Source organism: Enoplosus armatus, chromosome 19, assembly GCF_043641665.1.
Source record: "Enoplosus armatus isolate fEnoArm2 chromosome 19, fEnoArm2.hap1, whole genome shotgun sequence".
NCBI classification, from domain to species: Eukaryota; Metazoa; Chordata; class Actinopteri; order Centrarchiformes; family Enoplosidae; genus Enoplosus; species Enoplosus armatus.
The window spans coordinates 15,209,022-15,310,453 of record NC_092198.1 but is presented as its reverse complement, the minus strand read 5'-3'; the positions used below and the strand labels follow the sequence as shown (position 1 = coordinate 15,310,453).

At 40.8% G+C, this 101,432-nt stretch overlaps 9 protein-coding genes across 11 annotated transcripts; 2 read left to right on the top strand and 7 right to left on the bottom strand.

The window, feature by feature from the left end:
* Nucleotides 1-1,853: 1,853 nt before the first annotated feature.
* ttbk2b (tau tubulin kinase 2b) lies at nt 1,854-8,930 on the bottom strand. Its single transcript, XM_070925965.1, has 15 exons — nt 8,860-8,930; nt 8,275-8,397; nt 7,984-8,131; nt 7,377-7,450; nt 7,131-7,271; nt 6,899-7,003; nt 6,134-6,199; nt 5,941-6,033; nt 5,724-5,849; nt 5,476-5,633; nt 5,078-5,273; nt 4,531-4,745; nt 3,952-4,420; nt 2,720-3,420; nt 1,854-2,199 (listed from the first exon to the last, which is right to left on the bottom strand). The coding sequence occupies exons 2-15, from the start codon at nt 8,341-8,343 to the stop codon at nt 1,854-1,856; spliced, it is 2,907 nt and encodes a 968-aa protein (XP_070782066.1). The 5' UTR covers nt 8,344-8,397; nt 8,860-8,930.
* Nucleotides 8,931-10,513: 1,583 nt separating this feature from the next.
* mideasa (mitotic deacetylase associated SANT domain protein a) lies at nt 10,514-21,517 on the top strand. 3 transcript variants are annotated; one of them, XM_070926037.1, is made up of 13 exons: nt 10,514-10,919; nt 11,380-13,131; nt 14,798-15,007; nt 16,371-16,710; nt 16,805-16,871; nt 16,994-17,136; nt 17,245-17,348; nt 17,609-17,684; nt 17,809-17,897; nt 18,447-18,590; nt 18,753-18,869; nt 19,070-19,236; nt 20,548-21,517. In XM_070926037.1, exons 2-13 carry the CDS (start codon nt 11,635-11,637, stop codon nt 20,816-20,818), a joined length of 3,225 nt encoding a protein of 1,074 aa, XP_070782138.1. In that variant the 5' UTR covers nt 10,514-10,919; nt 11,380-11,634; the 3' UTR covers nt 20,819-21,517. The 3 variants fall into 3 exon arrangements, with proteins under 3 accessions (XP_070782138.1, XP_070782139.1, XP_070782137.1); XM_070926038.1 differs by having other exon boundaries at nt 14,795-15,007; nt 16,994-17,121; XM_070926036.1 differs by having other exon boundaries at nt 14,795-15,007.
* A 17,230-nt stretch (nt 21,518-38,747) lies between these two features.
* LOC139301953 (delayed-rectifier potassium channel regulatory subunit KCNS3-like) lies at nt 38,748-40,247 on the bottom strand. The gene has a single exon (XM_070925479.1). The coding sequence runs from the start codon at nt 40,245-40,247 to the stop codon at nt 38,748-38,750; it is 1,500 nt and encodes a 499-aa protein (XP_070781580.1).
* Nucleotides 40,248-42,777: 2,530 nt separating this feature from the next.
* LOC139301952 (uncharacterized) lies at nt 42,778-49,803 on the top strand. Its single transcript, XM_070925477.1, has 21 exons — nt 42,778-42,800; nt 42,887-42,945; nt 43,047-43,133; nt 43,215-43,336; nt 43,430-43,573; nt 43,730-43,828; nt 43,915-44,085; nt 44,429-44,531; nt 45,200-45,420; nt 46,017-46,173; nt 46,247-46,458; nt 46,544-46,658; nt 46,781-46,980; nt 47,088-47,202; nt 47,299-47,468; nt 47,548-47,642; nt 48,245-48,375; nt 48,786-48,978; nt 49,208-49,349; nt 49,451-49,547; nt 49,733-49,803. Exons 1-21 carry the CDS (start codon nt 42,778-42,780, stop codon nt 49,801-49,803), a joined length of 2,727 nt encoding a protein of 908 aa, XP_070781578.1.
* A 1,471-nt stretch (nt 49,804-51,274) lies between these two features.
* zpax1 (zona pellucida protein AX 1) lies at nt 51,275-56,410 on the bottom strand. Its single transcript, XM_070925543.1, has 21 exons — nt 56,230-56,410; nt 56,073-56,149; nt 55,891-55,986; nt 55,680-55,804; nt 55,217-55,360; nt 55,052-55,120; nt 54,786-54,950; nt 54,621-54,717; nt 54,317-54,534; nt 54,076-54,232; nt 53,799-54,007; nt 53,590-53,707; nt 53,278-53,474; nt 53,096-53,210; nt 52,848-53,017; nt 52,678-52,772; nt 52,457-52,587; nt 52,145-52,331; nt 51,668-51,809; nt 51,459-51,579; nt 51,275-51,372 (listed from the first exon to the last, which is right to left on the bottom strand). Exons 1-21 carry the CDS (start codon nt 56,247-56,249, stop codon nt 51,293-51,295), a joined length of 2,733 nt encoding a protein of 910 aa, XP_070781644.1. The 5' UTR covers nt 56,250-56,410; the 3' UTR covers nt 51,275-51,292.
* A 163-nt stretch (nt 56,411-56,573) lies between these two features.
* On the bottom strand, nt 56,574-58,900 carry ttc32 (tetratricopeptide repeat domain 32). Its single transcript, XM_070926195.1, has 3 exons — nt 58,785-58,900; nt 58,441-58,607; nt 56,574-57,377 (listed from the first exon to the last, which is right to left on the bottom strand). The coding sequence occupies exons 1-3, from the start codon at nt 58,898-58,900 to the stop codon at nt 57,250-57,252; spliced, it is 411 nt and encodes a 136-aa protein (XP_070782296.1). The 3' UTR covers nt 56,574-57,249.
* A 4,495-nt stretch (nt 58,901-63,395) lies between these two features.
* matn3a (matrilin 3a) lies at nt 63,396-69,667 on the bottom strand. Its single transcript, XM_070926237.1, has 4 exons — nt 69,502-69,667; nt 65,531-66,106; nt 63,687-63,785; nt 63,396-63,451 (listed from the first exon to the last, which is right to left on the bottom strand). The coding sequence occupies exons 1-4, from the start codon at nt 69,665-69,667 to the stop codon at nt 63,396-63,398; spliced, it is 897 nt and encodes a 298-aa protein (XP_070782338.1).
* Nucleotides 69,668-70,826: 1,159 nt separating this feature from the next.
* Nucleotides 70,827-79,412, bottom strand: laptm4a (lysosomal protein transmembrane 4 alpha). The gene is made up of 7 exons (XM_070925603.1): nt 79,208-79,412; nt 77,215-77,335; nt 75,309-75,385; nt 73,971-74,093; nt 73,127-73,222; nt 72,760-72,858; nt 70,827-71,746 (listed from the first exon to the last, which is right to left on the bottom strand). The coding sequence occupies exons 1-7, from the start codon at nt 79,334-79,336 to the stop codon at nt 71,672-71,674; spliced, it is 720 nt and encodes a 239-aa protein (XP_070781704.1). The 5' UTR covers nt 79,337-79,412; the 3' UTR covers nt 70,827-71,671.
* Nucleotides 79,413-79,900: 488 nt separating this feature from the next.
* LOC139302401 (syndecan-3-like) lies at nt 79,901-83,809 on the bottom strand. Its single transcript, XM_070926079.1, has 5 exons — nt 83,684-83,809; nt 81,352-81,436; nt 81,160-81,233; nt 80,938-81,052; nt 79,901-80,849 (listed from the first exon to the last, which is right to left on the bottom strand). The coding sequence occupies exons 1-5, from the start codon at nt 83,747-83,749 to the stop codon at nt 80,686-80,688; spliced, it is 504 nt and encodes a 167-aa protein (XP_070782180.1). The 5' UTR covers nt 83,750-83,809; the 3' UTR covers nt 79,901-80,685.
* Between the last annotated feature and the right edge of the window lie 17,623 nt (nt 83,810-101,432).

The window sequence follows — 101,432 nt, the reverse complement described above, 5'->3', positions numbered from 1 at the left end:
ACATCTGGCCATTTGTAGTTTCAGTTTCCTGTGTAGCAGTCATGATTCATAACTTACTTGTATTTGCCATACTGGACCTCTCATATCAAATATGATCACTTCCTCATATGCAAAACACTCATAAACCTGGTTTATTTTTAGAAAAAGTTGTTGTCAGAGTGGAGTCAGTGTAGCAAGAAAACCCAAAGGATAATTAATCTTGTTTTTCTTTAAAGGATTTTAGAGCCCATTTCTGTTCTCAGATTCAATCTGTCTTCGTCCATGTCCACACATTCTTTAACTTAATGTCAGTTACAGCTGTTAAACTTGGTCTTCCTCCACATTTTAAATCTCAGTCACCACAGCAGATGGAGGAGCTTTCATTTCGTTGTGGTTGTCATGTGGGACATTTGCAACCAGCTCGTCAGCAGTCTCTCTTGTGCTTACAGGGACGTCTGCTTTAGAAAACAGCTGCCTCCAAAGAATTTGACAAGTGATAGTTCTCAGGGGACTCGTCACAGTCCAAGTTGGTGTGACTTGAGTTTAAAACCCACTATTACTTCATCATTTGAGCATGTTTAGTCAAGTTTTAACTTTGTACTTCAGCTGTCTTTTCCCATTGATCTGATCACTGACAGTGCTGCTAAGCTTGGGACTATTTCTTCCTTCGAAACTAGTTTTAATAAAATATAATAACCAGAGTAACTGGGACACTTGCAATACATTTTTTTTAAATCTCCGTTTCCGTTGCTGCGAGTGCCACAAAACAAATTCCATTAAATTGTATTGGGATGGTGGCAGAAACCTCAGAGACAGATAACTTGGGCAAATAAAACCAAAACTACCTGCATGTCTAGATACCGCTAGGAGTGAATGAAGATAGGGATGAAATTTAGGTGAACTGACCCTTTAATCACAATTACAGCATGTGTAGCCAGGAGGTGGTCATATTTTTGAGATCTGGCATTTATTGAATGAACTTATTTCATTATATATTTAAATTATGAAGAGAAGAAAATGCAACAAACAATCAGACATGATGAAAAGGTTCCATGTTTATCAGTTTTCTTTCCTTACCATCTACCAGATGGACTTCACAGCTGGTCTACTTTATGATGTATTTTGATCAGAAGCAGTTCATTAAAAATACAGATGTCTTAGCGGATTGTACAAATGAATAAAAAACCCAAAACCTTTGCAATGATACTCATGCACTTTTACAATACTTGAGCTTTACATGTACATTCTAATATGCTGATGCCTTTTTGCATGACAAACATTTTCTAGCAAAGTAAAAGCACACTACTACACTGTGATATGCCAAATGAGCAATTCATTGTCACATACGATAATTAATCTAGCTGTTTTACAGGAGTGAGGTCAATATGGGGCTGCATGCCCTGGTTCTGTACATTAATGCTGATATTGGTATACTGTGTGTGGTGTTATTTACTATTAGTGTTCTTAACACGAGTACATGGTTTCTACTAGTGTATACAATTTTCCTAATGGTACATATCTACAATTAGCATTTTTACATCCCTCAAGTATTAAACATAATCTTTTTGGTCTCATATTAGGCCTACATGGAGTGTTAAGAGAGGAGCGAAATGAGAGGTAAAGAGTTGGCAATCTTAAGGTTTTCTCAACCTTTTTGTTTCAACTGCAGGTATCAAGCCACATTGTCAAGTATTTTGAGAGACACATCCAACAAATGAATAAATAAATAAATACAATTTATCATACATTTTACATTACATACAGTACATTCCCTTGAGTAAATACCATATTTACACATGCGATCAGGGACTGAATGTGAGACAGCCTCTCGCTACAGTTGCACCATCCGGATCAGTCACTTGTGTCAAATACAGTCATCGATTCACTTTGCCGGAGCCTTTACACTCGTGGATCAGACCCCTTCCCCTGGAGCTGTGGCCCCACTGACCCTGCCCTCCGGGCCGGTCTTGCAGATGAGGGTGCCGAGCAGGAGAAGAACAGGAGAAGCTAGACGGAGAGCGGCTGCGCCCCTGCATCGCCCCGCCCTCGCGAAGCTCCTGGCGGGAGGGGGAGGAGCTTAGCGAGCGCTGCAGGGAGGAGCTGCGAGTGCGAGGCGGAGGGCTGAAGAGCATCCCGCTGCGATCCTGCATCAGCTGAGTCAGACTAGCCAGGAAGTCTGCATCACTAGTGCTGCTGGCACGCACTCTCAACCGCCGTCGTCTGGAGAAAAAACCCCACATATGTATATATGCTATTAATGTTTACAAAACAAGACAAAACTGTAGTTTTCTGCATTTTTTGACAGCAGATGAGTTTTAAATATTGCAGGGAGGAATAGAACAAGATGGAGCAGCCCAAGTGAGCCGTTATATGAAGAGTTTTAAGGCGACTCCTATTACTGTGCCCTGTTGTTGTGTGGAAAAATATTTGCACCGCAGCATAAAATCAGATCGAAGTTGCTTGTGGCATGATGGAAAAAGGCCAATTATTGGCTGACAACAACAGAAATGCACAACAGTTGCTCTTTTGTTAAATTTATGACAACCCAGCTGCTAGAGTGTTTGCTGTAGTATTAAACTGCACTGGCTGATAATACAGGTAACCACTGGTGTTGCAAAATCAACCAGGACTGAAATCTTAAGGATTATAACTTTAAATATTAACCATGTTATAAAAAAATGGCAATTGACCTTCTACAGCTCTGAGGAATGTGGATCATTTTACAGAACACATGTCATACCTGTTGTCCACACACGGGCGGATGGGTGGTTTCCCTGGAGGTGGTCGAGGCAGAAACCTGCTAGTGAGTTGCTCAGGTATGAAGGTGGCGCTCACAGGACGTGGGATCTTACTTTTACTACCTGATGAGGAGGACAGAGAGAGAGGGTCTTCTCCCACACAGTCGGACCTGGAGCCACGCTCCGAGGAGAGCCGGTCTCTCAGCAAAGCGCAAGGCAGGTTGTCGCAGGACAGAGATGGGGAGGGCGAGTGGGTGGGGGAACCAGGGACCGGACTGCTCCAGCGCTGACGCCTCTCCATGTTGAGGTCCCTGCTGGGAGAGTCCAGGGGGGCGCTGGGGTCTCGTACTGGGATGCGGCTCACTTTTGGGGACGAGGGAGAGTCTCTTCGCCTTTGCAGAACTGGGGGTGGAGAGGAGGAGACGGTGACGGTGCTCTCCATAGCGCCTCCTGCTGTGTCAGCTTGAGGCTGCTGATTCGGCTCTGAAGAGCGATCGGGCAGACCAGAATCACTCTCTGGGTCTCTGTCGTTTGTCAGGTGAGCAGTGGGGCCTTTGGCTGGGCTTGGCACTGGAGCTAACTCAAACCTCCCTCCATCCTTTACAATTTCCTCTGGGAGTTTGTCAGATTTACTAGACGGTGCCTCTAGTGGTATTGCAGCGCTCCTCTCCTGTACAGGGGACTGTGGTGCACAGCTAGAGGACTGAGAGGAGAATGTTATGAATGTTACAGGTTATAATATCTTAAATATATAAAATAAAAAGAAAAAATACCATCCTATTTTTTTTTTAAAACGTAAAAAGAACATATCAATTTACAAGAGCATATCTAAATATCCAAATATACATAAGTCGTAGAGGTCCTCAGAATCATAAAAAGTTTGGAAATCTACGTTTCCATGGCAACTGAGCACTGATTTAAGTAACATTATTCTCATGCTGCATTCACGCAATGTCTGCAAAATGGGAAAAACTGGAAAAACACCCCTTATTCCACGTGTTTAAGCTTTATTCCAAGGTGGCTAGCCCTAATGCTAACCTTGTAGTCACACCAGATAAACCTAAATTAGCTTCTTTCGTTGTGTTAAGTATTTGTATTTGTGAAAGTGAAACCAGCTCCTATAAAAAATGGTCAAAGGCTCCAGAACAAGCAAGTAAGTAGACCTTGATTGTTTTGTCAACTTGTACAATGTTGCTTTCAGTTCATGCACAATGAAAAGCTTGGTCACCCCTACCTGGTCCATCTGGGGTCTTCCCATAATTACTGAGGGCATCTGTCCCAGCATCCCCGGCAGTCTCCTGTGGCCCAGTAACCACGTGCCAGGCATGCCCATCTGCGACAGGACAGGACTGCTCGGCACTGCTGGGGACGGGCCATCCTGCGGCTCCGAGGACTGGTTCTCAGTCTCAGCGGGCGTGTGCGCCCCAGGCTTGTCCTCGCGCAGGGCCTCACCTGGAGGCTTGGTGGCTCCAGAGCCGCTGCCTTGCTCTAGCTCCAGCATCACCCACTCCTGAGAGTCTCCCTCTTGAGGCACAGGGCTGAGGTTTACTGCCACAAAGCCACTGCTGGGTGCACCCTCCTCAGGGTCAGGGGTTGCCGTGCCAGAGTGTTCCTCGTTGCAGGAAGGCGACTGCTGCCCGTGTCCCCTCTCAGGAATGGGTTTCTCCCCAACTTGAGAGAGGACAGGACGCTGTTTGCCCAAGCTGAAACAAGATAAGTGTTATGGTGAGTTTCTGTCCTTTTCCCAAAAATAAAAGTTTTGCAAGCTGTCACAACTGTACAAATTGTGATTTGGTGTGTATTGAGTACTAACTAGGCCTCGAGAAAGCGCTCGATGGTGGGCTTGGGTTCGGGTGCAAGCCTCTTCTCAAATGCCAAGCTCTGACTATGTCTCATCCTCCGGAGCAGTGGCGCAGCCCGGTCCAAGAACATGGTCTCTGATCGCACCCGTCTAGGGGAACTCTGCATGGAGCCGGTGTTGGGGCTCTGGTTCCCCTGGTTCTGACTGTGTTCATCCTCACTGACCACCTAAGGAGAATGAATGACAAGGAGGCTCAAACACTGTATCTCAAGAAAGCAGCAATATATCCAGTTCTTTTTTTTCTTCACTAAAGTATCAGGAAGACAGGTCGGCAGGCTCCTAGTGGGTTTCTATTCAAGCCCAGGAGGTGTAGATGGAGTAATAGAGGTTGACAGAGTCTTAGCCATTATCATATCTCTAGGCAAAGTGAATGTAGACTTAGGGAGAGCTTTGTGCATGAAATCCGCTGAACTGCAGCTAAATTATACATCTCACAGCACAGGAAGAGAAGCAGTCACATGAGAATAATATTAAGAACGTGTACAGTAAACTACATTGCCCCGACCTTCCTAATCATCGGCTGGGCGTGTTTATGGTTGCGGTTGCGGTCCATCTCTTCCCATACATCTCCACCGGGGGTGGTCGGTGTGGGGATGGGGGGGCAGTTGTCAGCATCACTGAGGCGCTCCCCTTGCAGGACATCCTCAGTGTTCTCCCTCTGCAGCTCACCCGGCAGCACTGAAGCATTGGCCATGCTGTGGAGGAGAGGGAAGGTCACCCTGCAGCTCATTTCCACAGAACAATTTAGAGCAGCGTTTTCTCAGGGATCTCTGACTGTGCAGACTTCTAGTCTAAAAAAAGCTGCAGCTATATATTTGAACACATGTCCAACTGAGTGTGATGGAACTTTGAATAGCACAAGTGAAACTGCAAATGACTTTCTTTAGCTGTAAATACCCCAAGTATGCTGGTGTGAGGCGAGTGAGCTGCTGAGCAGTGGTTGCTGCGGCAGTGATGGTCAGCATATCCTCCGAATCACATTTCTCCCAGTCGTAGGCATCATTCTCCAGCACGCTGTGGCTCTTCATTGCATTTTCAAACAGCGACATCAGGAGCTGTCAGAGAGAAACCACAGGCGTCAGCGATTGTTAGCTGGAGAGGAATCAACCGTGCATGCAAAATATGCCAAACAAGGGATGGCTAACCTGATAGTCAGGCTTAGTGTAGTAGTCCAAGGTCAAGATATGATCCAGGAAAGTACTGAACTCTGAGGGAAGGTGCTTAAGCATGAGTCGATGGTCATACGTCTCTTTTAGATTTCCTACTTGTTCCTGAGAGCAGAGAGGGGGAAAATAAGAGTTTGAATGGATACACATACTGTGAATTACAAATCTATACTGACTAATACATAGAGGCACATACTTTGTCTTTAATTTTCCTCCAGGGGAGCTGACCAACCATGAATTCAACCAGCATGTAGAAGAGGGACCACAGGTCGTCATGTCGGCCCATTTCCTACAGATTAAGAGACACAAGTGTGAGTAATTTCAGAGTACAATAAATATGAATTAAAAAAAAAAAAAAACGGACTGAATAGCAGAATGTTTTTACTCACCTTATTCTTATGAGCATTGATTGAAGCATATCGCACAGTTCCTCTGAATCCGGCCACAGGACGAGGCTGAAAGAGATTGAAGATGAAAAAAATAAAATAAAGATATAGTAAAAACGGAAAACCAGCTGTAAACTGGGGTATTGGACACACAGATAACACACTGTTCTCCTTTACACCAAGTCCTAGGTCCAGTCCTAAATAACATTCGGAGGTATCTATAAAGACAACTGGATTCAATGTTTTGCATTTAAAACTTTTTGGGATGGTCACATGTTGATATTAAGGCCAGTTCAGACCAAATATTCACAACGAGATGAAACCGTTTTAGAACTTTACATGAGGGTCATTAAGGTCACACAGCAGTGAAAGTTGCCAGAATCACGTGAATGAAATTGACTCTGGTATGAAATGTGTACATTTGTGTGCCTTTAACTTAGTATTTCTAGATATCCTATGACCAAGAGCACTTCATTCATATTCTCTGGTCAAACGCCAATGCAGCACTTTAGTAAAAGGCCAAAAACACCTCTGCACATCATCATGAAGCCATTCTCAGTACTTAGATAAGGAGTTACACCGTTTCTATAAAAGCCGTTTATAAATCATACAGTATCTGTATGATCATTACTATTTTGTGTTAACATGCTATACCAAACCTCTAACTGTTGACAGACGGCTTTAAAACAGCTTCTCGGAGGACAAATAACTCCTTGGCAAAAAAAGGCCAAAACAATGCTTTAAAGGAAGTTGACACAGAGTACTTACTGGACGGACTTCCTGGCTGGAGTTGGTAAACTGACGGGCCAAGCCGAAATCAAGCATATAGCAGCATCTGCAGGTACTGGCTAGTCTTCCCATCGCAAAGTTAGACTGCAATTTTAACAACACAGATAAACACAAGCAAGTTCAAGTTAGTCATACAGTGTCAGACAGTTGCTCAGTTAGCATAAATACAATGAGAAATTTACAAACCATCAAGGTTTTCAGGTCAACTTACAGGTTTAATGTCGCGGTGCAGGAAGCCTACAGAGTGGATGCTTTCAATGGCCTCTAAAATCTGCTTGCCAAGCCTCAAAGTGGTGGAGACGGAGAAGGTGCCGCGGGTCATGGTTCTGCGCAAATCGGCCAGATTCCTCCCCTTAAGACAGGAAATCAGTCTTGCATGTCACATTTATGATCCAGAGTAATTTGCTGTCAGCAGCAAAACGAAATACTTGACTAGCATTGACGTTAAAAATCCTACCTGGAGTTCCATCACCACATAGTTGAAACGGTCATTTCGGCCACAGCCCACAAAGCGACACACATGGTCTTTGCCTGTCAAACAAATATACATATACATGCATATCAATAGGTAGACTGGTTGATCGCTGCTGGCCTACAAGAGAAAAAAAAAATCTGTACTCCCCTTATGCTTACATTCCTCAGCATTTATATTTATGACACAAATATTAGGTATAAATATGTTTGTGCAAATGTCATATCCTGGTTGCAATAGTATGCACTCACTCAAACTCATTGCTGGAATATTTCAGCATTAGTTAGGACACTGAATTATATACACTATAAACACACACACATTCACTGGATGCTTTATAAGGCTGACGGTTTCCTGCTCTGTTTTGTACTGTGTGCTGCTTATATCATAAAAATTAATTCTTTTTTTATAAAATAAAACATTAACCATAATGAAAAAAAGAGTAGAGACGTTCCACACAGCAATGTTTAAGAAGTTGCAAACTAAACTGACAAACTGCGTCATGATCTGGAGGGTTACCACTTTGCCTAAATGAATTCTTGCGGGTTCAGTCACTCTGTCACTGACAAGGGTGGGGGGCAGCATCACTCACCCTGAAGCTTCTTCAGCACAGCCACCTCCATCTTCAGCACCTGTTTGGGTTGTTGAGCAGACTCCACCTTTAAGGCAACAGTAGCCTGACTCAGCTGATCCAAAACCTCGTAGATCTCCCCAAACCCACCTCCTCCTATCTTCCTCACCTGAAAATAAGGGAATATTCATTGTCAACCCAAAGCATGAGTGTGGAGAAAATATTCCTCCACATTGAGCATTCATCTGTGGGGTTTTTTTTTTTAGAAAACTAACATGATTTTGTGAATTCTCTTCCTTCCGCGACACTTACCACTTTCCATCTGTCTCTGACCACGTCTGCCACTGACAGGATGTCTGTGTGCTCTCCAGCCCCACTCATCCTGAGTGCTCTCAGCTACTGCCTGCACCTGGCATCAGTGACGCAGGCCCCTCACTGGAAACAGGGAACAGATTTTAAAATCATTTTTCTCTTTAGCAATCACTGCACACTGCATGCTACTGAGCAGCGATGGAAACCTTTAGTTGTTACCGATAACATCTTATTGTGCCTGACTGAAACATGTGGAGAATACCATTTAAACGGTTACAAAGGTTAGCAACACCTCACGTCTCCAGGGTTCACGCAAGACGCTATCGGCTGCGAGATGGTCACGAAAAGATAGCAGCTAGCATTTTCTGGTTTGTTTGACTGTGTGCCAAAGCACAACTATCGGCTAGCGCAGCGGCAGCCACTGGTCATAAATGGCCATAAACCGGTCGTTTGAGAAGATTAGCCGTTGGGAAGCTAATCTAGCTCGGTGACATTGTTCAATGCGGCGGCTCTGGTGGTCCTGTAAACAAGCTAACTAGCATGTTTACTAAAGATAACCGTTAGTAAACCTCTCTGACCTCTTACCTCGCTTCGTTGCACCATTGCGATCCCAGTTGGTGTGTAAAATCCAAACACTCCCCATGCTCCCAGTCTGTTGTTAGTTTGCCAAGTCATTCCAAGACGTTGTGTATTTTATATATGAGATAATCGTGGTGGACCATAGCTGACGTTAGCTACAGTTAGCCAGCTAGCCTGCTAATGGATGGGGAGTGATGCCCCCGTGCTCTCTCTCATAGCAGCGGTGTTGACGTCACAGCGCTAGTCTCTCCTGATTGATCCGCAAACTCCTGCATCCCCGAGACACTGTGAGACCACATAACATGCAGCACGATGCACACAGAGAGAGAGAGAGAGGCACTGACAGTGGACAAGGGACGGAGCACTGCATCACCAGCATTCATGGGTCACTATTCACACTGATCAGTTATGATCATAACTGTCGAAAAATAAAGCAGGAACATCTGAGTAGCAGAGGCGTAGCAGAGGCGTAGCAGGGAATTCTGGTGCCCCTAACAATGTATTGATAATCCTTTACCCTCTCCACCACTGCCACCCAACAGTGGTGGAAGAAGTACTTCATATGTGTGTGTGTGTGTGTGTGTGTGTGTGTGTGTGTGTGTGTGCCAGGTGTCCAATAGACCAGGAACATAATGATTATGTGTTTAAGTGTTTTAGTGACCATGATGAAAAATGGTGAAATGCAGTGAGAAATAACTACAGGAAAAAAAGGACTCACTATCATCTACTCCTGCACATTGAGCGATGGCTAAAAATGCATACTTTTTCTGCTGAATTTATTCCCTCATGTCTTGTAAAACATATTAAATCCTACATTTACTTTCCAAGTGATCACTTCCAGGAAGAAAATGAGTACAACATTTTGTAAAACTGCACATTAGTCTTTCAGTAAAAGTAGCTATACCACAGTGTAGAAATACTAAGTAAAAGTCCTGCATTCAAAATTTTACTTAAGTAAAAGTACAAAAGTAGTAGCATCAAAATATACTTGAAGTATGAAGAGTAAAAGTACTCATTACGCAGAATGGACCATTACAGAATAATGTAGATTATATTATTGGATTATAATTTATGATGCATCTATATGTGCATTACTTTAATGTATACTGCTGGGTACTTGTGAATTTCATCTTTTTACATAATAATCATTTACTTGTTGATAAAATATAACCTGCAAAGTAACTAAAGTTATCAAATAAATGTAGTGCAGTAAAAGTAAAAGCATAAATAGTATAAAATGGAAATAAAGTAAAATATGAAAATGAATAAATTGATAAATACAATGATTTAACTATTTTCCCCATCAGAATTAATTCCTTATCTTAACCTTAATTAATTATCTGAGGGGGGGGGGGGGGTGCTTGTACTTGACCTCAGTATTTGTAAATCATCTGTACAGTCCTGTTTTTACCCGCATCAAACTGTCTCCGTGTGAGCCGAGTCTCCGCTTCCCGGGGGCAGCCGAGGCAGCAAAACAAACGCACACGGATGCAGCGATGGGAGTGGCCAGACAATCGGATTGGATAACAGGATGTGAGTGAGCTGTTTTGGGGTGAGGCGGCGCGTTCTGGGGTGCACAACTGCCTGCGTGTTTGCGCAGTTTCACAGCGTTTCATCCATTCTGGATAAACCGAAACAGCGAGTCGAAAGCAGCGCGGCTCGACGGCAGCACGGTGTAGAAATCAGCGAGGACAGCAGCGCAGGCCGCTGCACGGCACCGCCTTCGCACTGTCGCCGTCTCATGTGTGGTTTACTCGTTGATGCGGGGAGAAAGTTGTGGACATGTTTTCCTGAAGTGCACGGTCTTTACGGATACAGGGTGCAACGTTGTGACTACAGTGTGAATGAGCCTCTCCAGCCGGCCCGCAGTCTGGATTATGTTTTCGTGGGACTGTAAAGTCGCCTGTTCGCCATATTGTGCGCCGTGAAACTCGAGGGAAAGTTGTCAAGAGTTATGACATTTGCTGCGCACAATCCCTTCATGGAGCTGCATGCAGTCGACTTTGATCGAAACCAAAGTGACTCCATGGAGCTGGCCATGGAGAGCTCTGTGCACCATTGAGAAGGTAGAAACACTGTGTTTAACTCCTGCTCACTAATCTGCCGTGTTGCCTAACAGCACCCTGCTCTTCAGGCGCTTCCTTATTGCTCATTTTTTAACATAACATCAGTGGCTATCGCTCGGGTGATTGCACGAGTCCCTTCGTTTCCTGTATTTCTTGTTATGCCAAATGGCAGCTACACTGCAAGCGCCTCCCTGTTGCTGCTGGCCGCCTCTAAACTTCTTCGTCTTAAAACGTCCTCTCTGCACGCACCTGGACGTAATTATCGAAATACAGGTTTTACTCTTCTGCGCTTTCCCCAACAGACACACTGTCTGGCTGAGCTCAGCTTTACTGACTGGGCTATTTGCTTGTGTAGGCCTCAGTTTCCTCTTTGCTGCAGACGGGTGAAAGACTAGTGAAAACTTTGTATGCTTGTCCTCTGAGAAAAAGAAAGTGACTAACCCCTCCTTTCTCTCTCAAGGTCCGGCACCATAAAGAGGATGAGAAGAATGGACAGCAAACCTCAGATTTGATTCTGGAAGGAGGCTTGCATGCTCCCCACCCTGCACTTTCCTTTGGGATTTATATTTCCTCCCAAATACCTCTGTATAAACAATTAAACAAAGAATTCCTCGGCCACAGGCAGTGAAAGCACACTACAGAGGCAATAAAGAGATCAAGATTGAGAGCTCTGACTCCAACGTTTTTGTACCTTTTTTATTTTTATAACATTACTATGAGTCTTCCTCCTCAAGTTAATACTGACAAGAGCGGCAAGCATCGGACTGCAGCCATGAAAGAGCCTGTGCAGCATTCAGGGGAGGTTTATTATGGTATGGGACCTCCAGCTTTAGAGTCGAGCCACAGTGACTCAGCTAGCAGCTCTGGTGTTTATAACCCAGAGAAAGGGCCCCAAAGTCTACCGCACTATCAACAGGCTGCTCCAGTAAAGTGGATTCACCAGGACTCCATACAGGCCCCCGGCTGGTCTCAGGAAGCTCCTGTGCCAGCCTGGGGGCAGAACTTTGGCCCCTATATGAGCGGAGTGAATGTCAGGGGTCAGATGGCGTTCCACAAGGGAGTCCATGAGGGTGTAGCTCTACCGATGGGGGGAGAAAATCCACTGCCAGGACCCGTTGAGGCTTACAGAGATGCCACCCAGGCTCAAGCTCAGGGGAGGGGGCTCGAGTGGGAGCAGCACGCCGCGGCCGCAATGCACCAGGCTCAGCTGCAAGCCTATCAGCACGCCCATAAAGGTGTGGAGCTCCAAGGTCAGCCCCATGGGCCTTCTCACACTTTGCAGGGGTCCATGCTGCAGCCCTTCCAGGCAACATTTAGGCCCAGCAAGCAGCAGTTTTCATCCGGTTATTACTCTGTTTTTCCAGGCAACAAGGGAGTGCCGAGCCTGGCGTACGGTGAGCAGTCTAAAACTCAACAACACCTGCTACACCAGATGCAGCAGCAGCAAATGCATCATCATCACCAGCAGCAGCAGCAGCAACAGCAGCAGCAGCAACAACAACAACAGCAGCAGCAACAACAGCAACAACAACAGCAACAGCAGTTGCAGCAACAGCATCACCTTCAGTTGCAACAGCAGCAACAAATGCAGAAACAGCAGCACCAAATCCAACAGCATCAAATGCAACAGCAACAACTGCAGCAAATGCAGCAGCAGTATCACCAGCGACAGCAACAAATGCAGCAAATGCAGCAGCAATTGCAACAAAAAAATGTGCCACAGCAAGAAACAGCACAACTACAGGTGCAGCCAAAACAGCAACCCACCCAAAACTTTGTGACTTATCAGCCTCCTGACATCGCGACTAAAAAGGAAGATGTCCAGGCAGCAGAGCTGCCGCAGGAACCAGCTAAAACCAGTGACGCATCGTCCGTGCCTGATCCATGCCCTGAAAAGGCCGCCACGAATCCCACAGAGCCCTCAGACGCACCGCCGGCTGCCCCTCGGCGCTCTCGTCGCCTTTCCAGAGACGGACAGTCCCCACTGGGTCCCCCTTCGACAAACATCTGGTCCCAAGCTTCCAAAGAGCCTCCAGCATCCCAGAACGGAGTCGCAGGCACTCAGGCTGTGAAAGGAGGGGAAAGCCAGGTGACCACAGGAGGGGTCATCCAGATCACCAGCAGGAGAAGGAGGGCGTCTAAGGAGATCAACTTGGAGACTCTGGCTCAGAAGGCGTCAGAAATGGAGTTCCTGCCTGCTAAGATGGCCAAGGTTAAATAATCCATCATTACACTGCCACTGTGCTTCATTTCCTCTTTATTTCTGGCAATTTTACAGCAAAGTATCCATTAAATACCTGCTTCAGGCCCAGTTTACGAAGAATGGTAAGGGCAGCTACTATGAGCACGTAAGAGCAAATGTTCTCATCTGGCAAAGTTGGCAAGCAGCTGTACAAAGAGGAAGAACCCTGTTTCTATGCAGAACTTCCCTATCGTTTACAAAACTCTTTTCTTAGTTTACTTGATTCCCACAGCTGTCGAGTCTCGGCTACAGCCGGCTGTTTTCCAAGTGTGCGCAGTCATACTATACAGTACACTGTCATGCAGCAGATACTGGTGCAACCTGAAAAACAGCTATTATTGAAGATTCCTCCTTTTTGAATTTGAAATATTATGTCGCTGAAACAAAGGTGATACCCTTAACCTTGTTGTTCAGGATATGTAATGTTTACATTCGATGTGGCACACCCACTGGAATCGGCTTCTTTATTTACCCTTTAGTAGCTTTGCTGAAGAGACACTGAGCACAAAAACTAGTTCAATTCAATTTTCGTCAGTTTTTCCTTAGCACTTAGCTCTACCCTCAGGGGGTTATCGGGCTTGTGGTAGGTTTTTTGTGCATGCTGGATATACAGTTGGAGCAGCTGCATGTCTGCACACCTCCACATTCCTCAGGCTCTTTCTCAGTCATTCAGCACAGCTTGGGCGGGGCTGAGCTGTCAACCTGCACAGCTACACTCCTATAATACTTCCCAACACACACCAAACAGGTTTAATATTGCTTTTGTATTTTAACAAGCAGCACTTTTCTGGGTGAGGAGATTGCCTTTGCCTGAAGTCTAAATCATAAAACTGATTTATATGTTTCACTGCTACAAGTAGAATCTAGGATTGCTGAACATTTTATCAGCTTGACCAGAAATACCAGGGAGATGTTTTCACTCCTCTGAATACTACAGAGATATGTGGTAATAAAACAACTGTTCATTTATTAAAAAGAAAAAGTCTAACCCTCCTGTTACATTTGACAGAGGTAGCGCTGCAGATTTTAAGGTGTTTTTACCTGTAAGACAAAAACTTTAAAACATAAATGAAGATTACATTCTATTAACATGTAAAGCCACTAATTAGTTATTGGCTCAAATATGTCATTTAGAGCTGGAAAAACTAGTCGATTAATCCATCGACAGAAAGCTAAAGAGCAAAAATAATCAATTTATTGTTTCATTTGCTTTAATCAATACAAAAATGCTTTTCTGTGTAAATCATTGTAAATTGAAAATCTTTGGGTAACAAGACAATTGAAGATGTGCTGTTATTCGTGTGATGGGCATTTTTCACTATTTTCTTCACTTTTTACAGACTAAACAATCTGATAATCAAAACAATTGTTAATACATTAATACATCATTACAATTTTGCAGCCCAAATGTCAATTATTATAACATACACACATAACATATTTTCATTCAGGAAGAAAATCGGTGTAGTTGATTTGAAAATACCTTTATGTGTAGATGACCATGTGTACTCACACCATCTTCCTCTCTTTATATCGATCCTTTTTCCACATCCCTGTTACTTCCCAAATCTCTCTGTTACTTTCTCTTTTCTATCATTTCTCGTCTTCTCGCCTTGTTTACTTTATGCCTCAGCAGGAGGATGGTCCTCCAGGCAGACAGGGCACCATGGTGCCCCTGGTTATCCCAGTATCTGTGCCAGTGCACAGGAGTCAAACGGATCCTCCGGGTGGCTTGGCTCAGGGACGACTCGGCCCGGGTGAGCGGCCTGCAGGACAGTCCGATCGCAAACCCTCAGTCATCGTGGCTCGTCGGCGATCTCTCAGGAAGAACGAGAGCTTTGGCCAGGTTAGTGTTGTAAGGAGATGACGTTTGCATTGCTTTGATTGTTGGTTTCTTGTTGATATCCTCAGCGTTGAAACAGCAGGTTTAGCGTGACACATGATCAGCCTTGTAAAATGCCAATAGTATTCATATAGTAGTATTCAGATCAGTCTCGGTCAAGTCAAAGTTGCAATACAACAATTCAAAAATACTCCATTCCAGATAAAAGTCCTGCATTTAAAGAAGTAAAAGCAAAAGTACTTATTATGCAGCAGAATGGCCCCATGAGTAATATAGTACATTATTGATTTATTGTTAATGATTCATGAATTGAAGAGCAAAATGTTAATGTTGTAGTTGTGCGAAAGGAAGCTTATTTTATTTTCTATACTTTTTAATAATCGATAACAACGCATCATATTTTATGTCATAGTTTCTTTTTAAAACCTTAATGGAATAGTTTTAAATGTTGGGAAATCTCAAGTAAAGTACAAGTATCCCTACATTTTACTTAAGTAATTGTACTTAGTTACATTTCACCACTGATTGCCTCCCTCTGAAACCCTGTGATTGTCAGTTTGCACATTCCACAGTGAAGCATATACAAAAGTCATGGTTGTAGATGTTTATTCAAACTCAGACCACATTATGTAACTACCTCAAGACCCCCTTGAAATGCAGGAACCTCAAAGTTCAAGTTCTCATGAGAGGCCTCACAGAAGCTTATTGAGATTTTATCCCGGAAAACATCCACTGGATCTGCAAATGTTTGCGGCGTGGATTAGATCATAATATGACCCACTAACTCCCTGAAATCCTGAACTACATGAATCAGAATCAGAAATACTTTATTGATCCCCGGGGGGGAAATTACATGAACAGCTGTTTCTGTTGTGTATGTTCACGATGAAACCTGACTCAGCAAGTACTTACTTAAAATCAGGAGATGAGACCAATGACAGCCCAGCAACAGGTGGGAAAAGGTCCATGTGCAAAGAAGAACACTTGTTAATCTTCTGTCTAGTAAAAGTCCTGGTTGCTTTGGGGACAGCCGTGTTTAGGGGTGATTACAAAGTGCATTTTAATACCACAGCAGACACTTGTTGTCAGAAATACACTAGAAGAGCAATTGGTGAATCAGTTCCTCATTGCTTTAATAATAACTTTAGTAGTTTTCCACACAACAATGGGGCACAATAAAATAACAGGTGAACAGGTGATTCATTACTCACTGATCTGCTGTCAAAAAAGCAGAAAATGACCCTTGAACGAGCAGACAGAACTCCATAACTTAAGGGCAAATGCATCGACAAGTACATAAAAAAACCAACTTTTCCATCAAAGAAAACAAACCATTAAAATGCACCTTAATCCTCCTTCTATCCAGGACGGAGAAAGCGACCCGGGGCTGGACGAAGATGGAAAATCCAAAATTAAGCGCAGACCTCGTCCCGAGCCTCTCATCATCCCTCCGCACAAACCCTCCACCTTCATCCCTCCATCCCTCTACTCCAGCATCACTTCCTACCAGAGCAACCTGCGCTCTCCGGTCCGCCTGCCGGACAACCCCCTCACCCTGCCCCCGTACACGCCTCCACCCATCCTGTCCCCCGTGCGCGAGGGCTCAGGACTCTACTTCTCCACCTTCCTGACCAACATCGCCAGCAACCAAATCCTGCCACCGCCGGCTACGCCCAAGTCTGCAACACGCAGTCTGTTGCGCTCCAGTAAGTGTCAGTTGTTGCTTCTACAGGTATGAGACAAATTCTACTAATGTTCTCAGATAATGTATACAATGGCATATTTCTTTTGTACTTTCAGCAAGTTCAGAAATCACACCTCCTGTTCTGCCCTTGATCACTGATGCGGCACCTGCTAGCCTTGAACCGTAAGTACAGTCTCCTCAACAGACATGAGGTTTTCAGTACCTGGCTGAAAAAGAACATCTTCTTTATCTGAAATGTACTGTTTTTGTCCCTTTTTTTTTCTTTCTTTTTTTTACTTGTCCAGGCGTATCAACATCGGGCAGCAGTACCAGGCAGAAATCCCAGAGCTGCAAGATCAACTTTCCTCCCAGTTTGACCAGCACAAGGCTGACTTGGTTTGGGTCCCTGTGGGTGACTCCCACCTCACACAGGGTGACCTAGAGAGGAGTTAGTATCTCACATTACCTGTCATCCACCCTCCGTTGTTATTCTTTTCCATGTGTGAGCCGTTCGTTTCCTTCAAATCGTCCTCACTTTCGCTTTCTTTTTTTGCAGTGGAGGATTTGATGAACATGGCTTGTGCCAGTGTGCTGAGAGGCGGAGGCACCAACCAGGAGCTGGTTTTACACTGTTTACATGAATGTGGAGGTGATTTCCTTGTGAGTATAGTGACTCATAATAACTCGCTGAACTTACTGCAATTCAGTCTGCAGGATTTGTAGCACCAAATTCCAAAAAATTGACACCAGCAGAATTGGTCAAAATCTGTCCTGTCTTTATTAACATGCATTTTTTAAATATTACTTTATTTTCACTGTAAATTCATTGTTACTGTTAGAATTGTTATATAGTGTTGTATAGTTGAAGCACTGAAGTGAGGAACAACAAGCTCACTGTGATTAATTGTGTTGGTTTTAAGGAAACGCTGGCACGTTTGATGCTTCAGGACCCAGTTTTCCCCAAAGGCCATCACCTGACAGGGTATCACTACTCAGGTGAGTGTTGACATCACAGGAAAATCAAAACTCCTGTCGTCTCTTCATCTTCCTCTCTGTAAGTGTTTCCTCATTCTGTCTTGTAAGCACACAATAAATTATACTGCGTCTGATTCACTGACAGGCTCCGACTGCTGGACTGCAGAAGAGAAGCGCTACTTCAACAAGGGGATCTCTGCTTACAGGAAGGACTTCTTTATGGTGCAGAAATTGGTATGCTGGTTAATTTTACCCTGCAGCATGAACGATTATGAATCGATCTTAATAAATATAAATAAAATACATTTAGATTTAGTTAAATGCTCCGTGTAGAATTTAAACACCAATAAATCATTAACACATTATTTTTGAGGCATTAGTATAATTGCTAACAAACAAGACCATCAAAATACAGATTTTCAGCCAGTTACTGGCCTGATTCTGCATTTTACGGTATGACGCCAGATTCAGGTGTAATGGAAAATGTCCATGACTGCTCTTCTTTTATCACAAACTTTATATATTTTAAAACAAGCAAAAAAAAACGAGACTAAACAAGCCACATCCTCTTTGTGACAGGATGTAACTGAATTTATGGGAAACATTAACGGCCACAATACCACTGTTAGAGACAGAGGCTGCCACTCATCTTAAGCTTGTTCTTATTGACATAGTGTAATAATATGTACATAAATTACAGCAGCATCACAGTGGAAAAGGTTGATTAATGATAGTAAAATTCAGCATGTGTAAGTATTTTTGGGATTGTTTTTTTTTTTAAAGGTGCGGACCAAGGCTGTGGCTCAGTGTGTAGAATTTTACTACACATACAAGAAGCAGGTGAAGATCGGTCGCAACGGGATTTTAACCTTTGGTCCTCCAGACTCACCAGGGGAGAAGCACACGGAGGCTGTGGTGGACGTTAAGGTAGAGTGGAGTTATAATGTACCATACTGATGTGTGGTAAAGCATTAAAATCACTCAGTTAAAAAATGTATACGCTAAACGGTGTTTTCATAGTCATTTTCTTTAGTCATGAGGAGGAGGGACACCTCATCTTACATTTATCTGGGTTCGTTCGTTACACAGAGCTCACATCAGTCGAAATTGACAGATGGAGATGACAAGATGGACATTTCTTACGTCCAAAGCCATGAGAGCAGCCAGCAGGCGAGGGTTGCTCAGTCACTACAGGCTCATGACTATGTAAGTGTTTCACTACATATTCTAGTATCTGCAGGGCAGTTCATGAGCTAATAGCACACCTCACACAGTCAAACACACCTCAGACCACATTTTCTATTAACACAATCAGGTTTGAAAAAACCTGTCAAGAAGGCCGACTGAGCCTTACGTCCCCTGATGTATGAAGTCAAACTAACATCTACTTGTGTTTGGTGCTTCAGGCAGGAACAATGGTGATGATCAAAGAGGCGAACACTGTGAAAAAGGAGGCTTACCACCCGGCAGCAGCTCACAGGCCTCGGGCCGAGCCTGCAGCAAAGAAGAGCAGAGCGCCAGCGAAGCCGCCGCCGGATCCTGACGCCATATTTCCATGCAAGAAATGTGGCAGGTACGGCCAGATCATCCCAGAGATTTACCTTGTTTTCTTTTTATGTCTGTGATTTGATGTCTTGATTTTGCAGCCGTCACTAAATGGTCCTTTCTCGCAGGTTGATGCTTGCTCACACAGTGTCGCAGTCTTGTCAGTTACAGTAGCTCATGTGGTTCACCTCATGTTGATCTTCATGTGGGTCAAAAATATTGAAACCCAAAGTTCTCAATAATGGATAAATAAAATAGGACATTATGAAATAAACGATCGTGAAGAAATACAGCTAAAATATAGAATATGGCCATAAAACTGTGAAATAATTTGACTTTGTGATGAAAAGTGCATTATGAAAAGAAAAATAGGGGGAAATGGTGTTATGACATTTCAAAACAGACTGAAATAACAACAAAAATAACCTGCAATAAAACTATTATTGTAAAAACAAGCAGGGTGAAATAACATGTCATAATACTGAGAATATTTTTTTTATTATATATTATTTATTGAGAATTCATTTGATTATTTCACAATTTGGAAAAGTGTTTAATGTTGAACATTCTGTATCTCTATGCAAAAATACTACCAAAACACACAGGAGGGGTTTCTTCTTCTTTGACCTTTGGTTTCTGCACCCGTATATACGTAATATCTCAGCTCTTTCAGTATCTCAGTTTGTTAACTGTTTGAAGCCTGATGCCGTGACTGGCTGCTATCTGCACTCCTTTTCTATTCTGATTGTGTTTTAATTAGAGCTTGATCGATAAATCGTCCAGGCCAATACATCGACTGGTATTAACTTCTTGCAGATATATCGGTATTGGTTTGTATTTCAGATGATAGGGACATTGTGCTACAGAAAAGCTAAAGATATGTTTGACATAATCTAGAAACAGTGTCACCATTACATTAGAGTTTATTTTTCAACTGCAGAATGTTTCACTTAGTACATATCTTTCCATCTGTATCGTCACTATTTAAAAAAAACAAAACAACTGATAAATCATTATATATATATATATATATATATATGATATATAACTTTCAATCACTATCAATACCTGTATTGTATATTGTAATTCAATATTGGTTTGGGCTATTGTGCTGCTTTAATATTTGTGCCTGCCAGATAAACATAAACAAAGTATAGTATCAAACCTTTTTATTCACAACATGTTCATGTGGACTTTGGCACTTATGCCTTAAAATTCAGTCCATGCAGTCGAGTTTAGTGCACTTTGTCACCTTCTTCGATCGGTTATATTAGTGTTGCATCGTTCCAAACAGCTGCTATTGTGTGTAACATTGCATAATCTCTTTCCTGTGCCATAGGGTGTTTTATAAAGTGAAGAGTCGAAGTGCCCACATGAAGAGTCATGCGGAGCAGGAGAAGAAGGCTGCAGCGCTGCGTCAGAAAGAGGAGGAGGAGCGGGCAGCAGCTGAAGCTCGGGCCAGGAAGGCGGCGGCGGCGGCGGCAGCGGCAGCGGCAGCAGCAGCAGCTCATCAGGGAGGAAATGGGAACGGGGTGACGGAGCAGGCGGAGGTCAGCAGCCATGAAGATTCATCTGAGGGAGAGGATGACGACGATGAAGACTGGCACTGAGAGACAAAAGACAGGAGAGAGATCGAGGAGAAGATGGATTGATGGGTAAACAGAGGATAGAGGTGGAGATCAGAGAGGGAGGGATGAAAAAGGATGTACTGCTCCACGGAGAGCAGGATAAAGTCTTCCTGTTAACCTTCACACTCCTTCCCTGGCTGACACTGGATCAGCCAGGCACTCACACTCCACATTTTCACACATTTGTATCTTTTAAATATTCAGAGGAAGTTTATTTTTTGTAAATGCACTTATACCGTATGCTTCTGCTTTTGCCAATATTGCCTTTTTATATCCTTTATTTAATTGAATATATGTCAAAATGTGTACTTTTTCATTGCTTGGACTATATGATATGTCTCAAGATAATCAGGATGCCTCTTCAGCAATAAAACTTCAAGATCAAAGCAATCTTACACTTTATAGTAGCGGCCCTTTTAAATACATATAGAGTAAGAGCTTGTATTTAAAATCTTTTTCTTAGGAAAATACTGTGCAGACGTTTGCAGATTTCCATCAGATTTTTAGGTTGGTTATACACTTATTTTTTACAATTAAGGGACCTGTTGAAATTAATATGTACAAAAAAGTATATATGAGATTGCCATATATTTATGATACTGCGTTTTGCAATGATTTTGGTAATATAAAAACTAATCATGTCGACTGCAATATGAATTGAAAAGTTTATTAAAATCTCTACTGAAAGGTGTCTATTTGTCAGTCACTAAAATGATCAGCATGTGATTGCGTGACATTGTCGATCCAGCAGGTGGAGGCAGTGGTTCAGTAGTCTGCAGGATGTTTCCCTCACACTCATGGTTGTGTGTAGTTAAATAGAAATGTTGTTGTTGTCTGTCTGGATTAAGATAAACCTATTTGAGGTTTGTCATTTTACTAGGCTAACTCTTAAAATCTTAAATCTTAATTGTGTCCTTACACCAACGTCTACATCTACTAAGCAAGAAAGATTTACCACTTTAACATATGAATCTAAAATACTGTAATCACAGGTCTGATTCAGTATGCTGCGCAGGCTCCACAGGCCCATCATTTTTAGATTAAGGGCCGGAAAAGCCAGCTTGTTTTCAGTCACGGGGATGTGGTGAAATTTGGCATTGATCAGTGGTGACATAACTCAGCCATTTTAAGAGCGTGCTCAGTAAAGGGAAGAGTAGCCTGTCGCCCTCAGGACATGAGATGCAAGGCATACTGCCCTGAGATCACAGAGGACAAAGTGGCCCTGTTTCTGTCTCCCACTCTTCACTGACAGCTCTCATTTACTTCCTCGCTCCTGCAGAAATGTGATGGCAAGGCAGAGACGACGCTGTTGGTACAAATTTTCAATATTATCCGGTTGTCTCTCCCTCACTGGCGGTGCTCTTAACGTTACTCTGGCAGAAAACTTGGCCACATTTATGGACTGTACGAAAAGTATTTGTATGTGGGAATTTGGGATGATTCTTATATTTCATTTTAAAAAAGCAACCCTAACCCTACTTTGACTGCAACACCCTTCAAACAGTGTTGGTAAAAACTAACCCTAACCCAAACCTAACCCTATTAACATGAACAAAAAGAGCCAAAGCATAAAGAATTTAAAATAGATTAACTTGAATTATATTACAAGGTTAACTTCATGTTTTGATGCAGAATAAATAATAACTGTTGGATAACATTTTTAGCTACTAATATCCACAAAGATCCAGTGAATTCTGCTTTTTCTGTGAACGGACATGTTGGTACTGATGGTTACTAGTTGATTTAAGACAGGATTGTTTTCCTCTGCATACAGCAGACTGTCCTCCCTCTTTTCTGACCCCCAATAATTTTAGTGCAGTCCCCAAATGTTTTTGGGGAAGACTGAGATTAATTTCAGGGGCTAACTTTCCTTGCAAACTTCTCAAACTTTAAGTTTCAACTATAAGAAATACAACCAGAGAGACACCAAGCGATTTAAATTCCATGGTGGTCTATTCCTCATCAAAATGTAAATATATGGTTGTCAGCCTTAAAGCATGGCTGCTCATTATTGACACGTTATCCACATTACGGCTCGTGTGTTTGCAGTGAGATGTAACTAACAGTGTTGTGCCTTCAATGTCCTCAGAGGGTCCTTTGTGCTGAAGCATTGGAGGTTTACAGTGAGTATCAAATATCTTCCCAGAGCAGCAGTGCTGCTAATAAGGCCCCATTAGAAACCCAGCTACATGGACACAGCAAAATAGGTTAGGGATAGAGGAGACGATGAAGACATTACGAGGCAGAGTGGTGTGGAGCGATTGGAGACAAGGGCAAAGCGCTGGATCAATGTCACTAAATGTCTGCAAGACAAATGTAAAGATCAATGTTTCCTCTTCTGCTGGGTCGAGGTTGAACCTGATGCAAAGCAGAAATGTACATTAAGATTATTTATGTTCAGTCACTCAGCTATAAAACTTTTTCATTTTCTGGGCGTGACCTGTGAGGCTGCAGGTCAATGTCATTCTTGCCGTAAGTACACAGAAAGTAACATGGACCACAGCATACGTCATGCGCATGGATACAACACATCGCCATCAACCAGCTGTTTCTTCATTTGTGGGGTTAAAAATCAGTGACTCACTCACAAAGTTAATATAATTAATATAATATAATATAATAATTTATTTAAAGATTGATTAAAGTCTATATGGATCACACGTCCCTCTATTTATTTACATGTGATTAAGATATTTGAGAGGTTAAATTCAAATATATTGAATTTTTAAATGTTACAGATACTTTTATGGTGCCTGATCCATCACTGAGCCGACAGACATTGAATAGACAGCGTTTGTGTCCACCTCAGTTAGTTCTGACTGTCTTCGAAAAGCCTGCCGGAGGCTGTTGGATCTGCCTGTCTGAAGTGTTCAGTCCATCAAAACAGAGACGCACACATCACCGGCATCGTTCAACAGAGGGACACTGTTCATAGGAAAACAATTAAACACAGACTGACGGTGGGTTAACATTGTCACACCACTAAACTCATTCCAGTGAACACATCACACTTCGACCTGAGGTCTGAGTGAAATTACATGAATACACTAATTAGCAACAGCAAATATGTTTCAAGATAAACGTAAAGCAGCATCATGCAGCAACATTATGAGGAAAAGTTGTTAATAAACATTTTGTAAGTCGCAAAATGTTGCTATTGAAAGTATCTGCAAAACGTATTTAATTCACTTAATTCTCCACAATATCTGCTTTTGCAAAACAATATCGGCTGGTACCAACTAAAGCAGGATTAAACTTATTTCATGGTTACGTTCAGGTGCTCAGCTCGTTGTACTTAGTGTTACTTGTAAACTGAACATGTGATTTTTGCCATTGAACATAATCCAGACAGCACTGATGGCACTGAAATGCGACACAAGTTAGTGGTATCTAAAGAACCAGACAGGGTTGCTTGTGGATGGTGGTCAGGAAAACTTCCTAATATGACACTCTTTGTAAAGGATTTATAAGTTGTAACTAATGGCTTCATTAATTGTTAGTAAATAATCTACTAATGCGTTCAAGATCAGTTATAAGCCACTAATAAGAACTAATTGTGGGTTGCCTTGAAATCCGATTGGCAGTGTTGGTGTTAATCCTTTCTATTTGGTATCAATGTTGGTAAACTATTAATAAATGCTTAATCATTTGTTAGTAAAGGGTTTTTGGTCCAGATTCTCAGCAGCTGTTTTCCAGAAGGTACACAATCATACAACATCATTCATCCAGCTTCCTCTGAAGGCGTTCTGCTGCGTGTAATCTCTCCAGCTTTGCTTACATCCAGTCGTCCTTGATGCCGCACCAAAAAACGCTTCATGTAATGACTATGGCGACCACATAACTGACAAACCACTCAGCTCAATTTGTAACGTGCGTTCGTTGGCCTTGAGGGATGTAATCTGCCGCGCTGACCTCTTGACCGGTGACACCTCTCCCTTCGATTGGTTATCTGTCCGTCATCCTCGTCCACGGCTCGCCAGCATTTTACAGTCAGTGGACATAAAACAGCGCTGTGCTCTGCTGTAGGTGAGCTGCTACTCCATCTTTACTCAGTAGCTCACATAATGGAATTAAACCTATCTGTCAGTATTTTAGCTGGAGTCAGCAGCATTACTCTCTCACTGTTATGCAAATGGTCCCCTCGACTACAGTCCATTCATCTCCGGTGCAGCGAGGCTGTGATGCCTCAGAAATTACGAGCTGCTGGTGACTGACACTGGCATGTTTTGAGAGATCTGTATCGCTGCTCATTTTAATGGAACATATAGATCTTGTCCTCAATTTACACCTTGAAGTGTTGCCTCTGCTTTTGAGTGAAGAGGCCCCTTGCCCTGCTGTCGGAGAGTGGTATCAATCTTCTCATCTAACTCGCGGCAAGAAAGAGAAAAAGCGTATTTCTCAAAATGTCAAACTATTCCTTTTGTGCTGTAATGTGATGTGAATTGACATTTAATTCATATGAAGTAACCACCAGGTGTGGAGGACAAGGGAATGAGGGTTTTTAAGCAGAAGGATTTAAATCACTGCAAGCTGTGCCCTCCTCCTCCCCAATAAAGTCACTTTTTGTTTACTACAGGAGACTCTTCCTTTGTTGTGACTCTGCGAAACATGCAGCTTGGGAGGCCACCTTGCTGAAATTTGAAATTATCCGAGGGTGAAAGAGATGGTGGCTGTAGCCCTGCCAAGTGCACTCACTCACTGTAAGTGCTCTCAATCCAGTCCTCATTTCCTGACTCCTGCCAATCTCCCCATGAGAGAACAAGAGCTTCTGGCCCATCCTCACTGAGTCACCGCTTTAACAAAGACAGTCTATACACAAGGACATTATTTATTGCTTACACTGCTATAAAACAGGTGCACTTCACTAGAAATGGGGAAAAGAACACAACAAAAACATTTTGTAATTGCATTGAGTAGTGACCTTTTGGTACATTTTAAAGGTAATTATTAGTGTTTGCTTGAGGCAGTTTAGTATATTAACATATATTGATATTAACCACATCAGGATGCCTCAGAAGGTGTCGTATAATCAGAGGGAAGCGTACTCTGTCTTATACATGTTATAAACTTTATGTCATGCGTATCAATGTGTTGTATCAGGGTTGAAATGTTACTTACCTGTTTGAGAAAGATAATGATCTGTACTTAAGAATGTACTGTAAGAATAATAATGTGTTTAGGCTGAAAGAAACAGTGTTTTGTATTGAACTGAAGGCGCCGTCATTATAAGTTCCAAAAATTAAAATGGACGTAGTTTACTGCGGCCATTTTTGGCGACCGTCATATGTTGTAAAACTCACCATGCTCCTATAACACTTCTGTTAAACCTAATAGTGACAGATACTTTGTTTTTAATTAATTTGGGTTTTTAATGTCTTAATGTCGGCGTGACTTTAGGGTTAACAATGATTGAATGGATTGAGATTTAAAAAGATTTGCAGAGATTCATGATGCCCAGAGGATGAAGCCTACAGACCTTTCCTCTAGCACCATTTTGAGCACACAGAACTAAGTTAAATCAGGAGAGACTTAATTTAAAGAATAACAACATTTATTGACGTAGTGCACAAATAGGACAGTTGAAGAAAATTGGGTCTTGGCGATTGGACTCCAGCGTGACGTCATATTTTGAGGAGGAAGTGATGCCTTCTCCCAAGGACCAAGCGGGCAGACTGGTTGTCATGAAAACTGGTTGTGAATGAGCGGAGGAGAGTTGCATCGATACGACACTGAAATGACAGCTGACGGCAGCAGAGAAAGGACCAGTTTTAAACTTTGACAGCAACAAGATGATTGGCTCACAGAGGTCGATTGTACCAATGTTAGCGTCCAACCTCACAGAGCTGCTAGCATGGCTGTAGACTCTTAATCTTGTTTATTCTGTAGGTTTAATGCCTTATGTTAAGCACTTTGAATTGTGTATGAAATGTGCTATAAAAATAAACTTGTCTTGCCTTGCTTACACGCTCTTTCCCCATTTGAGGAGCATCGTCGAGCCATGGACTGCCATGCTTTCAGAAAAGCACTCATTTATCTTGTTTAAGCTTAATAGGCCTCATTATATAACTTCTGCATGTGTTTGATACTAATTTCATATTTAGAGGATTTCATTCAGCCTTAAAAGGTAGTTAATCTTGACAAATATAACAGTCTGCGAATAAACAAGTGTTGGTTTAGCAGAGTTTAGGTGGATTTACCCTCCTCTGTCTCTGTCTTGTACTTGTAAATCAGGTTGTAATGCATGATGAATAAAAACGTTCATGGTGTTTACAGTTATATCCATCTTACCTCATTTTAAAGAGAGCTGTTGAGTGGAAAAACAAACACCCCACTGAACTCACAGTTCATATACATAAACCACATCAGCATGTTTCTTTCTGCATGAAGATGTTTCCCTCAAACCCCTGAGCCAACAGTTTTTCACTTGGCCAATGTCCTGCTCCATCTTGCTGTGATCCATCACCGGATCTGACGGATCCTTAATCAGTCATCCATCATAAAGTCATCAACGTGCAGCCTTCTCCTCTCATAGGAGAGGTGATATAGCAGCCAGGAGGCTCTGATTTATCTCCGTGATTCACTGTTTTCTCTGTTTGCCCTGCGTTTGCCTCACCTGCACCTGTCCTCCCCCACCTCCACCACCACCACCGTGATTAAGCAGCCCTCGTGCTTCCAGACGTGATGGAGTGTCAGCATACATCAACCCGAGCGTAAACGGCAGGATGGGTTCTGATTTGTTGAAATCAGGAATTCTTCAGCGTTATGGTCTTGGGATCGATCCGGGCATGCAGCCAGAGCTCCATTAGTGAACAAGCTGTGCTGAGAGCTGCGTGACGAGGGCCCAGTGCTGTTTCTCAGAGGGGCTTTCCTCATTTTGACATCTTCACCATTATTCATTAAAATATAAGCAAGGTTTTTAGCATTAAATCATACATGAATTGGATCATATATATGGGCCTTTTCACGTGTTTTATTAAAGAGGACCCTTACTCGTTCAACAGCATGTACTGTATTTTATCACACACTATACAGTTTTATATCTGTGGGGTGTTTTACTATAATGTTGTGAAAAAAGAAAAAATCTAAAATAAGATATGAAGAGCTTGACAAAGTGCTACATGATAGGATAAAAATAACAATTGACAGTAAAGTTAAACACCTTCATTTACAATAGAATCATCAATACCTTTAAACTGTCAAGACAGGTAAACAGAGTATTTTGGACATTAAGTTTTTATACAGAAAATGGCTTTTTTGGATTATTTAAAATATCCTTTTATCTTCAGTCTCATCCAAGCAAAGTTTGCTTTTATAATCTTCAGCATACCAATTTAGAGTTAATGGACTAAAACTTCATTATAGTCCTTCAATCCAACCAATGGGTCCCAGAACAACCTGCAGATTGGCTGGTGGCTCTTGTCTGAATCTGTGCAGCTTCGAGTCCTGTTCAGTCAGTCAGTTTTCATTTTCCTACATGAAGACATCCCTCGTGTTTCTCTGAAGGTTTCATGTTTCCGACTACATCCTTGTTGTGGCTTCAGGTGCCACAATTCATAAAACACGTTACGCTTCTTTCACAGGATCCTGGCTCAGAGCTGCAGACCGGAGTTTTCTCACCTTACTTTAGGAAAATAAACGTCAGTATGTCAAGGACAACACCAATTTATTAAGAATTCAACGAGTTTACAACTTAGCAGCACAACGTTAGGTCTTAGTACAGTTTATGTCTTGACTGTACTGGACCAAAAACAATAAAACTCATCATAACTCATCATAAATTACAGTTTTCCCCATTAATAGCAGACGGTATTTTGACAGCAGTGATTTACATATAAACCAACATTCTCCTCATAGCCCTGGTTCATTTCTTTGTTTTGATACATTTGTATGCAGACATGAAGAAGACACCACATAAATCTTCTTTTAGTGACACATTATTGTACATTCGATCAATAGGACCATTTTCTCTGGTGCCTGGGAACAATCTAAATCAGACTTATTGTCTCCTAATGACCGTGCAGAAAGCTGTTATTTCAGTCTCTGCTTGGTGGCCACATTTTGCACCCCGCGTGTTATTAGACGAGACAATCGCTCTGTCCAAGAGTGCTTTCTCTGTTTACATATTCAGGTAAATACACTGTCGCTGTCCATTACACAGAGAGACTCTTGTTCAGCTCTCTGGGCTCTTATTCAAGTTGAACTGACAACTCCAATAACGTCCATATCTGCGCTCCAACATAAACAAAGGTGCTCATTCTCTGCAGCCATGAACAGTACTTGTTTGTAACGATGTATGGATTTCTGTCAACACGTTTATGTAATACACTATTAATGTCATGAGGATGAAGGGGAGACTGTTCTGCACAACCTTGCAGATTAGATGCATTAGATGCACGATAAGCAGTGTGTTGGTACGAGCAAAGAACACTAAAATACTTTCCTGCAGTGAATGTATGAGCTTACTTTACTTCTCCAGCAAATATATAAGATTATGAAAGAAACAGGGTCATCTATGTTTGAAATAAATTACACTAGAAACTAAGATAAATTGATTATATTAATCAAGAAAATGTAAATCAATAGTCTGCTGACAACAGTCTGTATCTTAAGAAAACACAGGATCCCAGTAATTAACTGATTAATCACTTTTGGCAAGATCCCCAAAAATAATTTTATGGATCACCAGAGCAGAACAGCAGCCCAGGGTGGTTATGCTTTATTTCAACGGACATTTCTGGTTTCAGTTATCTTACATTTAAGAATAAAATCTACTCAAATGAAAGCAGGAACTAGGTTTATTTTGAAAGCGCACAAATTTGAGCAGAATGACAGCAAGAAGAAAAATGGCACACAATAACTAGATGAGATTTGTAGTGGCATTAATCATACAGGAAGAAATACAATTCACAAATCAATTATCCACAAGGTCATCTCAGGCTAATCAAAGCAATCACTGGGGCACAATAAGGCTGAGCAATGCGGCGGCCAATTACTCGCTGAGCAATGTCCTCAGAGCTTTGTTAAGTGCTTTTGATCTCGCAAGCACACCAAAGTCGATCTCCATTTTAATGTCGAATGGACGATGCAGAGCTACGCTGCTTGCAACTGATACTGACACACTGAAACCTGATGCGGGCAAAGAGATCGTGTGTCATATCGAGAAGAAGAAGAAGAAGAAGAAGCAGAAGCAGAAGAAGCAGACAGCAAACTGGTCCGAGAGAGAGAGAGAGATGACCCTGTGTGGCCAACCTGCCCCCAAACTTTAACATGAAAGAAACTTCTTTTGGTGGCGATGGAGACGGCATTTCTCCATTCACCATCATTACTGTGGAGGTGTCACAGATGTACCTGATAGTTTGTCACCATTAAAGTTGTCAGGTTCATTCATTTTCACATTGTTACTGTGTGATTTGTAGATTTTGTTTATAGTATCACATTTATAGATAGATAGATAGATAGATAGATAGATAGATAGATAGATAGATAGATAGATATTGACACTGCCCTCATTTAAAAGCACTGCATTTTTAAAGCACTTCCGCGAGGATTGAGGACAGTGGTCATAATAGCAGCATCATTCATATTAACTTTACGAGATGGATGTTACGGCCCTTGTTACAACTGCCAGAAACTCTCCACACATTCGTCAGAGATGCTGATCTCAATACATCAAATAGCCACTTTAGACAGAGATGAAATCATGTTGCATGAAACTAACTAAACTACAGCTAAAATACAATTCAATAATGCTGCAAATTCTCATTGATTTTTAATTACAGTTGTTTATTGATGCTCTGAAAGGCTGAGAGGACACAATTACGCAGCACGTGCAGGCACAGGCATCTGAGCAGACGACTGTAAAATCTGCAGTCGAGGTAAAAAAAACCACACACACACCGCAGTAACTTTCAGACTCAGCCCTGATGGGTTTTGTTGATGCATGGATGCATTTTATCATTATAGGTTCAAAGTAATAAAATCATACCCCTATCTGCTGACTGCATGCACTTGTATATCCATGTACTTTTTCGCTCACGATATGAGTACTGCAGTGGCTGAAGGTTTTCAGGGTTTAACTGGAGGAGTTTTATTTATACAAAACATATTTCATCTGTATGGTCTCTAGAAATTTGCACAGTTTTGCTGTTGTAATTTAGGTGTGGAGGGATGAAGTCTGTGTGGTCATATTTAAAGTTTTTAATGTAAACAAAACAAAAAAAAGGCTTTAAATCTGCAGTCATTGATTTGTATGGCCACCTAGGGCAATGGAACAAACTGTAAACACATGGACATATTACCTTATGAAGTTAAACATGTCACCTGGTGAATGTAAGTCCAATGTTCACTTATCTTTTAGCTCTGTTTCGGTCTCCATCACCTCCTGAGGGAAACATCTGGTTCTTTAGCTGCTAAATGCACCATTATGTTCAGCAGCTAGTCGTTTTCTTGTTACTGTGCAGCAAGTTTTTTTGGATCATTTTTCAAGCAAAAATGCTAAAAATGTGATGGTTACAGGTTCTAAAATGTGGCAATTTGGTGCTTTTCGTGGTCTTAAGTTATAGTGCATTTGGACTGTTGTTTGGACAAGACAAGACAAGGTCACAATTGTTTCAAAGGTCAACCTGTACTGGAAGTATACTTAGCTACATGCATAGTGAGGTGAGAAGAATTTGAGAATCCACGTCAGAGTCAGAGTCAGAGTCAGAGTGGTGCTTTGTAGAACATGTAGTGTTTTCGTCCTCGTATCCTTCACTGGCTCATCCCTCTTCTCTTCAGCCCCCCCTCTCTCCTCCTAGCTTCTTCTGATTCATTAGCAGGACTCGGAGCCCTCTTGCCCTCTTTTACTGCCTCCATTAAATCCTTGCTCTCTCCATCGCAACTCTCCATGGATAGCGAGTGCGTCAGTTCATCATCCGAGCTAAGAGCCGCAGCCATGTACTCTACATTTTTCACCCTACCCACTTTATCTTTACTTAGGGCTGTCCCAGCTCAGCTCAGCTCTTTGTCACTCTGAAACACATTAATGAAATGTAAATTCAATTCATATAATGCTTGTGAGCCTGTGATTAACAGTAGGAGAGATACAGCGTGTCTGAAACTATTATAACAAGTATATCTTTCCTTGTAATTGCTGTAGAGAAAAACTGAAAGAAATATTAATTAATATATCTATAAATGTACACTGTTTGACTAAAGTAAACAACGAAGTGGGGCTAGAGATAATGTGCATTATCCAGTTAATTTCAGCTGTTGGGAGGGACTAATGGTGGGAAATCCTTGTGCACAGAGACGAATCAAAGCTTAAAAGTAAATGCTGCCGGTGGGTCAATACAAACTCATGCTGTGCAGCCAAACATTGTTCAAACACATAGAACTTTATTCTAAATTCTAGTGAAGATCCCAAAGTTTCCAAAGATACCAAAACATGTCAGACTGAATTTTGAGAAAATGTGTCTAGAATATTTCCATGTAATGCAATGGTGCATCCATAAAAAACATGGAGTCTTGGTCCTAAATATTTCACTCTGTTGGAACAAGCCAATACAGAATATTTGTATGATACGGTCAGACAGTGTGGAATGAAACAACTACAAGGGAATGTTGAGTTTTTAAATATCACTAATTACTACCTACCACAGTTTTAAATGACAAGTGCTTTTGTAAATTTCAGCACTGCAGTGTCTCCTTACTGCTTGTATACTGGGATGTTTTAAGCTCTGCCACAACCTTGCTGTGTTTAGGCTGTAACCTCACGTAACCTGTCCAAACAAACAGGAATCGAATCCTTCTGCAAAGGCGAATACCCAGAGGAGTCGATGCTGCTGTGAGAGGTGAGCTGTCATGTAGAGAGCAGAGGACTGAGGTCAGGCCGTGTAGAGGCCTGAACCCTCCTCTGAGAGGGATACCAGGCTACACATGGGACACTGGATTATCTGCTTTTCTCTGCTTTCATAATTGCTGAGGGTTTCCTGGGCATGACTGTAATGGTGGACAATAGGCATGGCCAAAGAGGGTAATTGAAAAGCCTCTGTCTTCTCTTGTTCTTAATGGGATAAGTCACACTGCAGTGTCCAAGGTGAGGTGAAAGTGAGTTCGACTCCAGCTGATTCTTTTTTTTGTAGGACCGGGACAATCCTGATATTTTTCATTTTTAAATCCAGATTAGTCGTGAGACAGCGATGTAATGTTATACTCTGTCTTGCACATTAGTATACTCTCTATTTTTTAATCCAATATGCTTTTACTTTATCTTTGTCTGCCTGTTACACTTAGCATTAAGATAAATGGGTCAATATGATTTTCATCCTGGCGAGAGCTGGTCCCCTCACCAGAGACAAATAAGTTGAATTTAAAGGTTAATGGAGAATGATTTAAACCATTTTCAGGAGGGGGTTTCCTGATGGTGTGGTTAAGACGAATACCAAATGGTGAACAACGTTGCAAAAATGAATTTACATACATGGACTCACCAAACACTGTCGACCATTTTATGCTGCAAATAGTTTTATGTGAGCCGTAATCTTTTCACACTTAAAAAAATATCAACATTTATTTAGGAAATCTCACCAGGAAATTCTCATTCTTGACCTTGAAAATGGTTTGACAAATCAAACCCAACTCAAGGTCCACTTACTAACTTTTTCTGGTGCTTTCAACAATATCAAGTGGTCTTCATCATCAGATGACGTTTGCTGAGATAGTGCTAACTTTCAAGAGTGAACCTTCATGTTTAATTTTTGAACACAAACGCGAAGTCCTATAAATGCTATGGATTAAATGATTACAACTATTAAACTTGCACGTCAACAGGTTAATCTCCATGACAGCTGATACAGTTGAAAGCTTTAGGCAAAGCGAGTTAGAGGGCCTTGAGAAGGGATTGTTTTGTCAAATTAAATATGTAAAATTTAGATTGTTTCATTAAATTTGCTCATTTGAATCATTTAATTGTTCCATTAATTTGCTAATTGTCTGATCTAACCACAAATGACCAGGCTCCTCAGGGTCTCAGTGACATGGTGAACCCTGTCAGGACTTCTGGCTCAGTGACAATCAGGCATTGTAAGATGCCTTTTTGTTAAACCTTTGAGGGGATCAATATGTGGAATTTCTCAGGGAATACATGTCACAAGCATCAATATCATCTTAGCGATGTGTATTAAGAACCATCTAGAGAGTGGCATTGCAGACTTCCTTAGGCTATGAATGCTGTGGTATTCACATGGCATTGGTCCATGTACAATAAATAAATAAATGTTGTATGTTTAGAACCAATTGATAAGCCACGTCAACTTCCATTGCTTTGTGATGGAAGATAAAGTTTTTCTGAATCTGAAATGAAGAGGAGGCAGGTTAAAGGACAGTAATACATGGCTTGTGCACCATGCAAATAAATAAAAGACTTGCCTGACTGAATTACAGCAGATGTATGTGTTGTCCAGACTCAACCTCTGTCAGAGTAATGACTGATTATACACATGCACAATAACAATGTCCATCCAGCCTCCCTGTAATAAACCTGCATGAAGGAAAAGAAGAAAGCAGGATCCAAATATAAACAAAGTGGTGTCTTTGTTTCTGACCCTGAGCTGAAACCACACAGCTGCTGGTAATGGCTGAGTGAAAGTGATCTGGCTGTGCTCTGTGGTGAGCAGTGCCATGTAATGACTGATCAAAACATTACAAATTAGCTGAAATACAGAAGCTAATGGAAATATTAAACTCTGTTCCAGCCGGGATCTGTACACACAAACAAAAACACCTCCACTCGTCTTTTCTTTTTCTCCAGGCAACACAGAATCATTAATGTTTTACAAATTTAGAGACATTAGTGTGTTTCCTTTTTAGATTTGGGTCATTATCTTGCCAAATGTTGAAGGACAAGCTGCTATTTCACACTATACCACCACCACGTTTCTCTCAGATAACAATACATTTAATTGGTCATCGACTTGTTGTTGAAGTTGAAGTCAAGCTAATTGGATTGCACCAGCCATCTGTAAATCCATTAAGTTAGTTAATAACTAGTTTCAAATGAGTAATTTACTAAATTGGGTTGCACCATTAAAACTTAAGAAATGATGGGAAATCAAGCAGAAGATCAACTTTGTAAACAAATTCTTTGTAAAATTGGGTATTACTTTGTTTTATTTATATGTGCATACATGAAATATATGTTTCAGAGTTAGTAGTATTCATACAGTATAGAATGAGTGGGAGTCATTTGATTATACTAACCTAACAAACGCTAATGTATCTAGCCGCATTAGCATAATGTATTATCTTTGTGAAATTTCATTTAAAATCTTAGTTTACATCAATGTTAAACACCATTTTGATAATAGTGTCATGTCAGATATGTCAACCATATTTAATATTACAGCTTCTTTATCCTTCAGTCTAAACGGGTCATATAGGCAAGCTAACATTAGTTTTATTATTTAGCTCCGTTAGCTTTACAATAATTATACCTGGCAGTTTGTACGAGTAAATAGTGACATCTAATCTCTACGTAAGAAGTGGTTTGTGGTGCAACCCTTTTTATTTACTAAATCTATTTTTACTTTACACTCAATCCAGGCTAAGTTTGAATTTATGAAAAGCTGGTGAACTGGCTCCAGCAGAACTGCACATAACATAAAACTCCCCTTTGCCTTTTGCACATTCGTCACTGCAATGACCTTTTCCTTTTGTGTGAGGTGGAGGGACAAATGCCTCTATGGACCCTGAGGCAAATACAAGTTCATACTCTCACCTGAAAATAAATGTCAGACTTTTCAAAGAAAGATTTATGTTTTCCCTTCAAAAACTGGACATATATCAAAACTGCACATATGGATCAGTGTGAAAGCCTGCCATGTTTTGGCTTTCTCCATCATTCTCTGCAGTGACTTTTGTTTAACATTAATGTCCACCAGACCCAGCAGAAGTATCCCCTCCTGACAACACTGCAAGCTGAGAAACATCACTGTCTCTATTCTGCGCTCAAACAACTCACTTCAAATCAACATCAAAGTGCTGGCCAGCGATTACAAATATAAATCTCGAAGAGAAAAAAAATAGCTTAAATATATTATATTGATTTGTTTTTACTTCCCACTCATGGAACTGACCAGTGTTTCTGACAGAAATTCGACTGTTCGTGACACCTTTTTTCCTGGTGGTTTAATGCTCCACCGCATTCAATCAGCTTGGATTAAGGCTTTGTTTGACCCAACAGAAGCATCGTGGTAAGCAACTTCACCTCAGCTGTAATGTAATGAAGGTTGTTGTTTCATTTAAAGAAGAAAAAAAAGCCTAAAGGGGAAGTTTGAAACACAATCTCCTAATCATTTCTGCAATAGGGAAATTTATGCTGACACACTCACTGTGACCTTTACAGGTGATTGTAAACTCAAATGTATTTAGGAATGTGCACAATGCAAGCGATATAACTGAAGGTCTTAAAGCTATATTTTGAGGCCCTGCACAAGACAAGGGCCTCAAAATATGGTGAAAATGAAGGACCCTTCATTTGAAACAGTTGTTATAAGTTGTTCTGTAGTGCAAACCCAACTGTAATAACTACAATTACCCTCATAAAATACAAAACTTTTTGTAAGTCAGATGAGAGGCACCAGCTGCTGTGGGAAATTATGGGAAATATAAGATACACTTCCTGACATAAGTTCAATAAGTGATTGCCTTTTTGCTGGCGGCAAAGTCACAGAATATTGACATCCACTTCCCTTGACAGGACCTAGTGCCCAAAGCCACGAGGCAGGGAGTAATGGTGAGGAACACAAAACTATCATTATGCGTTGCCGACGGTGATGGATTGTCATCTGCGACTCCTGCGATGAATTCCTCAACAAAAAGACTGATTGCTGTTCACTCAAAAATCGAATATAGATTACAGATTTGCCATAAGAGTCTTTAAACTCAATTTCAGCGGAGCAGATATCAATTGATGTTGTTTTCCATCAATACTGCCTGTCTTGTATTACCTCACATGCTGTGCACCAGCACTTTACACAGCTTTCGACATTATTAAATTAGTGTTTTGCTCTTATAGGGGTGTTTAGGTAAACTCATCATAACAGCACCAGTCCAAGTGTCCTAGCAGCAGTAATGATCATTACATGCATCCATTATCATTCCATGGCACCCATAGTTCATTTTTACACTTTTGTTTACTGCCAATAATCCAGCAGTACCTCGAATGTATCTCCTCATTGCCTCCCTTTATTTTGTTATTGCAGTGGTTCACAACAGCTTTTGGCTTGTGAGTTATGAGCAGTTTTACTTTTCTCGTCATAATGTCTTTGTATGTATCATCAGGGCCATTGGGGAATGGGCACATCCTCCACCAGCAGGAGAATGAGGAGGACCAGGTTCCTTTTTCCTTTTCAGATTACTTAGTATGAAGAATTAAGTTGAAGAACAACGTCCAGAAGAGTTGAAAGTATGTAGTATTTGAAAAGTCAGACAAATAAACATAATTTTGAGTGATAGAACACAATTTCTTATCCCTTTATTCATCTGGTGACCCCTCAGATTTTCATCCATGTAAAGATGCATACTGTCAAGTTGTGCCCTGCATCTGTATATATAATCGAGAGCACTATTTACTGAAAATCAATACTTGTCTGCACCAATACTCTGTTTGTCATTACAATAAAAGGCAGCTGACAGAAGCAAAAAAACAAAGTGTGGATTAAGCAATATGCTAATATGCTATGTGATGCACACCTGATACAGGAAGCCCAGTAATCAAAGCTAATTTTCTCCTATTAACAATTAATCAGACAGCTTATCTGTTGAGGTTAGGCTGCAGCTAGTATTTACACAACCTGCTGTGAAGTAAGAACTGTGAATCTGTGTAGAAACCAACCCACCATTACTATCATTTTAACAGGTTTCATTTGCTCAACTGCCATGAAATCCAGCCATCAGATAAGAAACCATCTGATCTTAAAGTCCAATCAGAAAATAAAGTGTGTTTAGCTCTGAGAGTAGATGCTTCTGGTCAACTGCAATGAGACCCCTGAAGAGATCTTCCACCCTAGTAGGACAGTAGCTCATTCGACCGGAGATTATAACAGGGGACAGGAAATCAATACTTTCAGGAACGGAAAAGAGTGACTAGGTAGAACGTTTCCTCTACGGTTTCAGTGCATTTCACCAATGAAGAAAATACAATGTTGAAGATTTACATTTAGATTTTAGAGTCATTTTAGCCTGGAAGAGTTGCATTGCAGTAATTTGGATATAAACAAATGTAATGAACCTGAACTGAACACCTTGTCTGAATCAATGAGTAAGTAAGCACACCACATTTCTTCTGACGTTTTATTTCATGTCCACGAGTTTCCACAGTGCTCTGAGAGAGTTGTGTGACCTCTCTTCATCAGCATCAATAATATTGCATAATTCTACACAACACTTAATATTACTCTCTTTCTAAATGCATTCATTTTTGTTCATGCAGACTGTGTAACATCAGTCAACTTAGAGATCTATGATGCCATTTTTAAACATCAAACAGTGTTCTTGTCGCTCTAGACTTTTCTCTCAGTCTGAACTTTCAGCGAGCAGACAAATCAATACAGGGCATTACTTTGAAAAACATTAACATTATGGCCTCCTACATGCATCATTGCAGTTTTCTCAAGCAGAAAATGGGCTTTCAAACCTCTGAGCAAGGTTCAAATAATTCCCTTTAGATTTCCTGGTTTTAGCGATGCTGTGTATTTCACAGGCTTTTCCCTTGTAGAAGAAAAAAAAGTTCATGGCCATGATATTTCTCTGTCAAATTGCAGGAGGAAGACGGTGCAGGGAGGCAGGGCCAGTGATGGAGCGCTCTGCCCTCAGAGGCACAAAGTGACTTGCAATCGTAAGGGGAACGACACTCTGCGAAATGGCAGGAATCTCATTTTGCTGCCCCATTTTCACAAGTGTCATTATCATACACCTCTATGTCCTGGAGACTGGAGGCATCTGTGTCGTCCCCTGCGCTGCTCTCACTGTTCCTGAAGGCGAAAGCTCCAATAAAGGGATACACACTGTCTGTGAACAGGTCTCTGATGTTATAATAAGGGAGTTCTGGGTCTTGTCTTTCAGGCTTAGTGATACACTGTCCCTCCATGGCTTTGTTTCTTTGATAGTACTTTGAAAACTTATTGAAGATGATGGTGATGGGCAGAGCCACCACTAACAGACCACAGATGATACACAAAGTGGCTACTATCTTACCTGCCAGTGTCATCGGGCAAGTGTCCCCATAACCGACTGTGGTCATGGTGATGGTGGCCCACCACCAGCCAGAAGGGATGGTCCCCAAATCTGTGTCCTCCTCTTCCTTCTCTGCAAAGTAGATGAGGGCGGAAAAGATGGAGATACCCACCGAGAGGAAGAGAAGGAGCAGACCCACCTCGTGGTAGCTGTGGCGGACCGTGGCACCCAGTGCTCGCAGCCCGATGGAGTGGCGAGCCAGTTTGAGGATTCGGAGAACCCTCATGAGGCGCAGAACCTGCACCACCTTCCCCACGTTTTCTAAGTCCTCGTTCTCCTCTGCGCTCTCCTCGTCGGCTGTTTCCAGAGCTAAAGTGGCGTAAAATGGCAAAATGGAGGCAACATCGATGATGTTTAAAGGGTTTCCGAGGAACTTCCTGCGGGACGGCGCAACAATCAGCCTGATGATGAACTCGGCGGAGAAGCAGGCGATGCAGATCTCCTCCAGGATGGCCAGGACGGGGTCCTCGATGAGTTTCTCATTGTCGTCCACATTCTGAAACTCAGGCATGCTGTGGACACACATGGCAACGATGGAGGTCAACACCAAGCTGAGAGAGGCCACGGCGATGATCTTTGAAGCTCTTGAGTGACCTGGATCCTCCAGCCTGAGCCAAACGTAGCTCCTCACTTCTGCACACCAGGCACCTTTGAACTTGGCCAGGTCTTTATCCAGAGCGGAGAGCTCCTCAAAGGAAGAGTCCAAGCTCGGCTGCTGCTGGTCGTCGCTCCTGACGTCCCAGTCCCTGTCCTCGATGTACTCCTTCCTCTCGTGGTACCAGTAGCTACAGCAGGGGCTCAGGTGGTGCTCCTGGATGCCCCAGTATTCGATCTCCTGGCTGAAGGAGAAGACGCACAGCTCCTCCATCATGTGGATGCGTCCTGTGTGATAGAAGTTGAGCACGCAGAGGAAAACCCGGGGATTCCTGTCGAAGTAGTACTCCTTCTCAGCTGGGCTGTAGTCATCACACAGCTCCAGGATCGCCGCTTCGCTTTGGCAGCACAGCAGACGAGCCAGGCGTGTGTGGGGGAACCGGAGCAGCGTGTCCGGATCCACTTCATGTCGTACCCCTCCCACGTTGAGGTGGACCTGGTCTTCCTCATTCCCCCGCCGGTGGAGGATTTGCCCATACCCCATGGTCCTGATGATACACAGAGACATTACGTCGACAAATGAAGTCTATCAGTTTCATAGATTTTTTTTTATGGCAAGAAAATATCCCTAAAGCATACACAGTCAGGATTGTAAGTGGTACATTTATGTGGAGAGATGTCTATCAAGACATATTTGACTGCACTGTTTGTAGAACACATTAGTCCTCTGAAGGAGAAAAAAATCAATACAGCACATACAGGAAATGGCTCGAGCTGGAGTGAGTGAAGAGGCGTGAGGTGCTGTCACTTCTTTGAGGGCTCAAGTACAGGATTATCACCAGAAGAATCAAATTACAGAGCGGACTACACTAACTCAGAGGAAATGAGAGGCAACAAGTTGAAACTGAAGCCACACATAATTTCGAGCCATTATTAAAGCCAGAGACAGTTTTCCAGCATGTGCAGCTTTCTGTATTGTTCTGTGGGCATGTCCCAATATGCACTTCTCTAGAAATTCAGAGCAGCGTGCTGGTTTGTGCATGAAATCAACATCTAACGTTTTATTCACCAAACCCTATTTGTAAATAAGTCTATTACTTTTAATTTCAGTAAAACTGACTACAAAATAAAGCCTGTACACGTACCTGTACTTGGAGCCTTTCTTTCCATGAAAATAACTTTTATCCGGCTGGTTTAGTTTTCACATTCTGATAAAGCGCCGCACGCAGGTCTGCGGAGGGTGTGCGGAGCTGCTGCAGCTTCGCGGACGGGACAAGAGGAACTGGAGGCGGGACAGCGGCACGGCGGCAGTTTGCTCCCTTTTACAGGGAACAGGGAGGGGCGAGAGAGGAGGAGAGGGGAGGGGAGGGGAGGGGAAGAGTCCGCACAGATGTAGGAACACCCTGCGAGACATTACTGTAATATTACATAGTCGTTTTTTTATGGCATTTTATCATGGTATGATCATAATACCCCTAAACTATACTTCTGTTGTGACATTATATTTCAAGATCATAGGCTCCTTTAGTAAGGAGTGCACCATGCACTAATTGTATGCATGTTTAATATACATATATATATATTAAATTGCACTTGTATTTGTGTGAAACTACAGCAACTGAAGGCAGCTGACCATAGCTTGCCTGCACACTGGAGGGAGTAAAGTAAGTCAAATCACACTCTGACATTTCAGTCCTCTGTGAGAAAGCACTGCTGGCAGGCTAACTGCCAAACCAGGCAGTAACACTGTATTTGGCAGCAAAGGGGAAATACAACATACCTTTATAGTGGGAGCAGATTTAAAAACAACTGTTGTTGAGTGCTATTGGTTGTCATTGCACTCACAACAGTTTGACAATCTGTAATCTATAAAATACTTTGACAAGTTTTTCCATCCCTCATTTTATTACCTCAATAAAGAACATCCTCAGTATCTCGCAGACGTGCTGCTTACAGCATAAAACGAGTTCTTCTTCCTTAAAGCACCAAACCCTTGCAGGGTGCTGTGAACTATGTCTGCCCTACTCCCTAAAGTTAATGTGGCATTTTAACATCTCATACGGGTAAAGGGTAAACACACATTTGCGCTCCTTGTCAGCACAGGGTTTGTGAGTAGAAGTTGTGTGCTTTTTCTGTAGCACAGCCAGGGCTGGCAACTGATCCAGGGCAGGACCCAGACCCACAGAATCACTGCGTGTCAATTTGTTTTTGGTAATTTGGTGACTTGCAAATTTGTTACAAATGCTTTAAATTTGCACCACTTAAATACAAAGTCAACTGAAGTGGCCCCTGCGACAACATTTCAAGAGCTATTAGTCATTATCAGCATCATTAAGCGATCATTCAATCATTTATCAAGCAAAAATCCCAAACATTATCTCTCTCCAGCTTTTCGGTTGTGAGAATTTGCTGCTTTTTGCTTTGTCTTATGTGATAGTAACAGCAAGAACAGACAGTTTTTCACCCTAAGGGTTATCAATCCGGATGTGGCACAAAGATATCAGGTCTTCAGTTAAATGGTGACGGTGGAGATGTAGTGGCTGACCATGAACCACAATGCCCCTAATATAAGTCTAGCTGGGGACTTCCTGTCACCTCTGTACTGGTGCTATCTTATAAAGGCATGCCAAAAACAAAATTGAAAACATATTTTATCCCACATTTCATTTTCATTCATTGTACCAATAGTTTATCGATATAAACATTTCATAAAGATCTATTTCTTAAAAAAAAAAACCTGATTTATTTTTGCTCATCTGCATATAGAGGAGCTTTAGGCCACATGATCATGACGAGAACGTTCTAATAAAATTAACTTCTTTAAATTTGAGTTAACTAGGACAATCAACCTCTTTGCAGTAAATGCTGAGCCTCAGTTCAGGACAGATTACAAGACACTGGTCCACACAATTAGGCTGTAATAGGATCCACCTGTGTGCAGTTGTATTTGCTGAGCAGGAACTTCCCTTAGCCTGCCCAAAGGGTTGGCCTATAGAGTTTGTTCCCACCTCAAACATCATTAAAAACTGCAAAAACAAGGACTCTACAGTTACCAGTTTCCCACCTCTTGAGCCATGGGTTGTTTAGTTGGATTGGGGTTTGTAGTTTTGTTTATGGCCATTGCTTTTGCTCAAAGTTTAAGGTTTTTCTTGCTAATTTGAAAATGATCTCAAACTCTTTCAGGTGGTTTATTCTCCTGATAGCAGTCGTAAACCTAGAGGCTCAAAAGAAGCCCTCTATAAGTACGGTTTTAATGTTATTTTCCCTAAACATGGGTCACTTGATTATAGTGTGATTTTAATTGTCCTGCATGCTGCTTACTGATGTAAATGTTTAATCCCAGATGTCAGCTCAGAATGCCTGGGGAACGTCATGCGTGTGGATGTCGGTCCACTTGGAGGAAATCTTCTTGAAGTTGCTGCTGTCGTTAGTAAGCTGACATTTCTCAATCCACTGTTTTTCTTTTACTTTATCTCACTTTTTCTTCTAACTGTCCTCTTTTCCTCCTCAGATAACTCTGCCATCCTTCTTACACCAAGTTTAGCGTCTCAGTGTGGCTTCAGTATGAAGATAGACCAGCTGGGGAACGCCATGATTTATGCTTCCCTTCAAAACTGTTTTGCTCAAAACGTGGTAACAAGACTGGATATGTAATTTGTAGAGCGGCTCCAAATGTGCTTTTTTAATGTGGTAATCATTTTGAGTCTCATTTCCGTGTGTTTGTAGGAAGATAAAGCATTCACTACAACACTAAATCTTCGACTGCACGGGAACCAGATGGTTGAAGACGAGCTGTACCAGGTGGCTGAAACCTGCCACTACACTACCTGGGCGTCCAGGGAAATTGTCTGTGACCGCAACTATATGGAGGCAAGTGAATGCAGCAGGACTCCCAGGGGTCATGTTCTAGTCTATATGATAAGTGGCTTTATGTCCTGTATGAGTATCAAGGCTGGTATATTTGATGTCACTGCAGAGGGGAGAGGGAGAGATTGATTATCACTCATGGAGTGGCCTCATTTCTAGGTGTCTGTGAAAAGGGCAGCTCCAGATGATTATGCTCTGCCTGAACATCCCGTCCCAGGGGCTAATTCAAAGTTTGGTGATCCTCGACGAGCTGCTGAGGTTCGAAGAGCTCATTTGGTCCTTTTTAGTATTCTGGAAACATTGTTTCTGTATCTAATGGCATTTCTTGATATTTGCCTCTTCAGAAACAGCCCATCGACGCAGGATTCAGAATCACAACGCTTGTCTTCTTTACTCCTGAGGAGAGGATTATGAAGGTGGCTGAGGCCCAGAGAAGTGGTTACGGGATAGCAAACACTGCCACAAGGCTGCTTCTGCGAAGTCCAAAGACTTCACCTGAAACATACACCCAGAATGTAAGTGGACTGAAATTCACTACATTGATGTATTTCCCCTCCGGCAGGCTGGTTAAATTACTTGCAGCCCATTAGATAACTCACTACTTGCTTATCCTTGCAGCCAGTAAACTATTGGATTTAGATCAAATAACGTAATCAGATCTGTCTTTTTAAATGGATTACTTTGTCTGAAATCCAGTTGGCACAGTTAACACCCCCCCCCGATTATGTTGATTTACCCACATCCTTAGGAATTAAATGATCTTTTGTTCCAACAGTATGCATGAATACTCAGCCATTAAAGCATTAAATGGACTAAACAAAGCATTCATACATAATGTTCTGTAACCTCACCCCGCAGGTAGCAGGAGTGCCTATGACGGTGCTCAAAACCTCGACAGTATTTGAAAAGAAGTGGCTGGCGACTCAAATCGATGCGGCAGCTGCTTGTCCAGTACTGGAGGGTAATGAGCATGTTTTGTAGAACACTAGACAGGGCTGTAGCTACCACTGAGGTCACAGAGGTCAGAAGAAGCTCTAAAATGTGAGGGAGTTTACAGTCAACAATTACACTTGTGCAAAGTGGGTACTTTATGGGCTGATTCCAATATTTTTAGACTTCATTTATTCAAATGTAACTATGAAACTTGCATATATGCTGGTAGTGTGGAGAAGGACTAATTAAAACAGCACTTAGACCTAATGTAGGGGATATTTACATACAATTTGAAAGGAATACTTCGGCATTCTGGGAAATGAGGAGTGATGCCACTCACATCTGTACAGTAAATATGAAGGTATGAAGATGGAGCCTGCAGCCGGTTAGCTGAGCTTATAGCGCAAAATGGCTGTGCTCTCAGCCCAGAAATAGTATGGCATAAACTCCCTGCAAAACCATACTTTTTATTTATTCATTTTTTTGTACAGTTTAAACAAATGAGAGTGTTTTTTATTAGTGAGCTTTAGAGGTGCTGGATTGCGGATTCTGTTACCTTTTGGGTAGAACCAGGCTAAGTGTCTCCTGACTGTATCTTCATATTTGAGGGATATGAGAGCGGTATCGAATGATTTCAACTTTTCTATTTGTTGGGTCTTTCCCTTTCTAAGTGCTAAGTTCTAAGTTTGTGCACAGGTAGTGTTTCCTTCACTCCAAACACCATCAGCTGGTTCCTGCCCCGGCACATTGACCCTCTGATTTCATCGGGCCAGTTCAAACTGTTGGAGGTGCACGTGGGCGTAGATGGCCAGAGGCTCGATGCTGCAGAGATGGCCGCCAGGCGATACTCCCTGTCTGTCGGTGACGTACACGTCGTCGTTGAAATTCCTGTTGGTGCTGTCGGTGGATACTTTAAGGTCGGTGGCTTTAAGATTTACTTTTAGAACAATTTCTGTATGAATGACTGAGGTTTTTATTGTGTCATGCATACAACTATGCCCAGCCTGCATGAGCTTGTAAGACATCATACATTCATACAGTTTCAAAAGTAAAAAAATTGATTTTATTTTTTTATTTTCTACAACAAAATTCACAAGACCCTGACAAACATTTACTATATCACAGTGGAGAAATCATTAAGTAGTCCATCTTGCCATCTTTTTCATGCTTTTTGAGGAAAAAAAATCAAACAAGCAGACTTAAACACACCAAATCTAAACAACCACTCTAATGTTTCATAATCAGAGTGTTTTGTCAAGCAATTTCCTGGAAAAATAACACTCCTTAAATAATCATAGTATGTACAGTACAAAAGAAAATGGATTTACTTTCCAATTCTCTTAAATCGCAGAGCTCTTGTGAATATTTTTGAGTCCAACTTCAGTATCGAGAGGAAGAGAAACGGTTCTGTGCAAAGGGAGAGATTCAAGGCCAAGGCTTTATATTTGGGTTTGACGAGATAATTATATGTATTCAGGAAAGGCCTTACATATACATATATTGATCTTTGCAGAGTCACGTCCAGGATGATCAGTACCTCACTTCTTACACGATTGAGCCGATGCTCGAGTTACTCTGGACCGAAGACTCCACTCACGAGGACACACGATACAAAGTCCTCCATCCCATCACAACACCATTACTGTCCCGCCCTCCGCAAGTTATGGACAGTGAGTCTTATTCTCTTGGTACTCTGTGATATTTATTTATTCCTCCCTTCATTCCTTTCTTTTTGCCCCACAGACACTGTCCCTGAGGAGCGGGTATTTAAGTTGCTGCTTGGGCCTTTGGGCTCTGATGTGGCACTAATGAACATTACCTTCCCCTCTGAGGTTTTGTCCGTGGCCGACTGCAATGTCAGAGGCTTTAACGTCCTGGAGCACATGTCCCCTAACAGCAGCTCGAAGGTCTTCACAGTTGAAGTGCCTTTCATGGACCGTGCCGTACTACAAATGGTAAGCTTTACTCTCCACTTGGGAAATGAAACATTGTGATTTATTTTAATTTTGGCTGCTAATCTCTCTCTGCATTTCCCAACAGAGAGAAATGGGGGTAACGGTCTACTCTCTTCACCTGACCTTTGGCTTGTTGGTCCTGCCAGAGTTTGCTCCATTTTCTCACGCTGCTTATGTGGAAGCTAAATTAGTAGACATAGGTTTGTATTCACAGATCCAATGGCTTTATTCATAACAAAGTGGACACAAGAGGACTCCTCCATCTCAGTCTAAGTCTGTCTTTACAGTCTTCTTTTAAAATCTGTCCCCCCTCCCTCTGCAGTTCCTCCCTCTGTTTCTGGTGGCTGCGATTATCAAAACTTCTATGTCCTCGTGAAATACGGGACTCACGGCTTCAACTTTCAGACCACGGTGGGAAAGCAAATGTTGACCCCAGGTCTGGCGCAGCAGTACGACCTCATGGAGAATGGAACTCACTTCAGTTTTGCTGTGCCGTTTTCAGCCCCAGATGTTGTGTTCGAGGTTCGATGATAAATGTGCTGGGATTTATCTTGGTGACATTGTCCGTATAATGTGTAACTTATATATATTTAGTAATTATTGTGCTTTTGTATCTGACCACTTCTCAGGCTGTTCAGTCGTCATATATCAGGACCAGACTCGACGTGGTTCTAAGGAATCCGGAAACCAACAAAATGATCAAAGAATTCTCTGTGGCTTGCAATTTCCTCTCAACACTGACTGGTTTGTTAGCGGAAATAAGCTTTTTTTTCTTTTTCTTTTTTTTTTGTCATGTCTGACAAACCACCCGAATACTAATGTCTGATCCTCCTCTTTCAGAGTGTTTTCCTAATGGAACCATGACGGCTCTGGCTGTGAAACTGGAGTCGGTCCCTGGTCTGAATCCCAGTCAGCTCACCCTCAGAGACCCCACCTGTGGTCCCTCCTACAGCGATGACCGCTATGCTTATTTTGTCTTCACTGGGAACTCCTGTGGGACGACCAGAAAGGTAGCATGCTGCTGAATATCTTCCTGATGCAGACTGTTAGCACTGAGATTAACCTGGATTTTTTTTTTTTTCTTCTCAGTTTCTGTCCAACATGATGCTGTATGAAAATGAAATCTCTCTGCCAGATGAAGTCGAAATGAAAAGGGAATCTGAGACAGACGAGCCAGAGTATGAGTGAGTGTCTTTTAAAACTTAAAAACCAGCTGAAACGATAAATCAACAGTTTTGACGATCGATTAATTAAATCGTTTCAGTCATTTAAAAATCTAAAATGCCAAATATTCCCTCAAAGCATCCCTCTTGTGAGCACTGGCTGCATTTCTTTGTCTCTATGCGATTGTAAACTGAGTATCTCTGGGTTTTGGACTTTTTTTTGGTTGGACAAAACAAGACCCATTATGTCACCTTTGGACTTCTATAAAATGCCACAATGGGGGTGAAATGCCAAACTATTGATTGAGAAAAATTGATAATGAAAATGGTTATTTGCAGCCCTAAAAGCACACATGTCCGACTAGAAGATCTGTGATCTGACACTGAATTTCAAACCAATTTCAGTTACTTCAGTAAAAGCGACAGACGCAACACACTCAGAATTGACAGGGAAATTTCTTCTTAAAATGTAACTGAAACTTTTGGAGTAAACCAGGTACAACATGACTCAAATGAAGAAGTGTCGACTTATTTCTTGTCAGATGTAAAATGTTTGGGTTTTTTTTAATCAATTCTGCCACTACACTGTCTTTTCTCACGGGTTGTCCCTTTCTTCTCGTTAGGTTAAAAGTTTCTTGTTATTATGACATCAACAAAACCCACGCTGTGGCCTTCCACACGCGACCTCGCAGGAGTGAACCATATGCTGAAAATGCAAGAGGCGAGCTGAAAGTCGCAATGAGACTTGCTTTGGGTAAGAAGTTCTGAATGCACTAAATTCTCTCCTTATGGGCACATTTGTTTCCCAACATAAGGAATCTGGCTTCACTAAGTTAAGAACTCCCACAAAGCCAGAAAATAAGACGACGACTTGTCATAAATTAGTAAACTGACCGTGTCCTCTGAAGTCAGGAGGCAATCTCACAAATTGATCTCGAACTAATCGTGTTCGAGTAATTGGACATCAAATTCATTGACTCATCTTTAAACCTAATCATCCTAATGACCAAGTTGGCAAGTGGGACGATGAGGGCAATGTACTTTCAACTTAAATTCACTTACTTGTAATACACCTGGAAGGTCTGTGTGCAGGCCATTCCTGTTCCTCTTGTCTGAATCCCCAATGATGATTTGGGTCAACACGTACCGTCTCTCCTCACTTAGACGACTCCTACAGCGTGTTTCACAGAGTTGAGGATTATCCCGTAGCAAAGTACCTACAACAGCCGCTGTATTTTGAGGTGGAACTGCTGATGGAGTCTACAAACCCCAAACTATCACTGGAGCTGGAGAACTGCTGGGCGACGTTGGATGAGGACAGGACGTCACAACCCAGATGGAACCTCCTCATTAACGGGTAACTTCTTAATCTTGGCCTGCAGGGACGTTTGCCCCGCAAGATGTAACTGTCACATGTGAGCAACAAGAACTGAAACATGGGGATCAGTCTTTTCCCTCCATAAAATAAAATGAGGAGAGCATGGTAGTCATTCAGCCAAGTGTGCTCATTTTTCAGACTTTCAAAAATACACAAATGGGCACTTTTCAAAAAAAAGTTTAAACTGTTTATTTTTTCCTTTTTTCAGCTGTGTAAACCCAGTAGACCCACACCAGGTGATCCTCCACCCTGTTTGGGCTGATGTCAGAGTTCAGAATCCTTCTCTCTTGAAACGCTTTGAGGTCCAGACGTTTGCCTTCGCCAAAGACCAAGATAACTTGAGTCAACAGGTGATTTCAGCTATAAGAATACTATAAATTAAAACATAGAATATGTATAAAACTGTAAATATCAATTGCAGTAGCCATAAATCTCTGTTCATATCTTGTAGCTCTTTGTCCACTGTGATGTGGTGGTCTGTGATGCCAGAAATCATCTGGGTGGAGCTTGTAAGGGGCAGTGTTCAAACCAGGGAAACACGATAAAAGGTACAACATCTCATGCACTGATCTCATTATACAGTAACCCACACTGGTAAGGTTTCCACTTGTTAGCCCAGACAAGGGATGGGACAAAGTACTCTATAGTCTCTCTGACAGATTCAACACTTGTTCTGATTGGGGTGGAACAAGTGTCTTGAAAGTAGCTAAAATATTTCTTTTTTCTTCCGCAGGTCAAAGGCGTGCTGTTTCAGATGGCCATACTTTCAAACACGTGTCATCAGGACCCATACTTATAAGTTAACAAAATCCTAATAAAGTGATTTTTAAAAAAAACAAAACAAGAATTCACTCATTCTTTTCTTGCAAATATGAAGATGACGTAGACTAGACTCATAATGGACTGTTATTGGTGCTTTACGAGTGTTTTCTATGGTTGAGATCTCTGATGTCTGTGATACACTTTAAGCTAGCTTTTTTTCAAGGACTATGGCAAGTTGTTTTGTTTTTTTTTTAAATACTGTTAACAATTCAGGGTTTTGCTGAAGTCTAGACTCGTATGTACTCTAACACAAAGCAGCAATTAATTTTAAAATGGATATGCATGTTTGTTCCATGGAATAAAGTCTACACTATTAAGTGCTCATACTTCCCTTTTCAGTTCATACACTTGGTTGCTTCCTAATAAGTGACTGTTCAGGCACAAAATTTTAGTGCTAAATATGTATGCAAATTCAACTTCCAGGATTTTACATGGCAGTGGTTTCATTTGAAATACTCACTTTTGACCACTTGGTCTTACAAATGTGTATCTGCATTATGGAACTTCATTTTATTGCAATTGTACAGCATCTTTACATGTTTGAGTGTGAGGGAAGAAGAAATAGACCTATTCCAAGTGTATGTAGAGCCACTGATAAAAGCCTCAGGAACTAATGATTGAACATTTTTAAGCTAAAAGTTACTTACAGAAATGTTTGGTCAGGGTTTTGCTTCAAGTTTGTGGAAGTCTGGACTCTGTCCTGAGGGAAACTGACCCTTATACCTGACAGTATTATGTACTTATCTGCAATTTCTTTTGACACTTAAATGGCCTGTTGTACTTGGTAAAATACTGATACTTTCCATGTTTTTTTTTTTTCTTCCCTCTTCAATGAGTGGGCTATTCCTAGTGGAACCATCCACCTCTGGATTGTCTAAAGTAACCAGGACATTATTTCAGGTATATAAGATGACAGCAACCATCTGCACAGTTGATACTTGTGAGACAAGTGTGCATTTTTACTTTGCAAGTCCAGAATTGACCTGGAGTGTCAACCACCTAGATGTTATCTGGGCCAGCTTAGTACAATGCACGACATTACATGAGGCCAGATTTCATTTTTAAGAAGTCCAATGACATGGGACATTTTGGTTCAGCTCAAGAAGCCAATGCACTTCAGGTTAAGGCTCCTTTGAACCAAAAGTTCAATAAAAGACAGGGTTTACAAATGTGCATGGGGGTGTGCTATGCTCAAGGGAATCCATATCATGGAAACATTAATTGAATTAAAACGATTTATAAAATTGCTTCTTCTGCTGCAAGTGCATTTGTCTGTATACAAAAGTCTCCTATTGTTGAGGTTTGTAAATCAAGAACAGGAATGCTAGCTAAAGTACAAGGGATCACACAGACCTCAGGTTTGCCAGAATTCACTGCAGGTTGGGAGGCAAAGGCCATATTAAAAAGCTCAAACACAGATGGTCTTTTAGGCAAAGAAAAGAGGGACAAGAAGTTTTAAGAAACTGTTTATTCAGAGGTTTGACTGATTTAATAGAAGAATGGGTCCAGAGGAGATCTGCCTTTGGTGCTTTGAGTCTGTACTCCTTTTCTCTGGAAAGGAAAAGTATAGATCACCAACTGCACATAGATTTAGTTTCACTTAAGTTGAAGTCTATATGCTACATTCTGTCACTTACCCCTTTTTACTCCTTGATGTCTGGAGTTACTTGTGCCTGTAGGATGCACACACTGGCCTCTGCAGGCATCATCCTCATGGACGTTTGCGTCACAAATCATTGTGTCACAGTGGACATAAAGCTGTGGACGAACAGAAGGATTCATTACGCAGGGCTACATGCTGCTGTCCCATGTGCTGTGGTCAATACATGCATGAGCTTATTTTTACCTCGTCTTTCAGAACCTCTTCATCTTTAGTGAAGGTGAACATCTTTATGGAGAAGCGTTTAATGTGGGATGGGACTGTAACCCTGGAGTCACTCACGACAGGATGGAAGATGGTCACATAGCTGTCATCACGGTTCTCACAGCTAGTGAAGGAATAAAAACATTAACTAGTATTTCTGAATGCAGCCTTTAAACCCATAAAAATTGGGATCTAACTTATGCAATCTCAGTCACAAGAGGTTTCCACAAATAGATACCAAGACAATACTTTTTTGAACAACCCACTCTTCAGATCAAAATGTCTCATTCAACTAAACATGCATCACATTAAAAACCCACTCAAGTGTCAAACTAAACAATAAAAAGCCCTTAAGTAGCGGAAGCTGCAAGATTGAAAGCAATCTCAAAATTCAAAGAAGCTGAAGCATAACCTTACACAATTCTGGAGGTACTCGTGTAAGGTTATGATGTGCATTACCTGTCCACAATGATGTCCCAGCTGGGCAGAGATGTCCTGTCTTCATTAAGGGTGGCCCAGCAGTTCTTCAAGATGAGCTCCAGCTGCGGGTCAGACTCCATCAGCTCCACCTCAAAATACAGAGGCTGCCGCAGAAATTTCACTACTGGATAATCTTCTGCTTGGTAGAAGAGCTCGTAAGATGAATCTGGGAGGTGAAGAGTCATTTAAAAAAAAGCAAAAAAAAAAAAAAAGCCATTGAATGAATGCACAGACATTAAGTACGTTTTGTATGCACCAACAAGCTGTCCATTTAGTAAAATGGACCCTTACCATGAGATAGCCTCATTTGTGCCATCAGCTGCCCAAAGCCAATCTCTGCTATGGGGTCACTGAGTCTTGGATTATAGCCAAATGAAACTGTCTGAGTCTCATTGACCACATAGTAGCAGGAAACCGTTTGCCTAGAGGAAAAGCATACATTGAAGGTGTGGTTAATGTCAAAAATTAGAGCAGATGGTTCATCAGGAGAGGAGATGGAAGAGTCTTCCTACTTGTACTCAGGATCAACTGGCGATGTGTACGCTGCTCCTTTGTTGTTGTAGTCCAAGCCAATTGCATTTTCATACAGCATGTAGTGGTCTAAGAACTAACATAAAAGTGACATTAAAACACTTTTAACTGTCACTTTAATTCCTAGAATTAAACTTTACTTTAAACTCACTGTTCTAGTGGTCCCACAGGAGTCGACACTGAAAGAGAAATATGCAAAGCGATCGTCGCTGAACACTGGTTTGCAGGACGGGTCCCTAAGAGTCAGCCAGCCCGGGATGAGATTGGACACAGATTCCACCTTCACAGCCATAGCAGTCATTGTTCCATTGGGGTAGCACTCTGAAGGTAGAAGAGGCAATAGATTTAAAGTGTCCTATAATCCAAGCAGCAAACACTACAATAATGTTTACATCTTACTGGTTGTGGTCAAAGGGAAGTTGCAGGCCAGGTAGAGATCAGCAAGCACCCAGTTGTTGTTTGGGTCATACAGAAGCAGGTCAAGTCTGGCTCTGACTGAATCTGAGGTAATGAGCTGTAAGACAGAAAGTAAGGTTATCCAGTGCAGATGATTCATGGTGAGATTTTGCAGTTTGACGTACCTCAAATGCTGTGTCCATGGCGTTGTATGGTACTGTGAGGCTGAAGTGCGTGCCATTCTCCTGGAAACCGTAGCGCTCAGCCAGCTCAGGTTTTAGCTCTTGAGGTCCAACCATGGTCTGGAAATTCTTTTGAGTCCCATATTTCACACTGACATAGAACTGGTTCTGGTCACAGGTGCCAGTGATGGTGGGCAGCACTAAAAGAACACATCAATCATTTGGCTGTACAGCTTTTTCCTCCCATTTGTCTTTAGGTGGGGGTAGCTGTGGTTTCATTTCACATTTCAGTTCTGGACCAAATCAAGATCTCACCAACATCCTGCAGAGATGCCTGCAGCTCCACTGGGTGTGCGAATGGAGTTTCTTCAGGCAGAATGATAAACCCAAAGATCAGAGGGAGGAAGTAGACCGTAACCAAGGGTTCAGGATTCTGCAGATAAAAAAAAACTCAGTAATTTCACTGAAACTTCATAAGTAAAAAAGCTGGTATGAGCGACCTATATAATTATCAGTGCATATACATGTTTCAGGACAACGTCGGCATCAAAGGGCACTTTTAGAGAGAAGCCCTTGGTTCCATTGGGGAACCTGTGCTCCTGGATGGTGAAGCCTCTGGCATTGCACTCGTCAACAGTGAGAACCCCAGTGGAGAAGGTGATGTTCCTCAGGTCCACGTCATGAAGGAAAGTCCCCAAGTGAACAGTGAACAGCCGGTCCTCTGGGACAGTATCTGAGGAACACAAAGGGAAGGTTTACCTTTTCCCACAAGTTGGACGTCTACCAGAAGGTGGGACTTACCATCTTGGATGTGGGGAGGTCGAGGCATCAGAGGGGTGGTAATGGGGAACAAGACCTTGTATCTGGTATCATCTTGGGTGTTATCTGCTCTCCATAGTACCTCAAGCATGGGCTCCACAGTGTAGGTGATGTGGTATTGGTAATCTGGGGCATGGCTCTGCAATTATTCATGACATTTTAATAAAACATGCAAATGGACCAGTGACTAGAGTCTTGCATATCAAATCTGGAGACTTCCAACCTTGTAGTAACCATCAGGAGAGCCCACTGGGATCTCAATGACGATGTGGAAGTCTATGGTGGAGAGGGTGTACCCCCGTGTGGCCATCTGAGATTTATCCAGCTTCTGCCCATTGACGCCCATGTGCATTTCTAGGATTTTAAAGCTGCCATCTATCAGAGGAGTCAAGCGGCGAGGCATGTGCCAGGAGATTACATCCTCAGTGAAGAGGACACCACCTGTGAAATGATAAAGAAACAAGTGACTTAACTAACAACTTACTGGTAATGTTTACTGGGAAATCTACAGATTTACAGAGACTCACCAGTGGGACAAGCAGCTGCCAAGTTCACCACACTCAGACCATGTGGTGCCTTGTAGTAAGCGCTCACCTTGAACATTTCCATAGGGACTCCAGCCACCTACAAATGAGGGTTTAAGGTAATTTACAAAATATATATACACACACTTAATAATCTGCTTTGCTTACATCCTCCGAATAAGTCTCTGCTGTATTGTACGGGGTTCGCATAACCAAACGTTTTGATGTTGTCATGGCACCGTAGCCAGCTTGTTCAGCCTCGCTCAGCACCATTGACACTGGTTCTGGAGTGTAAAAGGTCATCTTCCAGATACCATGTTCTGCACCAGAGGCCTATAGGGAAGAGAAGGAAATTAAGACCTTGATCCTTCTCATTTCTACTGAATGGCGATGAGCATATAGTGCAGGGTGACAAATGTAGTAACATAACATACATCAGGAACAGTGTTGTCTTGAGCCTGCCCCTTGGCTTCAGCATCAGGTGTAGCCATGTGGTTTGACACCTAAAAAACAAAAACAACAAAACAAAGACAGGAAATACTGGCATCATCATTTTGTGACCACATACATGATTGTAGAGTCAATGTAAAGTGACCTACTTCCATGTAGTTCCTGTCACAGAGAATCTCTTTGGACGCCCACCGAGTGTAGCTGCAAGTCTGCATCACATCATGATTCACCACTTTTGATGGACTCTGGCTGTGCATGCGGAGTCGCAGGCCAATATTGAATGTTGTATCTTCCTACAGATAAAAGCACAAAAAGGAAATTCATGACAGGAAATTGTGTAAAAAGTTTCACATTAATGGAGTCAATTTTTAGAGCTGAACTTAAGCAATTTAAGAAAAAAAAACTCCCAAGCACTTCTGCTTTTGTCAGTTTATCATTGTAAACTGAATCTTTGGGTTAGGGAAGCACAAAATTGGGAACTACTGTCTGCATAATCATGCAGTGACAAGTTACCCATTTAAAAATCAGTCTCCTGAAAAATCAACTGGGGATAGGGGACCACAGCAGGTGCTTTATCAATGGAAAGAGACACTAAACTTTAGCCCAACATACTTTGTTGTCCACATAGCAGGCCATTAGAGAGGTGTAGATTCTGGTGTTACCCCACGGGTCAGACTCCATACTGTATCCACACTGAGCAGCCAAGCTGGGTGTTAGCACAACATGTTGGGTGCCATCTGGGGGAAGAAAAGGCAAACATGACAGGGATCAGTTCTCCTAGTGATGAACCAATCTGCTCATCATTAGCAGATTTTATACTCACTGATGGCTTCCACCTCGAGCTGGTTCCCCACTGCTAGAGCCTTGTCCAACGACAGCCTCATTAGATTACCCGCACAGTCGGACCTTAAACCACTGCCTGTGGAAAGAAAAGGCTTGGAAGTGGAAGTAAACAAACATAAAAAGCATGTTATATAAAGTGATTTAATGTGATTAAAGGCTTACTTGACTGCGAATTGAGTTTCATATTTGGCCTTGCTTGACCCAAGGCGATTACAGCAACCATCAAGTTCCATAACAACCTTCAACAAATAAACACAAGTTAGAGACAATGAAGCAGGCAGCTAGCAGTCATTAAAAAAAGAAACAAAATAAAACTTACATGTTCTCAAGCCTCTGCATGTTGCAGTCCAAATGCAGCCAAACAAAATAACAACAGGAATCCAGTCACATTCAGAAGTTGGCACTGAAACCCCAGCAAGCCCCCACCTACAAACCAGCTCTGAAGTGATGGGACTGACTGCTTCACTGAGCCACCAGCAGCTGTTTTATATATCAGCTAATCACAATGCACAGGTGAGGTGCATTAATGATTCTGCACCCGCCTCTTCTTCTGCAAAATCTGTATAAGTCTGCATTACTCAGTAGTGTAAAAATAATTTATTGTTCATTGATTACAAACATATATATACATTTGTGTTTTTGCACCAGAAATGTATTTTCTGTCAAGAAATCAAGTGTCAAAAGAATCTATAGGAAGAATAATGAATCAATACCTTTCCTTAAAACCATACATCCCCTTGTGGAAAGATTTTATCAGCAACTGAGCTTCAATTTAAGACACAAGACATGTTTTTCCTTTGCAACTGTGAGACTCCATCATTACTGTATGCTAACACTCGATTATTACTCCTCCCAGTGTCTTTATTACTGACAGTAAAGCCCAAGCTCATTGTTTTACCTGGTGTGCCTGGGTCGATCAGTCTGTGCTGTCCACTCACAGACTTATACAATGATATACTTCCATTTATGGGGTCATTACAATTTTTTCCAACTGGAAGAGTCTTGAGTCAGTGCAGAAAAAGGGGAATTATCTATGCTCTGCTTAACAAAAATCCATATAAGTGTCGCGCCTGATCCAGTGGGATGTCTTCTTCATTTCATGTGTTCAAACTGAATTTGTTTTCACATTTTGCTTGTCATTGCTTGTGCCAATCGCTTTATGTAGTTTGTATTTCACTTTTAGGTTCATCTTCAGATTAAATAATGACATCTTAATTTGTTATGTGACAGCTGTACAGAAATGTAAGTAAATTGACAACAAGTGACAGCATATACATCTTTTCTTCTGCCACCAGATTTCAGGATATATAAAATATATACTCTGTAGTTTATGAGGTTGTCAGTATCCCCTGTTTATCTTGTGCTGCTGGTCCAGAATTGTCTGCTGCAGGCTCACTTTAGCATCTTCAAAATCTGGATTGAGTTTTAGTGCTTGCTGGAAGTCACTCTTGGCATCATGGAAAAAACCTGTAAGATAAGAAAAAAAAAAAAAAAACATAAAAATGTAAACACACAATGAGTACAAGTTTATGCTTTGTAATGCACTGCCCCAACTGGCTTTTCAGAGGAGTCAGCAGTTCTATTTTCTGGGCAGCATGAGAACAAGGAATGCACAGCTCCATCTAGTGTCTCAGGAGAGGAACACACCAAAGTGACTCCACATGCAAACAGGATCGTCCCACTTGATCCTGTGATCACACCAGGGATGAGGAACGTGGTTACTGCTTTTAAAACTGCATCTCATCTCTGATCTATATTAAAAGACAGCTGGTTGACTTTGCCGGCCGCTACAAATGCAAAGAAACAATCACTGACACTGAGATGTATTTTGATGAAAGAGGGCCAACAGGAAGATTGTGGAAGTCTAGTGTGTCACAGGGAAGATTATAGGAGTTTGGCTGGTGTGTGTGATGGAAAACTTCTATAAAAATATTATCTTATTTCAGACACTGTAACCTGAGAAAAACAACAACATGAAGTGCCTTAATGAGGTGTTGGGCCATCATGAGCCTACAGAACAGCCTCAATGCCCCTTGTCATAGATTCTACAAGTCTACTGGAGGGATGAACACCACTCTTCCAAAACATATTCCCTCATTTGGTGTGATGGTGGAGAGCGCTGTCTAATATATCAGTCCAAAACCACCCATAGGTGTTCAATTGGGTTGACATAATTTTACTGTGAAGGCCACAGCATGTGATTTAAGTAATTTTCATGCCTGTATGGAAGCATCTGCATTGTGTTTCTTCACTTATTTATTCTTACCTATTTGTGTATACAGGTCTATATGGATTTTGTGATTATAAATTTGTATAAAACAACTGTAATTTAATTGTATTATATTTTCCTATTTCACTTTGGAATTGAATTAATAATGAAACAAAAAGGAAGAACATTGGAAATAAATTAGACATTTATTTTGAAGCACGACCCGACCGGAAGTCAGTTTGCTCTGTCAGGCTTGAAGTTGACAAGTGTCTACAGTGTCACTGTGTACCTTTAACAAAAACAGTGCCTAAGTATCCTCACCTAGTCGGTAGTGGATGAGTCCTCTGTTGTAGAGAGGTGTTTCCGACCGGCTGTCAGTCTGTATCGCGGAGGTGTAATCCTCGACTGCTTCATGAAAATCCACCCGGAGGTACTTTATCTGTCCGCGGTTGTTATAAGCAGTGGCCAAATCACTAGCTTCACATTCCCTGTGGAAATATGACACAGTTAGAGCTGGCCTCTATAACACTTCATTACATTAAGAGACACAGAAGAGAGACAAACAGAATTGACGTTAGCTAACGGTTAGCGAAAACCGGGTAACAAAATAGTGTGTAACACTAGTACAAGTTTATTATGTTTATTATGTTAAGGACAAGCGGTACCTGGACTGTAAGCAGGAAGAGATAAATTTCGTGTACAGTTCCTCTGCCTCTTTGAAATTCTGCCTCTTAAACTCAGAGTGAGCATATTCAAGTGTTTGGGAATTATCTTCCTCCATGTTTCAATTCTGTGAAGGTGTATTTTTCAACTCCGGATGTGACGCCACTCAAAGGAACGTCCAATCACGTTTTCGTGCGTCTCACGTAGGCGTGGCTTACCATCAACAGACTAAATACTAGGAAATACTGTATTTTTCAGTTGTATCTCATATAACTTATCACTTTTATTTAATTTTAATGTGTGTGTGTGTGTGTATTGTATTTTACTGTGTATGTATACATAGAATATACTATGTTTATATTTATTTTAAAATGTGTTGTGAGCATCTTTAGCACAAACATTTCCTATGAGATTAATAATGTACTACAGTATATATACATAAAAGTTGGTTGACCTATACTGCAAGTATAAAGGTGAATAAACTATTATCCTCATGTCCCACAATATTATTTACTGTCAACTAACCCAAAATAACATGTAGTGATTGAAATCCAGACCACACCAAACCATTAGTGTTTGACTTATATATTTTGGATGTTTAAAATCAAAGTTTTTTTTGCAACAGCAGGTGGCAGACTTGACTCAAATCTCATTAAAATAAGGTGAAGTGCAAGTACTGTAGGTGCATTTAAAACAAGTTCAAATTATACGTGAAATCCAAAATTTTAACATAAAATCCAGTTTGACATTACCCTTATAATGTAGCAATAGGGGTGTTTTTTTATTTTAAAGAAAAGGATGTGACCCTCACAGACTCAAACATCTGTCACACCAGAATCAGTCACTCTACACAACAAGGAGGCAAACCCATAAGCAAACTGGTGAGAAATTCTCAGACGATCTCCCAAGTGAAGAAGTCAACTGTCCTGGTGAAAAATGACACCTTAAGGAAGTAGAGGTCAGTCAGTAGCCGTGCACTTCCCTTTTGCGGCCCATTTATCTCCAGACTGTGTGGACGAGTTGAAACAGATCAAACAGAAACCAGTTTGACCCAGATGATAGCGGATGTAGGCCGCTGGCTGTTGACACTGCTGAGAAAATGGCAATAACATCCAACCTGTGGATAGCTGTAGTCCATTACATCACATGAATCAAGGGGTTTCTGCATCCCAAAAACATCCAGGGAGTCACAAACTATACAAAAGCTGTAGAATTACACGTCTCAGAATTCATAAAATAACAAGACTCAAGTGCTTTTTCATGCATTTGAATGTGACAAAATTACCTGGAGTCATTAGAAATCAGATGTTTTCATGTGAGCTCATTTAAAACTCCATGACGCAATGGAAAGTCTTAAAAGGTTTATTTTGGCAAAGGCAACCTGTACAGCTGAAGCAAAGGTTGTTATGTTCAGCTGGCGCTTCTTCTTGCGCCCTAAATGTTGCTGTTTGCTGAGAGAATTAACACAAAGTATCAAAGTCCACTTTGGTCTGGCAGAACCAGGACAAACATCCATCACACACCTTCATCCAGGGGGTCCTCATCCCTGACTGACCACCACACTACACTTATCACTGCAATTCACCTTTCACTGCTACCAAAATGTCTCAATGCTGTAATGTTTAACCAGAGACTGGAACAAAGTAAGATCCATTTAATATATATTATACGAGGCTTTGACAAAAAAAAGAATATTACCTCAAGGTCCACTACCTGGCTTTTTCCAGAGCTTTCAACCACATTTTCTTCAGCAGATGGAGTTGGTGATTAAAGTACTATTTCCAAGGTCAGGAGTGAACTGTCATGCTCAATAAAAAAGATTATTTAAAACAGAATATATAAAATATTTAAGAGTCTGTGTTTGTCGGGTTCGTCATTTTCTCTGAAAAATGATTTGCAAGTGAAACAAACTGCAACCACATCAGGGCGTTAAAAAGGCCATTTAAAAATGAAGTATCAAGTATTTTTTTTACCATACAGTTTCTTTGAAGCTTATGTTTGCGCCACATTAATGCAGTAAAATACACATTTTATTTGCTTCACTAAATAATAATTGGACTTTATTTTGTTTAATTCCTGTTGTCCCTTTTCTCATACCGAGAACTTACATTTTCACAGCTTTTTGTTAATATATTAGCCATGTTCTGTCTTAGTATGAGTGTCATCATATTATAAGTATTCAATCATTACTATCGGTAATCTATTTTGTCGAGTTATTTTTTAATGGGCCACACTGTGACAGATAGTTGAAATAAAAAATACTCAAAGCTTCTCAGTTTCTCAAATTACTTTTCTATGAAGCTGTTTGTCTGTGTGACATCAAAGTTTGACGAACAAGTGTATTATCCAAAATGTCAAACTATTCCGTTAATAGAAACTATCCTACAGGTGAAGATAACAGATGTTAAAGCCACAAATTCACTGGTATTCCACTTTTAGTAGAACTGCATGTGATTACTTTGAACACCCTCAGTTAATTTATCAGTTTATAGACATTTGTTAGGATTGTTGTTCATTATGTAAAGCCATTTTAAATATGCCCTTTATGACGCATACCAAAACACAATCATCAATGAAACAGAGCACTTTTAAAACTCTTTTGATATATTGTTGGAAATTAAAGTTTATCCTTAACTTATCTCAGAACAGGGATTCATTGCACCAAATTTGATGTGTCTTTTCCACTTCTCAGAGGTGTGTGAGTCCCATTCATCTTCTTTCACTGAAACAGTTGTGGGCTCACCTCTCTGACCGCCTGTGTGTGAGGTAACCATGAAAGCCACTGAAATAGCAAACAAACATAAAACAGCTGTCTGGTTAAAGGAAGGAGGGAGAGGATCCAAACCAGACGAGAGGTAAACGTTGGCATGTTGACTCTCTGCCTCGCACAGACGGAGCAGACAGAGAAGCTCTGTTGTCAGTGCTGTTTCAGGCAAATAAGCCAACTCCATTCCAGAGGTAACATGATGACCCCTGTCTTTTATTTTTTGGCAATGATGAAGGTGTAAAAAAGACATGATGGTGATAACAGGGTATAAAAACAGATGGTGGTGTAGGAAAGTTGTTAAAATAATCAATAACTTTGCTCAGTTGTGGGTAAATTTTAGACTTAAATCCAGCTTTATTTTGTATGTTTAGTGGCTGAATGTGTGTTTCTGAGTAAGACGGGTTAGGGGTTAGAAAGTGATCGTCCCTTGACCTCAGATATCAGAACGGTTTGACTGCCAGAGTAAATTATAACACGTTGTTAACAGAAATGTCAGAGCAGATGTTTACCTTTCTATATTGACACAGAAATACATATACGGCATTGAAATGTACAGTTATATGATATAATGCCTATTTTGTGTCTACAGAAACATAAACAGTGGTATGTCGATTCTCACAAATACCTTATAGAACTGATTGAAACTTTATCTTCATTGACATTCACAGCTAAATGTGCCACAAGGTTTCACAAAGATACAATGTGGGATTTATCATAATATTTTTTTATTGAAGGGAATTTATTCAGGGAATTTGTCTTTACTGATCAGAACTAATAATAAGTCAAAATAATTCCTAACAAACATGTTTGTTAGGAAACTAAGCCACATTCGTTGTACTATTTATGGTCAGCACTTTTTTAAGCAATAGCCACTCCATGTATTCACATTCTGTCATTACCTCTCTATATAGTAGTCTCCACTGTTAGTGGCGGACTCCGCCATTCCCATGATGGATTCAAATTGTGTTTGCACACTGAATTCACGGGACATGATACATGCATGTAGTCCAGCATTACTGTTTTATAATTTACTGATATCAGCTTCACTGTTTAGCCTCACAACATTGTTTTAGAAAGTGTGATTTCACACATGATATTGTCATTATTACCCTCTAAGAAAACAACAGTGTGCACAACAACCTCCTTTGAGATTATTTTATTGTCCAATGTGACTGCTTGGTTACATTTATAATTCTTATATGTCATCTCATAACAATTACAGACACAGAAGATTAACATTTATCATCCATGACACATAATACAACAGTAAAACATTTGATATTTAAACTGTTACATATAAGAGTATATAATAAAGAAATTATGCAAACATATTTAATGTAGGAAACATTTACTGGTTGAAGGCTTCAGAACATAAAGTCATTTGTCTTTTAAAATTTGTTAACCCTATATACAATTTGCAACTTTGTACAAACAGGACACAAAACATACATAATACAGTACAGGAGAAACAATGAAAATAATACATGTTTTTCTTTGGTTATTATACATCACACTATGCTCATATAGGTGTTTATATTAAAAAAAAGATGTAAGTAGCTTTTACAATGTTCATAAAAATCCTAGATTAACTGATATTGTTACTCAACAGTCAGTAACTTCAGGGATATTGGTTTATGAATCACAGCTTCTCTCGATCTGTGGTTGAACTCCACACAGTAGTTACGGGAGGGTGGACGACAGGAAGCGCGTGTCCATGTCCAGGAAGCAAAGCTGTCTCTGCAGAAAGTAAATAAACAAAAAGGTCAAACTGTGTGGTGGGAGGGAGGCTTTTACGACAATAACCATCAAAAAAAATAGCTGTCAATACCCACCACTGTGTCCAGCTTTAAGCACGGCCCACCATGTTCTCCAGACGCTCTATTCTCCCAGACACATCGGTGAGTGAGGCCAGTCAAGGAAACTCATTTGCAAACACATGTTCAGGCAAAATTAAATGATGGAAACGGAATAGGAAAGGGTGGTCACATTGCTCTTAAACATATAAAAGACACACTGTTAACTTATATTCCAATAACAATGCCAGCAGGTAGAAATAAGCAGCCTTCACCTCAGTAAAATGTGCTGCAGTGAATGTTTATAATAAAACGTCTTCCATCTGAAACAACAGGAAGGATATGCTTGGCTGTGAGCTGCTGGATGGCGGCCTGTGTCTGCTTCTGGAAAACCAGTCTGGCTTCGCATTTACAGGGATCCTCCACCACCTCCGCCTTCACCTCTTCGCCGGGAGAAAGCAAATTTCACATCAGTGTAACAGATCATGTAGAGAGTGAAAAAAACACACAGAATAACACCCACTCCCCACTTTTTCCAACTAGGCTGCCAATGTTCCGAATAAATACTACTCCAAAATATTCTACAGTATGAATTTACCATTGCCATTTTGCCACAACGATAATACAGTTATAGTGAATCAATTCTATAATATTACCCGATACTTGTCCAACAAATGCTACAGTCAACAGTGAATTACAGAGTCAGGATTTATGCACCAGTTGGTTGTGATGTTGTGAAGCCCTGCTTAGAAGCCAAACACATATTGCTTTTAAAGCTTTTACACACACACTATATTTTTAGCATCAATATCACAGCAAAAAAAAAAAAAAAAATCAAATTTGCTGCAGGAATCCATACAGCACGTTCTTACGTTTCAGGGAACATGTTTTCTTGTCCGCATTCAAGATATAACCATTCCGGCACTTGCAGTAAAAGGAGGCATTGCTGTTGACACATATGTGTTCGCAGTCATGTCCCATGGCACAGGGGTCCAGACCTGGAATAAGCCGGGATTAAGGGATGGCGCTGTCAAGATGGCGGCATGGATACAGTTTCATGTGCTAGCATACAGTATACTTGTGACGGGTAAGGTAGTGCAGTTGATGGTTATCAGTATCTCTTTCTAATGGAGGACAAAAAGAAGAAAAATTTCTATCTTTACTGCTACATCTATTTTTGATTCAATTTGTAGTATATTCTTATGCTTGTGCTAGTTCAAATACTGATATTTGCAAGCTTTTCTTAGGCGTTTGTACTTGACCACATGTGACTTGCAGTGGAAAACTTGGTCCATTCATACACCTTCACCACATCTCAGCCAAGGTCATTTGCGAACTGCTTAGGTTCACTGTGTGTTGGACAACACAGGTAAAATCACAGAACTCTGAAGTACAACACTAACGACAGCTACACAAATAAATTATTTCATTAGTGCCAAGGGGGGACAAGACAAACATCAGACAGTATCATGGAAGACATTCAAGTGTACAGCACAACCTCGTTTGTCCAAATCTTTGAAGTTCTGTAAAAAATCTGTAAAAATCTGTAATTCAGATCAGCAATTTGTTTCAGATTTAAATTTTCACACATTTCACCAGCAACAAATAGTGCTTTTTGGAATTCATATGCATGTAGACAAGTGTGTTATGTGTTTGGACAAGTGTAGTATGTGTAGGTTGTTTTATGACAGAATTAAGTCAAACCGTATAAAGAAGAACGTCTACACACGTTCATATTTAAGTGTATTTCAGTCATTACTGAATTAGTCTGGATGCCTTCTTTTCCAGGTTGGTTTGAAAAAGTGAGGTTCTAAAAGGTTCATTTTGAATAAAAAGGGATACATTCAAAGCAATCACCATAATGATGCTTTGCTTGCAAAACAAATTACTAATAATCACCATGTACATAAAAAAAGGGGCTGAAAGTTTAGGGCTACATGGCCCCAAGACTTTACACAGGTTTGACTACAAGCTGGTTCTAGTGCCGACATCTGCAGTCCATGTGGGGGTTGAGAGCATCTGGCCTTGTATTTCCCCTCATGATTTCAGAGTTTATAATTCACCAATAACACAGTAAATGATCCACAATCTGCAACAAAACCCCCTGTAGACTGTAGGTGCCCCTTACTGAGGAACTAGAACCAGGGTTAATGGTGGGAAAAGGGTCTTGCAGGTCTCTTTGTCCTACCGCACAGGGTCTCCCTGAACTTGGACGTGAGCTTCTCGATAACGCCGTAGGTCTCCACATAGAAGACGTGGTCCTCCAGAGGGATGCTGGCCATCAGCTGCAGGGAGCGCATGTCGGCACGGTCCACCCCGACAGCGTAGATCTCAATGCCTGAGGCCCGAGCTGTAGCAGACACTTCCTCCACCTGGTCTTGAGGTCTCCCATCTGTCACAATAATGCCCACCTTGGAGATTTTCCTGGAGCGAGGACGGGCTCCAGACTGCTCTGTGAAGGCTTCGTTCACGGCAGTCTTGATGGCGAGGCCGGTCATGGTGCCTGCCGCCAGGGGCTCGATGCGGGAGATGGCTTTCTTCATGTCGGGTTTGTTGAAGTGGTCTTTGAGCAGGAACTCGATCTTGACCGTGCTGGCGTAGTTGACCACAGCCACTCTGGTGGCGTCCGTGCCCACGTCCAAAGTGTCGACCATGTCAGCCAGGAATATCTTCACCTTCTCAAATTCACCAGGACGCACGCTGCGAGAGCTGTCAATGATGAAGACCAGGTCCAGGGGACGGCTCCTGCACTGAGAGTCTGTTTCTGGTGATCAACCAAACCATGGTGGGATTAAGTCCATTTAAAACTAAAAACCCAGTTCATTATTCAAAGAAACAGTCAAGCTTGGTGGTTAAACTGTCACAGTGAGAGTGATACAGTTAACAATCAAGAACAAAACACAGGACACTGTGGGATGCACAAAACATGTTGCCATGGTAACAAAAGGAAAGTGTTGCGCATCACTGCAGTGGTAAAACAAAAGGTTGTGGTTCTGGTGAAATGATATAGTATGCCATAATACATGCTGTATCATTTCAGTGGTTCAACAGTCCATCAGAGACTTATCATAGCACTTATCCTTTTATCTCATTTCCCTGAATGAAAAGGATGCTTGATGCCCACACATAGAAAGTGACATCACACCTAAACATGGAAACAGTGTTAGGAGCCCTGGCCGTCCAATCACATACTAAACCCATATTTCTGCAGTTTAGCACCAGGTCCTTTTTCAAAGCAAAAATATATAATAATATGTTTATAAAAAAAGACATTATTTTAAACTTCAAATACACATTTCAGAATGGCCTTGTTTAGCTTTTAGTTCCAGACATCTTAATCGCTGTCCACATCTGAGATTTCAAATAGGATGAATAATAAAGTGAAATGAAATGGCAAATTTGTCGGTTTAGAAGGCTACTTATTTGGTCTCCTACCACTAAAATATACCACCATCGAAAATGTTATTATATCACTTTTAAATGAAATGACATCTGCTATAAATGAATGGTTCGACATTTTTGGAAACACGCTTATTCGCTTTCTTGCTAAGAGTTTGATTTAAAGATCGATACCACTCTTACGTCTGTACAGTAAATGTAGATGTTAGCTTAGCTTAGCACAAAGACTGAAAACAGGTGGAAACAGTTAGCCTGAATCTGTCTAAAGATAAAAAATAATCCACCTGCCAGCACTGCTAAAGCTCACTAATTAACAGATTATATATATTGTAACGAGCGGGGTTATGTGCTTTTTCTTGGAGTAGTGACTTCCTTCAGTTAACGTTTATTTAACCAGGAAGTCACTTGAGATAAGAGACTTGGCCAAAATGGCAGTGTAAGATAGGTATCACATAGTTACATTATGTTTATCTAGAGATGCTGGTAGGTTGATTTTGTAACCTCTGGACACAGCCAGGCTAGCTGTTTCCACTTGTTTCTTTATGCTAAGCTAAGCTAACAGCGTGCTGGAAGTAGCTTTATAATTAATAGACAGATATGAGAGTGGTATCGATCTTCTCATCTCACACTCAGCAAGAAAGAGAATACGCGTATTTCACAAAATGCCAATTACCCCTTTAAATAAAATGACATCTGCTTTAAGTGGCGAAACAAACAGATCTGACCTGGAAAGAATTGAGGAGCATTGGTTGGGTTGGAAAGCAAACCTGACTGGTAATATTCTACCTGTCTCCACAGGACTGATGGTGGTGATGAAGCCGCTTTGGGTACTGACCGGTAGCGTCACAGGAGCGGTGGTCTCCACTGGCGGCACAGTGGTCACCACCACTGGCATGATGGTTGTCGCCGGTGCCGCCGTAGTTGCTGGCAGAATTGGCGGCAGTGTTGGCTCTGGTAGAGTCGGAAGGACGGTAGGGAGGTATACCACAGGTGTTGTTGGTACTGTTGGGTCTGACCTTGTTGGGCATGGATCTTTCGATTTGTAAGGGAACGGGCCTTTGAGCGTTTGATGGGGATGGTGAGCTACTGGTGGAGATAGACCTTTGTGTATGTGGTGCATTAGTGGTGCCACTGGCCCTTTGAATCTGTGGTGATAGGGCGGCATGGGGACTGAGGGTCTGTGGTGATAGGGCGGCACAGGGACTGAGGGTCTGTGGTAAGTCACTGGAGGAGATAGAGGAATAGGTCGATACACTACCGGTGGAGGGATCCTTGGCTGGTAGTGGTAGTGATACCCTCCTCTATACGTGTAATCACTTCTGTGAACTACAGGGCCACCAGAAAGGAAAAGTGATAGAGAACATTAGTAGGCTCAAAGCAGGTAAACAGGGAAGTTGTGTAAGTCGACATTGTAAAGTAAGTTGAAGTGAAAGTTACAACAACTTTTGCTTTCTTGGGAGCACAGACAAATTATTAGTTGAAGCTGCGAGTTGAGTGTAAATTCAGCCACATGGGATGTTTGCAACAAACTGGGATTATCCCTTCGAGTTTGTGAAACACCCAGTTGAGAATTTCAGATTTCATGCATGTTGTGTTTGAGAAAAGTGTAAACTCCTGTTGTTATACAACTGGTTAGATTACACTAGGCCAGGTATAGCCTTTTATATTTTATTTTCAATATACAAAAATTACTGTTTTAAAATGTAATCTGCAAGAATGAATGACTTACATTACAAAACAAATTGTATTATTCTTAAGTAAACAATCATAACTGGAGATACAAAAAGTCTAATGTGGCTAGAAAGCAGCTCAAATACTATACTTGAGTACAGTGTTAAGGTACTTGTACTTTACTTGAGGACTTCCATTTTATGCTACTTTATACTTCTACTTCACTACATTCGAGAGGGAAATACTTTTTACTCCACTATATTGATTATAGTTACTAGTTACTTTAATCAATAACATTTTACCCACAAAACCAATGATGAGCTCGTACAGAATGATGCATTGTTTTAAACTACCAAAGAGGTTTAAGTGAACTTTGACCGACTACTTCATTACTTACACATAATCCAATAATCTGATATACTGTATAATAATACAACACTGATGGGCGCTATTTATAAGCAGTTTTTTACTTTGCTGATAATACTTCTGTACTTTAATCAAGTAAAGATTGGAATGCATTTACTTGTGAGAGTGTTTTTCAGTATCGGAAAAGGTATTCAGAGCTTGTACTTGTAAAAGTAGCAATACAACAATGTCAAAATACTCCATTATGAGTAAAAGTCCTGCATTCAAAATCTTACTAAAGTAAAAGTACAGAAGTATTTTCATCAAAATGTACTCCGAGCATCAAAGTAAAAGTACTCAACTAAAACAGTTTTTCAAAGTTTAAATGAAACCAGCATAGAAGTTAGGAGGGGAAATGTCTCTTACAACTCAGACATAGTCATCAAGTAGAAAGTAACTTACGTACTGCTTTTAGCAATGTTTTGTATTTAATAAACTTAGTTCGCGCTTTTTTAAATGTAAAATCTTAAATTGAAAAGTAACAAGTAACCATAGTTATCAAATAAAATTAGTTGAGTAAAAAGTAGAATATTTCTCACTGAAATGATTTTAGAGCATACAAGTACGTCAAATGTGTACTTACTGACTTGACACTTGTATTTCTACTTTTGCTTAAGTAAACTATACGTCTTCCACCACAACTAAAACTAACGTAACACAATATTTTGTTTCATCAAAACTTACTGGCTGGGTTCAGGGTCCTGAAGGGTGGTCGGCCATTGTTTCGGGTCTGTGCGTGGCTTTGCGCGGCTATCAGCTGCGGGTCCCCCGCGCTGAGGTGGTATGTGGCCAGTACATGAGACAGCAGCAGTGAGGCGCAGCACAGCAGGCTCCAGAGTAAAGACTTCATCATACCTGCATGCGGAGTCCTCCGGCGGTCTGTCCGGTGCCTGCTCTCAGTCTCAGAGGGTCCTGCTCGGCTCAGCGGGGGTCTGACCGCCTCCAGTCCAACACGTCAAACTGTCCGCCCAATCCAGAGGTGGCAGCTGACCCTCAGGCCAAAGACGGTATGGAGGACGGTATAGAAAACGACTCGCATGTCTGTCCTGATCTGCAGCATGTTGAGGAGGCTTACGACATTTTGACCAGAAACCAAAAAAAAAAGGAAAATGAAATCGCAAAATTATTATTTATTCCGTGAACTATTGAATAATACTTCCAATACGTTTTGATTTCCCTCCATGAAGGTCTAAATGTTGTTTCAAAGCCTTTTGAAACAACAAAAAATTATATTTGCTGGAGAAATGCCGAAGCTGGTATTTGTTTATTTATTTTGTTGGCCTAAAAGTAGTCACATTTACAAATATTGAGTCGAAAAATACTAAAATACCCAACTGGTAGGGTAATTATCTGTCTGTGGGGAAGGCTCAAATTTGAGAAATGTTGAGATTACAGGCCCAAAGATTTTACCACAATAATAATTTAACTTTAAGAAGAACATGCATTTTAAATCTGTCTTCAGTCTTCTGGTCTTCTGGTCTTGGTGTGAACACCAAATGTACTGTGACAGAATAAAGTGATTTTAGAGTATTTTTTCACACTGTCACCTTTTGCACTGGTTATAAAATCTTTTTTGGATCTGAAGGGCTTCTTCTGTCAGTGTTTCTTCTGATAGGAAACAGTGTAAACCTTGGCTACAGGTACCTAACAACTTGTTAAAAAGCCTAGATTTAAGAACATAAACCCTCTATAATGTACCTCCTAGTTTACTATGTTCAAAGGGCTCATTAGTCAACTCCTTTACATAGTTTAGTCCTCATTTCTGATAAGGTAAGATTTGAGTTTCAAAATGTGTTCTTGACCTCAGACACAGCAGTTGACAAAACAATTTAACATCAAAATCCATTTAGCATTCAGAACACCTACTTTTCAAAACTGCCATAATGCTGATGAACGTCATGTGATATAACCGAAAGCTCTAGAACAGTTATAAGTAGCTGAGCTTTGAACTTCAGCCTATTTGACATTAAAAAAAATAAAATAAAAAAAAAGAGTCTTGATGATATAAATGTTCTGAAACGTTTATTGAAGTCAAATGTATTTCCACTAGGATAAAATCATATTACCAGTAAAGTAATGGGGGGTTGGGAGGGCTTGTTGATAAGCATGCAACTACTAATGTTCACAAGACTAGCCGTTTGCTCCAGATGTCAGGTGAGAAAGAAGCAGAGAAAATGATCCATCATCTGTGCTCTCTCTCTCTCTCTCAGTCTCAGTCCCAGCTGGGAAACTATTCACTAGCTTTGCTAACACATCAGGGCAGCAGAGTGATGAAAACATCAGGGGTGGTGGTGAACTGAACCACAGCAAAGCTAAATAAATAACAGACAAAAAAAGTGCTACAGACTCCATTCAAGACTGAGCTGGAATAGTCTAGATCTTAATAAGGGAGGGGGGGGGGTAACACAATTCAACAATAAGAGCTATAATAAGTGGATTGTCATAATAGTTTTTTTTACACTTTATATATATCAATCTATAGATAGGATGGTGCTGGATTGATGATAGCATTTCAAGCAATTTTCACATGTATCCCTTTTACTAAGACATAAAAAAAGGCCGGGGGGAGGGGTAGGCAGGGGGCTGGTAGCTTCCGTTGCTTTTCAAACATCGCATTCATTCACTCATTTCAGACAGATTTCAGTCTTTCCCATCTTTCTCCTCTCACACCTCCAGGATGCTCTATAGACGCTCTGTGTTTGAACAAAACATTTTCAGTGGCCTTACACATAACACAGTAGGTCAGGGGGAGGGGGGGGGGTAGTGAAGGAAGGTAGGAATGCATATGGTGGTGTGTTTGTGTGTGTGTGTGTGCAAGTGTGTGTGTTTGTGTTTTTGGCAACAGGGCTAGTGCTTAAGCAGGCATGTAAGGGGGAGGAGGTTCCTTCTCTGGCATCTTCATTGCCATCTCATAAGTGGGCAGGATGTACTGGAGAAGAAGAAACACAGAGGCTGGTTAGAGTCCCTGAGCAGAACAACACCAACCAGGCACTCTTCATAACACAGTGATGCACAGAACATAAAGAGTGCGTGGGCACAAATAAGGATTACTTCCTCGATTAATTGTTTGGTCTACAAAATGTCAGAAAATAGTAAAAAAAATAATAATAAATCATAATTTCCTAGAGCTTAAATTTACACATCTAAAAATAGTGTGTTTTGCCCAACCAGCAGTCCAAAACCCAAAGATATTCAGATTATTATCATAGAAGACAAAGAAGACCAGCAAATATTCACATTTACAAGAGCTAAAAACAGAATTTGCACTTCACAATGATTCTTTTAAGATGTGGTGGAAAGCAGGGACTCTGATCGTTTCACATTGTGAATAGAGCTAAAACAAGTGGGTAATTAATCCATTAGTCAATCAACAAAAAAAATAAATCAGCAACAATTCTGATAATCAATGAAAGGTCAAAAGTCCTTTTTCTAAGCAAAAATGACAAAAATGAACCTCTCAAATGTGAATGTTTGTTGGTTTTCTTAATCTTCTATGACAGTAAACTGAATGTGTTTTAGCTTTCGGCTGTTTGTTGGACAAAACTAGAAATTTAAATACGTCAACTTGGGCTTTGTGTAATTGTGATGAACATTTTTTCCACAACTCTCTGACATTTTATACACCAAACAATTAATTGATTAATTCACAAAATAACAGGCAGATGAATCGATAACGGAAATAAATGTTAGTTTCAACCGTAACTCTGAGTTTACTTCCCCACGAGAGGATTTTCCTGAAGGTAATCTCTTATAAACAGATACTTTCTGCAATGATTGTCCTCTTTTGGCTTTTCAGACTGCCAATGTGTGAACAGGATGCCACCTGCTGGCTTAACTTCAGCATTGCATATTTCTGCATGTGATACGCAGTGTCAAGTGTGTTTTTGTGACTCATAAAACTTATAATGGTCAATCAGAGAGCATCTCAGGCAGCTTGCATACCTGGGGAGGAGTCTCAAAGGCAGGGTAGACGGCAATCTCTGGCATGTTCCTGTTGTTGATGTACTTGTAGCAGTTCCACACACAGTTGATCAAGTACGCCTAGAACAGAAAGATAAGAATTTTATGGTTTAATCAGGCTGCGTGACTAAGTCAGTTAACACTTTCAGTGCTGAAGCTTGTTAAACCGCTTGTTAAAGTCTCTCTGTCCAAATAAAAAACAACAGAAGACATTTTAATAGGACAGACCCACATAAACAGAGCTCTTCTCATCTCATCATATTAGATTTCTTTTTATATTAGTTTACTTTAGAGGGACATAAATCAAATTAACCAACGCACTGAATAAACCAGGTTTAACTGTGAATACCTTGAGGATGATGAGAAAGGCAAAGAAGACCAGCACAAAGAGCAGCAGGCAGCTGGAGTCCAGAGAGAGGAGGTTGTCCTTGTACGGGAAATCCGGCTGAGGAAGAAAAGAACAGACAGAACGACAGATAATCAATAAAACCTTTTTATACTTATTCAACTCACATCACCATCAACACTACCACGCAATCCATAAAAAGACCTCCTTGGGGATTTATTTACATACATATATATATATTTTTTATTTTTTTATTTATTTATTTATTTTTATTTATATACATTTATAGATATATGTGTGTGTGACTCTTTCAGTGTGTATTTAAACAATATAAGATCATGTCATTTTTTAAATATTTCTACTTGATTTTTAAAAATCCTGAAAAAAATCTGATTACACAAAATACAATGCAATGTAGCGACTATTTCATCCGTTAACAGTTTTCAAATTACTTGGGAGGGAATCGGACTTGACAGCAGCTCTTTCGCATTTTCACAATTTTTCTCCTCAGTTTCTATGAACGTGGAATCATATTCTAAAATGCAAACAGTGCTCTTGTAGGAAGAAACAACAAATTGTTATTGTGTACGGATATAAGATTGACATTAAAATTAGAATAACTTTACTCCTTTACAAAAACTTTGTTTTTTTTTGGTAACATTTGGTAAAAATTAAAACAATGAGCTTCGTAATAAAAACTGTATCCTGTTCTCTGCGTTGTTGTCAGGATTCTCTGTGGTAAAACAGAGCAAACATGGGAGCTGTGGTGTGAGTGATTCATAATGTCAACAGGATCAGACTGTGGACTGTTGGGACAGGTGGGACTGGTGGGACTGTTGGCACTCACCAGCTGGTCCAGATAGTCCTTGATTCTGGGTAGGTAGGTGAGAGAACTGATGGCCACCAGGCAGCTCAGAGCAAAGTCAAACAGCTGGTAGCAGAAAAATGGGATGAGCCAGCCGTCACGATGCTGAGGAAAACGAGTGGAGACAAAGTAATGTCATGAATAAACTTATCAACTGGGCCGATTAGAGGTCAGTGTGTACAAGGACCATGTTGCATATTTTTTCAACCTTATCTCCACACACTTGTCTTAGATTCATATTATTATATACATCTGTATCCAGTCAGTAGTCTCTGTTGTCCTCTACAGTTTAGGATGCATTCACAGCCTGAGCAGCAACCAGAAACACTGTCATTGTATTAAAGTCCAAAATTAGTGCTCAAAGTTCAAAATTCTAGCCCTGGTTTTCTTGGTTTAAATGTCTAATCATTTTTTCCTGGATTGGAAACATTTTTCCTAATGCTCGGGCTGTGACTGCATCATCAGATGTGGTTTGGGCTAAATGAAAAGAGCCTGCCTACAGAGACAGGCTGACATTGTAACTTTGTATAATAGCATGTCTTACTGTAACAAATACATAGAGAAGGTTAAAATGTAGCAGTGGTCCTTTCACTGGGTCACTTCACAAGAATCTCTAAGAATCTCTGGGTGTCTTTTCTACCAAAAGCACAGTATACTCTGGCCTTGACAAAAATCTACTTCTCTTCTGAATAGCTTTGGTATATTACAATCATAGTAACATTTAGGGTATTTCATTGGGACACTACAGCGGCTCTGCACCGCCACACTGTATGGGAAAAGGGGTAACTACTACTGTTGTCTGAGAGTATGTACTTGCACAGCTAAAGCATAACTCTTGCACGGACTGCCTGCACGCACAGCACACCCAGCAGTGTCACGGTCATACTTTAACTGTGCAGTCATCCCAACTAGCAGCTTAATGCAGGGCCTCGTCAGAAGGCCGTCAAACCTGTCAGTCTTGATGCCATCGGGCAGGCCTGTGAGGTAAAGATGACAGGCAGTGAGAAGATAGATTTGTGTGCTACCCTCCCACTGCATCAGGAGTCTTTTGAACATCCAGATAAAACATACTGTGGTAAAAACAAACAAACGGGAGGGTGCTTTGGAGTTTCCTGTTACGTCTTGCTTATCTCCCAACTCTGGTGCTATTATTATACAACTGGATAGTGTTGCTTGCTTTTTTTTTTTTTTTTTTATAAATATGCCCATTCTGGGATTACATATTTGCATAAGAACCCATGACAGTGCTTTAAATAAAGCACATGCTGTCACAGAATAATACATTTTAAAAAAGGCACCATATCCACTGTGTACACTTACAGTAATGGCTCCATACACCATCATGGCACTGATAGTGAGCATCAGCAGAGAGATGGCAAATCCAACACAGGCATTCTCTGTGTGGGAAAAAGTGAGAATAAGTAAATTGAACAAATGCAGGGAAAGATTTATTACAACTCTAGTTCACCTTAACGTATTTATCTGTGAGTGTGGATGAATGTATATTTGCCTGCTCTCTTTGAAGCAGCTGTGATTTGCATACACTAAGTGCACTGTCTCCAGGGCGTCTCTCTTCCCAGCTAATTCTGTTTTAAAAGGGCAGCTCTGGGGAGCATTAAGCCTCTCCCTCTCCACTGGGTAGTGTCGGTAAAGACACAATGAAACTCAGTCTGGGATAATTAAAAGGCCTGCCTTTCACGTCCTCTTTTCACTCCATCACTCAGTCTCTCGCTTCCTGCCTGTTGCACTGGAGAAATGATGCTTGTGAGAGAGACTCTGCAGCAATGCGGTCAAGAGACATTTCTTTGTTATTCGGTAGCTCAAGCAGAACAACTTGTACATCAATGTTTGGAACTGTCTGTCTAGAGCTCATCTTTAGGTTACTGAAAACAAAATTTGGATAGGCTTAAGAGCTGGTATTCATCAAATTGTGAATATGAAGGGTGCTAAAAGGGGCCTGTATGTTGAAGCTTATGAAAATACCACTTTTATTGTTTTGATGATTGATTGATTTTAAGCTCAATCCTTATGGATCTTTGTCAGGTCTAAACAGTTCTATTTTTTGGATTCATGTTGGTGTGTTGTTTTACCTGTATTTAGTTATAGGTTTATGATTGAGCAGAGAAAAAAAGTTAAAAGGCATGCAATTTGTCCCAAAAAAGTCAGCAGTGCTAAAAGACATAACAACCCTCTCTACGTTTTCTTCTCAATTAATCTGCTAATTATTTTCTTGACTACGCCACTATGTCTAGTCTATAAAATGTCCGGAAATTGTGAATCACAGTTTTCTTAAGCCAAATGTGACATCTTTAAAATTGCCCGTTTTGTCTGAATCAGTTCAAAAACCAATGATATTTTGTTTACTTTCACATAAGATAAAGAAGAGCAGGAAATTGGAGATCTGGAGCTGCTGCAACCAGAGAATATTTGGCATTTTGTAGTTAAGTATAATTAACTTAAATACAAATATTGAGCTTAATCCAAACTAAAAGCCAGATACCATTTTCACATGTTCTATCAATTAAATAGCTTTAAACACAGCCTGAAAAGTGGAATAAAATGAGTGCACCCTGATGAAGCTGCACTAATATGCCAACATAGCTTCTGCAGGCTGTGGACAACCTCCACTGCTCTGTGTGCTGCCATGAGCCTGCTGTGGGAAGGTCATCCCACCACGGTTGTTTCCCCTCCTCTCCCGCTGAGTCACTGTTTCAGAAAAATGAAGAGGCCTTCACCAAGCCAACCAACAAAACAACCGCCAGCTAGAAAGAAAGGCCACTCTGACAGTCCTGCCAGCCCTTCCCTGGCACACATAAATATAAACAACTAGCACAAACATAAATCCTTGAGGAAATACAATGGAACAACACCCGTGACACCACACCAATAACAACATTTTCAGACAACATGTACACAACACAGCAGTGTTCTGTTGTCCTTGTGAGTTGTTTTGTTTTGAAGTCAGTGGGGAGTTGTGCTCCCTGTGGAAGATGAATCACATGTCAACCTCAACATAACAGCTCACAGGTTAGTGAACAAAAACTACTAAACGCTACTAATTCCAATGCAGAGAATATTTAATCAGTGATGTTTCACAATGGAAAGGCCCACCTTAACAGACTGTTTGATGTGTAAATGCTTGATAAACTCAATAACATTCCTATATGTTTATATAATGCAGTTTGTTAGGCCTCACAGTAATTCTAATGTAGATTTGACTGCTTACCAGACATCCGGTCGGAGGCAAAGTAATGGTCAATGACCTCATACTGCAAGTCAATAGTGGGCACGTTCTCTGGGTGGGTCACAGCCACAGTCAGCAGAATGCCCATCAACAGGTTGACTACCTGAGGGGAGGAAGGAGGAAAAAGAAATAAGATTTTTTACTCCAGCTGTACTTTTGCATGTCTTAGCACATTATGTAGAAATTGTGTATCCTTTACATAAATAACAACATTTTCCAAATATGGTTTGGAATATGTTTTAGATTGATTCCTCCCTTACAGGCAGCCATTGGTTTCAGCTCATGTCAATATTGTAGGGAAATCTACTTGCTGACACATAGATGAGATAGGCAAGGTCACAGTGAACAATTTATCACACTTTTTCATCAAGGTTACTTTATCATCATGCAGTTGTGAGGAGGAACCATTCAAGGACGCTCCAGCATTCAAGCATTAATAGTCTTTACAGGATACACTATATTGTTGAAAAATAACTTCCACAAGACAAAAAAGCAATTGTAAATACTGTGAAAAAGAAAATACACATGCTGGCATTGACTGAAGCTGATCGTTATCTGGAAGAAAGAAAAATGTACCTGTGAAAAATAGTTGGCAATATTGTAAAATGAATGTAATTTGAAGTTAATGTGATAAACAAAACTGTAAATGGGAATACTTTTTCATCTTAGAATTTTGCTTTTGGAAGGTGGAACTAAAACTAACAAAATGGGCTAAGAAAACACAACAACATCAACATCTTTTCTAACATTCAATAAACTCACAAGGGCACAAAACTGAAACTTCTGCAAAGGATGTTGGTCGATGTAGGACATATTTAACTGCAGAAAAGTTTTGTGGGCCGTTTATGTGTTGTGAAAACTTCAAGGGAGGAGAGAATTCAGGAAGCATGAGGTAAAATGTTCTGGTAAGAGTCAATCCTGATTATTTAGGTGTAGAGAACCTAATAATGATAATAATAATAATAATCCATGTCCAATTAGTACAACTGGGTAAAAACATGTATCGCCTGTACAATCTTGAATCCCAGCAAGTCTTTATGTCCTGTTCTGACCCATAACTGTGCCGCTATGTCTACTTATTGTATCAGATTTGCATGGCCATTGTTAACAGGCTTTCGTGGTAACAGAGATACATGGCTCACGTTTTAATATGTGTCAAATATTGTCGAGCCGGAAAAAACTCAGAGGATTTCGAAATGCAACCAAAACCAGGGACATCTGTTATGTGATGTGGTGAAAGGAGGCGGGATTAATTCAATTGAGAGTTGAATGAGAGTGCTGCAGGAATGAAAGGTGCAGAGGGCAACGATAGCTAACGTTAGCAAACAGTTAGCTACTTCAGCGTGCGTATGAAATACAGTTCCTTGATTTAAACTAACGTTGCAGGTATAATTCAAATTACTAAGACTATATTATTATACAACAGAAATCAGATTTAAACCTGCGTCACTTTTTAGCAGATTATGTTAGTGAGGACTCCTTCATAGTCAAGCTGGAGTTGACATCCGTTAAGTTAGCAAGTCAGCGGAATGTCGGCTAACTTGCGCTAACGTGCTACATAACGTTAAGACACATATGTCACACATTTTAAACCTTCAGATGCCACCTAGGTGCTGGTAACTTGCAGGTACCTGCTACATGTTGTATTTTATGTCAGTTTTCTAACCGTATATTTAAGATCGGGCGAGTTGCAGCCATAGAGAAATTCAGCGAGTCAAACCAGAAATGACAGCAGGCTATTGCTAATGCTAGCGTTCAGATGACGTTAACTCGGCATGTAATGGCTGTTTTACAAGAAAACTGACGCCTAGCTAACATTAGAGTTGCTGACAACAGTCATAATAACTACATTCTCAAAAGCCACTAAGGCTGTCTGGTTGACGTTCATTATGTAACTTGCTACATTAGCGAACTTACCACAATTAACAGGCATTGCTAGCTAGCATTAGCTAACCCCATCAACCATTTTACGTACCATGTACCATGTACCCAGGATGATGGTCCCTGTCCGGACATGGCAACATCCACAACACCTGGTGGTGTACAATCTGTCTCGACTAGGCTTAAAATGATGCATGTCCTCCACAAGTGTAGGAAGAAACATCGGGAGAGCTGTTCGTGGAGGATAAAAATCTTCTCAGCATCAACAGTCAGCAAATGAACACGGAGTAACGCCCACCACTTTCCTGCCGACTTGTGCGACACCGCGAATAAAAACAAACGCTCTGACGGAGCGGAAGAGGCGGGTACCAGGGGCTAAACTTTGACTGACAGGGGTTTGAACCACTGGCCGTGGAGAAACTACAAATACAGTAGCTTGACAAAAATTGTTTTCAATTGTCCCAGGATACCAGATCTTCAGGGGGCCTGGAGGCCCATGTTCACAGTGGGTCATTAGTTTGTGGTACTTTTCATTATTTGCACATTTGCAATGTGAAAGCAAATTATAAAGCAACTCTTGCATTATTGATCCGATTCACAAAGAGTGGGAGAAACATGGGTTGGGTCACTGGGGGCCCCTGATGAGTTAATGCAGCTCTGATAATAGATAAACTATTTCCACATGTCATCACTCGCCTCAACAGTTACATTAGCTATGTGAATAGCTCAATATATGCTCAAAAACATAACAAATACATTGAGGATTAAAATGGTTATAAAGCTCATTTATTGACAATTATGAAATACAAAAATAGTAAATATTTCATAGCACATATCTAGATGAGATAACGCAATGTTACATTGTAGCAGCTGATCATCGTTACCTAATCATTGTGATTTACATTTAATATACACCCTCGAATGAATTTCCCCTAGATTCTTAATTCATATAATGGGTTATTTAGCTAACTGTTATGGGGGATAACACTAAGGTTTCCCTAAGTAACACAGTGAATCAAATATTTTTGGTACAACCAGGGCTTTAGCCAGGATTTTAGAAGTACTGAGGTCATTAGTTCTGCATGCAGCTTTGAAAGGCCTTTGAAGGGAGATATCAGTAAGTCTTTTCATAGACATTTTGACTTATCATAGTAGGAAAAGCATAGTTGTTACTAATAACAATACCAACATCTCTGTTCTATTCAAGTGTCCCTGTAAGCCACGACAGTGTGACATAGAGCCAACATGCATAATACCAGGACCCTGAAACTGAAGCTACTGTGACATGTCAAAAAATGTCTTCCATGAAAAAGGTTACCAAGCATTTTCTCTACACTTACAGTGTCCTCAGAAGAGGTCTAATCGTACATGCAGGCATTGTAAAATATATGCAACTGAATAGCTATTAAATAAAGAAAATACTTCATATTTTATCATAAATATCAATAAATTATCAATGAATAATAATAATTCCCCATGCAACGCTAGCCTAACCCCCAAAAATAATTATGAGGAAAGAATATATTTACAGAAGCTCCCAAGGTACAGAAATTGGCCAAAAAGTGTGGACAGTTAAATAACAACTTCTTCACTGTTGGGTTTGTGATAATCTTCATCTGAAGCCTTCTGCTGGCCCAGAATGTGTCCTCCATCATCTCTCTTGTGCCATTTGTAGATTAATATTACTGCCAGTGTAGCTCCAATTGCCACTCCTGCTATTCCTCCTGCAATAACTCCTGTAAACATAAACATATATTACCGAGTTAGAATACAAATTCACAGTATATGACTCTGTCAAATTCAGTGTACCATGCTGCAAAGTACCTGTAAAGATGTCTTTGATCTCCAAGAAACTCTTTCTGTTTGCCAAAACAACAAATCCTGACTCGCCGTCTTTTGCAGGCCAGTGTGTGTTGTCAAAGTTCAGTCTCGGAGAACCCTGAAGACAAAAGAAGGAACAGGCGCACAACTTTATTTCCTGCTGTGCCATCCAAATTATAATGTGAAAAAATAGCGAAACTCATGAAAACAAGTCATGTGCCATACATGGAATGAGTTCTTAGTTCCATCTCCTGTGTTTGCTGGGAAAACATCCTTCCTGTTGGGGTTTTTCATTTCATCTGGTGAGAATGCAAATAGAGAGCATGAAATAAAGTGTGTGACATGAACAACAGATACAATGTAAAGTGGATCATAACATCATTTTACAGTCATTGAGCTAGGTACTCAGCATTTTACCTTGGTCTGACCAATCCCCTGAACCAGAACCATAACTGTCCAGCTCATATCCTGATCCCTCCAAGTATTCAGGACTGGCAGAAAACTAATTTCACAGAGAAAAAGGAATGAGGATATTTGAAGATGCAGACGGCTGCACCACAATACTGTTTCCTGTCCTATTATCAGACACATGAAAACAGGCAAGCGTGTGAAGGCCCTTAAGAGGGCAATAAAGCAATGAATCATGTCCATGATACAAAGTCCAACAGAAGTAACACAATAACACAATTGTCATCAACGAAGTGTAATGAGTAGAGAATAAAGCTTGATTTAAATGGTAATATCACTCCACCCATTTGGCAAAGCAAAGGTACAAGAACACAGAATCTTTTGTTAGCTATTTTGACTCAATGCTTTCATTGTTTAATGTCTACAGTTTCAGAACTGAAGCAGCTCAACATGAAGTTATAAAGAAATAACATCACTCTTTTAAGTACATGATTCATATTCCACTTATCAAGTTACAGTTACACTTTACAGGCATTCAAATAGAAAACTATACTAGATATTCAGAAGCTAACCTGTAACCAATATACATTACTTAAAGCTGCTGTTTCTCATGAAGCAAAAACTATGAATGTTTTACAGCCGGCTTTAAAGCCTACAGGTGGTGAATACTCAAAATGATACTCCAAAGATTGGGTGGAGGAATGCTGCTGATTACTCAAACCTGAAAGCTCCGTGCATACAAAACAATTTGAACAGTCATACTGTAAAAACTCTGCCTGAAGACAAAATGTGCCTTAAGGTACTTCCTGGATCCGGGGATGTTATTATGTAGCATCCATAGTGTCTGAACTGCCCAGCTGTAGATAACTAATAATGTTTACTGCTGGAAACATTTGTCAAGCAGCACTAAGGCTTAAAGGGATGCAGTGAAAGGTGTAATTGATTCTAATGGACTAAAACATTAGTTATGAGCTCTACATTTGCAGCAAGTGTTGAGCAATTTTTACAAGAGAACATGACAAGTGGGTTTCCTCCTACAGACCACACATATTAATACAACTTTTCCATAGGTGTGTATGTTTTCTGAATATATGTGTTTTTGCTTTGTTGGTCAGACAAAACAAGTGATTTGAAGACATCACCTTGGGCTCAGGGAAACTGTGATCTGATATGTATTAGTTATTTTTACTATTTATCATTTAGTCTGACAAATTAATCAGTAATAAAAAGAATAGTTAATTGCATCCATAATAGGTTGGACGACTTCTATGCATAGTGATTACTTTGATAGTTTATGTACGTTTTCCTGATAATACTTTTACTTAAGAATGTGAATGCAGGACTTCTACTTGTAATGGAGTATTTATGGTGTATCATGGTGTTGGTACTTTTACTGAAGTACTTTTTCCACCATTAGAAATATTGTACTTTTTACTCTACTATGTTCATTTAATAGCCATAGTTACTCGCTACTTTATGGATTATAATTTTACACTCAATATAATACATTTATAAAGCAAGGTGTATCGTTACACATTAAACTGTTATATAAAGGAGTTCAAATTAGCTCTAACTACAATAAAATGTGCTGCTCACACGTTAATGCATCAGTAATAAGAAAACAAAATAATATACATTTTATTACAGTATAGTGGGAACAGGGCTGTTGTGCATAACTTTTGATCCTCTAAGTAAATCCAACTTGTAATACTTTATGTACTTACTTATCTGAGTAAAATTTTGAACGCAGGATGGTTACTTGCAATGGAGTATATGTTATGTTTTGGGGTTTCTACTTCAACCTCAGTGAAGAATAGAATACTTCCACCACTGCCAACAGGGCTATAATGAAAGATATTTCATGGTGGAACTATTAAATATCTATAAAATAGCAATTAGTTTTCTGCCCTTAAATAATAAATAATAATAAATAATTTCAATTAAAAGCTCAGTAAGAGATGTAAAACTGGCTTTGATAATAATATATTATCTCTGAATACAATATTTTGTCTGAAATTTATTGAAAATAATCCCTATGAGAGCAACTAATGAGTTTCTAATGAGCCTGAAAAAGCCATTATTGAAATAAAATAGACATAAATAAGCAAATGAGCCTGTACTCGACCACTGTAAATTAAATGTAAGTAACTGTGCCTAAAACTAATCCAGGTCTCTAATATTATAAAACTCGAGCCCCATCAAACAATAAAGTGGTAAAGAAAAGAAACACACCTTGATATCGCGTACAGTAGTCTAAACCTCGGCTAACTTCAGGAAGTGAGAACGAGACTGTAACGTCTTCACTGTCACAAATGTACGTAACAGACTGTAAATGACTTACCGACATATTAACTGGATGTATTAATCCCAAAGCTAAAACTAAAGAGGCTGTCAAAGATAGCCTCATGTTTCTGCTGAGCCAGTGTCCAGTTTATCTTCCGCTCTTCCTCCTCGCAGGTGTAATGACCGAACCTCAGCCGAAACCCCGCCCACCATAACACACGGATACACTGTGAAGGCCAGTCCCGAGCAGCAAAAGCAAGGCTATTGATTAAAACAAAAAGGTTTTGACTGGTTAAAAGACTTAAGCCAGACACAAAACCAAGCAGGCGCGTACACATACAGCCTCTGTCATGTGACATACTGTAACAGCCTGAGACTCCAAATAACTATAATAACTATAATGACTATATTCCCAAAACTGGAGTTTATTAAGTGTAGGTTTATTAGAGGGTATGGTGCATTTATAACTGTGCTGAGCTGGGAGCAATTAGAGGACTTAATCTTTTTAGCTTCGGATGAAGTAATTTAGTTTGCAATTTGCTCTCTCCTCTGTTAACATATATTTAGAGGAGATATCACTCATTCTGCAGTGTGGTCTTATATCTAACCCTAACCCTAACCCACTTTCCATGCAATAGATAACACTGGTAATGTGAAGAATAGAAAGAATAATACAGAGGGTCTGGTGATTTTCTGCTTATGTCACAACTAAAAACACACACAGATGTGTGGATGAGACTGATCTCTGAAGACTAATGGTAAAACATACAAAATCATAATATATAGGCTATCACAGCCTCACATTTAAAAGGTAGTATTTTAATAACCCTGGGGTAAGGTTGCCTCTATTAGAAAAATATGCTTTCAAATGGTCTTGAATTTGTAAGACTAGGTGCTGCATTTTACACATTATAGACATTAAGACTTTCCCTCCTTAAACTGTCTCAAAAAAAGAAACTCAGGCATCAGAAGTAGCACAGCGTGTAGGCTATTGTACTCTCGAGGGTACAACAGCAACAAGTTCAGATTGGCCCAAAATATAATTTCATAGGTCACCCAGTTGTAGATATAGAAGCAAGAGTGCAGATCTAGGCTTGTTTCTTTGGAGGTTCTGTGCTGCAATACCAGTACCAGGTTCTTCCCATCTTGTGTAATTTGGGGGGGGGGGGGGGGTTAAGTGTGTTGAGTGTGTTAGTTGTAATGTATTTATTTAGCATCGTTGTTCTCAGCTCACACAGATTTTTATAAGAGCTAGAAAATGTGGCAAGATGTTGTTATGGCAGTCGTTACAAGATGTTTCATGGAAGTTCTCCAAGATTTGCATGATGTAAGGCTTTTCTGTTGAACACTGCACTGGTTGCTGTTATCAGTTTTATATGGAGGTTCTCAAAAGCAGACGTTTTGGTGCTTCTGTTCTGTCGTTAGTCCCCCTGTACACAAGCACTTCCAGGTTTGAGTCCATAGTTATGTCTACTTAAAAAGAACTTAAGAGTTAACATGTTGCATTTTCACACAGCTGAGGCCATCCCTCAATCCATTACAAGTCTCCTCGAGGTAAACTTTGAAACAAATGAAACACTTGTAAAATGAACAGAATACACATAACTTTAAAATCTAAACCCAAAGATATCAGGTTTACTATCATGAAAGACTAAGAAAACAAGAAATAGTCACACTTGAGTGGTTGGAAACAATTCATATCTTCTCTGAAAAAATGCCTTAATGAATAGGCAAATAACAAAATTGATACTGATCATTTTTCTGACAATAAACTAATCAACTGATTAACTAATCGTTTCAGTGCTTAAGTAGCTTCATGAAGAGGATGATCATCGATTATATAGTGCAGTTAATTCATGAATTATTAGCATTGCAGAAAATGAAACTCATCAAAAAAGCAAGTCATCTTAAAGCTACAGACTGATGACACTGCTCCACAAACAAACCTGGTTTTAATTGGAAAGCAAGTGTTTACATTGTTTGGAAGGACATCTGTCACAATAATGGAAACGCCTACCACAAACACTACTGTAAGTGCTGCTGCTACTGTCAGATAAAATGTTGAAATGTTCAATCACTAACAGTAAACAGTTCTGGGTGTGTGGTGTGCTGTGTTTTCTGTATTGTTAACATACTTCTATCCTATTTTTCCAGACAGACGTGTAACTACTTATATTCAACTGCTAATATTTTAAGAAAAATGGGGAAAATGCTCTGCTATGCTTACCAGCTAGTGGCTAACTGTGTCTGTCTGAGGTGTATACCCGTACCCCTTTGAATTACTCTATAAATGAAATCAGTCTTAATCATTGTAATCATATACAAGGTACAGCAGATACAGGAAATACAAAAAAAACTTGAGCTTCAACTTTGTTTATTTTTTGTTTTCATTATTATTTCATTATTATTCTGGCCTGTTTTTTGTGAGCAATTTAGAGTTTCATGTTTTTGTAGCGTGGGAGGAAACTGAAGCACTCAGAGGAACCCACATAGACACGAGGAGAACATGAAAACTCCACACAGAGAGAACTGGGCTGACCTTCTGTGAGGCCACAGTGCTAACCACTGAGCCACCATTTTACCCTGGCATGTCGCACCAAGGGAGAATCATTTTTTCTTGTCTGCAGGTGGTTTACAATTTTAAGGAGATTTAGATGTCAACTGTTGGGCAACTGCAACCTCTGAGGCAACTTTGACTTTTCTACTTAACCATGATCTAACCTTCTGCTTTGCTGTCTTTTGAAGCAGCTTAGTAGCTTTTTTGAGGTCTTTTTTTGCCTCGTTTGCCTCCTCAGTCTTTTCATTGAGTACTTTCAAGCAATACATTCTGCTCTGGTCGAAGTTTTCAGACATTTGATCAAGTTTCTTTTGCCCAATTCTCGTTGTTCTGGACTGCTGCTGCTGAATCCTTGAAGAGCAGTCTTGCACGTCCTTGAGGACAAGTCCAAACATATGCGCCAATTTAGTTTCTTTATCCATCTCCACTTGCTCAGAATCATCCATGAAGCGTCTTTTGAGAGCGATGACTCTGTCTTTCAATTTCTTTGGCTCAGAGATCACACGCATGCATGCCTGTACAGCCTCCGTGAAACGCAGCTTACAGGTCTTCAGTCTGCTGACCTTTGCCTTCTGCTCACAAAAGTATGGCTCATTGACCGTGATTTGGTGTTTTAGAGTTTTGACAGTTTCAGCCAGGTCCTCATTTGTTATCCTGGTCTTTTCCAACTCTTTTGTATTTTGGTTGAGCTTGGACTGAATTTCTTTATTGTTCTCTAGAAACTGGGTTTTTTCCTTTCCTTCTTCATATTTAACATATAAAATAGAATTCATGTGTTTTTTTCTATCCAGTCGATTTTGAATTTCCCCCTTGCACTTGTGTAAACTATTTATCAGCAAGTTTTTTCTTTTAATTTCTTGTATCTTTTGTTCGATAGTGTCCTCTAATTCAGAAATCTCTTCAGTTCGGCCATTGTTCTTCCTCAGTCTTTTAATGACCTCTTCTAAGTACTCTATACGGCTTTCAAGGTCTTCAATTTTGTACAGAGATGCATATCTAAGTTGATTCCACGTTTCTTCGTTTTCTTCAGTTTTTTCCTTTCGTTTTACTTCTTCATTTATTTTTGCTTTCTTTACTTCCTCGATGGCTCTTTCGTACTCTTCATTCAGCTCATAGTACTCTTTCCTCATTTGTTCTATTTCGCACTGATTTTTTTGTGTCTGCTCATCTACTACAATCTTTATTTGTTTGGCTGTTTTTGTGTATCTCTTGTCAAGGTCTGCTTGCATGCTTAATTCAATCTCTTCATACTTCCGTTTCTGTTCTGTTAACCTTTTCTCGTTGTCTATCTTAGATTTAGTTAACTTCTGGTTGAGTTTTATCATAATTTTGTTAGATTTTTCAAGGTTGATCTCAGTAGATTTATCCAAATCCTCCTTGCTTTTGACATGCTTCTCAGCATCATCATTGCTGATCTGAAGCTTCCTAATTAGTTCCCTCTCATTCTTCTTTGCTTCTTCCACCTCTGCCTGGAGAGCCTGGACTTGATTTTCTAGACTTGGTATGTCCTGGCTGGCTGTAGCACAGCCATGTGTCCAGAACTCCTTCTCTTTATCATATCTATCCTCTAGTCCGGATATCTTCCACAGCAGGTATTTCATTGAGTTGTTTTCCATCGTAGGAAGTGACATTTTGACTTGATTTATGCTCAGTCAGTTATCTCAGGTAACTAGTCAAAGGGTTACACCCTGAACAGACAGTTCTCTGTTATAAATCCTTTGATGTGACATCACTGTGATGTCACATTAAAGGAATTCTCTTCCAAAATTCAAAAATAAACAAGTCTGTGTGTGTGTGTGTGTGTGTGTGTGTGTGTGTGTGTGTGTGTGTGTGTGTGTGTGTGTGTGTGTGTGCGTGTGTGTGTGTGTGTCCACTCACAATAAGAGGCATGCAAACTTTTTGAATCCAAAATATGTCACCTATGTGATTCATGCAGATCCAATGACCGACATGTAAACTCAAGATTCAAACTCAGATTACCATAGAAAGGCAAGAGTATTTTGACTTTACCGCCACCCTGAGCAGCTACAACATTAGAATACTGCTTGCATATTAATATATCAGAACTAAAATACTTGTTGACATTCACTTTAGTGAAAGTGCCGGACTTTTACTTCTAATGTATGGAGACCCACAGTATTCAAAATTAATTAAATAAGACGTTATTGAATAAATAATCACATGCATTAACGTAGACAAAATGTATATGAGAAATAATCTGATACACAACTCATCTCTCTCTTATGAAACAATTTCACAGCTCACATATACTTTTTATTTCATTCCTGCAGCTTTTCCCAAAGTCTGTTGGAATCACATGACAACTGTGTTTTTTCCTCTCTTTTTTTCATGATTGACAGTGATGTGTATTATTTGATACTAATCATAAAAGTAGTCTTTTCAGACAATGATATGCAGTACAAAGTTGCCACATATGCAATGTTCCAGGAAAACAACTAGCAGACGTTGGGGCCCATAAAGATAAGATCTATTGTTGTTTAGGAGAGTTCTTGGTATGTGAAAGGTCATTCTGAGAGGTCTCTTTTCCTGACCCCGCTATGGGGAACGGAAGTTTACAGACTTGTGTGTTGTAGTAGGACCCCATGTATGTCTAAAGGTATAAAAGACAAGCTTGAACAGTGTTCAGGGTAGCAGTACTGATTTGGCTACGGGTGCTGTCCAGGTTAAGATGCGCATGCCTGTTGATCCTGATCTTTGATGCAAATAAAGAGTATTATGTGAAAAGTCAGTATCAGCGGAGTTTCCTTCCATCATCGAATCATCGCCTACATCTGTGGAATGAAGAAGAAATTGACAACAGAACATGGCGTCACGAACAGGATCTGCTGCATCCGAATTGACAGCTTAACCCACGAACTACCACATCAAGACGTCAGGTGAGGCTGGTTCGTTTGGTTAAAACTGTTGGTTGCACTAATAAGAAGAATCTGTGTTGATGTAGTGATGTGTTGATAAATTAATGTAATACTAAGGATGTAAAAGATAGAAATAAGTGAAAAGAGAAATAAACGATAGAAGAAAAAGGAATAATGTTTAAAGGAATAGCTACATTAGTAACGATAAAAGTGTGCTAAAAAAAAAACATGCAGTCAGATTAATGAAGTACAAGGCCAGTACTCTTCTTTAACAGTCAGACATGTGTAAATTTAGACATTGTGTGAAAGTTAGCTTTGAATAGTCAAAATGGTAATGGTAAAAATAGTAAATTAAGGATCCTGGGCCCAGGATGGTTAGAGAATTGGTTAAAGGATAGTTAGCCAGGATAGTTAGTTAGATAATTGGTTAAAAGATAAATGGTTAAAGGATAAAGTGAAGATAGAAAATCAGAGGATAAAGATTAAGAAAAGTGAAAAGAGAGATGAAAAAAACAAGGGAATAAGTTCAAGCGCTGGGGGTGTGTTTGAGAGCTGATGTGTGTGTGCTGCAGGATTTTTGTTGCTGGACGGTCCGTCTCTGTCTGTGTGTGTATGTTGTGTGTGTATGTTGTGTGGGGTATGGCAGTGTGTGTGTAAGGCTGTGGAATGTTTTTGTAATGTGTATTTGATATATATGTAGTAGAATTTTGTTTGAATAGACATATAGGTTGTGATTGGCTGCAGGAGATTAACAATTCATAAGGCAAGATATTTTTGTTGATACAGTGTTAAAAAAACCAATGAGCTCTTTTTGAAGAGATTTTATAATTTGATGAAAAACATGAGCCCAAAAAGGAGGACATTTATAATTATCAAGAGAATGAGCCCATTCAGGGACATTAATAGTTTGATAATATAATGAGCCTCTTTGGGACATTTTATAATAATAATAATAAGATATGAGCCTTTGCTAGGTCTGAAGACCGGCAGGGACAGTTTGTTTGCATAAACACTAGACAATAATTTGAGAAGTGAAAGGGAAAGAAAATCTCCTGATAAAGAGTATTAAAATGTGTTCTTCTGTGATTGGTGGATTGCGCAGAAAGTAGAGGAGAAGATTGGATGGTTAAAGGGTAAATTCTGTATTTTGGCTGTTGATTGGGAAGATATGGTTCTGGCTTTTGGGTGTACCTCGCCTCTGTCTTTGTGCTTCATACACTGAGTTAATTTTTCTTGAGGAGAGTTGGGCCGGATGTTCGCTCCCTGACAGTCAGTTTAAACTGGAAGTCTCTGTTACTTTCAAGAGGCAGAGAAAAGGATGGTGTCTCATTTTTGAAGGCGGCTTCTTCTAAAAAAGAGAGCAGTGAGTGAGCCCTCCCACTTTTTTTTCTTTTTCTCTCTCTGTGTAAAACAGACAGAGAAAGGGGACAGAGAACTAGAGGTCACGCCAGATTGAAATTATATTAAAATACTTATTCTTTAAATTCATAAATTGATAAAAGTATGTATGAATATAATGAACTGTGATACATTTAATTAAGTTAAAATTGTTTAAAGAGAAACTCTTTTAACAAATATCCGTAATCACCTACATACATATACACTCACATATAACTAATATTATTTCAAAATAGTCACACAACTTTTCTTTTTCAATTATTGGTATTTAGTTTGGGGTTCATAAAATACATATTAACTGATGCATTTAATCTAACAGTGGAGTAGTATTGATTTAATTACTTATTTGTGAACGGTTGATTTGATTCAAATGCAGTTGAAAGCTGCAGAAGAGGATTTCATTGTCTGAGCATGATCTTGTTTGATCTGAGTTAAGATTAAGTGTTGAAATAATTTGGCAATTTAAGATTTTGTTTTTGGACCTCGAAACCTTTGGTTTCCTTTGAGGTTGGCAAATTCAGTAGTTTTTCTGGATTGTTTGTGATAATAAGGTACATCATAAATATACTTTTAATTGGTTTTTGATATAATACAAGAGTACAGGGAAGCCATCACAATGTCAAAAATGGACACTAAAATTATGAAAGCAATTACCCCTGTTAATGTAGCACAGAAGAATAATCCTCTTGTCAAAGGTGTTTCAGAAATGTCGAAAAAATGGAGCAAGCGTTGGCTGGACATTGATCAACCCTGGCCAGTGGAAGGCACTCTTAACCCAGATGTGATTAAAACAATGCAAGTGCTGGTGGCTACTGATAAAGTTGGGCAAAAGAAAGTTGAGAGAGAAGGGACAGAAAGTAGGAAAAGCCGCAAAGGAAAGGAGAGAAAGAACGGAAGAAGAGATAGGGAAAAATATGAAGGAAACAGAAAAGTTAATGACAAAGGTCAATGCTCCTTTCTCACATACTGCCTCAGTAAAGAAGCCCCCACCTTATGAGGAAAAGGTGCAGCTCACTGATGTGTATCCTCAGCTCCCAGTGATCAGCCAAGAGGGCAATTACCACATCAATGATGAAGATGAGCGAATAATCGAAACGGGAAAAGCCAAAACAACCATAGAAATGTATCCAACCTCCAAATCCAAGAAGAAGAAGACACACCGGAGAGGTTTGAGTGGCCTGAGGTTCAAAAGGATGGAGTTGGGAGATGAGAGTCAGAATGACTCGGATGAGGCCATTGGGGGATACAGCCAAGCAGTCAAAAAGATGTTGACTAAAGCAGAGGGAAGAGGATGTAGATCAGTCAGGAGTCCAGAAGAGAGGGACACGAATGAGAGTGAAGATGGAGCCAGTGATGAAGACTTGGAGGATGAGAGTCTTGTGGCATTTGAGACCTTGAAGCAAAGGTTGCAGAAGGCACCAGCACTAGCATTGCCAGACTATTCTAAAAACTTTTTGTTGTATGTGTCTACATCCACTGGGGGTAGATATGCATGTGCAGTTCTTTGTCAGCCAACGGGTACAGGGACAAGTCCTCAGCCCATTTCTTATTATTCCACTGCTTATTCAGAAGCAGAGTTGGGGTTACCACTGTGCTACAGAGCAATGGTGGGAGTTCATTTGATGTATGACAAAGCGTCAGCTGTGACTATGGGTTATCCTGTGACAATTCTTACCCATCACAGTCTCAGAAATCTTTTAAATTATGGCAAATATACATTGACCATGCCTAGGCTCAGAGACTATCATAGACGGGCTGCCCCCGTCATGTCGAAGTGTCCTTGAGCAAGACACTGAACCCTAAGTTGCTCCCGATGGAGACCAGCACCTTGCATGGCAGCTCGGTCGCCATTGGTCTGTGAATGTGTGAGTGAATGGGTGAATGAGACTTAGCTGTAAAGCGCTTTGGGAACCGTGAAGGTTGAAAAGCGCTATATAAGTGAGATCATTTACCATTTACAGAAGCATGTTTGTTGGCAGAAGGAAAACGGGTCACAATATATACAGATTCTGCTTATGCGCATAATGTGTGTCACTTGTTTGGAGCAGTGTGGAGAAATCGAGGATTTAAGAAAACGGATGGTTCTCCTATACAGCATCATGCTCAGATAATGAAGTTGTTGCATGCTATGATGAAGCCTAAAGAAATAGCAATAGCTAAGTGTGCCGCACATAAAAAAGACATGTCAAGGGTCACACTCGGTAATAGAGCAGCAGATGAGGCTGCAAAAGCAGTCACAGGTGCAGATAAATTGGGCAAGGTCTTTTTGGTCACTCATGAGGTGGACTTGGAAGATAAAATTACACTCAGAGATGTGGTTTCAATGCAGGAAGCTGCCTCTAGGATAGGTAAACAATTGTGGCAAGATTGTTGGAGTTACAGGTAGTGAGATTACTTGGGATGGATAAGTTTACATTCCAAATTGGATTTAGAATGGTAAAGGGGGGAAATAGAAAATTGAATTCCATTATACATTTTATAAATATGCCATCATTTTGACAATAGGATTATGAACTGAACATTGTGAAAATATGAAAAACAAGGTGAATTAATTGCAAATTACTATACTGCATCTGATGTTTTTGCAAAGATATTGGCTGGTGTTTTCTCTGTTCCCAGGACAATAATGGGGAGAGCAATGTGAAGGTGGCAGCTTGTCCAGGGATCCCCACAGTCTCCATGGACTCAAACACTCACACATGGACATTGAAAATGGACAAGGGGACCCTGAACAAGGATACTGTAACAATAAAATTGATAAATCTTATTCAGAACACTATGGGGACTACATTCAATTGTTTAGTATGTTAGTATAGTTTTTATATTCATACGATATTGAGTTTTGTTTATTAATTTGTAACCTGTGTTAGTAATAGCTACATTATATGTCCTTATATACATCCCCACAGGGGACATTGAAGTAGAACAATTAGTTTAGTCAACAATGATCTTGTTCAATTAAAGGTGTTTTTGACTTTTATATAATTACATGAGTGATAATCAAGTGTGTATAACATGGGGTATAAGACTGAGGAAAAGAAAATGTTTTTGGGGTTTATTCATTTTAATTGTTTTGAGTAGAATGTTATGTTGTGGATACCTTAGGATCTCAGCTTTTTGTTTTGTTTCGGTGGTTAAGGATAGTAATGTTAGGTAGGGAAAGGTCCACTGGAAGGTGCGATGGGTCGACCAGCCTGACTTTGGACATTTTTATTTTTTTCTGAGTATTCCTACACGTATTTGCTTAACATTCTGCTCTTACAGTATTTTTAGAACCCTTATTTCTTAATTAGCTTGGAGTGCCTGATCGGTGGTTGCCTTGGGCAGAGGGACCATGAGAGAGTTTTCCTGTCTCGGTTGTTTGATGGAAATTAAAGGAAAGATGGCTGCCAGAAAGGTTTTTTGATCTCATACTCCGCAAATTTACCAAATTTCAAAATTTAGTACACTACAAATTTCATATATTACTGAGACTATGCTGTAACAAGCATGGATGGAAGGGATTTCATGAGTATTCTGTGTGTGTCATTAGATGACACTTACGTGGCTAAATGCAGATATGACTTCTCTATTTTTCATGTATTGCGGGACTTAAAAAGTCCCGAGGGGGGAAATATGATGTGTATTATTTGATACTAATCATAAAAGTAGTCTTTTCAGACAATGATATGCAGTACAAAGTTGCCACATATGCAATGTTCCAGGAAAACAACTAGCAGACGTTGGGGCCCATAAAGATAAGATCTATTGTTGTTTAGGAGAGTTCTTGGTATGTGAAAGGTCATTCTGAGAGGTCTCTTTTCCTGACCCCGCTATGGGGAACGGAAGTTTACAGACTTGTGTGTTGTAGTAGGACCCCATGTATGTCTAAAGGTATAAAAGACAAGCTTGAACAGTGTTCAGGGTAGCAGTACTGATTTGGCTACGGGTGCTGTCCAGGTTAAGATGCGCATGCCTGTTGATCCTGATCTTTGATGCAAATAAAGAATATTATGTGAAAAGTCAGTATCAGCGGAGTTTCCTTCCATCATCGAATCATCGCCTACATCTGGGGAATGAAGAAGAAATTGACAACAACAAAAAGAGACTTGACTTGACTTGACTTGACTTGACTTGACATCCTTCTATTCTATTTTTCCAGACAGACGTGTAACTACTTATATTCAACTGCTAATATTTTAAGAAAAATGGGGAAAATGCTCTGCTATGCTTACCAGCTAGTGGCTAACTGTGTCTGTCTGAGGTGTATACCCGTACCCCTTTGAATTACTCTATAAATGAAATCAGTCTTAATCATTGTAATCATATACAAGGTACAGCAGATACAGGAAATACAAAAAAAACTTGAGCTTCAACTTTGTTTATTTTTTGTTTTCATTATTATTTCATTATTATTCTGGCCTGTTTTTTGTGAGCAATTTAGAGTTTCATGTTTTTGTAGCGTGGGAGGAAACTGAAGCACTCAGAGGAACCCACATAGACACGAGGAGAACATGAAAACTCCACACAGAGAGAACTGGGCTGACCTTCTGTGAGGCCACAGTGCTAACCACTGAGCCACCATTTTACCCTGGCATGTCGCACCAAGGGAGAATCATTTTTTCTTGTCTGCAGGTGGTTTACAATTTTAAGGAGATTTAGATGTCAACTGTTGGGCAACTGCAACCTCTGAGGCAACTTTGACTTTTCTACTTAACCATGATCTAACCTTCTGCTTTGCTGTCTTTTGAAGCGGCTTAGTAGCTTTTTTGAGGTCTTTTTTTGCCTCGTTTTGCCTCCTCAGTCTTTTCATTGAGTACTTTCAAGCAATACATTCTGCTCTGGTCGAAGTTTTCAGACATTTGATCAAGTTTCTTTCGCCCAATTCTCGTTGTTCTGGACTGCTGCTACTGAATCCTTGAAGAGCAGTCTTGCACGTCCTTGAGGACAAGTCCAAACATACGCGCCAACTTAGTTTCTTTATCCATCTCCACTTGCTCAGAATCATCCATGAAGCGTCTTTTGAGAGCGATGACTCTGTCTTTCAATTTCTTTGGCTCAGTGATCACACGCATGTGTAGTAGGATAGAAATGCTACATGTTCAGTTTTTATGTGGAAACAGACACCCCCCCTAATTTTTGTTTATTATTGTATCGATCTAACACGAACATTGTGAGTCTGAATTTAAGGGTAATACACCTCCATACCAGAAGATGGCGCTCTGATGCCTCTGTGGATCCAGTAGGGAGACGTTTTAAATGTTCGCTCTGCTCGTGCGCAGCTCAGTAATAAACACGCTGTAGCTGGAGCAAGAAGCTAACTTTGGTCCTCTCTCTCATTAATCCACAGGTACGGTAAAAACTGTTATTCTTTGTTTCGTTGGTTTCTGTATCTAAGATGGGTGAAATATGAACAGTTATTTGATGTTTCAACTGTGGTTAGAAAAGTTTTAAGAAGTTTTGGTGTGACACTGTAGTTGCTTTGACGAACGTCGTCGCACTGAGTATTTTTTTTATGAACAAGTTACACCGTAACTTTGTAAGCATAAGAAATTGTTAACATGCTGTAACTTAAAGGAATGTGTTGTAATGTTGCTTTGATTATTATACTGTCTGTGGTGAGTGAGCGACGTTACAGTTGCACTATGTTGATTCTGTTTTTTTTATATGCTGTTGGCGCGCCATTTTGCTAGACGCCATTGCTAAGGTTAAGCGTGTTAGTGAGCACATGCGATAGTGCTGAAAAGAAGTAAATGTGTATGTAGCTAATCTTAAATGATTATCAGTGTTCTGGGAGAATCAGCACAGGAGTTGGGTGTATATGTGTTTAGAGTTATTTTATTTTTGATTCACATTAATATTTTGAGTTTATTTGTGATATGCTTTAAGTCTTTTGAGTCTATGTACATTTACTTTTCATTTGATTTACATAGTTTCTATTGCTTTACAGAATTTGTTATTACTCCGATTTATGGATTGTGTTATTTATTTTTTTCTATGCACTTGGAAAGACTTGATTGCATGAATAATATAGGTTGTAGTCAGTAATAAACACGCTGTGGCTGGAGCAAGAAGCTAACTTTGGTCCTCTCTCTCGTTAATCCACAGTAAGCCGTCATGGCTACTGTCAGCCCACGGCGAACGCTGGTCTTCCAGATTCAGAAGAGACTTATCAGTTTGAGTGCAAGTCAGTTACTGACGATTGTGAGTGCTATTGAGGATGGCTATGAATCCAGCGAAATGGATGACATGAGTGAACCAGAACTGTATGACCTAATCGTCGATTACATAAGAAGTGAGAAGCTTCTGGCCCTTGAAGATGGAGGCATGGCTCAACTTCTTCACCTTGATGATCTGCTGAAGTGACAGGAGCCAAGCCGGCCACATTCCGTGAGGCGGGAGATTCAGCAATCCAGCAACCGGGAGGCTCCACCCCCCCCTCATCAGGACCACAGCCATCTATACGATCATCCATCTACGTCTACACATCCATCTCACAAGGACAGAGATGATGGTGTTTTGCCATCTTTACAAGTGGACAGAGACCATCATCCACTTTCAGCATGCAGGGGAAGAGACAGCAGCTTGCCCGTCAAGGGTAATGCCTTGTCAGCATCAGCCAAGTCATCCACAGCAGGTGCTGGTGGTACCCTTGGTAGGGTGAGTCTCTCCTCCAGTATGGGAGATCAAGTAGTGAAGTTGAATGATGTTGCAGCTCTGCTCCCACGTAGAGAGTTTAAGCTACATGGTGGACAAATATCTGATGTTGGTTCTGACATGTCATACAGCAGCCTTTGTAAACAAATTGATGAAGGGTTGCAAGAAGGGTTTGCTGAGCCAGAGGTAATTCGCACTGTGATTAAGATCACCAAACCAGGTACATTCAGAGAGATGTTGTCTAATAAAAGTGACTTGTTGATGAGCTAAAGCGGTTTCTCCGCGCACACATTAGAGACAAAAATAGCACTGAGCTTTTTCAAGAGCTAAGTAATGCTAAGCAGCAAGACAAAGAGAGTCCACAGCAGTTTTTGTACAGGATAATGGGGTTAAAGCAGCGCTTTGTATTTGAGTCACAACAGCCTGGTGCCGAATTTAGCTATGATAAGAGACTGGTCCAAGGTACTTTTCTCCACACACTCTACCAAGGGTTAAATGAGAAAAACAACCATGTCCGACATGATCTCAAACCACTTCTCACAGACTTGCAGGTTACTGATGACTTTCTTTTAGATCAGATCACTAAGTCCACCTGTGAAGAAGCAGAGAGACTGAAACGCCTTGGTACTGTGACAAAAACCAGACCAGTGACTGTGAACACAGCTCAATTGGATGACGGTGACTCAGCTAAACAAGCTAAAGTTGACGCTGAATTAGAGGCTAATCGTACTGCTATTAAAGAACTGACTGCTCAAGTGTCCTCACTGACCAAACATTTGACTCAAATGGTTAGAACTGGTGACAGCGCCACACCTGGGGACCTCAGCTCATCATTGGCCCGTTCTCAGACCATTAAGGCTGAAAGCAGAGGCAGATGCAAAGACTGTACAACGGAACCAAGAGAGCTGTCCTCATTGCTTTGTTTGTGGACAAGCGGCACACCGCGCTGTCGGCTGCCTGAAAAGGAAGGTGTCGGGAAACGGGATGAGGTCATTGGAGAGGGGCAGCCAGTGACCATGACAGCCAAAGAGCCCACACCACAGACCACACCTAGCAAACCAATTGCACCGTGTCAACCACTACCAAGGAAACGCCTTGCACAGCTTATAGGAAAACGGTATATGGTCTCATGTGCTATCAATGGAGTCCCTCTTCAAATGTTGCTAGACTCAGGGGCCCAAGTGACTATGATAGGGAGAGACTGGATGGAAAAAACTCTTCCCAGTGTTAAAATTCAGCCACTTCAAACCCTCCTTTCTGACCAGACTTTGGAGATTTCAGCTGCTAATTGCACAAATGTTCCCTTTGAAGGGTGGGCAGATGTTGAACTCCAGATCTGTAGTAAAAATCAGGGACATGTTGCCATACAAGTACCAGTGTTAGTCAGCCAGAACTGTCTTAACTGTCCTCTCTTAGGCAGTAATGTCATTGCTGAGATTATCAAAACAAACCAAGAACAGAGAGGTGAATCTGATATTTCTGCTCTCCTTAAAGAAGCTTTGAGTGTCTGTGACCGTACAGTAGAAGCTTTAGTTTCTGTTCTCCAGACTTCGAACCTTCAGGAGACCACTTTCGAATGCAGTGTGAGAACAGGGAAGACAGGTGTAACTATTTCTGTCGAGCAGATTGGTGAAGTCAGATGCAGAGTTAGAGAATGGCCGAAGGGCGGGTCTATGCTTTTTCAACCTAACCTAATCAGTGACTGTCCCGAGGGATTAGAACTGTTCCCAGCGTTAGTAGATGTTCCTAGTGGGTTTACCAAAATCGTTAAAATCCCCATTCAGAACACCACTAAACATGATATTTACCTCCCCAAGAGAACAGTTCTAGGCATGCCCGGAAGAAGTTATTGAAGTGAAACCTGTTAACTGTTTTTCAGATAGTTCAGCGCTTAAGACCCATCCCACTGTAAACACATGCTCAGCTCAGCTAAATGCAGAGAAGCAGACGGAGACAAGAGATAAACCCAAAACAAAGAACACGACTAGACAGAAGTGGCACCCCCCTGTTGATGTGTCGCACTTGGATGAGAATCAGCAACAGATCGTCAAGGACATGCTTTATGACGAGTCTGATGTGTTTGCTAAGGACGATTCAGACATTGGCCATATCCCAAGTTTGCTGCTCAAAATCCACCTTAGTGATGAAACACCAGTTCAAACATCGTACAACTCCGTCGCTAAACCCCTGTACAAAGAGGTAAAGGAATATGTTCAGAACTTGCTTGATCATGGTTGGATCAGAAAGTCCACCTCACCTTACTCATCCCCGGTGGTCTGTGTCAGGAAAAAAGACCAAACCTTACGCCTGTGTGTTGACTTCCGGGGTCTGAACCGCAAAACTGTCCCTGACCGCCACTCTCTCCCACGCATTCAAGATCTGTTGGATAATCTGGGGGGCTACTCGTGGTTCTCAATTCTCGACCAAGGCAGTGCTTATCACCAGGGTTTTGTTGACGAGAGCTCCAGACACCTAACTGCCTTTAGCACGCCTTGGGGGCTGTACGAGTGGATCTGCCTCCCATTTGGTCTTACAAATGCCCCGGCAGCCTTTCAAAGGTGCATGGAAGGAGTCCTTGATGGTTTGAGGGACGAGTGCTGCTCACCATATCTGGATGACGTGCTTTGTTTTTCGAAGACCTTTCATGATCATGTTGATGATCTGAGGCGTGTGCTCCGCCGCCTTCGAGAACATGGTGTTAAGTTGCGACCAAAAAAATGTGAGTTGTTCAAAAGTCAAATTAGGTATGTTGGACGCTTAGTCACCCGTGAAGGTGTCCAGATAGATCCTAAAGACCTGGAGGCAGTTCAGCATTTGAAGGAAAGAGAGCCCAAGAATGTAGGAAAAGTTCGAGCGCTCTTAGGGTTCCTAGGCTACTACAGGAATTTCATACAAGACTTTTCTAGGATAGCCAGGCCACTATTTCAGCTAATTGAAGGTCCTAAAGACTCTAGTCCGAGAGTCACCTCTGCTAAAGCTAACAAAACCAAGTCTAAAGGCGTAAACAGTGGTCAGCTTTCGTCTAAAACACCTGTCCAGTGGACAGCAGAACACAGTACTGTTGTGTTGCGTCTTGTTGATATGCTTACCAGTCCACCCATTTTGGCCTACCCAGACTTTGACTTACCGTTTGTCCTCCATACCGATGCGTCAAATGAAGGCCTAGGCGCCGTGCTCTATCAGCAGCAGGGAAGCAAATTCCGTGTCATTGCTTATGGCTCCAGAACACTCACACCGGAGGAGAAAAATTATCATCTCCATTCTGGCAAGCTTGAGTTCCTGGCGTTAAAGTGGGCAATTTGCGATAAATTCAGGGATTATCTCTACTATGCCCCAACTTTCACCGTATACACGGATAATAACCCCCTAACGTATGTTTTGAGTACCGCCAAGTTAAATGCAGTGGGGCATCGTTGGGTGGGTGAGTTAGCCGACTTTCATTTCACCATTAAGTATCGTCCAGGCAAGTCTAATGCAGATGCTGACACATTGTCACGATACCCAGTGCAGTTTAACGATCACCTAAAAGAGTTTACTGAAACAATGCCTCCTGAGGTTGTCTCTGCTATCTGGCAGGGAGACAAAGCTGTGAGAGACAGTGATGTGCCATGGGTTGCTGCGTTACAGCTGCATCCTGACACAGATGACACACCCCAACTAGGCATCCCAGTTATCACTCCAGAAAGTGTTCGAGCTGCTCAGAGAGAAGATGCTCCCATCTGTGAGGTGATAAACCTGAAAAAAAGGGGATGGAATCCTAACGATAAAGATAAAAGACAAATGTCACGAGAAACACATAGACTTGTACATGAATGGAACAAACTTACACTTGACAAGGGAATACTGTGCAGGCAGACAGGACAAAGGAAACAGTTAGTCCTCCCCTGTGAGTTGAAGTGTTAAAATACTTGCATGATGACATGGGGCATGTAGGCGCACACAAAGTCATTCATTTAGCAAGAGAAAGATTTTATTGGCCTTTTATGCAACCTGATATTGAAGACTATGTCTAAAGCAGAAACGACCAAACGTCCCTGAGAGAGCACCAATGGGCTCAATAACAACCAGTGCTCCCTTTGAGCTTGTCTCTGTAGACTATCTTCATCTTGAACAGAGTAAAGGTGGTTACGAGTACATTTTAGTTCTAGTAGATCACTTTACTCGCTTTGCACAAGCCTATCTGACCAAGAATAAGTCAGGCCGAACAGCCGCTGAAAAAATCTTTTATGATTTTATTCCACGCTTCGGGTACCCTGAAAAGCTACATCATGATCAGGGGTGGGAGTTTGAGAATAGTCTTTTCCAGAGGCTCCAGCAGCTAGCAGGGATAGCACACTCTC

Excerpts from the sequence above, each read along its gene's own strand:
- ttbk2b (XM_070925965.1), bottom strand. The coding sequence starts at position 8,343 with ATGAGTGGGGCTGGAGAGCACACAGACATCCTGTCAGTGGCAGACGTG. Across the intron at positions 4,746-5,077 it reads CGATGATTAGGAAGGTCGGG|GTGGTCAGTGAGGATGAACA; the intron begins GCAATGTAGTTT and ends CATTCTCCTTAG. Across the intron at positions 4,421-4,530 it reads GAGCGCTTTCTCGAGGCCTA|CTTGGGCAAACAGCGTCCTG; the intron begins GTTAGTACTCAA and ends ATCTTGTTTCAG.
- mideasa (XM_070926036.1), top strand. The coding sequence starts at position 11,635 with ATGAGTCTTCCTCCTCAAGTTAATACTGACAAGAGCGGCAAGCATCGG. Across the intron at positions 15,008-16,370 it reads AGAACGAGAGCTTTGGCCAG|GACGGAGAAAGCGACCCGGG; the intron begins GTTAGTGTTGTA and ends CCTTCTATCCAG. Across the intron at positions 19,237-20,547 it reads CCATGCAAGAAATGTGGCAG|GGTGTTTTATAAAGTGAAGA; the intron begins GTACGGCCAGAT and ends CCTGTGCCATAG.
- LOC139301953 (XM_070925479.1), bottom strand. The coding sequence starts at position 40,247 with ATGGGGTATGGGCAAATCCTCCACCGGCGGGGGAATGAGGAAGACCAG.
- LOC139301952 (XM_070925477.1), top strand. The coding sequence starts at position 42,778 with ATGGGTTGTTTAGTTGGATTGGG. Across the intron at positions 45,421-46,016 it reads CTGTCGGTGGATACTTTAAG|AGTCACGTCCAGGATGATCA; the intron begins GTCGGTGGCTTT and ends TGATCTTTGCAG. Across the intron at positions 49,350-49,450 it reads AAGATAACTTGAGTCAACAG|CTCTTTGTCCACTGTGATGT; the intron begins GTGATTTCAGCT and ends CATATCTTGTAG.
- zpax1 (XM_070925543.1), bottom strand. The coding sequence starts at position 56,249 with ATGCAGAGGCTTGAGAACAT. Across the intron at positions 56,150-56,229 it reads ATGCAGAGGCTTGAGAACAT|GTTGTTATGGAACTTGATGG; the intron begins GTAAGTTTTATT and ends TATTTGTTGAAG. Across the intron at positions 51,810-52,144 it reads TGGGACATCATTGTGGACAG|CTGTGAGAACCGTGATGACA; the intron begins GTAATGCACATC and ends TTCCTTCACTAG.
- ttc32 (XM_070926195.1), bottom strand. The coding sequence starts at position 58,900 with ATGGAGGAAGATAATTCCCAAACACTTGAATATGCTCACTCTGAGTTT. Across the intron at positions 58,608-58,784 it reads TCTTCCTGCTTACAGTCCAG|GGAATGTGAAGCTAGTGATT; the intron begins GTACCGCTTGTC and ends ATATTTCCACAG. Across the intron at positions 57,378-58,440 it reads ACTCATCCACTACCGACTAG|GTTTTTTCCATGATGCCAAG; the intron begins GTGAGGATACTT and ends CTTATCTTACAG.
- matn3a (XM_070926237.1), bottom strand. The coding sequence starts at position 69,667 with ATGAAGTCTTTACTCTGGAGCCTGCTGTGCTGCGCCTCACTGCTGCTG. Across the intron at positions 66,107-69,501 it reads CAGGACCCTGAACCCAGCCA|AAACAGACTCTCAGTGCAGG; the intron begins GTAAGTTTTGAT and ends GTTGATCACCAG. Across the intron at positions 63,786-65,530 it reads GTTCAGGGAGACCCTGTGCG|AGGTGAAGGCGGAGGTGGTG; the intron begins GTAGGACAAAGA and ends CTCCCGGCGAAG.
- laptm4a (XM_070925603.1), bottom strand. The coding sequence starts at position 79,336 with ATGTTTCTTCCTACACTTGTGGAGGACATGCATCATTTTAAGCCTAGT. Across the intron at positions 75,386-77,214 it reads TGCCTCCGACCGGATGTCTG|AGAATGCCTGTGTTGGATTT; the intron begins GTAAGCAGTCAA and ends TTTCCCACACAG. Across the intron at positions 71,747-72,759 it reads CCTTTGAGACTCCTCCCCAG|TACATCCTGCCCACTTATGA; the intron begins GTATGCAAGCTG and ends CTTCTTCTCCAG.
- LOC139302401 (XM_070926079.1), bottom strand. The coding sequence starts at position 83,749 with ATGAGGCTATCTTTGACAGCCTCTTTAGTTTTAGCTTTGGGATTAATA. Across the intron at positions 81,234-81,351 it reads AGGGGATTGGTCAGACCAAG|ATGAAATGAAAAACCCCAAC; the intron begins GTAAAATGCTGA and ends CATTCTCACCAG. Across the intron at positions 81,053-81,159 it reads GAACTAAGAACTCATTCCAT|GGTTCTCCGAGACTGAACTT; the intron begins GTATGGCACATG and ends TTTTGTCTTCAG.